Source organism: Setaria italica, chromosome I, assembly GCF_000263155.2.
Source record: "Setaria italica strain Yugu1 chromosome I, Setaria_italica_v2.0, whole genome shotgun sequence".
Classification (NCBI taxonomy): Eukaryota; Viridiplantae; Streptophyta; class Magnoliopsida; order Poales; family Poaceae; genus Setaria; species Setaria italica.
In genome coordinates, this window is record NC_028450.1 from 32,644,339 (window position 1) to 32,775,078 (window position 130,740).

General features: G+C 46.7%; 15 protein-coding genes, 1 long non-coding RNA gene and 1 other non-coding gene across 19 annotated transcripts; 7 read left to right on the plus strand and 10 right to left on the minus strand.

Annotated features, from left to right (window-relative positions):
* Positions 1-4,449: 4,449 nt before the first annotated feature.
* On the minus strand, positions 4,450-16,677 carry LOC101752618 (remorin). 2 transcript variants are annotated; one of them, XM_004953202.4, is made up of 5 exons: positions 16,317-16,636; positions 5,815-5,871; positions 5,649-5,736; positions 5,114-5,195; positions 4,450-4,860 (listed from the first exon to the last, which is right to left on the minus strand). In XM_004953202.4, the coding sequence occupies exons 1-5, from the start codon at positions 16,438-16,440 to the stop codon at positions 4,660-4,662; spliced, it is 552 nt and encodes a 183-aa protein (XP_004953259.1). In that variant the 5' UTR covers positions 16,441-16,636; the 3' UTR covers positions 4,450-4,659. The 2 variants fall into 2 exon arrangements, with proteins under 2 accessions (XP_004953259.1, XP_004953260.1); XM_004953203.3 differs by lacking the exons at positions 4,450-4,860; positions 5,114-5,195; positions 5,649-5,736; positions 5,815-5,871 and adding an exon at positions 8,233-9,094 and having other exon boundaries at positions 16,317-16,677.
* Positions 16,678-18,837: 2,160 nt separating this feature from the next.
* On the minus strand, positions 18,838-21,342 carry LOC101753299 (ascorbate-specific transmembrane electron transporter 2). The gene is made up of 4 exons (XM_004953204.3): positions 21,007-21,342; positions 20,013-20,061; positions 19,733-19,935; positions 18,838-19,366 (listed from the first exon to the last, which is right to left on the minus strand). Exons 1-4 carry the CDS (start codon positions 21,148-21,150, stop codon positions 19,058-19,060), a joined length of 705 nt encoding a protein of 234 aa, XP_004953261.1. The 5' UTR covers positions 21,151-21,342; the 3' UTR covers positions 18,838-19,057.
* Positions 21,343-22,183: 841 nt separating this feature from the next.
* On the plus strand, positions 22,184-22,255 carry TRNAP-UGG. Its single transcript has one exon. It is a non-coding gene; the product is annotated as a tRNA-Pro (tRNA).
* A 2,176-nt stretch (positions 22,256-24,431) lies between these two features.
* On the minus strand, positions 24,432-33,106 carry LOC101753710 (protein SHORTAGE IN CHIASMATA 1). The gene is made up of 10 exons (XM_012844278.2): positions 32,805-33,106; positions 32,547-32,630; positions 32,373-32,447; positions 32,232-32,288; positions 32,055-32,138; positions 29,599-31,559; positions 28,460-28,667; positions 27,167-27,898; positions 25,438-27,003; positions 24,432-24,755 (listed from the first exon to the last, which is right to left on the minus strand). Exons 1-10 carry the CDS (start codon positions 33,072-33,074, stop codon positions 24,639-24,641), a joined length of 5,154 nt encoding a protein of 1,717 aa, XP_012699732.2. The 5' UTR covers positions 33,075-33,106; the 3' UTR covers positions 24,432-24,638.
* A 5,479-nt stretch (positions 33,107-38,585) lies between these two features.
* Positions 38,586-42,512, plus strand: LOC101754116 (O-glucosyltransferase rumi homolog). The gene is made up of 7 exons (XM_004953206.3): positions 38,586-38,870; positions 39,159-39,203; positions 39,840-40,462; positions 40,755-40,947; positions 41,163-41,227; positions 41,308-41,518; positions 42,024-42,512. The coding sequence occupies exons 1-7, from the start codon at positions 38,718-38,720 to the stop codon at positions 42,384-42,386; spliced, it is 1,653 nt and encodes a 550-aa protein (XP_004953263.1). The 5' UTR covers positions 38,586-38,717; the 3' UTR covers positions 42,387-42,512.
* An 8,750-nt stretch (positions 42,513-51,262) lies between these two features.
* Positions 51,263-54,960, minus strand: LOC101754911 (vesicle-associated protein 1-2). Its single transcript, XM_012846053.2, has 7 exons — positions 54,556-54,960; positions 54,155-54,225; positions 53,971-54,052; positions 53,772-53,887; positions 53,495-53,614; positions 52,483-52,560; positions 51,263-51,706 (listed from the first exon to the last, which is right to left on the minus strand). The coding sequence occupies exons 1-7, from the start codon at positions 54,611-54,613 to the stop codon at positions 51,599-51,601; spliced, it is 633 nt and encodes a 210-aa protein (XP_012701507.1). The 5' UTR covers positions 54,614-54,960; the 3' UTR covers positions 51,263-51,598.
* A 5,419-nt stretch (positions 54,961-60,379) lies between these two features.
* LOC101755314 (protein YABBY 4) lies at positions 60,380-63,800 on the minus strand. Its single transcript, XM_004953208.4, has 7 exons — positions 63,086-63,800; positions 62,689-62,865; positions 62,356-62,545; positions 61,681-61,729; positions 61,477-61,552; positions 61,058-61,129; positions 60,380-60,887 (listed from the first exon to the last, which is right to left on the minus strand). Exons 1-7 carry the CDS (start codon positions 63,200-63,202, stop codon positions 60,798-60,800), a joined length of 771 nt encoding a protein of 256 aa, XP_004953265.1. The 5' UTR covers positions 63,203-63,800; the 3' UTR covers positions 60,380-60,797.
* An 11,571-nt stretch (positions 63,801-75,371) lies between these two features.
* Positions 75,372-75,942, minus strand: LOC111257995 (protein YABBY 4-like). The gene is made up of 2 exons (XM_022828662.1): positions 75,763-75,942; positions 75,372-75,611 (listed from the first exon to the last, which is right to left on the minus strand). Exons 1-2 carry the CDS (start codon positions 75,940-75,942, stop codon positions 75,372-75,374), a joined length of 420 nt encoding a protein of 139 aa, XP_022684397.1.
* A 579-nt stretch (positions 75,943-76,521) lies between these two features.
* LOC101755724 lies at positions 76,522-78,600 on the plus strand. The gene is made up of 3 exons (XR_001164819.2): positions 76,522-77,835; positions 77,935-77,991; positions 78,198-78,600. It is a non-coding gene; the product is annotated as an uncharacterized LOC101755724 (long non-coding RNA).
* Positions 78,601-79,114: 514 nt separating this feature from the next.
* LOC101757082 (thylakoid lumenal protein TL20.3, chloroplastic) lies at positions 79,115-83,086 on the plus strand. The gene is made up of 6 exons (XM_004953213.4): positions 79,115-79,583; positions 79,689-79,718; positions 80,242-80,348; positions 80,942-80,976; positions 82,428-82,556; positions 82,674-83,086. The coding sequence occupies exons 1-6, from the start codon at positions 79,258-79,260 to the stop codon at positions 82,863-82,865; spliced, it is 819 nt and encodes a 272-aa protein (XP_004953270.1). The 5' UTR covers positions 79,115-79,257; the 3' UTR covers positions 82,866-83,086.
* Positions 83,087-83,396: 310 nt separating this feature from the next.
* LOC101756124 (NAC domain-containing protein 7) lies at positions 83,397-87,063 on the minus strand. Of its 2 annotated transcripts, none has more exons than XM_004953212.3 (5): positions 86,546-87,063; positions 86,185-86,377; positions 84,664-84,849; positions 84,303-84,574; positions 83,397-84,176 (listed from the first exon to the last, which is right to left on the minus strand). In XM_004953212.3, the coding sequence occupies exons 3-5, from the start codon at positions 84,824-84,826 to the stop codon at positions 83,568-83,570; spliced, it is 1,044 nt and encodes a 347-aa protein (XP_004953269.1). In that variant the 5' UTR covers positions 84,827-84,849; positions 86,185-86,377; positions 86,546-87,063; the 3' UTR covers positions 83,397-83,567. The 2 variants fall into 2 exon arrangements, with proteins under 2 accessions (XP_004953269.1, XP_004953268.1); XM_004953211.3 differs by having other exon boundaries at positions 86,185-86,407.
* A 15,598-nt stretch (positions 87,064-102,661) lies between these two features.
* On the plus strand, positions 102,662-103,913 carry LOC101757474 (auxin-responsive protein SAUR36). Its single transcript, XM_004953214.3, has one exon. It carries the CDS (start codon positions 102,888-102,890, stop codon positions 103,491-103,493), a length of 606 nt encoding a protein of 201 aa, XP_004953271.1. The 5' UTR covers positions 102,662-102,887; the 3' UTR covers positions 103,494-103,913.
* A 2,390-nt stretch (positions 103,914-106,303) lies between these two features.
* LOC101757871 (cysteine-rich repeat secretory protein 15) lies at positions 106,304-109,306 on the plus strand. The gene is made up of 2 exons (XM_004953215.2): positions 106,304-107,329; positions 108,882-109,306. Exons 1-2 carry the CDS (start codon positions 106,546-106,548, stop codon positions 108,989-108,991), a joined length of 894 nt encoding a protein of 297 aa, XP_004953272.1. The 5' UTR covers positions 106,304-106,545; the 3' UTR covers positions 108,992-109,306.
* A 26-nt stretch (positions 109,307-109,332) lies between these two features.
* On the minus strand, positions 109,333-113,817 carry LOC101758290 (vacuolar-processing enzyme beta-isozyme 1). The gene is made up of 9 exons (XM_004953216.2): positions 113,453-113,817; positions 112,442-112,606; positions 111,728-111,884; positions 111,564-111,649; positions 111,300-111,499; positions 110,845-110,893; positions 110,562-110,768; positions 109,898-110,104; positions 109,333-109,782 (listed from the first exon to the last, which is right to left on the minus strand). The coding sequence occupies exons 1-9, from the start codon at positions 113,681-113,683 to the stop codon at positions 109,600-109,602; spliced, it is 1,485 nt and encodes a 494-aa protein (XP_004953273.1). The 5' UTR covers positions 113,684-113,817; the 3' UTR covers positions 109,333-109,599.
* Positions 113,818-114,269: 452 nt separating this feature from the next.
* On the plus strand, positions 114,270-118,259 carry LOC101758693 (hsp70-Hsp90 organizing protein). The gene is made up of 7 exons (XM_004953217.3): positions 114,270-115,285; positions 115,948-116,236; positions 116,318-116,403; positions 117,199-117,422; positions 117,509-117,575; positions 117,665-117,724; positions 117,815-118,259. The coding sequence occupies exons 1-7, from the start codon at positions 114,383-114,385 to the stop codon at positions 117,926-117,928; spliced, it is 1,743 nt and encodes a 580-aa protein (XP_004953274.1). The 5' UTR covers positions 114,270-114,382; the 3' UTR covers positions 117,929-118,259.
* A 4,320-nt stretch (positions 118,260-122,579) lies between these two features.
* Positions 122,580-123,404, minus strand: LOC101776403 (vacuolar iron transporter homolog 2). Its single transcript, XM_004955048.3, has one exon. It carries the CDS (start codon positions 123,321-123,323, stop codon positions 122,628-122,630), a length of 696 nt encoding a protein of 231 aa, XP_004955105.1. The 5' UTR covers positions 123,324-123,404; the 3' UTR covers positions 122,580-122,627.
* A 1,982-nt stretch (positions 123,405-125,386) lies between these two features.
* LOC101759098 (autophagy-related protein 13a) lies at positions 125,387-130,634 on the minus strand. Its single transcript, XM_004953218.4, has 3 exons — positions 129,181-130,634; positions 126,375-126,544; positions 125,387-126,035 (listed from the first exon to the last, which is right to left on the minus strand). Exons 1-3 carry the CDS (start codon positions 130,339-130,341, stop codon positions 125,744-125,746), a joined length of 1,623 nt encoding a protein of 540 aa, XP_004953275.1. The 5' UTR covers positions 130,342-130,634; the 3' UTR covers positions 125,387-125,743.
* Positions 130,635-130,740: the final 106 nt, after the last annotated feature.

Below are 130,740 nucleotides of genomic sequence, written 5' to 3' on the forward strand. Positions count from 1 at the left end.
GGGGGGGGGGGGGGAGGTGTGAGAGGAGGAGAGAAGGCCAAGGGCCCAAGGCCATGGCCATGCATGCCCTTGACGCAGCGGCGACGCATCAGCCGGGGACAAGCATCGGAGTCGTAGGACGGGAGAGCAGAGCAGGCCGAACAGCGCGCGTGGAGGGAGGCGAGCGAGGAGAAGAGATTTGCAGAAGCCGCACCGCAGCAGCGGGGGAGCATTGATTGCATGTGAATGTGCACTGCCTCTGCCACCCACGTCAAGACGGGGATCGAGAGCGCCGAGCGCGCGCGCGCACGAACGCCACGCTCTGGCCGCCGATTTGACTGGACGGAGCGGTGCGGGCGTGGGCGGCGAGAGCGCCTTGGCCGAGCGGCCAACTAGACGGCAACAGCGAGGCGGGCGGAGCTCCCATGGTGGCACGAGCGTCGTCCCCGAGCGATCCTCCTCGGCAGCACCACCAACGGCAGCGAGTACGCGGACCCCCCTCGTGCCCGCCCGGAAGGAAGTCAGGCCGAAGACAGCGCAGCGCAGCAGTGCAGGTCAATAACTGCGTCCGGAAAAAGGTGCGCTGCCGCTGCGCCAGGGAGAGGGGGAAGAGCGCGAGAGGAAGACGAAAAGGCTGTGCCGATACGGTGCGTCAGATTGCATTCAATGGTTGGGGGAAGCTGTATCCCAACAACGACGTTTTCTGTGCTCCTTATCATAAGCGAGGAGGAACAGCACAACACTGGGGCGAGTTTGGCAGGGCTCCTCACGAGGGGCTCCTCGTGCGGAGCCGGAGCCGGAGCCGCGGAGCCATTTTTTTGCTCCTCCATGCAGGCCTAAAACGGTTCCGGCTCCTCCCAAATATGCTAAAAAATGACTTCACGGTCAATGCTGTTTGGTGCAGCTCCGGCTCCTCCGTGCTTCGGTAAGCGCACGGAGCCGGAGCCGGAGCCCTGCCAAACTGGTCCTAGAAATTGGCTGTAGCTGTAGATGAAAGGGATCGTATATAGTTATTTTTTTCTTGCATCGAATACGGATATAGATAGTGTCGAAGATGGGTTGATATTCGTTTTATTAGCATATTAAATATCCGAATTCGGATACGGAATCGATATTGAACGTCTAGATTCGGATACGAACTATCCATTTGAGATGGGGGTGTTTGGATCCTCGGGCTAAACTTTAACCCCTGTCACATCGAATGTTTGGACACTAATTAGAAGTATTAAACATAGGCTAATTACAAAATCAATTTCACAACCTCTAGGCTAAATTGCGAGACGAATCTATTAAACCTAATTAGTCCATGATTTGACAATATGGTGCTACAATAAACATTCGCTAATGATGGATTAATTAGGATTAATAGATTCGTCTCGCGATTTAGCCTAGGGGTTCTGCAATTAGTTTTGTAATTAGCTCATGTTTAGTCCTTCTAATTAGCATCCGAATATCCGATGTGACACGGACTAAACTTTAGCTCCAGGATCCAAACATGAGTGTCTCCACCCCTTCGGTCGGACAAATGGACGGATAATATCTATACCACTTTCATCCTAGCAGCTTTCCATACCACTTTCATCCTAGCAGCTTTCCGAGTATTTGGATCTACTAATCTGATGATCTGAATTGGTATATATAAGATTTTGAGTAAAAAATTAGATACTATATGGAATATGTGGTTGTTATGTGATATCACGTCCGGTGACTCAAATGCAGCTAGCACAACCGGATGTGGACGCTGCTTTCAATGAGATGTTCAACCTCAATGATGACGAGGTCGAGGCGATGGACAATACCCTAATCGATATGGTTGGGAAGGTATTAGATGCGATAGTACATGAACCTGCTTGAGATGAGTCTCCATCTGGTGACGGATGTAACAGTCAAGCGGCGGCCAACAATGACTGTAAGTTGTGGAGTTTGCGAGGATTGAGTGGTGTGCAATGTTTGGAATACTGGCTTGATGTTTGGGGTGTATTGAGTGGTGCAATGTGTTTGTTTTGATGCTTGGTATTGGGTTGTTGTTTTTCCATTTTATTGTTTTGCTCAATCTGAGCTTTCATCTTTTTTTTAATATAATCAACAACTCTCCTGACTGGTTCGTTTTAAAAAAAAGTTACGTGATATCAGAATCATAAAATCTTAAACGTATGGATCGTATCAGGTAAATTCCTAGAATTAAGGTCATGAATCAAAGAAATAAAATCGAAGCGTAGAATCATGTCCTTTTAAGAAAAAAAAAAGTTATATGTTATTGCTTGTTTTCTTACCTTATCGAGTGAAACGATTCTGTATTCTTGCCTTGTCGAGTGAAACGGCCAGAAGGTAATAAGTTATTGCTTGTTTGTAATACCTATCCATTTCTATAATTTTTTTTCATTCAAAACAATATTTTTTTCTCCCTCAAGAATCTGAATCAAAGTCTTTTATCCAAACGGTTCTACAAAGTGGTTCTGATTCATCGGAGAAACATTTCTTAAAAAAATCTGAATCCGAAACGTTGTTTATATGAGATAAAATTATGCATGAAGCAAACACTGGCCCAGACAAGTGCGGCGGAAGGTATGTTTGACGTGATTAATTAGTTTGGGCTACAAACCAAACAACGCACCGTCTTTACTTATGCATCTTCGTGTAAAATGATACTCCTTCCATCCCTCCATCCCAAATGGTAAGTCATTTCAAGAATCTTGGAGAGTCAAAGCATCTCAAGTTTGATCAAAATTATAGAGAAACATATAAAGATTTATGACATCAAATAGATGTACTATGTATAATTGATAAAGAATCTAATAATACTTAGTTGACATCATAAATATTATTATATTATCATATAAATTTGGTCAAACTTGAGATATTTGACTCTCCAAGATTCTTGGAATGACTTACAATTTGGAACGGAGGGAGTACGTTGCATCTTACACGTGGAAATGACATTTTCTTTTTGAAATTTGTCATTCCTCGGTACACATTGGTGCAAGTTCCTGTAGCTTCTTCTACTGTATGCCTTGCTCTCGTCAGCGGCTGGTGACAAAAGACCAAACCTTAGGTACTGTGCTTTCAGCAACAGGAACACATCAGTTGCACTGTACTATAGGAGTATAGGTAAATGAGAAAAATCCCAAAAAAGCTATGGCATGGGAATCATGACGAGCACTCCGTGTATCCCACTACTGAACTACAGTCACACTGCGCGCACCACTGTAATGCTACATGTTTGCAGACTTGCAGTACGACATATAATTGCGAGCTACAGGAACTTTACAGATAAAACGGATATGGTTCCGGAAAGAATCTTTGTGTTTGCTTGTGTCTTTTACCGCCAAATTGGTTTAGGGAAAGAAGAATCTTGCGCTTCCTTGTGTCTTTTACCGCCACATTTTCTGCTGCAGATCATAATCAAATATACTTCTGTTGGGCAGCAGTGCTTGCGCAGGGAAATAGAGATGCATAGTGATTCTGATTCAGAAAGGTATTTCTATATCGGCTAGAGGCCTTGATGCACTGTTATATGAAGAGTTAGCTTGACTTTGGCACCTTAAAAGATCTTTAGAGTCATTGAAAATATACAGTGGTACAATAGTTTATTTTGATAAAGTTTCCAAATAATCCGAGTTTTCATTTTTGCAAGCACTGTTATAGAGGGGGAGGAAAGATGGCTGAGCTCTCCAACTCTTTGCCAGTAGGTTAGGGCTGCTGGGTTCTCCGCTCCCAATGAATCCAACGGCCGACGTCATCTAAAAAGCTCACGGGTATAAGCTTGGGCCGACCTACACGACGGTCCAAGAAGGCCCTCCCAAGCGCGCGCGCACAGACTGGGTGAGACTTCATCAATGTCTCTGTAGGAGGGTCCTGGCCTCAATCCAGCCCAGCTCCTAGCCTGTGAAGATCATGAGGTTTGTACCGCGCGGGCCACCTGCCTGCCGCCTAACGGTGCGGCCTGCCAAAAATCTATCCTGGACCGCCCTACTCCTCACCTCTCACACCGGCGCGGCGGCGCCCGCGTCGCTGCTGCTTCGTACATCGTACCGCCGCCGGACCGGACGTAGGGGCGAGTCCCCGATCGACGTGGTCGTGTGATTCGCCAGAACGCGCGCGCAGCCTCGCATCGCACTTTCCGGCGCGTGGTGCTCGGCTCGATGCACCGCGTCCGCAATCAGCTGCCAACCAAGTCGTCGAGGCGCAGCCAAATCACAACCATAATCCGGGCCACACCGAACAGCAACCCCGTCGCCGTCGGTAGAATCGTTGAAGCCTCTTGATTATCAATACGATTTCTGTAGTAGCACATGTTTGGAAGTTTTAATATGGAGCCGTTCGTGCGTAACGTTAAGTTCTGAATCTAAACACTGAACACAAGGGGAATGGAAAAAAATTTCGCAATGAACTGGAGCGTCAGCCTTATTTTTTAACCGCATGCGAGTGTTCCTTCTCACACTAGTAAGAACAAATCATAGTACTACTATATTATACCAACAGATTTCTGTCTCCATATATAGAGCACATTTTGGAACATGAAGGGTAGGATTTACAGAGAATAAATAGAGGGAACAGTTACATATATAATTACATGATATGAATATGAGTAAGCAGCACCATATACTTGCAGCGCACAAAGAAGCAAATAACTTAAACACGTTGCCAAATTTCCGCGGAGCATCAACTTCAGACGTTTCCTTACGCCCCAAAGCACCCAAGAAATTTCTTTGGGGCTAGCCCGGTTGCGCGATACTTCGCCGCCATCTCCTCAGCCTTGAGAACTTCTTCACCACGCTGGGCCATAACCATGGCTCTCTTCTCTTCAGCCCGCCTATGGATGATTGCCTTCTTGTTCTTCATCTTCTCAGCATATTCAGCCTTCTTCTTTTCAAGTTCTTCCTGAACATTAGCACCAAGAGGTTAGATGTAAATTTTTTTTCCTAAAGAAAGTCATGACATGTCTATATTATGATCTGCCTATCACTAATATTTTTTTCTTCTTCTGAAATGCAACTAGAACAACACTAAAGACTAAACCACTTTTTTTTTTAATCAAAGCAAAGCACTTTTGAAGACCTTAGGGTAGTGCTGAGCAGGATTGACTCATCGGTATAAACATGATGTAACAAGAAAGATAAAAACGACAGCTTACTTCCTTCTTTTTGAGCTGAGCTTCTACGACTGACTTCTTTGTGTTCTCCCATGAAAGAATAATGGATTGTTTCTTAGCAGCCCTGTAAGATAGGTATTAGTTAGTGGATCCAAAGTCACAGTTTTCTGATTATTTCTTGATATATACTAGTACATACACTTTCTAATGAAATCATGAAAGTACACAACTGCAGAAAGGAAGGACTTGATTTAATACCATTTCCTTCACACGTTTGTGATCCTTCTTACTGGAGTCGTTCCCTTATGTTTGAATTAAACAGACTCTACCACACCATTGTATCTCAAAAGAGGGAGTCTTTAAGTGCCATCAATGAAAAATTTTATATAGCATTTTCCAAGAATGGGTATGTGTTTCTTTTTTGTTTGGGGAACAATTTTGCTCAAAGAAATAACCAAAGAATAATAGAAAAAAGTACCTATTTTTTTATGCCGAAACAAAAGGTGCCCGTGAATATTGGTAATCCCACCAACAAACACAAAATTGACTATGTGAGAATACCAATTTGAAAACATACTTGTGCTCTGCTTTCGCCTTCTCGTTCTCTTCCCATGCTTTAATCAAAGAGGTCTTCTTTTCCGTTTCCACCTTCGCGAGAGCAATGTCTAAATGTAGGTTACTTTAAATTAGTCGATTTTCATTATTGACTCAAAGGGAAGGATAAGAAGGATCAAGAAAATTACCTCTGTCATTTGAGTTCCTTGGTGCGTTCTTCTCAGCAGAAGTTTTATCAGCCATCTCTGGAAAGCATAAGAATGCATGGACAATCGGACATTATTCAGAATTTAGAATAAATAACTTGACTGAACATATCGCCCTAAGTAAAACAAGCAATAGCATTCAAAAAATCATGAACTTTTAAGCTTCATGCACCTTTTCTAGAGTGTCAGAACAAGTCATACATAATGGAGAAATTGATACAACCTCATACATTTTAAAAGTCATGGTTTATTTTATTTCACCAAGCTGGATTATTAAGTTCCAACTTCCAACTTGGCGTTGAAGTAAAGCGCTCTGAAAAAAACTACTATCGACAAGGCATCCTATCGCCTGCACTTGATAGCCCCGAACATGATAAAATACATAATTAGCAAACTTGTCAATCTATCTCATAGAGTACCTTGCAAGACATGGATCAATATTTCATTACTTTGAAGTTTGGAGTGCGATTGGATGCTACGGAATTGGTAGGGTATGTTTGTTCACCAGCAGGTCTGCAACTTGTGGTGAAAACTGAAAAATAGTTTCTGAAATGACACGACCACCTGAAGCTATCTATTCTGGTCAGTTCCGTTATGCTGACAATTGCTGAATTGTAGTAGGTAATCATGATGTAGGATTAGGAAAAAGGTAGCACCAGAGAAAAAGGCCTTTTGGAGACCAAACCTTGAATGCATCAGTTTGAAAGGATTAGCTAATGACAATTTTGTTTCAGAGTTCAGACCGATTTAAGGACTGTAATCTGCAGACCAGAAGTTTCTGAAATGGCAAGCACACCTGAAGCTATCTGAGATGCCGGTGGGCTAGCACCTTGGTGATGAGCGATTGACAACACGGTGTGCGTGTGACGTGTCTCTTGGCAGGTTGTGGTTGCAGGTGACAGGTGGAGACAAGGTACATGCGGCGACGAGTGAAGAACGAAGATAGGATGCCGCGTCGAAAAACCGCGGGGGCGGAGAAGGGCGGATCGAGGCTTGCGTTCGAGGGACAGGCGATCGTGCGGTGTACGTCTACTGTACCTGGCTACACGGCGGGAGGACGTCGATGGAGGTTTCCGGATTATGCCACAAAATCCGGGGTTCGCTGGTTGAGCCACAAAGCCATGCATCGTACCGGGACGCTCGTGCGGCGTGCGAAGATGGAAATTCTGGCGATCGCGATACGATTTCGGATGGTTGTGCGGCGACATCGCGAGGATCACATCGCGGAGATGGAGGGATCGCGGACATCGCGGAATTTGCCATGGAGGACGTAATTGGAATTTACGCCCCTACGTTGGATTTATTTAGCGTAGGGGGTTATGTGAAAATAGGTCGTGCCACCCTTTGGAGATATAAATATGTGGCACCTAGGGTTGAGGGAAAAGTGGACGTTTTGGACTCCCGGCGAGTTACTATTCACGCGTGAACAGTACCCGTGAACAGTACTCGTGCCCTGGGGTTCCACGGTTCAATTTTCCTCTCTCCGGTCTAGCCTAGGGTTTGAATTCTAGTGAGAGGTTTTTGTTGATCTCTCCGATTAAGAGAGGGAGGATGTTCGGGCGGAGGCTAGATGCACTTTTGTAAGTTCAATTACTCGATTTAATCTTTCATCTATAATGATTGATCTTGTGCATCTCGATTGGTTCTTTACAATTCTCGTCAGCATCTGATATAGTCTGTTTGTTTTATTTTTATCTCAAGATCCGTAAGTCCGATTGACGTGATTCCAGTTGGGTTAGTTTCGTTATTTCATCTAGTTTAATCTGAAAAATGTTTAGGTCGATCGGAGTTACGGATTTTCGTCCACATCAGGTTTACTAGGTACATAGAGTTCTGTCCAGATTTGAAAAACGTGATTTATTCAGGTTTTGTGTTTAGGGGAAGGGTTAGAAATATTTGTTAGAAAGTTTTGGCTTCTGCGACCATTCACCCCCCCCCTCTGGTCGCCCGTTTCGGTCCTTCAATTGGTATCAGAGCCGGTTTAGGTTTTCTATACCTTAATCGGTGCTGAAAGCTATGGCGACCAATGAAAAGTTTGATGTTCGCGCTCCGTTTTTTGATGGGACTGATTATGATTACTGGAAGGCACGTATGACCAACTATCTCAAAGGCAAGTCGCTGAAGCTATGGAAAATCACACAAAATGCCACATATGTGATTCCAGCTGAGGAACCGACTGACGCCGCTGAGATCGGGCTTCTTGAAACAAATCATCGTGCTGTTGCTATTTTACAGGCTTCTATTTGTAAAACTGAATATGATCGGGTTTCTAGTGAAGATCTCGCTTATCAGATCTGGGAGAAACTTAGAAAATATCATGAAGGCTCAAACACTGTGAAAAACCGAAAATTTGAGATTCACCGAAAAGAGTTTGATGCTTTTTGCCAATTGCCTAGTGAGTCTATTGATGACATGTTTGCACGTTTTCAAGTGATTGTTAATAAGATGAAGGCCATGAATAGAAATATGCCTTATGATGATCATGCTAGGGCTCTCAGATTATTACATTCACTTAATGATGAATGGGATATGAAAGTTGAGGCGATCGTTGAATCTGTAGGTTATGAAACTCTCACCACTGATGAGCTTTACAGTAAGCTCAAATCAAAAGAGATTGAAATTGTTTCTAAGCGTAAATTGAAAAATCCCATGGCTGCTTCTTCTTCTGACGTTCCAATGGCTTTGGTTTCTGGAAATAAGACTAACACTAATGCTAATCCAAATGTTTCCAGTTTTGCTTTGTCTTCTTTGTGTCATGTTGCAGATGAGGAGTTGGAGGTGCTAGATGATGATCAGCTTGTACTGCTCTCCAACAAGTTTAAGCGTGTGTATGACAACAGGCGTAATAGAAGACGTTCAGATGGTTGCTTCAACTGTGGTGAGCGAGGACACTTTGCTGCTGATTGCCCAAACAAGCAGAGATCTTTTGAGCAGGGCAATAACTCCTCCAGGCGCCAGGAGAAGTTCAGGGAGAGGAAGAAGAAGAAGGATAAGCAATGGAAGAAAGGCGGACAAAAATACTCTGACAAGCAAGTCGCTAAGGCTGCAAATGTTTTGTTATCTTCTCTTGGACAGTATGTTTCAGGTGGCTCGTCAGACTCCAGCGATTCAGATTTCGAGGATGAGACACCCAAGAAGAAGACAGACGGACTTTGCTTCATCACTGACGCCGGCATCAATGATGGGATATGTACTATGGCCTTGGAGGGTGATGCATCAACCGACAGCAACGATGAAACTTCTGATGATGAGGTCGATACTTCTGCAGAACAAAGAATAGCTAATTTAACTAAAATTGTTCATAAGCAAAATAAAGTGTTGGCTAAACTTAAAACTGATTATGATAAAACTTGTGCTGAACTAGCTACTCTCAAAAATGCTGCATCTAATCCTGCTGAACCTGATGAATGTGAAGAATGCTCAATTCATATGATTTCGCTGTCTAAATTGCAAACCAAGTATTCTTCCATTGTTGATGATCGAGATAAACTTTACGCTGAACTAAATGAACTTCGTTCTCGGTCGAATTTGCTTGGTACTTGTGTTTCTTGCCCGCTTTTGAAAGTTGACTTGGATAATGCTTTATGTCGGGTAAAAAATTTTGAAGAACACACTTGTCCTGATTTGCCGGATTGTTTGATTTGTCCAACTTTACGATCTGAATTAAATGTTGCTAAATCACATATTGTTGAGTTGGAAAAACACACTTGTCCGGTTCTTCCTTCATGCCTAACTTGTCCTAATTTTGTTGTTGAAAATAATGATTTAAGGGCCAAACTTGCTGATTTGGAAGAAGAAAATAAGCATTTGAGAACTATTCTTGGTTGGTGTTCTATTCGTGAGCCTCAAATTGGTATGGCTATTGCTCAAATTAAACGGGGTGAGCGTTTTGGTCCCGGTTATGACTTGAAACATGTTTTTGGTGAAAAAAGTGGACCGCCTGTTGATGAGAAGAATCCACCTTTGGCTAAATATACTGGACCACCTCCTAGGAAGGGTTCAGGTGTCACCTCTGATGGGTTGCTGGTTGAGACATCTAGATCTGCTCCTAAAAAGCAGGTTTGGGCGCCTAAGCCAAAACACTTCAAGGGTATACAAAATACTAAGCCAAATGGTTCTTCTTGTGATCATTTTGCTAAGCCTGTTTTTGTTGCTTCTAGCTCTAATGCTGAGGCTTCTATCGCTCCTGCACGCAAGCTTTATCATTGTGATTTTTGCAGTCATGATGGTCATCTTTATGAGTTCTGTTATCGGAGGATGCGTGCTGAACGACGTGAGCACCCCACACGTGGTACTCATGATCGTCGTGTTTTTAGATGTGAGCAGTACCCTGTACGTGGTACTCATGATCGTCCTATTTTGAGACGTGAGCCATTTGTTCGCTCTTCTGGTTTTCGCTCACGTACTCGTGCTCTTGCACAACATCGGGATGACAGACCACGTTTTCCCCCTCGTGGTTCTCATCGTTTTTTTGAGAGCTTTGATTTTGCTAATGCTTCTTTTGAGCAAGTGGCTCAGCACTGGTTTTCATTACATTATCCTAACCCCAGTGTTGAGTCATTAGCTCACCCTCGCTCTCGTTGTTGATTGCAGGTTGGAGGCGAGGAGGACATATGGATAATGGACTCCGGTTGTTCGCGCCACATGACCGGAGATGATAAATGGTTCTCCAGCCTCACCCCCACGAGCGTAAAGGAAAACATCACTTTTGGGGATAAAAGTCAAGGTAAGGTAATGGCGCATGGCTGCATCAAGGTAACAGATAAATACACGTTAAAGGATGTCGCATTGGTAAAGAATTTGCATTATAATTTGCTGTCTGTTTCGCAACTTCTTGAGGATGATTTTGAGGTTCGTTTTAAGAAAGGAAATTCGCGTGTTCTTGATTCTGCTGGTAACCTTGTTTGCAAGATTTCTCCTTTTAGACGGATTTTTAAAGCTGATTTTTCTAAATCTTTTGGTGAAACTCGCTGTTTAGTTGCTCATGGTTCCCCCCTGATTTGGAAGTGGCATCGTCGGTTGGGCCACTTGAGCTTTGATTTGCTTTGTCGTTTGAGTTCATTGGATTTAATTGATGGTTTACCGAAACTCAAGTTTGAAAAGGATTTGATTTGTGCTCCCTGCAAGCATGGAAAAATGGTTGCTGCTTCTCATTCACCTGTGACTCAGGTGATGACGAGACGACCAGGTGAACTGTTACATATGGACACTGTTGGTCCAGCCCGTGTTCGGTCTGCTGGTGGGAAGTGGTATGTGCTCGTCGTTGTGGACGATTTTTCTCGATATTCATGGGTGTTCTTTTTGGAATCTAAGGATGAGGCTTTCTCACATGTTCATGATCTTGTTCTGAAGCTGAAAAATGAGTTGTCAAATAATGCCGTTAGAGCAATTCGCAGTGACAACGGTACGGAATTCAAGAATTCTCGCATGAAATCTTTCTGTTCAGAACAAGGTTTAGATCATCAGTTTTCCTCACCTTACGTTCCTCCCCAGAACGGTGTTGTTGAGCGTAAAAATCGTACGCTTGTTGAGATGGCTAGGACAATGCTTGATGAACATAAAACTCCTAGACGCTTTTGGGCTGAGGCTATCAACACCGCTTGCTATGTTGCTAATCGCATTTTTCTGAGAGCTTTTCTAGGAAAAACATCTTATGAGTTGAGATTTGGTCGACCTCCCAAAGTTTTCCACCTTCGAGTTTTTGGCTGCAAGTGTTTTATATTGAAAAAGGGAAATTTGGATAAATTTGAATCGCGTTCTTCCGATGGATTATTTTTGGGGTATGCCTTGCAAGGGAGAGCGTACCGTGTGCTTAATCTTGATACTAACCGTATCGATGAGACATGTGAGGTCACCTTCGACGAGACAATGCCTTGTTTTTCTTCTGCTTTTGAGTGTGCAGGTGATGACGAGATCGGGCAGGATATTTTTGAGGATGAGAAAGAGGAAGATGGATGTGATGACGATGATGACGATGATGCCCAGCCTGCGATGCAGGGGGAGCCTGGCGCCCAGCCTGCGCAGGCGCCCTCCACCACTTTGGAGGATGGACCATCGCCGACACGTATATCTACAGCAGAGCCTGCAGCTTCACCGACTGTTGATCATGTACCGGCTGCAGTTGAGGGGGAGGCGATTTCAGAACGTACAGCACCACGACACATTCAGAATCGTCATCCTGCCAAGAACATAATAGGTAATTTGGATGAACGCACGACAAGGAACAGAGGTACGAAAAATAAAAATTATTGTGTCTTTGCGCATACTGCCTTTGTTGCCTCTTTTGAACCCCGAGATGTTGGACATGCTTTATCTGATTCTAACTGGGTCAATGCCATGCATGAGGAGTTAGAAAATTTTGCACGGAATCAGGTTTGGGTTTTGGTTGATCCTCCTCCTTCTTGTAAACCAATTGGAACTAAATGGATCTTTAAGAACAAACAAGGGGAAGATGGTCATGTTGTTAGAAATAAAGCTAGGTTGGTTGCTCAGGGCTTTTCTCAAAAAGAGGGTATTGATTATGGTGAAACTTTTGCTCCTGTTGCTCGTTTAGAAGCCATTCGTATTTTGCTTGCATTTGCTGCTTCACGTGGATATAAGCTTTATCAAATGGACGTGAAAAGTGCTTTTCTGAATGGTTTTATAGAAGAAGAAGTTTATGTTAAACAACCGCCTGGTTTTGAACATCCCAATTTTCCTGATCGTGTTTTTAAGTTGCAAAAGGCTTTATATGGTTTGAAGCAAGCACCTCGTGCTTGGTATGCTAGATTGAAAACTTTTCTGCTTAAAAACGGGTTCAAAATGGGTTCAGTTGATAAAACTCTTTTTCTCCTCAGGCAAGGCAATGACACTTTAATAGTTCAGATTTATGTGGATGATATCATTTTCGGTGGTTCTTCTCATGCTCTTTTGAAAAAGTTTGCAGATGTGATGAGTAAAGAATTTGAGATGTCTATGATGGGCGAGCTGCATTTCTTTCTTGGCTTACAAATAAAACAAACTTCGGAAGGTACATTTGTGCATCAGGGAAAGTACACGAAGGATGTCCTGAAGAAGTTTGCGATGGATGATGCGAAGCCAATTTCTACACCCATGCCGACTAGCGCTGCTTTGGATGCTGATGAGGACGGAGAGCCCGTGGATCAGAAGGAATATCGAAGCATGATTGGGTCGCTGCTGTACTTGACTGCTACGAGGCCAGATATACACTTTGCTGTGTGTATGTGTGCTCGTTTTCAGGCGTCCCCCAGGACTTCTCACCGTCAGGCGGTGAAGCGCATAATGAGGTATCTTCGATTTACTCCTGCATTTGGCCTTTGGTACTCTGCTGCTTCAACTCTCAGTTTGTGTGGTTATTCGGATGCTGATTTTGCTGGGTGTCGTTTGGATAGAAAGTCTACATCGGGTACTTGCCAATTTTTGGGTTCTTCACTTGTTTCTTGGTCCTCTAGAAAACAATCTAATGTTGCTCAATCTACTACAGAGGCTGAGTATGTTGCTGCTGCTAGTTGTTGTTCTCAACTTTTATGGATGATAGCTACCCTTCGCGATTTTGGTTTGTCGTTTTCTCGCGTTCCTCTCTTGTGTGACAGCACTAGCGCTATAAGTGTTGCAAAGAATCCTGTGCTTCACTCTAAGACGAAACACATTGAGGTTCGTCATCATTTTCTGAGGGATCATGTTGAGAAGGGTGATATTAAGCTTAAATACATTGATACTAGTCAGCAACTTGCTGATATTCTGACTAAACCACTCGATCAAACCACGTTTGCACGTTTGCGTGGTGAGTTCGGGGTGTGTTACCCATTCTAGTATCATTGTAAGTTGCTTCAGTTACATATGCCTTATACTTATTTTGGCTAGTTTGCGATCGATGCTTTTGGAGAGGTTTGAATGCTTTGCTTGACCAATTTTTATTTTGAAAACAGCACAGATATATACTTAAAAAATTATGTTGGGCTATGCTTGCTTTTCTGAATCTAGTGACTTGTTGAATACTTGACATATATCTTGCTCATGGTTCGGTAGTCAGCTTCTTTTAATGGGTTTTCACTGCAAATGTAACTCACAATCCAAGTTTTAACTCGGGAGTGCATAGTATGGTTGTGAGCTAAAACTCTGAATTCCCATATCTCTGCTATTTAGCTCATGATCTGCTTGCCTTACTGAGAATTTAAATATGGGCGCAACTCTGTTTTTCCCATGTCCCTGCTGGTTCTCGCTCATAAACAAAATTAAACAAACTGGCTGGGCACAACTCTTGCTTCCCATGTCCCTGCTTATCATGCTCACAAAAGTCAGACTTAATGCATTTGTGGGCGTTGCAGTGAACTTTGACTGAAGCTGTGTATCTGTCGTGTGAGCTCGCTATATGTTTTGTCTTCAGCTTTGCACTGAGTTTGGAATGTGCACGTTTTTGCCTGGCACATTAGTTTTCAAACAGATTTCAGTTCTAAAATTTTTATTGGTCATGGCATTGTATTGTTCCTTCTCTGGATAGCTAGTGTTGTTGGTTAGCTTTTATAAGTATTTGGCATATGTCTCAGAAGCTTCAACTTGTGCTTTCTCACATGCTTTTCTCTAAATTGGTTCCTTGCATTTTATCTTGATGGAGTGCTTTGTCAACAAGGGGGAGAGTGAGTAGCGCACAAATTCATTCTTGCAGGGGGAGTTCGTTCATTCAGGGGGAGTTTTGCTGAAATTTGTGAGTTTTGCTGCTGAGATTGCTTTTGGGAGATTGATATGGCTTTTGATTGAGTGAATTTCTGTCTTGATTGTGTCGAGCCTAGCTTTTTCGCTAGCCCATGTCTTTGGGGATTAAGATCGTTTCTTTTTCTTTCTTTTTATTTTTCTTTTTCAGTACGAATAAATTTGTGCGGTGTGGTGTTGTCAATGCACTCATCAAGGGGGAGATTGAGATGCCGGTGGGCTAGCACCTTGGTGATGAGCGATTGACAACACGGTGTGCGTGTGACGTGTCTCTTGGCAGGTTGTGGTTGCAGGTGACAGGTGGAGACAAGGTACATGCGGCGACGAGTGAAGAACGAAGATAGGATGCCGCGTCGAAAAACCGCGGGGGCGGAGAAGGGCGGATCGAGGCTTGCGTTCGAGGGACAGGCGATCGTGCGGTGTACGTCTACTGTACCTGGCTACACGGCGGGAGGACGTCGATGGAGGTTTCCGGATTATGCCACAAAATCCGGGGTTCGCTGGTTGAGCCACAAAGCCATGCATCGTACCGGGACGCTCGTGCGGCGTGCGAAGATGGAAATTCTGGCGATCGCGATACGATTTCGGATGGTTGTGCGGCGACATCGCGAGGATCACATCGCGGAGATGGAGGGATCGCGGACATCGCGGAATTTGCCATGGAGGACGTAATTGGAATTTACGCCCCTACGTTGGATTTATTTAGCGTAGGGGGTTATGTGAAAATAGGTCGTGCCACCCTTTGGAGATATAAATATGTGGCACCTAGGGTTGAGGGAAAAGTGGACGTTTTGGACTCCCGGCGAGTTACTATTCACGCGTGAACAGTACCCGTGAACAGTACTCGTGCCCTGGGGTTCCACGGTTCAATTTTCCTCTCTCCGGTCTAGCCTAGGGTTTGAATTCTAGTGAGAGGTTTTTGTTGATCTCTCCGATTAAGAGAGGGAGGATGTTCGGGCGGAGGCTAGATGCACTTTTGTAAGTTCAATTACTCGATTTAATCTTTCATCTATAATGATTGATCTTGTGCATCTCGATTGGTTCTTTACAATTCTCGTCAGCATCTGATATAGTCTGTTTGTTTTATTTTTATCTCAAGATCCGTAAGTCCGATTGACGTGATTCCAGTTGGGTTAGTTTCGTTATTTCATCTAGTTTAATCTGAAAAATGTTTAGGTCGATCGGAGTTACGGATTTTCGTCCACATCAGGTTTACTAGGTACATAGAGTTCTGTCCAGATTTGAAAAACGTGATTTATTCAGGTTTTGTGTTTAGGGGAAGGGTTAGAAATATTTGTTAGAAAGTTTTGGCTTCTGCGACCATTCACCCCCCCCTCTGGTCGCCCGTTACGATCCTTCACTATCTGTTCTGGTCAGTTCTGTTATGCCGACAATTGCTGAGTTATTGCAGTAGGTAATCGTGATGTAGGATTAGGAAAAAGGTAGCATCAGAGAAAAGGCCCTTTTGGAGACCAAAACTTCAACGTATCAGTTTGAAGAGATTAACTAATGACAACTTTTTTAAGCGGACCGATTCAAGGACTATAATCTGCAGATCAGAAGTTTCTTGGCTAAACGACCTGATATCTGGAAGGATTCTGAATTTGATACGATTGCAGAACCCATGCGACAAACTGTCAGCGCTCTGGAAAATCACGAAGAAAAACTGTACTCATATGTGCTTTGTTCGAAGAAACTGAAACTCGCATGTCTCTGCTAGACTGCGCTACTACTACTACCATAAAGCTCAAGACAGGGTGAAAGGAAGTACTCACTGTCGACGACGACAAGGGCCTTGGAGTCACCAGCCGGCGGCCCGGGCGCCGGGACGACGGCCTTCCCCTCCGCCACGTCCTTCGCGGCCGGCGCCTCCGCCTTCTTCGGGCCCTCCGCTGCCATCGCCCAGCTCTCTCTCTCTCTCTCTCTCTCTCTCTCTCTCTCTCTCTCTCTCTCTCTCTCTCTCACACACACACACACACACACACACACACACACACACACACAGGCGAACCCGCGCACGCTGCCGAATTTTCTCGACTTGTTTTCGCCGCTGCCGGGCGTGTACGTGGCCGCACGCTGGTGCTCCCTGGTAATATATACACAGCTTCGTCCGCGCCGGCCGGGCCTAGCTGGCGTGGAGCGACTAGCGAGAGGTTCGGAGCTCGGAAAAAAGCTTCGCGAGCGGGCGCGCGAAAGTAAACGCAAGTTGGGTGTAGCCGTAGGACACCCGCTGTGCAACGGTCTCAACCGCTCGTTCCAAAGCAGCCAGCTTTTCAGAGCTTTCTTCTGTTCTTCATCGGAGACTGGAAATTCTCGAGCTGTATCAGCCGCGTTCTCTGAATCTCTGTACTTCTGAGGCTGATGCGATGGTGTGTGTATTTGTCACCGCGCGACGGACGTACCGGATGCCAGTTGCCGAGTTCTTCAGGTGGTGTGGCTGCTCAGGACTGAAAAATGATGCAGCTCCTTTTCAAAAAAAAAAAATGATGCAGCTTCCAGACAGGCAGTGTGAATTGATTCCACTGTGGGGTTTAGTAATTCTTTTTCTTTTCTGGAATTAGACTACCATTGTTAGACAGCTGAGATGCGAATGGTTGTCGGCGCCAATCGAGCTTGGATAGTATACTGTAAATGTTTAGACTCAATCATAAGCCGCGTTCTCCTTCCTTTCAGGTTCCTGCGTCCATCAACTCTGTTTTATTTCAGGCTTATGCTGATAACCTGTAAAAGAACCGCATAACGATGAGTGCCTTTTTTATATTTTATTTACGCATTAAATCCCTGTCACGATGCACCTTGCCTTATCATTTACGCATTGCATACTCTGATAACATCTCCCGGGTTAGTGTTTGTCGCGCTGTGTCTTTGCTCTGAACTTTCTTCAGAGCCCTTTTACCTTTGATAAAGACTTCCGTTTCCTCTATGATCATGAGTCACGGCAATATGGAGGATATCTGGCAATGAGCTACTCGTTATGGGTTGTCGCTGGCGCATCTATTATATTATTCAAAGTGCCTGTTCCTTTAAATTGTGCTTAATGCTTAATTCCCCGTTGGATCATCACTGCCTCACTGGCCGCATAACACAGGCAGGATTGGAGATTCTGACAACGCCAATGCACTCCAGCTAGGAATATAATCTAACTTGTTCTGTCAATACTCAATAAGTAGTGTATGAATCAAGTAGGAGTAGTCACTACTCACTAGATGCCCAAGCTTAAGAGGAGTTTATCAAGTAGTAGGACTGTAGTAGTAGTCACTACACAAACTTCAGCACAAACATGTTCTAATTTTGTTCGGTACGTTCGCAAGTTTATCACCAAGGTATGACAGTTTTTGACGAATCTGTTCGGGTTTGGAACTTTGGATAGGCAGGCGTCATACCACGTTCCCAGTGTGAGCATCTCGTACTTTTTTTTTTTGGTGGTTGAAATAAGTCTATTACACCAGGACTGTTTTCGAACCGACGCACGATTGGGGTCAGTCTCCACTGCAATGTGGTGCACGGTCTTTGTTGCTTTGTGTTCAACTTCAGCACTTCCTTATCAAAAAGAAAAAAACTTCAGCACTTCAACTTCTTGTTTTTTTTCACGTGTTTAGCTTCTTTTTTACTCACGAGATCGACTGCTTTTTTCTGGGCGGTCACATAAAGATTTTCTCAGTTCTACATTATCGAAGGACTGTGTAGTAGGAACAACGTTTGAGAAAAGTATAGAATTTTTCAGAATTCTGATCTCTATATTAGTATATTTATCCTCTAATCGCTCGACGAGGTCAGGGGAAAGTGATCTATCGATAGTTCAAAAGTTCGCTTTCGGGTTCACCTCATGTGGGCCTACTTATTGAACCAGTCCAAGCCCACGAGTCTCCTTGGGCCAATCTAAGCCCATAAGTATGGCCCATTACGAGTTGTCTTCACGGTAAGTTGACTTTATAATAAAGAGTCGACTAGGACGCTATCCATTTATCTGTAGGCAGAAATGGACGAGTCTTTATCGCGAATCCCAATTCACAATCACACCATTATCTAGGGTCAGCCGGTGCATCAAACGGTCCTAAATGACAACTATGCCCCCCGCCATCTTATCTGATCTCGATTAGATAAAGCAATAACTCCACTATGCTTCCCCGTGGATTACAGCAAACCATTGCAACTAGATGCAAATTGAGACAATAGGCAACTCAATTATGATGTTGAACTTCTAGATAACGTTTCTCACTTCCTGTTAGGCAGTTTCAATGGCTGCGTCTGAACCAGGACAATCCAAAATAAGCACAATTTGTAAGAAAGACCAGCAAAACAATAGAGAGAGTATATTTATCAAACAGGATATTCAGTCTTGCATATATTAATATACTGAAAGTTTGAAGTACCATAATGTATATACACACACAATGAAGATGCAATATCTTCTTATTGTGACAATTCCAGTACCTTCTCTTCTTTTAATAACGAGACACATCCCTATGGTAATGCCCAATCCTGTCATTTGTATCTTCTGTACACTTCATTCGAACTAACTTTCTGGGATTGGAGCATAACCCTGTGGTTCTTCCAGGCGAGCCGGAGCTATAGCAGCTACCACGACAGAAGCACCAAACAGCACGACAACCAGTGCTGTGAAGTTCACCAAGAATGCCTCTGTACCATACTTGTCGAGGCCTCCGCTCTCCAGGAAAGTGAGCTTCTCCAGAAAGCCGAGTGATGCGTTAGCCAGCGCTAAGATGTAGACAAAGAGCCCAAATAGTATGTGCCAAGGAAGGACGCTCTTCCTCAAGTTTGGTGCAGCACCAGGGAAGAAGAATGTAACGAATCCGAATATCCACTGTGATAGATAAGGAAAACATAAGGACATTCAAACACTAGCATAAACATACAGTGCCTATTCTTGGGAGACTTCAAACTAAAATGTAACTTTGCAGTTCAGTAACTGTTTTATTCTTTCTATCTTGTAGCTCTGAAAACCAATTCAGTTCCTCATGATGGTTGGTTGTTAACCTAACTAAAAAGAACAACCATGAAGCCCACCAGTTACTGACAATATGTGCCAAGTTTTATATTCGAAAAAAATAGCATGTCTAGGGTTGATATCGTTCAATAAAAAATATCAGCCAATTCATAATAAGGGAAATAGCGTATCAATTCATAGTCACAGAAGGAATCCAGGTTTGCAAGCATGTGTAAATATTACCTGAATACCATATAAAATAATCGTTCCGATCCCAATCCAAGAGTGCAGACTGTAAAGATTGGCGATCCCACTTTCATTGTGATTTTTGAAAGCAAAGTATATTCCAACCGCACCAAGGACAAGCGCAATCCCATGGAGAATTAGATGGATCAGCTTAGCCGTGTCATGGTTCAACGTTGGAAATGCCTTGTATACCATTATAGCTGCCAAAATGAATGATGTATTACTAAACTGGAAATTTTGTTCATGTCCAGAGGCTTGAAGGCATTCTTATCATTACCTTCACTGCCGATAATAATATATCCAATCAGCATGAGAACAGGATGAACCTGCAATATCTCAACATCAGGAATATTCAACATGTGATGGATTTTAATTGCTAATGTAAAGTTAGTCAATATTAAGATGCATTAGCATGTAATTAGGTGATGACTAGTTGACTGCCAACAGAAGCATGTGGCAAGTTGACATTTAAAATACAGGTGCTTTTAATTGTGCTCCATTTCTGCTTATATATAATAGTCAGCATCAAACCATCATTTCAGAGTTCTCTCCCTTTTCCCATCAGATAACCAACCAAGGCTAATGATCATCCATCACCCAATTCCTAACCAAAACCAAATCAAGTGAACAATGCTAGTGCCTCTGAATAAACAAGGAAACCTTCTATTGACTATTGGACCTCTTGTGGTCACCCCGGCAGAACACATTAACTTGCTAATCTCAAAGTCTGAAAAAGTGTGGGTCCTATATACCTACCTCACGGCCCTCGTCCATCGATCAGAAATTAATATTGTGATGCTTTAGTGAAATAAAATCAGGCTGATTAATCCCATTCCATCCCGAATAGATTGGCACAGATTTGATAATTTACCTAAGCTATGAGTCAATCACAGACGCCAGATAGTGAGATAGTCAGCTATAGGGTGTTGTTCATCACCAGGTACCACGAAACAGAGCCTTCGTATGAGGAACGATTAATAGTCAGTTAAGCTCCCCCAAACCAGTTGTGGAAATCACCAAACTAAGTTTACAGCAACAGGATTAAACACATCATCAGTACTACAATGTTCCGTTTTTTTAATCTTAATCAAAGTTCAAATTTCTGCACTTTTTAGCTTGTGAAGCTGCCTAGACTCGCTCGACGCGACATCAAATCTTCCTGATGCAGGACAAAAAAACAAACAGCGCCTTATCCAATCCAAGAGCAACAGTCCTTTCGAGAACAAAAAAATAAAATCCAGGAGCACAGCACGGGAGAAGGCATCACTCACGTTGAAGATGAGGTTCTTGTTGGTGGCCTCGATGGCGAGCCCGCCGCGGAAGTGGATGGCCCAGACCAGCACCATGGCCGCCGCCGCGACGGCCAGCACGTGCGCCACGTACGTGAAGGGCGCCGCCCGCACGCCCAGCGCCATCGCTCCCCGACCCTTTTCTTCCTTCCCCTCTTCCTCGCGGCCCCTTGTTCCGTGTTCCCTGCACGCGGTGGCCTCCCCGCGCTGCTGCTGCGTGCCAACGGCAACGGGGACGCGATGAGTGGAGGGAGAAGAATGCGGGAGCGTGGTGCCCCCGCTCCGTCCCCTATAAATGGCACGAACCTTGGGGATATTTTTTTTTTTGGGGGGGGGGGGGGGGGTCTATTTAGTTCTTTTTTAGAGGATTTTTTTAATTCAGTTTGGCGTCTGGTTTTATCTCCTCCTGGGTCCTGTTCTGATCGGCCATGGCCAGGTGGGCACCTCCCCATGTCTGTGCATGATGGATTGGAGGGTCGATGCGAACAAAGGAGTTAAAGAATTTTTTACAAACTTTGTCAGTTTCGGTGGAGCTCATTTCTTGTTAAGCTTATAATTTGTAGAATCGCATCCATTGCCCAATCATTTGTGGTCAGGTTTTAGCGAGCAGCTCGACTGGTTACTTCAAGCCTGATCCTTGGCGTTCGTGTGCCCCGTATAGGGCGAAAGGGAACCACGCGCCCGCGGGGCCCAACACGAGAAAGCGACGGCGAACGGGGAGCGTGGAACGATTAACACCGAGCAGCCGGCGACCGGGGAAGGTTGTTGAAATTTGTGAACCCAAGACCAGAGGACACCATGGTGCGTATCTGCGTATAGTCTATGCGATGTGACACCTTCCTTCGTGACCCTGGTGTACGTATCTGAATCTGATGGTGACCAGCTGCCGGGCCCGGCCCGGCCCTCGAGCGTTCTGGAGCCACCTACTTGTAACTGTGAGATTTGCCAGCTGACAGGAACGCCTTCTCCTCGTCTCCTGGGATTTGAGGAGCGTCCCGTTGGCAACGGTCCCCCCCATCGGCGTCCCCTATCTAACTTTGCGGCGCCGAATCCTCCGTTGGTCGTTGTCCCAGTGGGGGAGGGAGGGGCAAGGCCAGGGCGTTGCGGTAGGATCAGTATTAATTTAAATAACTAATTATTGGAAGTAAATTCCAACACAGGGCATTTGGTCTAGTGGTATGATTCTCGCTTTGGGTGCGAGAGGTCCCGAGTTCGATTCTCGGAATGCCCCCTTTTTTGCCCTTTCTTTTTTTGGTATTCACAAATTCACGTGCAATTGATCTGTTTTTTTCCTTCTTTTTAAATTAGATCTTTTTTTCTATATTGCAAGTAGATTGATGCATTTCTGCAAATAAATTGCCATCATGTTTTTTTACCCTTTCCTTCGTGGCAAGTGAGTTCACAAATTGACGTGCAAATTGAGCTGTTTGTTTATTTTTTAGTTCCATCTTCTTTTTTCTATCGCAAGTAAATTGATACATTGCTGCAAATAAATTGCGGTCCGTTGACTGTGCGTACGCAAAAAAATATAAATGCCTTTTACCCTTCCCTTCGTGGCAAGTTCACAAATTGGCATGCAAAATTTAATCTGTTTTTTAACAATTCTATTCAGAAATAAATTCTGAATGATCGTGCGTACGCACAAAAAAAAAAATCCTAGTCCTACTGTGCTAGCCTAGCCTTACAGAGTTGTATACTTGTATCTGAACTCTTCCTCGCAAACAGAGAAGGAGCGAAAAAAAACTGGAGCACCCTCTAGCTTGATTTGCTATCGTTGGCGCCAAGGGAACTGCTACTCGGCTCCTCCATCTGCTGCGCACCGCTCGTCTGCGCCGTCGGCGGCGACTCGACCGCCTCTCCTGCCAACCCAATGTTCCCCGTGTCCTCTTGCATCTCACTCTCGGCCACGGGGGCCGCCGCCGCGCCCTGCTGGCCGGCGTACCCCGTCTTCTTGTTGTGAGGAGGAGGAGCCGGCGCGCGCGGGCCGTACGGGAACGAGCGTGGCGGGCCCTGGTGGCGCGGCCGCTTCGGGAACGGGCCGTGGCCTCCTCCTTGGAATTGGAACGGGCGGGGGCCCGGGAACAGCCGCTGCGGCGCGGGCGGGCGCTGGTGCCCTTGGAAGTTGAACTGGCGGTGGTGCTGCGGCGGCGGCCGTCCTCGGAAGCGGAACGCGGGCGGGCCTTGTTGCTGGAACGGGATCGGCGCCGGCGGGCGGTTCTCCAGCACGTCCGGAGGCAGATCGCCTCTGTCCACGAGGTACTCCGCGGCGAGGCTGCCGGCTGCCATCAGAACCTGTTCCTTCTCTCTCGGCGTCATCTGATGCTCGGGCGGCGCCGGCGGGCGGTGGGGCGGGCCCCTCCCGTAGCGGAAGCCGCCGCCGCCGCCATTGCCGTTGCCGTTGCCATATGGCCCGTATCTGCCGGGCGGGGCGCTTGCACGCGGGTAGTAGCCTCCAGGATGCATCGGTCTTTAGCTCGATCGACGAGCGTAAATAGATTTCTGATGCGGAAGTCCGGGAGACGAACGCGACACGATCGAACTTGACGGGATGGGGGGATGATGCCGAGTTTTAAAGGGCGCGGAGCCACGAGCCCGCGTCGGATTTTGGTTGATGATCGGTGTCGTGGGCAGCGCAGAAGGAGAAGTCCGACTACGAGCAGGTGTCGAATTGATTTCTGAGATCGTAAGCCAAGCAATCGTCCCCGACTCGGGGACACAGAAGTTTCTCAAGCAATGTGGCCTAGTATCTGCCAATTTTGAGATATTATTGATAACTCACCAAAAATAAATAAAGGCAGAAAATCGAACCAGACGCGCTTGGGGTGTTTGTGCCGTCTCGTAAAGAAAACAGTCAAAAGGCCTCCGCTAACATTTGACATACCAGAGTATGGGGGTGTTTGGGAGGAGGGGGCTAAATTTTAGCCCCCGTCACATTGAATGTTTGGACACTAATTAGGAGTATTAAACTTAGATTAATTACAAAACTAATTACACAACCCCTAGGCTAAATCGCGAGACGAATCTATTAAGCCTAATTAGTGCATGATTTGACAATGTGGTGCTACAGTAACCATTCACTAATGATGGATTAATTAGGCTCAATAGATTCGTCTCGCGATTTAGCCTAGGGGTTCTGCAATTAGTTTTGTAATTAGCTTATGTTTAGTCCTCTTAATTAGTATCCGAACATCCGATGTGACAGGGCTAAAGTTTAGCCTCCTCCTTCCAAACAGCCCCTATATCGAATAAGAGCAGCAGTAGACTCCTGTGCTATGGGCCTGAGAACTTTCAGTCTGACGTGATTTTGGCAACACTGGGATAAATAAAGGACTTTTGAGGATGCACACCTTAGGGGATATGTGATGCAACATTCCATCATTACCAGGAGTGCTAAAAATAATATCATAGATGGACGGGTAATAGAGTGACAAATATATTCATTCCATCTACCACAACGTTCATCATGGTTTAAGTTCTCGTTGAGACACAGTAGTTCATGGATATCTTCACCAATTGAAACATAAAAACTGTACTTGTTGTGGGCACTCTCTCTCTCTCTCTCTCTCTCTCTCTCTCTCTCTCTCTCTCTCTCTCTCTCTCTCTCTCCAAATAATCTAAGTACCTTCTTCCCGGTATCTTTTCCGGAAGCCACATCCAACACCAGGGCTGCTTTGATGTCTCCAGACCAGCTTGCTTTGCTTTTCCTTCCCATATGTTGCAAATGAAAGTTTCTGCAAAAGATTATCCAGAGTAACTTAGTTGCATCCCAGTTCCCAGACACTAGCATACAACAGAGGAAAAAAAAAAGCAGCAGTATTGTCATGTATGTGGATTATTGGGGAGGGAGGAGAGGGTGGCCGGTGGCCATGGAGGAGGCGCAGAGGGAGAGGGGGCGGCTAGGGCTGGGGTGGTACTGTTCACGCCGCAAACAGTAACGTGGGGGAGGCGCTGGAGGCTGGAGAGCTGTTTTAGATGACCTTAGCAAACGGTAGGATGGGACCAAATCCTTTTTCCTATCCTTTTCCTACTTGATTGAATCCATTGCCCCTCATATTTATGGGGAGGAGACGACTTAACTTATTACAAGCAAACCTAACTCGACTTGAATTACAAGATTCTTCCTAAATCCTAACCTAGACGGGCTCTCCGCGGCAGCCGTGCACGCCCCTTTTGTGGGCGGGTTGGGCTTGTTGGACCATGTGCTGACCCTGTTGGGCTGGCTCCACGGCCCAAGCGCCCTAGATGCATGACAAGTATATGTAGTATGTACATTCATAAATTTTTACAGAATGTGACATTGGGTCTGTAAATTTTTCTATAAAAGTTTCTGATATGGTAAAAAAATGAAATTAGTACTATATAAGTTACATGTATTGTGGACACCAAATGCAGCAATGGTTTATCAGAACGTACCTGTCTTGCCCTCTTGTCAAGAGGAGTCCATGTAGGCTCAATGGACGGCACTATGCTCTTTTCATGATTTATACTTGGCTGTGCCTTGAAACCTGTTCTTACGCTATGGCTCTGTGCTTTAGTTCCTCTTCTGCCTTTGCCATGCCTGTGAGCCCCATTTGAAGGGCTCTGATCCCTCAAAGGAGTGTTTATATTTCTTCGATATCTGAAAGATTCAGTATTTGCAGGGTTCTGGTCTCTCGAAGGAGTGTCCGTATTTCTTTGGTAACTGAAAGATTCAATAGGAGGAGCACTTGGAATTCTATATGAGCTATCCCTCAGTCTTGAATTTGACATTGCTGCTGAAGAATTGCATCTAGATCGCTCTTGGCGTGCTATTCTATTTTCATTCATCTGCCTTAGATAATCCATTTCCCACCCTGAGCCTTGTGATGCTCCATGATAACCAAAATCCTGTTTCAGAAAAGATTGAGAACTTGCAGGACCCTGCATTGTTTCTTGTCTTGGTTCATGATACCTGCTGGCCAGATCGTTTCTGCGAGAACTTGTGGCCAAATCCCCATGCAAATGACCTGTCCTTGTTTGATCTATACCACACGAAACATCCCACTCACCAGGGTCATTACTGATCTCCGGTGCGGATGGAAATGTTGGATGGCTGGAAGTTCTGCAGAATGATGATCTGCTGGTGGGAAAGGAGCTTCTGATTGGCTGTTTAGCTCCCAATTCAGGTTGCCAGGAGAAATCGCATGTGTCCACCATACTGCTAGTCCTTTCACTGTATGTTCTGAAGTTTGGAGAGAACTCACTGATGAAGCCATCATCTATCATCGGATTCCTAGCAGCTGCATCCACATCATGCTTTCTTGGCTGATAAGAGACACCTTCCCTCCCCATATTCAAACTTTGATCTACAATAAAGACTTCTGGGAGCTCAGGCATTGTATCCTCTATGGGAGAGAATTTCCTTAACTTAGACGCTGAGAACACCTTGTCATGTTCTACATAATCACCACACAATTGATCACGAGGGTTAGGGCAGGCAGGATCATTGATTGCTACTGAAAAGTCTTGCATGGGGCGCTTTTTCTTTTTCCTTGGGGGCTGCAATAATGCACTGCTGATATCTGAATCTATGGAAGAGCATTCAGTCATTACGGACCTTGATTCACCTAGCTCACCAAATTTGCACAAAGCACTTAAGAGAGAAATGCTCTGCGGTGGCAAACGATACTTTTCAACAGCCTGAGTGCGTTGCTCATGTGACCATCCAAGGAAATCCACAAGACAGGCAGAAGAAATTATCATGTGGGCAGACGGAGGAATAATAGAAGGGAATGCTGTGAGAAATGATTCGGCCAGACTTTCGGATTCAGGTATATCTGGAGAAGGAGCTTGATTCTTCCTAACCACATTCCCGATGCAATCGAGAATGATTTGATCTGTTGATTTGGGTGCTTGTGAGAAAAACAGCTGCAAGTTCATGTCCAGGCTAGCAGCTGAAGCATATAGAGAATCAGATGCCTCCATTACAGCAGAAAGGAAGTGGTTTTCAACCTCGAAGACCTGCAAAGTGGAATAGACAAACCGTTCTGTTACAACATAACAAAGTTAGCACGAAAGAATAAGACAAACAAGTGTAATATATGCATTCACAAGCTGTCAATGGTATGGCATGACCACTTTATTAGGGAAAATTAAGTACTTCGACAGGAGCGAAACCAATTACCATTATGCAGCCACTGAAACAGAAGCTAAGTGACATCAGAATGTTGGTAGCAATATCTTCTATAAAATTTGTTATACTGGATGCGTCCGCTGATATTGTTAATTCACTGGACCCAAAGGTTCCGGTATCATACCATAGTAAACAAACTGTGGCACTAAGTATTAGGTCCACAGGCAGATCAACATCTCGTTCTACAATCTGCATTCCTTCTTTCTCCAAAGCTAGTATCTGCTGATAAGATGATCTTCGAGAGAACAGCATATGCTTTCCATGATTTCCAGTATTAACAACAATCACCACCTCTGGGGCAGACAATCTTCCTAAGTTGGTGCTGTCAGTTTTCACACTGAAAGGGAGGTCACTAGCTGATTGGTTGTCTTGGGGAGATTTTATCACATTGGTAGATACAGAAGAAGTGGAGCTACTCTTCTCAACTGCATGCACACTTTTTTGTGAATTGACAGTGGCTATTTGGTTCAAGGAATTGAGCTGTTCAGCTGCAGGCACAAAGTTGTGTGAACCGACAATATTCTTTCCATCCAGATTTCCCTGATTGTTAAGTTGACCATCCACATGAACTTTTTTTGATGGATCAGTGATGAGGTGATTGCTCAGCTTTTCCTGCAGATGCTGCTGTTGATTTGTTGCTGGTATAAAGTTCAATGAGTCAAAAATACGCATTTTGTTCATCTTTTCCTGCAAGTCTTTCTGAAGTGTATGCAAAACAGCATCCTGCAATAATCAGGAAAGGAACACTTAGGCACTTCGGTGTTAACAGAAACTATTGCTGCCCCATTAGTCATTTGAGGCCTTCAGTGTGGGATGTGGACCCTCTAAAAGACTTTTGAACATTTCAAAATGCAATGCATACCATTTTCATTATCCAACATGTAAAATCCATGTTCATCAAAACTAGGAATCATGGATACAAAATTTTATGTGTAAGCTGGTAACACAGTTATTTGCATTTTCTCTGTTACACATTTGAATAAATTTTGGTGAGTGATACATAGGAAAAAAAAGATCTATTTTAACCTCCATCTTTGGTCTAAGAATTTATGGAATTCCTAGAGAGGAAAGAGATACTCTAAGCTTTGTATGTAATCAATAAGTTTTTATTAAGAAACTTAACTTGAATGGATAATAGAGACACCTACAAGTAATAAAACCAGACCCACATTTCATGTTAAAATGCATGTGCGCTTCTACAGAAAACAGCTTTAAGTTATGAACACCAGGATCAGAATGGATATAAAGATTGAATCAGTTCGAGTGCAAAAGAGTGATTGGTACCAATGTGGATTTCGGATCCTTGTCCGTATGATTGTCCTCGACAAGAGCAACTGGAAAATCTTCACCATCGACTGTGACATAGAGGAAATGCAGTGGTGGCAAACCATCTAATTTGGGAGCCAGGGATAACAAGGTAGATGATTTGTTTGGACCTCCATATTCCAGTATCATGCAAAACTCACTGAAAGGGAATGATGCTGGAATGTTCCTTCAGGATGGAAAAGAAATGAGTGATATGATATTTGAGAATAGATACGCTAAAATTATAAAGCACACAAAAACATTTTACAGAAAACAATAAGATAGTTTTTGGACAAATTTTTTTTTAGTGTTTACTGTATCATGTAGATATGACCTTGATGTGATTTTGTAAGGTGTTACACCATGCAGTATCTGCATGTGCATCAAAATTTTCAAGGGCTAAAGTGTTTTGTTTTCTGATTTCAGTTATTATCAGAAAGAATAAAAGGTTACAGAAAGATCCAATAAGTAAGCAGGAAACTACTTACAGAAAATATGCTTCTAGGCTTGTATTATGTACAAAATCCAATAAATGAAACTAGACTGGCAAACAAGCAGAAAAAGTTGATCAATTCATACACTTCCACTCACAACCTTAAAGTTCCGTACAGTTAAAAATGATGTGAAACATTCAGCTAGTCTCAAATTATAGCCAAGATTCTTAGTGTCACAATAGACTGAATTAATTATAACATTTTTTTAAAGGACTAGTAGCTGAACATGTGTACTGTAATGCTGAAACAAGAACTGATTGCATCCTGCCAGAAATTACACATTGTTTGGATCAATCTCTAGTGTATACAACAGTTGGAGAAATAACTTCACCAGTTATAATAAATTAATAATATCACTCATGATCCTACCAAAACTATGCCTTTGGGATCCTTCAATCCAAAGCATATTTTTATACATATTTTATTATATATGAATAGCAGCATACCATGCTTAAGAACGTAAAAATATGAAAAGGTTATCATGAAGATTAACTGGCTAACTGCAAGAACCAGATAATATGTTTCTATAGTTGATTTTATTCATAGTAACAAAACTGAAGAGACCAGGAAATAGTGCAGATAATTGGCTTAAATGCAGCCTAATTTCAATTCCAACGGACTTACTTGTTATCTAGCAGAATGCAGTCTGATTTCCATAATTCTTCTAGCATCCAAGTTTTAGAGTTTGCCTTGACCACCGGATCTGAATAAGTTGCAGAAGGGTATGTTCCAACCTCAGCAGATGTCATCTTCATGGCAGTTAGCTTTCGACCCAATGGCAACCAGAAAGCTCTATCAGAAACTATAAGAATCTTTTGACCAATTTGGGTATTAGATCTAAGGATTGCCTCAATGTCAGACAATGATGGATGAGACTCAAACAATTGCTTTTCAGCTTTCAAACGTGCTTCACCAATGCAGCATTGAATATTTCTTAATGTCTCAGGGATATTTTGAAAGCTTCCAGTCAAATTGCCTATATACAGATAGGCAGCATGCAGACCAAAGAAACATAGGTAATATGCAACCTGCTTCAGTGCATACAGTACGATAAGATCCATTTTATCTTCATCTTTACAGGGATTATACAAACCTTCTGAACCTTCTCCAGTTATCAGCTCAAGAAGCTTTTGCTTTGAAATGCTTAAACCTTGCCCATCTGAGAAAAAATGTCTGAAATATGTACTTTCTTGCAAAGCAGATGTATAATTTACATGGATGTCTTTGATAAGGCCTCGGATAAGATCTGAGAGGCTGACAGGATGAATCTCTATGAGTTTGTCAACTTTTGGTCTGATTGAAAAAGGAACTGCTTGTTGTTTTGAAGGTGGGATGTCTAAAGTAGACACATTCTCATTATTCCTTACTTTATTAGTGACATTCTTGACATTCAAGTAGTAGTTTCGCACATTGGATCGTGACATTGACTCAAACAAGGTTGATGCCTTTTCTGAAGATTTCTCCATGTGGCTGTGACCTGTAACATCACTTTCTTGTTTATACTTCTGAGCTGTTTCCAACTTAGCTGATGGATCATGAGATATAGGCTCAGGAACATAATAAATCTTATTCCGCATGTCCTCATGTTGAAGCTTTGAACTTCTCTGATACTCCTCCAGAAAATCAATGCCAAGAGCTGGCGTTTGTTGACAACTAATTTGCAGCTCAGAACTTAAACCGCAAGGTTTTACCTCCTCAACCATGCTTGCATGAGTAGAACAGCTCTCCCGGCTGCATGGCCCTTCCGATAAAAGATGCCAATCCAAATAAATTCCATCTGCTGCAGATAGAGGAAGTGGTTTCAGGGAGCATAGTACTTCTTCTATAGGGAGGAGCATAGATCTCACTGCTTTATCATCAGTTAAAATAGGCGTAGGTAGTGATTTGAATTTATCATCAACTAGAGTCAACTCAGAGCTAACCACCGATTCATAAAAACTCCTTGCTTGATCAAAGTCATCTTTGAATATTTCATCAGATGCATTCATCTCAGCCTTCTCTGACTGAACAAGCATCTTGAAGGCGTCATCAGAAGGAAAGTCGATGATCTCTACTTCCTCCAAGAGAATAGAGCAAGGCAAGTCTGAACAGGTACCATCAGGTTTGAGAGGGTATAATGCTGACTTTTTCTCGAGTAAAATATTATCATTGATCCTCACAAGATCCATTTCTGCTACATCCTTTGCTGTAATTGGTTTATCTGCTTGATACTCCACACGTGGGGCATCTTCACAAACAAAGGCCAACATGTCCATATCACATGATCTCAAGAACTCAGTTGAGTCAAATGATGGAAGACAAACTTGTGCTCCACCATTTAAGTTTTCAGCAACATTAAGAAATATATTGGATATCACTGCCTTTGCTGGGCACTCATCAAGCTCCCAAGAATTCCTACTAACCTCCAATTGAGGTATTATTAAGCCATGCTCTAGTCCTGCAATTTCCAAGCAGTATCCATCTCTTGCATAAGGACAGTCCTCATCATCGGCATGTTTTACAGGAATTTTTTCTACTTGATAAATAGATTCTGCAACTTCAGCCGGATATGTTATTGTTGTCTCAGTGTCAATATCAATGAAATCCTGTGAGAAATCAGAAGGAAGTTTCGAGTCAATGAGACTGAAAAATTATATAGTAAGAATGCGATACTTTTTCAGAATCACAAGGGAATCAATTCGGCAAATGGACATCCTAATCATCAGGTGTCTACTCTTGAAACCACAGACGCAAAACTAAGGAAACCCTGTGTTATATTATCATGCATACATTATGAAATAGGCAACCATGAAATTTTATTTGAAAACAGTAGATCTTAATGATCGCAGTTAACATATACATGTCAAGAACCTGCGGATCTAAGCACAATATTTTCATCCATCTCTCAGAACAGAACTGCAGCTCCAAACATAAATGTAGATTAGTGATCCTAATTAAGATGTGGGCATGTGGCATGCCAAGAGCTTGTGGATCTAAAGCACAATATGTTCATTCATTTCTCACAACTAAATTGCACCTCCAGAGACAAATGTGGAATACAGAGTAAATAGCTTAAATTTAGATGGGACAATGTAGAGCACCAGATGGATTTTCACGTCTGGGACACCAAGCGAAAAGGTGACACCACCATCCGGGTCTTCATCATCAAACGATGCAATTTTTCTCTGCAAAACGTTTGATGTCACAAAACAACAGAATTTGAGCCAGAGCAGGAAACTGCATAACAGTATAGGAAATACCACCGAAATACATCTTACCGGCAGGTCATCGACCTCTACAACCTCAAACTTGAGCTCCTTCAACAGCTCCCATTTCTAACACCAATGATGCACAAATTACACATAAATCTCCTATGAAACAATCACAGCATTAAAAGAATAAGCAGAAACTTCGATCACCTTGTCAAGTGCAGAGGCCCCCAAACTGGATCCCTCTTCCTTCTCGCCCTTCTCGTGGCTCATCTCGTCCAATCCCTAATAAACACACACAACTTTCAAAAATGTATCCACGGGGGGAGCAAGTGAACAACAAATCCGAAAGTGTACGGAATCCAAACATGAAGCTTCACTTGCCTTGTGGATTTCGAAAGCAACAGGATCCGTCGAGCTAAAACCTTTCCCATACACACCCCTACCGTAGAGATAATCATCCAAGCCCTGCGTACAAACTCCCGAGTTACATGGAAGCACGAGATTCCACACATGGTAGGTAGCACGGAATTGACCAAAATCACTCAAATCACCAGTTCATCACCAATCTGAGCTGCCCTCACTAAACCCCTAGTCCCCTACGACTAGAGAACGAGAACCACGAATGCGCGGCGGGCTCACCTCGTCGGCTGCGGGGATATCCGGCACAGGCAAGGGCTGCGGGATGATGGCGGCGAGGAACTCTGAGAGCGCGGAGCCGACGGGGAGCGAATCGAGATCATTCTCGGCGACGCTTGCGACGGGGAGGAAATCGGCGGGGAAGGGGGACGGGTTGGGGAGGTGAGGATCGGGAGGAAGAGTCGGGACGGGGAGGGAAGGGAAGGGTTCGGAGGAGGCGGCCGCCGACGGCGACGGCGCGAAGTAGTCGGCGGCGAGGAAGCGAGTCCGCATGGTGAGGTGCCGCGGCGGGGGAGGGAGCGGTGGGGAATGTGAGGAGTGAGTGATTTTGCCGTTGATAGGTTTGGAGCAAAAGCAACGGGCTGTTCAGACGGGTGTGAATTCCAAGTTTCAAAATTCGAATTCGAACACGACGAGGTTGAGGAACTCGTGTGATGCGATGGTGGGCCGAACTGCTGTGGGTTTTGATGGACCCAAATGCCTAAAGCCCAGTAGATTAGCGTGAAGTAAAAACTTCTGCTCGAAGTCCAATGCAAGGCCCGTTTGATCAGTAGCCTGAGAACTCTTGTCTTTTTCCGTCCACGCTATGACTATGGTCTATGAGGCCGCGGTGCGACCGTGCGAGGTTGACACTATTTTTTGAGGAAACATGGTAGGTGCTCTACCTTTTCCTTATAGTAGGAAGCATTTGTGGATATTTACAGTCTGTTCTCCGAACAGTTGAAAGGAGAAAAAGGACGAAAAGAAAAAAGAAAACGACAACAGCTGTGTGTGTGTATATTACATGGTTTACTGAACTACATTAGTAGCCTCCCTGTACGCCATTATGTCCTGCTTGATGACACCGGTTAGTTGGTCGAGGGTCATGGCCTTATTTTAGAATACCCTCCTGCATCTCTCCTTCCAGAGGTTCCAGGCTCTGTATATAATCACTGGTAGGAGATTTCCGTTATCTGCCGGACCTGCTTTTGTGAGCAACCGCCACCATTTACGGACTGATTGCGCCCTTTGAGCCGGTATCTAGAACTGACCCCATTGTGCGATCCTTTGCCATATGCCCTGAGCATATACACAAGCTGCCATGATGCCATGGCGTGGACAGTCGACTCTGCCGTTGTGTGACAGAGTGAGTAGATGGGATTGGCCTGTCGTCCACGCCTGATGATGCGATCCGATGTTGGCAATTTCAGCTGCAATAGGAGCCAGATGAAGAAACAACACTTGGTTCTTGTTTAGTTTCCAAATTGGGAGTGGCAAAGTTTACATTTTGTCATAAATGCGCAACTGTAGCATTTCGTTTGTATTTGTGAATTATTGTCCAGACATTGACTAATTAGGCTCAAAAGATTTGTCTCGCAAAGTACAACAAAACTGTGCAATTAGTTTTTGATTTCATCTACATTTAATACTCCATGCATGTACCGCAAGTTTAATATGATAGCGAATATTCTTTTTGCATAGTGTCAAATTTAGGAAAAGGGGACTAAACAACGCCTTGTTTTCAACCTTTGCCATCCATATAGCCTGCCAATTGTTATCGATGATTGCTCCAGTGAACTGCAACTTGTATGCTGAGTTGGCTGTGTGCTTCCGTCAGCTGTGAAGCGCCAAGCAATGGAGTCCAGCTGTTCAGTCAGTTGTACTTGTGAGAGCTGCGTCCACAAATCAACAAATTGACGCAGTGCCGTTTCCGAAGAAATACGACGCAGGCCCCTCATCCATCTTCTAGTTGGCAGAGCCGCTACCACCGTTTGATTCTTTCTCCAAGCCAGTGCATAGCATTCAGGCACGATTTTTTGGGGTGCTCTGCCACTGAGCCATCGGCCCTTCCAGAAGCTTGTCCGTTGTCCGTCTCCCATGGTGATAGTGGTGCTCAATCTGAATAGTTCTTGCTCTGCCGTATTCAGTTTAATATGCATTCCAGTCCACGGCTATTAGTTTGTCCACCGGAACCAAGACCATCGTAGCCGGAGTGCCCTATTGAAGCATGCCAGGTCCTTTACTAATCCTCCCAGTTTTTTTTTGCCCCGGCAAGCCCTGATCCAATTAACCGGACAGTACCCTTTCCATGGATCGCTGTGCCCTTTCCAGAGGAAGTTTCTCCTGACGCGGTCAATTCTCTTGATGGCCCATTTAGATAGAGGGAAGGAGGTCACGTGGCAAACCGGAATGGATGTGAGGACCGAATTTACCAAGGCGAGCCTTCCCGCTCGGTTGAGCAACCTACCCTTCCATCCCGGTAGCCTTGCAGCGATCTTATCGATTAGTACTTGCTCATCCACTCTTCTAGTGCATCCAATGTGCAGCGGTAAGCCCAAATATTTTGCCGGGAAAGGCTAGCTTTCCATTGGAAGTTTTGTAGCATTTGCTCACTGTCAATTGCCTGTGTTTGAATCATGAAGATCTCAGATTTCTGCATGTTCGTTTTCAGGCTGGTGGCTGCTCCAAATGATTGCAGAATCTGTTGCACAATTGTAATATCCTGCACTGTTGGTCTGACAAATAGAGCTGCATCATCAGCATAGAGACTGGTTCTCATGCGAATAGGGTCAGCCCCAATTGGGGTCAGGATACCTTGCTGAGTTGCCTTGTCCATGATGCGCTGCAAGGGATTTATTGCCAATTTGAAGAGCATCGGCGAAAGAGGGTTCCGTTGCCGCAATCCCCGATGGTGCCGGATTGGCCTTCCTGGTACCCCATTGAGCAAGATTCTGGACGTGGTGTGCGCCCACAGGATGCAGATGAGATCACGCCATCTTTGGCCAAATCCCAACCGCTGCATCACCTCGAGCATATAGTCCCATCTTACGCTGTCAAAGGCCTTAACTATGTCAAGCTTGAGAAAGCACATTGGTGTCTTTGAACGATGGAAGTGGTTGACAGCCCCTGAACGTACTGATAATTGTCTTGGATGCTTCTTCCTTTAATGAATGTGCTTTGGCTTGGAGATACTATTACCGGCAGGTGCGGTGCAAGTCTGTTGGCAAGGACTTTTGCTATGATTTTGGCGACACTGTGCATCAAACTGATCGGGCGAAAATCACCTGCCTGTGTTGCTTCCTCCTTCTTAGCGAGCAGTACAACTTTGGCCGAGTTAAGCAGTGACCACCGATCCCCTCTGAGGTTGTAAATCTGGTGCAATGCTTCTAGCAAATCCTTCTTGATGATTGGCCAGCCCAGTTTGTAGAAGAGTCCAGTGTACCCATCAGGCCCCGGTGCTTTTTCCGACGGCGTTTGAAATATAGCGGCCCGAACTTCCTCCGAGAAGGGCACATCTAGGTGGCTCAAGTTGTGCTGCTGTATTTGTAGTTGATCCCAGTTTATGGCATCGTTTCTTGTTGTGTATTCCCCACACAACAATGTGTGGTGCTTGAACAACTCTGCAGCTTTGTCATCGTGTCCCGTCAGTGTTCTATCTGGAGTAATCTTGCGGCCGCAGTGAGGCGATAAAGTTTTTCCGCCGGCGGCCATTTGCCCTGAGGTGGAACAGGCGAGTGTTGGCATCTCCCAGTTTAATCCAGGTTAGCCGAGATCACTGTCTGATTTTAATTCGCCGAAGGGCTGTGAAGCCCAGTACGCGCGCCTTTGCTTTCTTATGTAGTGTCAGTTCAGTATCCGTGAGAGCTCGTTGTTCCTGTGCCTGATCCAATAGCCGTATAATTTCTGTTGCAATATCGGCTTGGAGTTTCAATGGCATTATTTGTTGTTTGCTCCATTGCTTCAGTGCCTTTGCTAATCTTGCTAGCTTAATGTGCAGTACTCGAATTTTATCTACCGAGTGGATCGGCTTCTCCCATGATTGCTGGACCACGGTAAGGAAGTTTGGCAATTGTGCCCAGTATGATTCGAATCGAAAGGTGTTCCTTCTTTGCTATTGCGGCGTATACGAGAGTAGGAGAGGAGAGTAATGTGACATTAAGGACGAGAGAGCTTGCATAAAGCAGTTCGGGTGGCTCATTTCCCGTTGTTCAGTGTAGAACAGAGGTTGACACTACACGTTAGTATTTTACGATCATATGGTAAGGTAATTATGGTCCCGAGTCCAAATTTTCGTTGGCTACTTGCTTTTCTTTTTCTCTCGGATTGGATAGTTGGAAGCATATAGGCGTAGCTGTCGACCTCACGCGAATTCGAAATTTCGAGGTTTGAATCGACTACAGTATACATGAAACCGTATGGCGTATGCGCATGCATGCAGCGACGTACTGGTCGAATAAAAGGGCTCAAGAAAGGAAACACACAAACAGTTCGGTGGATTTTCCAAGACCCTGCAGATTCGCGTTCCTCTCGGGCTTCCCGTGCCACGTGACTACGTGAGGAGCCGAAGCCGAGCCATGCGTGTTGGAGTGTGAGTGCGTTTAGTTACAGGAACGAAGTGGGATGGGATAGGACGATCTCACTTCATCCCACGTTTGGTATAGAGACAGGTGGAACAGGGATAACTCTATGAGGAATATACCCTACAGATACGGGATGCTCCCATCCCACCAAAACGAGCGGACGGGAACATCCCACTTCACTCCTCACGCGTCGTCTGCCTGCCGTTCACGCATCTTCTTCCTTCTGTTCGTCGGCACGGGCGGAGGCCAAGTTCCTGGCGGCAGACGCCAGCTACCAGCGGTGGAGGCTAGCTCCTGGCGGGCGGAGGTCTCGACGGGCGGAGGGCCCTGGCGGCAGAGCTCCTGGCCGGTGGAGGTCTCGACGGGCAGAGGGCCCTGGCAGCGGAGCTCCTGGCCGGCAGGCTGCTCCGACGGGCGAAAGCGGGAGTTGCTCCGGCGGGCGACGAGCGTGGGTAGTCCCGCAAGCTGCTCGGGTGAGCGACGGCGCAAGCTTCTCTAGCGTCCAACCTCGTGAGCGGCTCCGGAGCTCCTCCGGAGAAGATAAGGGAAAAAAAAGGGAAAAAAAGAAATAGAATGGATATAGGATGACATGTGGGACTTTAAATGACATATGGGATCCACAAAGTATTGTAGTTAACGGTGTTACAAATATCATCTATACCACCCATCTCAACCCCTTCAACCAAACACTAGACGGAACTGTTCCATCCCACTTCAACCAAATACTAGTTGGACCATCCCATCCTACAAAATTGGGACGGGATCGTCTCATCCCACCTCATCTCCGAACCAAACGCACCCTGAATGTGTTATCAGATTCCGATGATTGGAGCTCGGGGTGTCCTGCTTGGCTGCTTGCTCCGGTCTTGCGGTGCAGTGGACCGTGGTGCCGCCTCCCTCCCTTCTCTTGGAGATGGCGATGACGAGTACGACGTGTTCTGCTTCTCAGTTCGTTCTCCTCTGGCTGAATCCGTTTCCTCCTCGAGACAACAACATACGTGGAACATTTATTGGATGACGGTGGCTTCTCAGGATTAGTTGTTAAATTCAGGTATAATAGGTATTGGTACGCGATCTGATCACATTCATCAGGCTGTGCTTTCGTTGATTTAGCATCAGCCGTCAACTCCATCAAGACATCAGAGAGTGGCGACTGGCGACAAAAGTGTGCGCGAAGATCCTCGCTCCTCGCACAATCGAGCACGGGTGCGGGTCCACGGTCAGCAGCCACGCCACGCAAGAATAATAATAAAAAAAAACTCTACTTGATTCACTTTCTCTGACCGAGTCCTTGTCCTAGGAACTCGGCGCCCGACTTGAGACCCAGACCCTCCCTGCGCAGCACACGTGGGCGATCGACGGGGACGCAACGGTCTGTGGCAACTCTCACTGCTCGATGCCTCGATCCAGTGCCAACGATGCCACTGCTCCATCCCGTTCTTCTCCTCTCCTCTTCCACCAGCAGGCGGACCCAAGAAGAGCAGAGTCTGACGCGCCGGGAGGAGACAGCGAGAGTTCCCGGCCCTGACCGCCCGAAACGAAGCGGTGGACGAGGGAGGGGAGTAGCCGCTCGGCGATGGCTTCGACGGCCGCGGCGGTGATCCCTGACGGGCGGCGGTGGGGCAAGGGCGCGGGATCTCCGTCGTCGCCGGTGACGACGGCCATCTTCCTCTTCCTCTTCGTCGTCGTGGTCGGCGTCCTCGTGTCCGCCCGCTGGATCACCACCACTGTGAGTGCAGAGCTTTCTCGAGTTGATATTTCACCTCCTCCACCCCTGCATTTTCATCTTCAGCTTCAGGTGTCCGGCATAGATGTGCTCATCGTTTTGCATAGATTCTTTTCAGAAACAAAAATTGAATGCCGATGCATTTCATCTGTATCGATTTTCGAGGACGTTTTATTCTGGAGTTAATGCGAGGATTAGTTTTTTTACCGAACCGAGGCATGGGCACGAGTAGTCAAGACCATCCTTCCTAGGTACTGTACTAATTTAACAATTAATTTGGCATACGTGCAGACTCATCTGGCAATCACAAATCTGGATCAGTGGCGCTCAAAGCCGGTAGGTAAGCTCCATCCATTTTTCTTTTTGCAACAAAAGTTTTATCCTAACCCCAGAAATGTTAATCAGCACATACTCATGTGGTTAATATACAAAAGACCAGCATTACCCATACACTCTTAAATACTCCCAAATTCCCAATCAACGCACGATAATATGGTGGAGTATTTTTCTTGCTTGCAACACAACTCATACAAAGGAATTTCTTAACCACGATTATTTGCACATTTTCAACACAGAAGTCAATATGATCATTTTGCACTTTTTAAACACAAGAAGTTGATACTCCATAGAACAGAGAAAACACAAAGAAATCGATTAAAATTTCTTTTTTAAGAAAAAATGAACTGGTTAAAATTTCTGAAAAAACCCCATCCCATCCCAGCAGAACAGTCACTTACAACCGTTGATCACCGTCTTAGGGGCTTTTTGGTTCCGTTTGCTTATTTTTAGCACGTGTCACATCGAATGTTTAGATGAAGTATTAAACGTAGACTATTTACAAAACCCACTACATAAGCGGAGGCTAAACGGCGAGACGAATCTATGTAGTGGGTTTTGTAAATAGTCTACGTTTAATATAGTATCTAAACATAGTGAACCAAACCACGCCTTATACTGTCCCTCTACCTGCAGGCAATTCTGACCGCGACGCAGACCACCTCCATCCCGGCCATCCCCACCGCGCCGCCGCCGCCGCGGGCGACCTACTCCCTCTCCTGCTCGGCGCCGCCGCTTCCCCGTGACCCTGACATACCCAGCAACATTTCCCAGACCCTCGACCTCGTGCTCTCCTCCAACGCCTCCTCCACCTCCACCTGCGCCGCCATCCCCGATCCGCCGCCGCTCCCCGCCACCGCCAACGCCTCGTCAACCTGCCCCGCGTACTTCCGCTACATCCACGAGGACCTCCACCCATGGCGCGCCGCGGGGGGTATCACCCGCGCCATGGTCGACCGCGCACGCGCCACCGCCAACTTCCGCCTCGTCGTGATCCGGGGCCGCGCCTACATCGAACGCATCGCGCCGGCGTTCCAGACGCGCGACCTCTTCACCATCTGGGGCATCCTGCAGCTGCTCCGGCGCTACCCCGGCCGCGTCCCTGACCTCGACCTCATGTTCGACTGCGTCGACTGGCCCGTTGTGCACGCTGACCAGTACGAGGGGGAGAACGCCACCGTATTGCCGCCGGTCTTCAGGTACTGCGGTGACAACGAGACGCTCGACGTCGTCTTCCCAGACTGGTCTTTCTGGGGCTGGTAAGCAACTGATCCTCTAGTTTCCTTTTTCCCTGCCACAAATTAGTCATGTCTCTTCCATGCATTGGCATGGTTATATCAGTATTCACTGCATTTCTTGTTGATAATTGTGACTAACGAGAACCAATTGCAAAAGTTCAGCTGCATTTCTGGTGTTTGTGTTTTTAGGGGGCTAGCCTAGTGAAATTGCTGTTGAGCAGTTCTTTTGTGTTTTGATGTTCAGACAAAGGCACCACCACTTAATTCCTCGGATTTCACTGCTTATGGGCTTATAAACTGTCTGTGATGACAGGCCTGAGATCAACATAAAGCCATGGGATGCTCTGCAGAAGGAATTGGACAGTGGCAACAAGAGGGTGAGATGGATGGATAGAGAACCTTATGCTTACTGGAAAGGGAATCCAGATGTTGCAGCTACAAGGCAGGAGCTCGTTAAATGTAATGTCTCCAGTGAGCATGAATGGAACGCACGGATTTACAAACAGGTACTTTGCTTCGCCTTATTATGTTACATTGAAATTTTGGATACTTGGAGAAATTATAATGGCCCATTCTCTTCTCACAAATTGTTCGATTCCATCCCATAAAATGTTTAAACCTTGATAATTACTGGATAACCACCTTTTTAATGAAAGAGTTCTGGTAATGGTGAATTGGTGATTCATCAATGATTAGCTAGTTCGTTTTTGTTATCATTTAGGATTGGCTCAAAGAGATCAAGGCAGGATACAAACAGTCAGATTTGGCTAGTCAATGCACCCATAGGTTTGTTTCCTTTCCTTACAGATAAGTAAAAATCTATGTTGTTCTGTCAGTAATGCTGACCTTCTTTCTTTGTATGATAGGTACAAGATTTATATTGAAGGATCAGCATGGTCAGTCAGCGAGAAGTATATTCTAGCTTGCGATTCAATGACACTAGTGGTTAGACCAAAATACTATGATTTCTATTCAAGGATGCTGATGCCCATGCAACATTATTGGCCAGTTCGGGATGACAATAAATGTATCTCAATCAAGTATGCTGTTGACTGGGGCAATTCTCACAAACAGAAGGTACTTCCTTTTATATGCCTTTTACATATCAGTAATGGAGTTTTGCTACCCTATACCATAACATTTGCTTATTTGTATGTATTGGAACACATTGCTTGTAAGATGCACACCTTTACTGTCACCTATATTAATCAAAGCATCATAGAGTTATTTCAACATTATTTATTTATTTATTTTTGCTGTGCTTGCTTTGATATATGCTTTGGTTAAAACATTAAAATTTTTGTTATGACATATTAACACAAATGATAAATGCTGGTCTTATGCACTGCTCCATTTGCTTCTATTGAAAATATTACAAGCTCAAAACTTGCTGGCAAAAGCTTTCTATACGGAATACTTGCCTACTAGTCTAGTCCAATTCTACATAATTTTCACAAGTAATGATCATATTGGAGTAAAGAACATCCCTTTCTTCTATAGAGAATATTTTTATGTTCATTTGTAAAGGTTATGCTTTTTTTTTTATAATAACCATGTCCATGTATGTCCACTTCAAATTTAGGCACAGAGAATAGGAAAGCAAGCAAGCAACTTCATTCAAAAAGAGCTCAGTATGGACTATGTATACGACTATATGTTTCACCTCTTTACTGAGTACGCCAAGCTCCTAAGGTTCAAGCCAACCAAACCACCTGAAGCTGTTGAGGTCTGTTCCGAATCTTTGGCTTGCCAAGCTGTAGGCAATGAGAAGAAGTTCATGGAGGATTCCATGGTGAGGTCCACCAGCGATGCTGGTCCATGCGACCTACCGCCTCCTTTCAGTCCTGAGGAATTCAAAGCGCTACAACGTAGAAGGGAGAAGTCAATGAAACAGATCGAAACATGGGAGCAGAAAGCTTCCAAGCCCGTGGATAGCAAGCCATGAGGGCTTCATGCATTCCAGCCCTAAAGAGAGGTTCATATAAAATGCGTGGTACATAGCCAATTTTTGTAATGGCAATAATTACAGGCATTTTGTTATATGAGGATTGAATCAAATGTGTTTAACCTAGAGTAGTCACATGTGGTTTTAGTAACTAGCTAGTTTACCCGCACTTTGCTACATGCAACAAAGATTGAAGTTAAAAATAACAATTTTCTTTTCTCGCTCATCAACGCAAGGTTTTAAATAGTACGGGCTGCTGTGCGATGAAAAAACCACGTGAGGTTTGACGTGAGATCCAATGTGAGTCATTTTAATCAATTTCCATGAACGCCAGGTTTTATCAAGGTTTTAAATAGTGCGGGCTGCTTGCGCATTGCGACCGCAGCACAATGCAGCAGGGAAATTCCCCATGCAATCCAAACCCTAGAACAACGATTAACGCGATCGGGGAAAGGGGAAGTCGGCGTAGTGGGTGCAGGACCTGATGGAGTCGTCGGAGGCCCGCCTTCCCGCGAATGCTAACTCATCCGGAAGCGCTGCCGTCGACGGCTTCTTCGTGAAGCTGCGTAGCTGTGCCGATCCCGCAGAATCCTGCAGCAAGGAGCCGACCGACCTCCAGTTCAACGGCAGCAGCAGAATCACCCTCAACATCCGAGCCTCCCTGGCCGCCGGTAATTCTTATTTCCTCTACTCTTCTCCGCTCGTCTTTGATGCGTGCCTTGTTTACTGCCGCTGCATGCTGTTTAACGCCACTGGCCACTACAAACTCTTTTTTGAAATAATGGCCACTGCAAATTCTGTGACAAAAAGACTGGGGAGGGCAAAGCCTCTGCCGAAAATAATTCTGACGCAGCTGCTGCCCTTGCAGAGTATGAGAACTGTACCAAAAACAACACTCCTGAAGAGAAGAAGAGACTCGAGGCAAGCCACATCAGTGGCTCTCTGGAGAGGGAAACGAGCACCACGGGGAATTTCGCCAACCAAAAGGTACTGCGGAGTGTTGTTTGGCACTGTTTCTTACACTTGAGGTCAGATCTTACTGCTCGAAACTAAAACAAATCAATTTCTGAATGCTATTGACAATATTTGCCCGGAACACATCTATGATATAGTGGTCGACTCCACTATTTGACAAAAATTACAAAAGGGCATGCCCAGCTCCCACACGTTCATTTTTGTGCCTCTTTGATGAAACTCTTACAGTGATCAATAGATGAAAAATCATTTAGGTTGAAAACTTAAGGCTGATGCTGTTAGAATCATCACTGAAAATACTTCTATTGTGTTAATTATACTTTGTATCTCCTTAAGAATTGCTAGTCAAAGTCTGGATGTCCTAAACGACTTATATTTCGGATCAAAGGGAGTATTTGATTTGATGTGAGTGCTAGTACCAGATGTCCTTAAATGATTGTTGTAAGGATGAATTATGCTGTTGGGCGTTTCTATTGTGTCCAGTTTACCATCATGCATGCTCAATTATATCAAAGAATGATCTCTAATTTAAAATATTATGTTTTTGAGCATTCTTACGTTAATGCAACTGCCATCATCATTTGTTCTAGTTTTTATCTGTCTTTCTATATTATAACATTCTCACATTTCTGTACTTTCTCCCTATTAGGCTCAAAGTATGAAAGTAAAAAACTGGGCATGTGTAAAATTTTCATCTATAAGTGGTAAATCTGTACTGAGGTTCCTGCGCAAGCTGGGAAAGACGTGCCTGTCCATTGGAATGGTAAAGCCCTGCTCTCTTCCCTTTTCTAAGGCATTCAGATAATCACATGACAGATCTGACGTTGCAGATCAACTTAGCAGGAATTAAGTCTGGAGCCAACTATGTTGATAAAAAAAAACTCTTATTCACCCACTGATATAGTAAACAGTTTGTGGACTGTGCACGAATTCTTTGACAACCATGAAATGAAGAAAGACCAGGCAAAATTTCTACTTGTAATTCTGCCAGACACCAGAATATCTGATGGTATTTAATTTGTTATTTTGTTCAGATGCAACTTTTTTTTCTTCCTTCTTTTGGTGACAGTTTCATGTGAAATTTTGCAGTGAAAGTTAGACAGGTGTGTAAGCATTTTGGACATGCACATCATTGTTGTTTGCCTCTGAAATATTGTATGGAACAATAGATTGATTAGATTGGGAGATAGAGGTTACATATATATAGGGGTGAGGAGATCTTGGGTTTATAGAAATAGAACCGGACAAGATCTCCTCCTATCTCTATCTAACCATATCTGGGCCGGCCAGGCTTAAGCCCACGGCACATGCCCTTCCATACATACACACATATACATCTAACCCCCCCCCCCCACACACACACACGCGCGCGGTCAAAGTGTCATTGGAACGAACGTTGAGACTGGACCGAAACTCCGTGAACACTGAGGAAGGAAGCCCCTTGGTGAAGATATCTGCGAACTGTGAAGTCGTTGGGACATGAAGGACACGGACATCACCGAGGGCAACACGCTCCTGAACGAAGTGAAGATCTTCTCCACATGCTTAGGTGCGCTGATGTTGGACGGGGTTGGAGGACATGTAGATGGTGCTGATGTTGTCATAATACACCAATGTGGACCGGCGCAAGGGAGTGTGCAGCTCACCTAGAAGTTGTCACATCCATGTTGCTTCTGCCATGGCATTAGCAACCGCGCGATGCTCAGCTTCAGCACTAGAGCGTGAGGCCGTGTTCTGATGTTTCGAAGACTAGGATACGAGATTGTCCCCAAGAAAAACTGCATAGCCTGACGTAGACTTACGAGTATTAGGACAACCGGCCCAATCAGCATCAGAATAGACCACCAATTCCGAGAGTGAAGACGGCCGCACAAACAAGCCAAGGTCCAGGGTGCCACGTATGTAACCGAGGATCCATTTCAAAGCGGCAAGATGAGGTGCACATGGATCATGCATGTGGAGACAAACTTGCTGAACAGCATATGCAATGTCAGGTTTGGTTATTGTGAGATACTGAAGAGCTCCTGCCAAGCTGCGAAAATCAGTAGCATCTGATATAGGCGCATCGTTGGCTGGAAGCTTCGGATTCACATCTACCGGCATGGAGCAAGGGTTACAGTCTGTCATATCGACAGACCAAGAATCTCAAGCATAAATTGCCGCTGAGACAAAAAAAAAAAAGACCACCATCGACGAGTTGAACATGCATCCCAAAAAATGATGAAGTCCTTCATAGCAAATTCCTGCTGCAAGGCAGTGATGGTCTAACAAAGCAGGGATGGTGAGGAGGCAGTGAGGACGATGTCATCCACATATAGAAGAAGATACACCATGTCAGCACCGCGACAATATACGAAGAGTGAAGTGTCAGTCTAGGCTTACACAAAACCTAGCCGAGTCAAATAGGAGGCGAAGCGACTATACCAAACCCGAGGCACCTGTTTCAGACCATAGAGAGACCTGTTGAGACGACACACGAAGTCTGGATGTGCTGAATCCTCAAACCCATACGGCTGTGCACAGTAAACTTTTTCTAACAAGGTTCCATGTAAGAATGCATTCTTCACATCGAGCTGGTGGATTGGCTAGTGACGAGAGAGAGCCAGAGATAGAATAGTCCGAACTGTGGTAGGCTTCACGATAGGGCTGAAAGTCTCAGAGAAGTCAACACCAGGACGCTGAGTGAAACCACGGAGGACCCATCGCGCCTTATAGCGCTCCAGAGAACCATCTGCCTAGAATTTGTGCTTAAACACCCACTTCCCAGTGACCACATTGGGGCAAGGAGGACATGGGATGAGGTCCCAAGTATTATTCTCCTGAAGAGCAGAGAACTCCTCTTGCATGGCAGCCCAGTAATTCGAATCAGCGAGAGGAACCTGGTAACTCCGTGGAATCAGGGACAACAGCGAGGCCTGAAATAGAGCAAGCAAATGGAACCCCAACTTGGCACGGGTCATCATGGGATGCTGGTTGGCCAACCGGGGGAACTGCAACAGCTCCTCGTGGAAGCAGAGGCGAACCAACTGGACCAGGTGCATGAACGGGCACCCGAACCGGTGTCAGGCGGGCTAGTGACCGAATGGGTCCATGGATGGCGCGCCTGGCATAGACCAGGTGAGCGTCCTTGCTGAGCAGCGGCAGTCGACGTGGAGGCAGAGCCCACCCCCTAGCCAGCGGAGCTAGGAGACGTAGAGGGCACGACTGTCCAGGTGAGGGGAGCAGCAGCAGCAGGCTATCGAGTAGCCACTACCGGCGGTGAGACAGCCATGCCAGCCTGCTGGGCGGCCACGGCCGGCTGCGGGGCAGCCGCACTTGGCTGCTGGGACGCCACACCTGGCCGGGGAGCAGCCACGTCCGGTTGCGCAAATGCACCTGGCTATGCAGACGGGACACCATCGGAGGCCACACGTGGCTGTGCAGGGGAATCGCCTGGACCTGCAAGAACAGAATGGTGTGGCAATCCAGGGGAATCGGCACAATGTTAGTAGGTTCTGCCAAAAACATTATCTAAAGTTTTCTGCCTACTTTCTTGTGGTTTACCTCAAACGACTCCCACAATACTCGCAATCGATCCTACTCAACATTACGCAATCGTTCGGCCTTTTCCTCCCACATGCTATCACCACACAAGGGTAATCACATCGACTTCCTATGCACTACTAAGATGTATCCCCAAGACATAGACTAATCACCACGATTACATCTATTCCTACTAAGAACATTTGCTAGATAAACATATGAGAATAAGCATACATCATAGTCTATCAAAGTAAGCACAAGATTAGATTGATATCACCATCGTTTGTACATAAGCCTTGATGATCACAAGGCTCGGCTCCAGAACTCTACCATGGCTTCACCGTGCAGGGACGACCATGGCAGCTAGGGTCTAGCCTAAGCCATCTCTTAGACAACCTCAAAGACTTGCAACGGCCCTCAGCTCCCTCTGGTGTGTGTCCCTCTATTCGTTGACTTCTGGTGGATCCCTCCCCCCACCCCCGGCCTCAGTGAATTTTTGGAGTATTTATAGTCTGGAGAGCTCGTGCGTTAAATTGGAAGGCGAACGGGTGAAGGAAAGGGGTAGGCCGATCGGTCTTTGTCGCCAAGTCTTCTTCAATGTTCTGGAACCTTATTTTTATATGCATGTGGGCCTAGCATGTCCGTAGCTTCGGGATGAGATTGATCTTCAATAACTTTCCAAATCTCCGCTTGATCTTCTTTGATTCCTCCTTGATCCCGAAGCGATCCTTGCCATATCTTCACAAACTTAGCCCTTAAGTCATATTAGAGGATTGCTTGCCAAAAATGAGCGTTGGTGGAGGCCAGAAGGCACCAAGCCGATCGGCCTGGACCCTTTTTTGCGCCTCCTAATCTTCATCTTTCTCTGGTCCACTACTCGTTCAAGGCTTTATCCGAAAAATACATATTTAGCCCAATTTCCTGTGAAAATAGAATATCCTCCAAAATATCTTGCATATGCAAAAATGAGGTTATTTCAAGTGCCAAGTGCCGGGTTAGTATAAGAATATGCATAAAAACACTAGTTAAATAGCACTAAAAGTGTGTTAATAATGAGCGTCAACAGTTGACCCAAACACTACCGAAGATACGCGCAAATACACTTGTTTCACGCAGAAACATATACTAGTTGCCGCAGCAACCTATCTGAAACTGATCCACTTAGGGGGTGTTTGGGAAACACCTGTTAAAGTTTAACACCTGTCACATCGGATGTTTGGATGCTAATTAGGAGTAGTAAACATAAGCTAATTACAAAACTAATTGCACAGATGGAGTATAATTCGCGAGACGAATCTATTAAGCCTAATTAGTCCATGATTTGACAATGTGGTGCTACAGTAACCATTTGCTAATGATGGATTAATTAGGCTTAATAGATTCGTCTCGCGAATTAGCACAAGGTTCTGCAATTAGTTTTATAATTAGCTCATGTTTAGTCCTCCTAATTAGCATCCGAACATCCGATGTGACACTGTTAAAGTTTAGCACCTCGTATCCAAACAGCCCCTTAATCAGATCCTTCCAAAGTGCCTATAGTTGCCTCCGCCTACAGCAACTCCTACACTTTCACTTGGGCAGTCCTCAAAGGCTACCTGCCAGCCAGCCAAATACTCTCTTCTTGAGTGTGGAGAAAACCTCCAGACTACTCTCTTTAGTGCTACTAGAACTTACAAGGAAGTCTATCCCTTCTCCTCTCTATTTATAGCACTACTACACAGCCATAGTGGCTTACATGCCAAGGCTAAGGCTTGACTTGACTTGGTTCCTAAGGCAAAGACTAGACTTGGACCCATAGTAATTTACATTTAGCTACTCAGCACTACTAGTCAAGATTACTGCTAACAGTGTGACTTACACTACCAGCTAATTGGAGGTGATATGCTTGCCAATTTTTTTCTTATAACAATAGTCTCTCCATGCATGGATGCATCTTTTGTGTGACTCATGCAATACTATGTTTCTGTTGTACTGACATTGTTTCTTTTTGTTAGTCCCACCTGCCTTCTTTGTTTCTCGTGTGGCATCCCATGCTCGCAGCCATGTTGAAGAACAGAGGAGCTTGGGACTGGCGAGCGATGACCCTGCAACTCTTCAATTTCCAAAATATAATATCTGCTAAAACCCTTTCCGGAGATGAGAACATGATGTGTTCAGCCAATAATAACCGAGATATCTGGTGACCTAGTTTCTTGTGTGTGTTCAGCCCTAGGGTCAGTTGTAAACTTATCCTCCTACCACGAATGTTATTTGGATTGTCAGGTGATCATATTCTTGTTGCTAGCAGAGCGAACATTGCTATATCCTTGTAATGTGTGTACCTTAAACCCAGAGAGATACTTAAGAAAAATTACCTTCACAATTTGCTCTTGTCGGGCGTTGGGTAGTCAGTGCTCACTCCAACGCCGTCGAACATTGAGGTCACCTGAGAATTGAGATGCAATTAGACGTGGGTGGATTTGGAAATCCAAAGCCAAATTGGATTTCTTTTTTTGATTTGGATATCACTGGACGTCCAAACTGTGCATGGATTTTTGAATTCACTTGTCAACTTTTTTAATGTCCAGGTGGAGTCGCGCATTTAGATTTCAGACATGATGCATAATATAGATTTCGAACATGATGCATAATATTGCATAATAGCATGACCAAACACAATATAAGATCCCTTCAAGATTAACAAATGCACTTTCACGTCATGTTTATAAAAAAAATAAAGAATGAATAGGGAAACATGTTCCAAAGTGGAAATGTCCTAGCTGCTGACCATTTCTCTCAAAAGCTTGCATATCCATTTTATACCTATTACAGGTTTCGACAAACAATGGCTTACTATCCTGAGGCAGTACAATCAACATATATCTCAATGTCTGGCTGAATCAGAACGTGCTGTGCGGTTAACCCTGTAACCTGCACCGTCTATTCAGCACTCAGCAGCCTCTCTTGAGTTTTGAGGCTCGGCTGGTAGAAATTATAAGAGCATCTGCAAGAATACCCAATATTTTTACTCCTAGCTAGGCACCTCCCAAAAAGATTTTGGGCATAGAAAATACCACTTCCTCCGGCAGTATTCTTATTTTTCTCCCAAAAACCTTCCACGTCATCCTAGGTGGGACCTACCACCAATTAAAATGATCTCTCTCTCCTCCCATCGACCATCATATCTCCTGCCCGAGATTACCGTACGTGAGTTCGTCTTTCCTCGTCTCTCCTCTTCATCTTTCTCTCTCTTAAATTTCATCTCAATTTACCGGGGCACGTTTTCAAATCGTTTCCGTATAAGTGATTTCGTTTCCAACTATTACCATATTTAAATTTGGATTTTTTCCCCTTTTATTATTGAATTGTTGTCGTCACTGAATCAGCAAAATTCCCAATTGACCAGTAATCATTTTATAGATAATATCGTTATCGACCGTTTTCAACCATTTTCATTCCCAACACTAAAGAACGAACAACCTTGCTGGTTATCAAATTAAAATACAACTTATTATAGCTATTGTATCTGGATTCCACCAATACTCCAAAAGTCAATCGCGGTGAAGAAATCTTAAAGTGCCTGTCAGCCGGGTGGGCAAGCTTGGGCAGGGGCTTGGCCTCCGTTCTTTTATGATTGTCTTATTTCTTAAAATCAGATTTTCATAAATGACAGTCCTATTTGCTATCAATTCGTCATCATGGCAAACATTAGATGACTAATGAGAAGAATCTTGTTTGCACTAATTAGATGATATAAACAGAGTTATTTTTCTTGGTCATTGCCAAGATGAAATAACATTATCAAAAAAGAACAGAGGGAATATTGTCGGAAGGTAATCCGAGAAAATTCTAGATGAATTCCTTGATTTCTATGTTTCAGAATACAGAACGATGCTTCCAAATATTACATATGTCAATGCCCAGCATGGATACACATACACCGTTATCAGATAAGAGTACTACATACTCATATCACTTGATCTGGTGTGCTCTCTTTTTTGCATTAGCGACCTCAGGCATACAAGAACAAGATCATCTGCTGAGGTTTGTTTCGGAGCAATGGACCTTTTAACGCTCGGATCAATTTTCAGTTGAAGCTGAAAGGCTGAATAATTACTTACGCTGTACCAACTTGATAATGGAACTCTGTACCGAACTCTGGAATCTCCGTTGCTGTCAGTAATGGGAATGGGGGCCGCCTCGATTCGAAAAAAAAATTACTTATGCTGTACCAACTTGGCGTGCAAGAGTGCAAGGAAATCTGTGGCAGGACGAATCACTTGAGCAAGCCACAAATCACTCTGAATCTCTTTTAGCGCTATGAATAATGCTGAAGTGCTTCAACATTGTCATGATGACAGTGACACCATAGAAAAAATGGATAACACTGCTCCGTGCAATTCACAAACCATCCAACATTACATACAAGCCACAAATTCAAAGAAATTATTCTGTTTATATGTGCAAAAGCGATTCCAACAATTAGTCAAAATCTTTCAAATCCAAAAGGCTAAACCTCATGTCGATGGCAAGCTGATAACAGCTGGGTTTTTTTGGGAACTATGACTTATTAGCTGACTAAACTTTATAATATGAATCAGAAAATTACAATAGGCACCCATATGCTATGATAAACAGACCTGAAGTTGTACAATAATAGCAAACACACAGAGAACACGTACAATTTTGTTCAGTTCTTGAAAGAAAAGCCAAACAAGACAAATCATTACGCACACTCATCTTTTCATGAGGAGACCTAGTAGTATTCCCATAATAGCAACCACCAGTACTAAAACTAATGAGTAGCCACCGTGCTGCCTGCTGATGTCTCGCCTCAGAAGATCCTGTTAAAATCCCAATAAATTATTATTAGACTAGGCCTATAGTGCTACCGAGATTGATCCAAGTATTCAGATCTCACTGTTGCAGAAAGCAATACAGCGGTACTCCCTCGGTCCATTATTGTGGGCATATTAGTTTGACCTTTAATTTCTCTTGCACTATATTTTGTCAACTGCTATTGAATCAACACCTTATAAGAGCACTTTTGAAATATGGATCTATTGATACTAGACAAGCATATAATTTGACTTAACTGTTGGCCAAAACTTATGGCGTTTGACTTAAAATCGAAATACGCTTTATAAAAAAAAAAGATGGAAATCTCAGCAATTAGATCGCCACTTGATGTCTGGGAATAAGCCATGTCACCTGGGGCTGAGCTGGCATGGCCAATCTCAGCCCTCAGTTGCCGTATCTAATGACTGAGATTGTGTATGGGCAGCAATCATTATGCTCACAAAGCAAACTGTAGATAGATATGTAGTTCACTTGCTGAAATCATGAAAGAAGGGATCAAGAGAATATGGAGAGAATGAGCGCCGAAGGGAAGGTAGAGAAGACAAACTATATGTAGTCCATGTAAAACATATGTACTGAAAAGGAAGCAGTGCACAATCTTGTATTGAAGTATTTGTAGAGAAATGCACAACAGACCTATACCACAACTATGTCTATCAAAAATCTGAATGTAGATCCTACAGACTACAGTCAAAGTTTTTTTAAAAAAAAAGCACTCGAGTATATTAACTGTTTGCATAATAAGCAAAAACCCACTCACCAATTCTTGTCGAAGCTTGTTGTTCAGTTCAACAGCAGAATTCTTCTCCTCCATCAGTTTGGAAATCAAAGCAAATGGCTACAAAGGCATAAATAACCATGTCAAGGCTCAATATATCACACAGGCATCCAGGACACCTACTAAGGCCTCGATTACTTTGTTATGTAATAAAACTTTGCTGAATGCTGAATAACTCGATACAGGTAGAAAGCTAATACATGGAATCTTCCTGAAACTATAGGAATAACACAGCCAATTAGGGTTTGTTTACATCTAAATTATATTTTTATACAGATAAGGGCCAATAATTAATGATATAAGATTATGCAGTAAAGCACATTAATATTATAGGCAGACCACACGAATCAAAAGACCGCATCTGTCGATTGTGAGGATAAGATTCATCAAATACAATTAAGTCTGCTGTCAGTTATCTAAGTATCAACAGTTCGAAGCAATGCTATAGGCTTTAGCTGAGTGTTATTGCACATGTTAGTCATAGTATATGTCATTTGGAAACAAGTAAATGAGAAGAAATATTCCATGTCAACATCTTCAATAAAGATGCTCTGAGATGAACTTAGACACCTTATCTAATTTATTAATCTTCTCTAGTTTCCGTCCAGTGGCTGACCAATACGGGAATGAGCTCAAGTGAACTATAGATTTATAGAACAATGGTTAGCTGAGCTCCATCTAGTTTGGAGCAACATCTAAGTGAATGGATTGCTGATACTACAAAATTGTTTGAAGAAGGTAGATGCACTTATCAAGTTTTATATAATACTTTTTCTGTTTCTTTAGGTTATTTGGTTTCCTGCAAAGAAAGATCGACTCTCAGTTCAAGGAGGTGGATAGTGGATAGAATTGATGATTGCTGCAAAAGGTTATCAGTGAGGCAGTTACAGAAGATAACTGCAACTACTCTATCAGACAGTCAACAGTTGGCACAGATCACTAACAAGCATCGCTGTTAACTACTTGAATAATTGCTCCAAGATTATAGCCATACCTCTTGATAACTCAAACTGCCCAGAGAACCATCCTCAAATCCCTCACTTTGGGTGGATGGCGTGATATAAACCACCTTCAATTTCACTTCATCAACCACATTGCCTGATTCTTTGGTAAACTACAAAAATCCCACACATAAGATTTTTTTTTAGTGGAGGGGCACCTGGTACCATGCACTGACTATAATATATAAAAAAGAAAACTGCCACTGAATCATAAGAATGAGACAGAAAAGAGCCAACATAAATACTAAAACATGCTAAAATGCGAGTTACCATGTCTCCGGTGACTTCCTTTGGCATAATCTCCTTGGCCACGATGGCGCTCTGCACAAGGAATTTGTCCTTGCATTGCATGTCCGGTGGCGCCTCCCGTTGCGCTTGCATTGTAACTGAATCCGAAAATTCACGGCGCAAATAAGATGTTAGCATATAGCCAGTTGTGTCAGAACAATTTAGTGATTCACCAAATTACCAACAACGTCAGCCGTGGACCGGGGTGCCACAATGCCATTGTTCGGCCGAACGCAGTACTTCTTCGGGCTCGTTGTCTTGACCTGCAGTCGCAATGTTGCACGAATTCAGTCCCTACGATACCATTTTCGCGTAATTATTGCATAGCCTTTGCCGGGAAATCCACGAGAAGGGTTCGTTTTTACCTTGAACGCAACCTGCTTGTCTGTCTTGTTCGTCAGCTGCAGCGTGCACGAGATCTGCTTATTCAATTCGACTGCATGGTTGAGAGAGAGAAACGGAGAGACATCAGGAAACGAAGAAACAGTACAGGACGATCGCGGATTTACCTCTAAATGAAGAGAAACAAGCGAAGAAACATCGAAATCAATCCAGAGAGGAGGAAAAAAAATGGGGAACCCGAGAACCATCTCATGGGAAATTATCGAATGGAAGCTGGACATCGCGCATCAAAATTCCCCGGAGTTCCGTACAGCGCGCATCGAAATTCCCACGGAGCCCCCATCGAAACCACCGCAAATAACGACATGAATTGCAAGCAAATCAATAGAAGCCGCGAGGAAGAAACAAACAACAGGACACGTACATGGGAAGCGGAGCTCGATGGGGTCGATCCCGAGCAGCTCCCCGGCCTCGGCGCTCATCCTGGGCAAACCACGGGAAGCAATCCGCGCCGGTGGGAGCGGCGAGGTGGGGGATTGAAACCCGGATTCTCGATGGATGCCACGCACCTCCCCCTCCGCTCCCCTCCTCCCCCTCCTCTGTTTTTTTCCGGCTATCTATATTCCTGGAGCGGAGGAGGAAGCGGAGGAAAAACGGGGAACTCGGGGAGTCGGGGAAAATTCGGATTTTGGAAGGGGCGAGAAGACGGGTGAAGAAAACGGAAAACTCAGACTAGCCCGCCGGCACCGGCGACGTGGTGACGCAGAATATTCGTGTGAACACACACGTCTACACGGGTGAGGCGGGAGGCTGCGCGCCGGTCGGCGGTCGCTTTCTCTCGCTCCCCCAGCCCCAGGCCCCAGCTCACTCGCCCTCCCGTCTCTCCCGTTTTTCTCCGGAGGCGGAAGGAGGAGGGGTCAGGAGGCGGCGGTTGCGGCGTTTACATCCGAGGCCGTTTCGCGTCCTCATCGCCTGGTTCTCGTCAGCTCGTGCTCGTGCCGAGCCTGCCTGGATTCGATTCGATTCGATCGGCCGCCACGCTCAGCTTCGGGCTGCTCGAATCCGCGACCGGCCGGCGTCAACGGTGTGTCTCCACTCTCACAGCTGCTGCCGAAGAAGGCTCACGACACGGTTGGATCACGGTCACGGCACGTTCCTGCGGTGGCTTGAGGGGGCGTCGCGCTGTGCAGCCACATGTGCGAGAGCGAGGCCGGGCCGCGATTAGGTCCCGTGCCGTCCCTTCGGACGACCTTTTTATAGCGGGCCGGTGCTGCGTCAGTATCCACGAGTACTGCCAGCACTGGAAGTAGTAGCGTACTTGCTGGCTGGCCTTCTTCCTAAATCCAGTCACGACGCATGTGCCATGCGTATCCAGAAATTAAAGCTCCGAGTTTGCAACTGCAAGCAAACCTCCTGGTACGGTGTGTGCCTGTTCATGAACCGACATGAGAGCTGAGTTTCGCTTCTGACTTTTTTGCTTCCTGCTTTCTGGTGGGGACTTGACTGCTAGAGAATAGACAAGCAGCGAAGATCCCGTCACCACATGGGACATGGCAAAGAACAAGTAAAGCCAACAGGAGTACCTGACGCTTTTTGGTGTCGCGACAAACGATCCTAGATGCACACGCTGAAATAGAGAAAGGAACGATCCTCATTTGGTAGTTCAGTTTGTTACGGCAAATAAATAAAAGTAAGACCGTAAGAGTTGTGCATCTCCAAAAGGAACGTTCCCCTCGCATGTTGATGCTCTATGGTTCAGGCAGCAAAAGGTATTCAGTATTCTGTAAGTATGCTATTTCCATTTTACCTTGCGTTCAATACGAAACACTAAGGATCGTATGAGAGTCTTGCACAAATTAGAAAGAAAAATCCATTTTATTTCCCCATGTTTCTAGGTAATTTATCCTTTTGTAATACGTCTTAAAGTTACTGCAAGGCCTATAAACTCAGTCATCATGGCGGCTTAAGAGCCCCTGGGGATTCTGGACAGTAGCAGCCACATCGTCCAAGTCAAATTAAGGTTGAACTAGACCTGTCACTCAGGGGGAAAGAAAAAGACTGGTAGCTCTACAGGTAGCGAACCCTGTTAGCCGTGCTGTTTGGGGCCGGGAAACCGTCAAGACGGCCGTGCTGTAAATAAATGAAGTCCAAGGCTCCAAGCCACGCCTACACCACTACACCAGTACAGCACACAGGATCAGTAGAACAACTATCCTATCCTGAAGGACGTCAGAAACTTCGCCAAGAGAAAAATGTAGAGCAGCCGGCTGCCGCTGGTCACGGTCCAACAGTGCGACGCACGGATGCTAAAAGTCCCGGTCCAGTCCGCCGCGACGACGGTAATGTGCGGACGGAACACTTCCATTTTCTTCCTTCGGGATTTGCTCCCGTCATGCGTAGACCGGCTTTGTATACGCAGTAGTCGTCGCTGTTCATCCGGCGCCTGTACTTCGTCCCGATCGATGGCTGAGCGAGACGTGCACCCGACGGGACTCTGGGTCGCGCCGGGGACGTTTGCCCGATCTCGGCTGCAACCCGGCAGGCGGCCGCAGCCTCGGCGCTTGCTGGATGCGTCCAGTCTCGCCGTGCTGAGGGAATTTGGGGGCCAGGCGTCCAGGAGTCCAGGCGGCGAGGACGGGCGGAGAGGGAGAGCAGCACAGCCGGCCGGCTGATTGGTGTGGGTGTGGCCTGTGGCGAGACTGAGGAGGGATCAGGCTGGTCCTTAATCTTGTTTGGGCTCAAGCCCAGGAGTATATTCTTTTCCTGCGGACGGGTGGGCTCAGTGCAATATGCGTACAGACCTCTTTTCTCTGGGCCAGCCCGTACCGTTTGATATTCACATTGCGGCGTTTTTTTGGGTGACTGCATCATCCATCACTCACTACTGACTACACCAGGCCCCGCCGCCATGAAAGGGATGCAATGCAAATGTGTGAAACAAGCAACAGTGGTTTTCACTCTTGGGGTGTTTGGATCCTTATTCCCTATCACATCAAATATTTAAATATTAATTAGGAGTATTAAATATAGAGTATTTACAAAACCCATTTCACATATGGAGGCTAAACGGCGCGACGAATCTATTAAGCCTAATTAGTCCATGATTTGGCAATGTGATGTTATAGTAACCATTTGCTAATGATGGATTAATTAGGCTTAATAGATTCGTCTCGTCGTTTAGCCTCCATCTGTGTAATTAGTTTTATAATTAACTCATATTTAATCCTCCTAATTAGCTTCCGAATATTCGAGGTGACACGGATTAAACTTTAGCTTCAGGATCAAACACCCCCTCAGTAGCGTTCGCGAGGTTGTTTAAGGGACTTGCTAAAGTTTAGCACATGTCACATCGGATGTTTGATACTAATTACGAGTATTAAACATATGCTAATTACAAAACTAATTGCACAGATGGAGTCTAATTCGCGAGATGAATCTATTAAGCCTAATTAGTCCATAATTTGACAATGTGGTGCTACAAACCATTTGTTAATGATCGATTGATTAGGGGGGTGTTTGTTTCTTTAGTCCCTCCTAAAATTTCCGTCACATCGAATGTTTAGATACTAATTAGGAGTATTAAATATAGACTAATTACAAAACCAATTGCACAGATGGAGATTAATTTGCGAGACGAATCTATTAAGCCTAATTAGTTCATGATTTGACAATGTGATGCTACAGTAAACATGTGCTAATGATGAATTAATTAGGCTTAATAGATTCATCTCGTGAATTAGCCTCCATCTGTGTAATTAGTTTTATAATTAGCTCATATTTAGTCCTTCTAATTAGCCTCCGAATATTTGATGTGACATAAATTTTAGGAGGTCCTGAAGATCCAAACACTCCCTAGGTTTGATAAATTCGTCTCGCGAATTAGACTCCATCTATGTAATTAGTTTTATAATTAGCTTATCTAATTAGCATCAAACATCCGATATAACACTGTTAAAGTTTAGCCCATGGTATCAAGCAGCCCAGACCCTCAGCCCCTGAGTCACGCGGCACGCGTACATGCCTACACCGGCGATGGGCCCACCTATCTGGCGTGACCCCACGCACGCGCTTCGGGATCGGACCGGAAACCAGTGACCGAGCAGCAGGCTGCACTGCATCCGCAGGCAGGCCCGGGGATCAGTAGTCACGTCACGGGAGGCAAGCCGGGCAGAAGCCTCATGATTCATGGGCATGCTGCAGGCAGGAGGAGCTTGCGCTCCGACATGGTACTCCGCCGCAATAATGCGTCGCTGGATCATACACACGCGCACGTCGTACACAGAAATCACGGCGCCCACACGTCGTGTCAAAGGAAAGCACGCACATACGCGGGCTGGGGCGGCCCTAGGTGTCGATGGCCCTCTCTCGCTCTCGTTGTTTGGGCCGCCGCCTCCCCGGCTGGTGGCTGGAGCGACGCGGCGTACGTTCGCCCAGGGAGACAGCAAAAGCAGAAAGCAGCCGGCTCTATGCATGGCCTCTGGATGGGTGCGTGAGTTGATCCACCGGCCGGTCCGGGAGGGCAACGAAATGAGCTTGATTTCGGCACGTTTCAGAATGGACTGCATTGCAGGTTCGAATGTACGTCATGCAATAACCAAGAGCACAAATGTGCTAGTGAGATGATCTTAAAGCAAGAGTAATCACGACTATTAACCCATCCTTAATTGATTTTAGGGGGGAACATGCAAAAGCAATGGGGATTACATTGTGCTCCCTCCCTCGATCTTCTTCTTGAAATATAATAGATCCCGAGTTTGTCCTAAATCAAACTATATATATTATGAGTTTGGCCAAATTTGTAGGGAAAAGTATTAATATCTACCATATCAAACAAACAAGTAAACTATGAAAATATATTTCAAATGGATCTGATTATATATGCTCATATAATTAGCATTGCAAATATATATTATTGTCTTTTCTATATACTTATTCAAACTTCGAATAGTTTAGCTTAGAATAAACTGAGAACCCCTTATATTTCAGGATGGTGGTAGTAAATGTGTGGCAACATTGTTAGCAATGAGAACTGCTACCTTGTATACATGATTAGATTACAAACTAGACTTGAGAAATACCCCCACAAAAAGTTGCTTATTAGTTACTAGGACATTGTATCCAAGCAAGGGGACAAGAAAGTTTTTTAGTTGAAAGACTCTATCTAGAGGAAGTTTATTAATAGCAAAATCAAATTTATCTCATTATTCATTTTTGAATAAAATATTTAGCATAAAAAATATAATGTTAGGATAAAAGACTATATGCCATAAGGTCTTCAACCAATCCTGTTTTGTCAATCTTGAATACTAGATTCCTTTCAATACCCTCATAAGATAAAAAAGAAATGTGATGTTGTGTTTGGATTGCTATTGTAAAATGTGTCTTGCCACCTTATCAGTAAAACTTGTCATTGGAATGCCCTTCTTTATTGACCACATAAAATAGTGCATTACTATCAAGTTCTTCAAAACATAACCTTTTTTAAAAAGCATAGAATAAATGCATGCACGTTTCAACTAGATGATATATTTCAGAATTTACCATATAAATTACTCCAATTGGTATAATATAATTCCAATGTCCAGCATACATTTTTAATATGATAGCATATAAATGGGTTTTACATTTATATTCATGGAATTGTTTTTGCAAAATTTGATTCTTTAAGTTGCGCACCTGTACTATACATAACTTCTGTTCTACTTAACTAAACAGTAAAGTTTATTGCTCAATTTAATTCAATTTTCCCTCTGGATTTTGATCTCCCTAGGGAACAATGCATCAACCAAATGTCATATGCATGTGTTGACCCGATTGCCCACATTAATATTTTGCAGTATTTTTAGATTAACCATAAATTAAGCTCATCAATATTGGCTATTTCTAATTATGAGAAAAAACAAAATTATTATTTCTCAACTGTTAGTTCTTTAAAGTGTGCACTTGCAAAGAATCTCAGTCCTCGTTAGTACTAAATAGTATAAACCACTTGTGAATTAATTTGATTTCCCTTCTGAATTTCATTTCCAGGGAAACAGTACATCCTCGCTTAAGTGGATCCAGTTAAGATTCAATTACCCATGTTATTATTTTTAGCCCTTATTTTAAATTAAAAATATGCTTATCATTATAAATTCAATATTAGTACGGAGAATATACAATAACTATGCAAGTTGACAAGAACATTAACCTAAGATGCATGCAAACCTCAGACCGAAAGAAATCACACCCATCCATGCGACGAAGAGGAAGGAACACAAACGGCACTGTTGCTAGATTTACAAGATGCTCAGCTAGTTGTCCATGGTAAAAAGGAAAAACTAAAAACATGTTCTTGAACAGACACAATCATGGGATCGGAGGAGGCACAACGACTTCTCTACAGGCGAATAGAAGCGGTCCAGGAACAAAAACGAGAAAGAGAAAACAGGAAATGAAAGGGATCGAAATAGATAACACAAAGTCCGTATACCTAGAGGATCATAAGATAGAGGCCTGCTAGGTGCTCTAACTTGATTCTCCATTTCTACTCCCCACACTGGAAAGTACTCTAATTAAACAACACGCGATATTGAGATCAAGATCTGAGACGAAACCCTAGAACGTGGCACAAGGGCGATGACCACTGCGTGCCCAGAACTTGTTGGCTGGAGCATGCCTAACCAGCTAGAATGGAGTGATGCCCATGTTGGCGGCTGCAGCTGCTGCCGCTGCCGCATAGAGACCATCCTTGAGAAGCATGTCTTCAGCGCCATCCTGCAAATCACAGCCCAGGAAACAGATAAAGATAATGGGTGCTTCAAATTACTAAACATCGAGATAGAGAGAAGCATATACAATGCTACTTGATGCTCCGAATTTTGCCAGGTGAGATTTTCCAGGCATGTAATACATCTAGGTTAGGGTTCCACTGTCGGCTGTAATACCTGAGCCTTGAAGGTCTTCTTGAGGCCCTGGTCCGGCATGAGGCCGAAATGGATGTGCGGGAAATGTGCCCACTGGTTGCAACACAACACAAACAAATTAAAGGACAAGAAAGCCAAAGCAAAGTAATCTGCAGGTTTGCATTAGTAAAGCAGGCTGAAGCAAATGCAAAACGAACGCTCTGCAATATGCTGTGCGGGTGGGGCTAAAGCCTCCAGAGGCACAGAGCCACACAGAGGTGCCCGGCCGGCATGCATCTCGCTCACGCGCAAGCAGCCGGCGCCGGACACAAGCTGTCGCTGTGTCCATGCTGACATTGTAAAGTGATGGGTCAAATCACTAGACACGCAGACAGCCAGCTAGCCCCGACCCCGAGTAGTTGTTACTGCTGTAGTGCTTCTGGGAAGAAGAAGAGAGTTACATTCTTTGCGGCTGCGCTGAACGCCTCGCGGTGGGTGATGTCCGGGTTGCCGGCCTTGATGCGCTGGATCTCGTCCCTGCGCACACATCCAGCAGCACATTCACCAGCTTGAGGACGAGCAAGAGCATATGCTAGAGCTAACTGTTAAAAGGGAAATGGATGCATTTTATATGCAGGAATTTTGTTTTTTTTGCGAGATCTTACTTGATGAAGCGGTTGTACGCCGACGGGACTCTCTGCCGCTTCTCCGGAGCTGCAAAAGTTAGATTTGTAGGGTAGATTCGAGTCAGCGTGCATCCGTAGGAAACATGAACGAATGGGTGAGCTTATCTTGCTAGCAACTACTCCACTATACATTCTGACTGTTTATTTGCAACTGAAGAGCAAAAGGATGGGCACCCCCTGCCACAACATGACATGATTGTATGTCTCGTTATCCGCCGATCCCGGCCGATAACATCTCATTTTCACACCCCCCCCCCCCCCCCCCACCCCCAATGCTTCACACGGTGAAAACTAGTAGCTTGTTCTTTAAGCTTAAAAGGTTATTACTGCTAGTATATTCCAGTAGACTGCACGGACACTGTTTTGGTGAGGTGATGTGTCCCCTACATACTCATCCTCTTGTGTTCGAAATTCCCTGTCTGATAACCACTCAAAGAACTGTAAAACTACAAGGAGAAGAGGGGGGCGATTGGGCGGTGTTGTGCTCCCGGGAACAGTGTGGTGCACGGCTTCCCGAGCTCACCCCTGCACACGCTGTTTGCCTTGACTAGTGATAAGTACCCTTGGTTCGGAAAAAGTAACGCGGAAGTACCAAGAGAGGAGAAGAACAGCAAGGATCCAAATTATAAGGAAAGGAAAGAAACGAGTCCTTACGCCTGTTCACCGACGGGGCGCTCTTCGCCAGCTCGGGCTCCTGCTGCACGGCGGGCGGTTTCGCTGCCGGCATCGGCGCGGCCGGCAGGTTGCTGCCGCAGCTGCTGTTGCTGCGGCCCGTGGTGGCGCTGCTCAGGTTGGCGCTTGCTTGGTCCATCAGGATGCTCGGCGCCTGGAGCGCGAACTCGTCCTGCGCACGAACAAGTACACATAAACTCACTGATCTCAGTAGTCTGAGCTGCAAGCTTTTTGAGAACTAATTAAACAAGCTAGGCAGGAAGCATGCACTAGGTTAAACTAATTGAACAAGTTGTGAATGGATTTTGTCGATACCAAGAGGCCATGCGGGGATGTGGGGGAGAGCAAGGAGTGGCCGAAGCTGAGCTGACTGGCCGCCGGCGGCGCCGCGGGCGGGAGCAGGAGGCCGCGGAGGTTGACGGAGAGCAGGTTGGCGCAGTGGCCGCAGCGCACCGTCACCGTCTTGAACAGGCTGCTGCACGGCACGCCGACCTGCGACGCGGAAACCAGAGATCACATTACATCAGCACAAAATGAATGAATGATCAGTAACAAACCGTCAAGAAGCGGAAGAAAAAGAAGGAAGAAGTAGTAAACACAAGCAAATAAAGCAGCCAGGTATCAGAAGCAGCAGAAGAACTGAAGAAGGGAGCTAGCGGTGTCGGTAGGTGACGGGTGGGGCGCGCGCGCTCGGCGCCACCACGGCACGTACGGCGAGGATGGTGTCGCAGCAGTTGCAGTGCACGTAGCAGAGCTGCTCGGTGGGGGACGGCGCGAGGTGGTCCAGCGGGAAGGCGGCCGACGACGAGGAGGACGAGGACGACATCATGATAGATTTCGACGACCGAATGTGGCAGCTCCGGCACCTGAGGCGCTGGCGCTGTCGACGAGATCGCTCAGCTCGATCGAGGGAGGAGTAGTAGTCAAGGACGGGCGAGTATAGACTCGCTCGATCTGGCTAGGGCAGGGAACGGCGGATCGCGGGGAAATCAAGGTAGCGGAGCGAGGGATCTTGGAGGGAGGAGGAAGAGGAGGCCGGGTGCGAATGAAGGGAGCGGAGGGGAGGAGTCGAAAGGGGAATTTTATACGACTAGGCGAGGAGGGAGGCAGGAGCCAGGGATATCCTTTTGGTCCCCTTTGATTTGATGAGTGTGATTTGATGTCGAGCCGCGGCCTGGGGCTGCTGGCTAACTCGCGAGCGATTTGATTTGATGGACCTGCCCGATTCGAGAAAGCCTCGGATCTGTCGTTGTTCCTGATTTGAAAGCCCCAGCCGGATCGAAGCAGCCGCAGCTAGCAACAAGGCCAGGCCAGCCAAACTCCTCCTCTTGCTAGTTGCTACTGCATGTGGATCTTGCCGGGAGCGGCGAGGGAAAGGCTGGGACGAGCAGGAGGCGGCCGGTATGGGGGATGGTGTGGACCGCGGCGGACAGCGTGGTGGATATATGGCCCTGGGCAAAGGGAAAGCGCGCAGGAAAGCGAGAGCCGTTGGTATATGGGACGGGGGGCCAAAGCAACACGCCAAGCGCTAACCTCCCCCGCCTGTCTCCGCGCGCGCACTGCAGCTAGCGGTCGGCATCTCGAGACTGTTCGCGACTGGAAAAGCGGGAGGGGTGGTGGGGTTCGCCCGGGCCCCCGGCCCGACTGTGCCGCGATGCGCGCGGTCTCCCCTCCCCTGCCCGCCCGGCCGGCTCTCCGGCGGCCTAGCGGCCGGCCGCGGCGGCCGATCGGCCGTGACCCGTGCGTGCGAGGGATACACGGAGCAAAGCGAGGGATACTGCGTTCGTACGTACGTAGTACGTCTCCATTAATACGCCTGGACGGCGACTTGTGTCTTGTGTCGCTGCGCAGGCAGGCACGTTGCGTTGGATCGAGCGGCCGATTTGACCGGTCCAGGCGACCGGCCAGGCGGCCGGGAGAGGGGGCGTGCGTTTCGCACCGCGTCGCGTCACCGGGAGCGTTCTCGCGAGACGACGTACAAAAGCCTGGCCCCGGCCGGGTCTGGCTCGATTCTCCCGGGCATGGTGGAACCGGAGGCTTAAATGGGGCCGGGACCAGGTACGCCTACGTAAAGCGCCCTACTATATGATCTGTGGGACGTGTATAGGAAGGAGTACTAGACTGTGTAGCCCGTCTGCCTCTCCGAGACATTACGGCTGATGTTGCGTATCGTACGTACGTGTGCGGGCCGGCCGTGCGTGCGGGTCATCTGGTCGGGTCGGGAATCTCTAGCTAAGATGCGGACGTACAACGGTACGACCGGCGCAGAAATGGGTCTCAAGCAACTCGTATGTTGGAATTGTATGGCATTTTTTCTTCCACTTTTCATTTTTTAGTACATTTCCAACTACATCCTATTTGATTTGCAGCTTGAGGTGTTTCAACACCCAAAGCAAAAGTCGATATAATGGAGAGATTTCGCAATGTAGTACCTCTCAATGCGTCTTTATATATCAAAACTAGCTTTCCACGCTGACTTGAAACAAATTCGTCCACCTTCTCAGGGAACAACTATCTCCTCTTAATTTTTCCAGCAATTAGGCTCATACAAAGTTAGGTAGCAACTAGAACCTGAATTGACATCGTTGTCTGTGGGATCGAGCGTTGTAACCGAACAAGTATATTGGTGTTGCCTTATATGTGGTGTAATGCATTTTGATACAATCTTCAGATGGCTTTACAGACAACACATATAATGGATTGGTTTTTAAGTTGTATCATAGTAACTCTACGATCCCTTAATTTGTGCATATAAAAAATAAATATTATTAATTATTGCATGGCAATAATAATTTATATGGAGGATAAGTGATTTCGTAGTTCTAAAATTGAGAAGCGGCCTTAGTGCAGTTTGTTAGTCTCCCTCTGGGGAGGAGCTAGCCGACCAGGGGCCGAAACCCTAGTTTCTCACCTTTGTTCAGCTTGCGCCGCCCCACCCCCCTGAAAAAAAAAATTAGTTCTAAAATTTACCTTCCACATCACAAAAAAAAAACATACATGGCGTTAGATGAGAGGACCTGTAAGAGGAACTAAATCCATGGGATCTAGTACGCCTGTATGATGAGTTTATCTTCCTGTAGGCGGGTGTGGTACTAGCTGGTCTTCCATCGTCAGATTCCCGCGTCCTCTCACAAGCTAGCCAGCTAGAGAGCAATCCGCCGTAGTGTTTCACTTCACGGATGGCCAATAATAAGACCGGCTGATCCGATCGGTCGTCGACCGATCCCGACAGCGCCAACCACATCGTAGCTGCTGACACCCCGGTTCCACAAGCACGGCGCGACGAGCCATGATCGATCAGCTGGGAGCAGGGACGGGCACTGTATGGCGGCTCAGGCCGTCACATGCGCGCATGCACGCGGCGTACACGCGCGTAAGTGCATGCGCACGGCAGCCGCGGCCATGTTCACGGCCTGGCTCCGGCACTATATGCACGCCATGCGTGGTGGCGGTGGATGGCCTGGTGATCCCCGTGACACATGTTCAGTCCCGGTACGGCCGCCGCCGCGCGCGCGCGCGCGTCCAGCAAAAGATTTTCGCCCTGCAGGACCGGCCGGCAGGGGCGAGACGAGGGTGCGTGGCGCGAGGAACAGGACGTCGTGGTGGGATCGGATCGATGGACAATGCTTGCCACGGATGTGGCTGTGGTAACTCGCAGTACTTGGCGCGCGTCGTTTTCACCGTGCGCATTTCCACGGCCGGCCGGCCAGGCTGCACATCGATCCCAGTCACGCACATGACAAGCACCTCCGGGCTCTGATGATCGACCGATCCCCATCTATGGAAAGCGACCGAGAGGAGGTATGTACTACGCTTCGCCCACTTGAAAACTGAGAAAATGTTAGTGCACAGGCCAATGGTTAATTCTAAGATCATGACAAAGACATTTGCCTACCTAGCTTCAGATTATTGTTCGTTGTTAATGGGAGCATGCATAATTCTCTGATGGTATCAGCTGTTAAGGTAGCTATCAGCCTATCACACCATGGTAATCAAAGGCAGATGAGGGGGTAAAAAACTGATTGTGCGCTTATTTGCTCTTATGAATTCCTACTGATTGGTTTAATTTCCCCCATTATATTTCTTAAGATGAAATAAAAAAACTCCGCTCTAGGATTGTTGCTTGCTTATGATAATCTCAACGTCACACATGAAGGGTGAAAATAGTATAGGTGACTGCTGGTAAAAGCATGGTTGCTTCCCCCACACTTTTCACATTGTTATATAATCCCTCCGTCCGAAATTACTATTTTTTTTGTTTTTCTAGATCCATAACTTTTGCTATGCACTTAAATATATGCTATGTCTAGATACGTACTCATCCATCCCAAATTATAAGTCATTCCAAGAATCTTGGAGAGTCAAAGTGTCTCATGTTTGACCAAATTTATATGATAATATAATAACATTTATGATGTCATCTAAGTATCATTAGACTCTTCATCAATTATATTTTCATAGTATACCTATTAGATGTTATAAATCTTTATAATTTTCTCTATAATTTTGGTCAAACTTGAGATGCTTTGACTCTCCAAGATTCTTGGAATGACTTATAATTTAGGATGGAGGGAGTGGTAAAAACCATGCACCCAGAAAACTAAAACGAATAGTAATTTGGTACGGAGGAAGCAGAAGAACATGCATGTACAAACAATCGCTAGGTAATATTTATATGTATTAAATAAAACTCCCCTTACGATTTGAATTGTTCATATTAACTAGAACGTCAATGTCTCTTGGACTGTTGAGGTCGAAGTTTGCTTGCATGAGACGATTCACTTTGTTGCTGGGTTAATAAAAGAATTCTGAGTGCAGAACACACTTGAAGTGGCTGGAACTGTAGTAGCGTAATCGGTGAACAGTCGTTTCAAAACAAAATGCAATCAATGAACAGTGCAGTATCACAACCGCATAACGGAGCACCAAGTTTTACAGCGCTTCAAGGTAAATTTGACGAAGACTCATACAGACATACATAGTACTTCCTCCGTTCCAAATTATAGGTTGTTTTGACTTTTCTAGGTATATAAATGTTTGTATGCACCTAAATATAGTATATGTCTAGATGTATACAAATATTTATGAACATAAAAAAACTAAAATGACCTACAATTTGGAACAAAGGGAGTATGAAGCAAGGTAAATAATCTTTGCAAATTTGTGACAGAGTAATGGCCAATTACTGACTACTGGCGGCAATTTATTAATACTGTGTCCAGCTACAGAGGAAAATTAAATACATCATCCTTCGTAGAATATCAGTAGTCCGGTGCTTGTTAGAACCATGGTGTACATTATACATAGTCCTCCTGTTTTAAATTATACTTCATTTTAGTATCACAAGTCAGATGTCTCTGACTTTGACTAAATTTTTTAAAAATATATTAACTTTGACTAGACAAATGAATTTATGTGGATTATTAAATGAAACTAAATTTATGTTTTAGATGTTTTTTATTCTATAAATTTGATCAAAATCAAAGAAATATGCATTCGCAAAAAAAACAGAGAAATATGAGTTACAGACAAAGCTAAAAGAGTCTATAATTCAGACGAGAAGTATAACATATCGATTATACATGTGCAAATTAAACTTTTGCCCAGTTTGCAAGCAAGTCATGCAGGTGGCTTTCTGTTACGCCGCTATCGAGTATGAGTCACCCTTGTTGGAAAAAAAAAATCACGCGGTAACACGAGAAAAATGCGTATGTTCGTAGCTCGCTTCGGCCGGTCTGGAGACGTTGGAGCCAAGCAGTATACGATCGTTATTCCCGAGAGCCGCGGCAGCAGGAGCAGGAGCAGTGCACTGCGCACTGCCGCATGCACAGGGGCACAGGGCGGCAGCAGGCGCCGCAGAGGTAGGGGGACGGACGGAGAGGAGGAAGACGATCGAGCTGAGCTGCAGGCGACCAGGAGCCACGCGCCGGGAGGGAACCAAGGAAAAAACGTAAAGAAAGCGAGACGAAAGGGACGTGTGCATGAGCCAGGTAGCTTTCACTCGCTAATCAGTAGTCAGCCCATTTTAGTTTGTCTTTTCCCATCGGAATCGCCGGGGCCTGTCTGAAAAATGAGAAACGCAAGCTGGTTCATCAGCCTGCAGATCGATCGGTGAGAATGAAGGCATACCGCATAGTAGAACTCGTCATTGCATGTGTATACGCGTGTACATGCCATGCGGGTATGCACACCTGTTTACTCTGCATTTGCATGTGACGCGTGCAGCCTTTTGCAGGTTGTTGTTGGCTCGCTCGATCGTCTCGATCAGCTAGTTGCTCGCTCCTCCCCTCCAATTCGCCATTGAGGTGCTCTGAGAGGCCGGCCGGCCGGTGGCTACTGTGGGTCGGGTAGTGGCCTCAACAGTTGCCCTAGCTACATGGCCGGTAGCTACCTATAGCTACAACGTATTGCTCACATCTCCAACTGAGGAGTGCCCCTCTCGCTCCTACTGTTGGCCTTGTAGACGGACGCGATGGATACCTTTGCCGCGATGAAAAGCTCATGCGACGGGCACATTGAAGACGGTGAATGTACATGCCAGAGATCGACAGACAGAGAGAGTTGCTGGAGAGAGAAAGGGAAAGAATGAGAGAGAGAAGTCATGGACCATGGAGGGCATGCAATTATAAAGAAGGGAAGGCTTTTGCAGTACTTTTTGGTGATTTGACCTCACACTATCCCATCACAGCCCCGCCTCTCTCTCTCACCTCGCTCGCCGCTCGGCAACAAAAGAGCCAGCAGCGGCAGCAGGGTGCAGGGCACAGGACAGAGATCCTCTATGCACACTACACACTGCATGCCGCTTTCTCTTTTTTTCTCGCCATCGCCGTGCTACGCTTTTGATTCCTCAAATTCCGCCCGCCCTATACTTTCCCTGCCGACTGTCCACTGCGGAGTTGGTCTCCCGGGACGTGTACGGAGACACAGGGGATTCTTTAGTACGCCGTGCTTAACAGAGCCCCGCGCTGTGCTTGGGGTTGCTGGCAACTGGCATGGCTACAGCTTGCTGCTTGGCGTGGCGTTGCAGACGCTTGATCGGCGCCGTGATATGATTGATCGCCAGTAATTTGACCCGCCGATGATCAGCACGGGTCTTTCTTTTGTGTGTGCGTGTGTGAAGACACAGTATTTATGTTTACACAAAAAGAATCATACAATACCGAAAATCATCTCAATAGAAAACCCTTATTTACTTTACGTAGGCAATTTTTTAGGAGGACAAATTAGTTGTGGTTCTTAAGGTTACTACAGAAGAAAGATCCAAGGAACGATAGATGTTCCGAAGGCATATGTCTTGCTTGCTACGGATATATATGCCAAGTATAGTGACGGTTTAGCAATAGGTTACGTACGTGGCTAATTTCTGGCTCGTCTTCTCGTTTTTCTTTGACAATCCTTGATGAGACGTTGAAATAATTTATCATAAGAGCGTATGCATTGGAGGATTCAAAAGTCAGGAACTCTTTTTTATGTTATCTGAAAATAAAAGGGAAATTCCATTAGAAAAGGCAACCCCTAAAGGTTGCAAATACATTAAATATACGCCACGAGATATCTCATACGCAGTAGTAATATGCATGTGAACCCGACTCAATATACCTGATCTATGGTTAAGTGATTAGAAATTACCCTCCAGTTTTCGAATTTTAGAATTTAGTCCTCATTTATTTGTAATCTCCTCTTGATCTATACGCCATGTTTTTACAAATCCGGTATGTTAAAATAAAACTTCATCTTTCTCAAAGTCCAATTCAACGTGCCACGATATCCCTCACCACCATCTTCTCTACCCTAGTATTTCCTCCGGCCACCTCCACTTTCTTAACCCTATAGTCCCATTCCTTTCTCCTCCGCCCTTTTCGATGGCTTCAGTGCTATCTCTACACCCAGATCTTTCCACGTTAACTAGGTTAAGCACCATGCCACTCGCTGTCACTACCCATTGCCATCCTACTAGCGATCCACCTTCGGTTGTTGAACCTTTGATCCACGATCTTCACATAACATTATTGAACCTAGATTTTTTTTTTGAAAAGGAAAATATGTCTAAACTCCGCAACCGCATAGCCAAGTTTTTACAGTATTCTCAGCTAAAAAGCTAATGAAACAAATGGGAATCATTGAACCTAGATGCCCAGGAATGTGTTGCCTAAGAAGACAAACCTTTGTGTTAGTGTTGAAATAATTTGGTGTTTAGTAAAAGTGATGATAATTTTAATAATTTAGCAAATTAAAGTTGGCGACCTGTAAGATGAACCTCGGAAGTAAATATGACTTGTGAATGACAAATTATTGCAGGGATGCGAGATCATGGGGTTAGGAGATGGGTGGGTCCTGCGTGCCCATGTATATTTTCTTTATTGATGTGATAAGAAACTTGGATATAATTAATAATACAGTAGACGAGGCTGGTTGACCACAGGCATGCATGCTCCTAGATTTGGCTGATCCACAAATCCAGAAGTACTATGTTATATCACATCATGGAGATCACTTTACACTGGAGCTGTTCGTTGTTGTCTTCGAGTTTCCATGCATCCAAGGTGCTGCTTTACTCATGCATGTGAAACTGGCCCCCATCCATAACCCATTGCTCTGTGTTTCCACAGGCAAGCTGCCAAGCAAAGCCAATATAAAAACCACATGAAGCTGCCAAAAGCAAGGAAGCACCCACATGGAAGGCCAGCATCCCTAACCCATTTCTCCCAATCCTGTCCTCCAATATATCCATGATCTCGTGGTATGTAGACACGATGCTAATCCGGACTGCTGCTTTATTTCTCCATTTTACACTGCTGGGTGCTGGGCACTAGCTCCACGGCCTCCACGCAAACCAAGAGATATGCCCTTGCGGTCGTATATCTTTATTCCTTTCTCAGCTAGTGCCCACACCTGTTGTTCGTGGGCAGGGCGCACAGATAAACCTTTTCAGAACGTGGGGGGTCACTAGGGATAGCTACAGCAATTTTGTGATCACCTGCCCTGATCCTCGTCTCGCTCCAATTAGCAAGGTAAAATATCTGAGAAAACAGCGGCATCTACATGACTATACATGCACACAAGGCTTATCTCACCCATCCCTCCCTCCCATGGGCGGACCGACGTTAAGCCTAGAGAAGGCACGGGCATCCACTCAGGCCGGTTTGGCAGGGTGTATTTTGGCTTCGTTTCACCTATTTTGTGCAAATTGAAGCGTTACAGCGTGAAGTTGTTTTGTAAGCCAAGGCTAAATGAACTAGAAGCCGGGAAGTCAGGTTTTTTTACTTCACCGGCTTTGGCTTCACCGATGAAGCCGTTTTGGGAGAAGCTCTTCCAAACGGCCCCAAATTTCTGTTTCTTGTGACTACAGCATGTGTTTAGTAAAGTTAATAAAGGTCCATGTACTAGTAGGTAGCCCTCATTTCATTTCTGCACCGATCACCCTTACATGATGTTTGTGTCTCCTACTCAATATCTCTGACCTAAGATCATAATATTGCATGCACCGATTAGTTCAATCCAAAAGCTTAAATCGGTGAGCAAATGCGAAAAATTCATTTATGCTTCAACACAATGCGCAATGGAATATAATGGCCCTGATTACTCTTACACAATTTGCTTGGAAGCAAGCCCTCTTTAATCTCGATCGGTTCGTTGGGAGATAGCTAGGGCCTCTGTGATTTGCAGAAATTGCAGCCGCAAGAAGGAAGCTAGCTATCACTGGGCAAGCTCCTGCAAATCGCAGAAATATTTTTTGAGGCAACATGTTTTCCTTTGGGGGCATTCAAAGTTACAGGATGGCAGAGCAGATTTGCAGGCCGGCTCTGGAAATTACAGGATGGCCTGAGAGTAGCCGCTCCGGTTGTGACAATTTTTCTCTCTCTGATGAGGCCTGGGCAGCCGCATGCATGTACGCTTGCCTCTGCAACAGCGATGGGCTGGTGCCACTGCCGGAGCTAGATTCCATGTCCTTACGGCCTGCCCGGCCGGCCGGCCGCTAGAGCTGGTCCCCGTAGCTACACGCCCGTGCCACAGTCCACTCTCCGCCGCTAGTAGTAGCCCTCCCCTCCCCTCCCCTCCCCTCCCCTCCCTTCTCTTCCTTCAATTGTTCTCGGAGAGGAGAAACGGACAAAAGAAAAGCTCGGCGCGTCCGATCGGCGTCTGTAGGCGCGCGGCCGGGCCGGGGACCGACGCGACTGTTGAAGCTAGTGTGGCGCGCATGTGGCGCGCCGCTGCGGCCGCACGCACACGCACAGGGGCACCGCGCGCTCATGTTCCCATCGCCATGCACATCGATCGATGCAGGCATGGGCGCGTCGCAAGTTTGCAACGCGATCGAGCGTGGCGCAGCAGCGTGCGTTAAATTACATGACCCATGCATCTCCATGTGTAGTTGTGAGTTGTGGCGACTTGGGGAAAAAAAAACGAACCAAGCAGCCAAGCATCAAGCATATATGCAGCTGCTGCTTGGTTTGGAGTCGGAGCTAGCTGAGAGCCTGAGAGCTGACCGAAACGGCGTAGGCTGCAGCAAGCTGCTGCTTGCGCTGAGCCGCTCGCTCAGAACGCAGCAGCAACCACCAAGGCGCGAAGCAAGGCCACAGCTAATAGAGTAAAAATAAACGAAAGCTTGCAGTAGTATAGGATCTAGGGACCCAGAGAAAAGGAAGGTGGCCACGCGACGCGCGCGCGTGCATATGCAGTAGCCGTACGATCCGCTAGCTAGCTCGCAAGGTCAACTTAGCTGCAAGCCTGCAACCTATCTACGGATCGATGCAGGAGCCATTCCTACCTTGAGCTCAATACTTCTATATGTGTATAGGCAGGTGTAACAGCAGACGGTAGAAGCTACAAATAATTTATAAGGAGCTTCGATTCGTTATGATCGGATCAGACTGCTGCCGCATGCAGGCCTGAACGGCTGAACCTGATCGGGATTCAGAAATGAATTGACAGTAGCGCTGGTGTTGGAGCAGATGTGGTCGGGTTGGAGATTCCAATCCAGGCCGACTCCGGCACTCCGCGGAAGCAGCCTAGCTTACAGGCAGCTATCGGTCGAAAGCTCGCGACGGCCGTCCGTACCTACATTGTGCGTACAGCACGGGCATCCATGCATGTCTATAACTTCGTCGTTAGCTGCGGCTACCGAGGTAATAGTACAGGTGCGAGGCCACAAAGAACAGCTACGATCCTACGAGCAAGAGGCTACCCGGGCGTCCAGTGCTCTCCATCAAGCTCCAAGCAACAAGTATGTAGATTAAACTCGGTGACTTGCAAGTTGCATAACGAGTTTATCAGACAGGCATCTATCACCCCTCAAGTTGGACGCGCTTGTGGGATCTATACCACCGGACCACCCTCTTAAAATCCCAAAGCGTTGCAAATAGTTCTCTATCTGTGTGTGTTTTTCCCAGAACATACATAGACGATTATAAAGTAATACAACAATAGTTCGTTGTGAATTAAATACACGCTTCTTGTGGTATTAAATATTTTGTCATGTTTTCTAGGTTTCAAGCAACTGCAATATGACTCTTTATAATTGACATTTCTCCGCGCAAAGCAACAACGTTTCGTTGGCCTATGCGGTAGATGAAAAATCAATGCAACTGCAATATGAATCTTTATATGCTGAGGATTTCATGGACATTAAATCTTATGCCACATCATCGATCAGTGTTGCTGACTTGGCAACTTAATTATGAGGAGAGATGAGAAGATAGTTTCATCCTCATGAAACCCACCTGACACAGTTACCAAGTCCCATGAAACCTAATGAAACTTGCACTGAGGATGTTATAGTTTCATCTCATGACACATTTGATCATAACTCACGCTAAAATTAAATGTTGCAAGCTGTTTATGAAATTATGCAATGAAACTGTTGCATTGAGAGTGGCCATTTCATTTCATTAAAAAGATAACATGGCAGTCTTGGTAATAGTGCAATGAAACCATGCATCGACATTCCATTGTTTTGGGGTGACGGAAGTCTGCTCCTTAGGGCAATAAATTTCCATGAGACAACTTAAAAACCTCATATTTCCATGTCTTATGCAGTGCAAATGAACTGAGAGGTTTATATCAACCCAAATATCTCCACATATATAAGATCAATGTACATTGGCCTAGTCCTGCTCCAGTTACAATTCTGGATCCACCCCTAAGAGCAAATACATTGCTACACGTCAGCGATCTCATAGGTCGTCTAATGCAGTGCCACATAGGATTTTTTATGATATGAAGGAAAGAGGGTGAAAAGAGAGAAAGAGATCGTTGTTTCGCGAAACAACCGCCTCATGAGCTAAATGATGGTGTGCGCTTGTGAGCTGTGTGTTCAACTGAGGAGTCAGTTTGGGCTATGTAAACCCAACTCCGGCTTCAGATTGGGCCAATCTACAATGCAAGAGAAGCCCACTAAGGCCCAACTTTAACACACAAACAGCCCAGCATCCGTATGAAACGCTGGATCCTTTTTCTCCGCATCCGTGGGTGGCCCGACGGCTGCGCCGGCGATTACGTGCTCGCGCGCGAGCCACCACCCTTGACCGTCCGTGCCAACTTGAGCTGTAGCAGATAGATTTACTGAATAGTCGATAAAAAGTAATCACGTCTTCCAACTTCAATATTGAACATAAGTTGCTCAACGGATGTGTAGGTGTTGGAGTTCACCGCAGAACTTGCCGCTGGCGAACTCAGGAAGGTGCACGCAAAAACAATGAACACCACAATTTGGTGCTGCACTAACCGGGCAGCTTTTCTCCTTTGCAATGCTTGATTATGTAAAGGGAAAGCAAGTGCTAACTCCAGAACCATTAAACCATCAACACAAGTGCCATGCTGCTACTTCATGAAAGGAAACGACTAAAGCACCAAAGCAAAAATAAACATACAATCAGGATGACCATCAAGGATTATTTGTAACAGTAGGCATTAGCGCGCGCACTTCATAGTCCATGCAGCTTCACTAGTTCCACGATGTAACTAGTCCTTACGCCTGTTCACCGACGAGGAGCTCTTCTTCAGCTCGGGCTCCTGCTGCACAGGCGGCTTCGCTTCCGGCATCGGCGCGGCCGGCAGGTTGCTGCCGCAGCTGCTGTTGCTGCGGCGCTCACGTTGGCGCTCGCCTGGTTCATCAGGAAGCTCGGCACCTGCGCCGCGGGCGGGAGCAGGAGGCCGTGGAGGTTGACGGAGAGCATGCTGGCGCAGTGGCCGCAGCGCACCGTCACCGTCTTGAACAGGCTGCTGCACGGCACGCCGACCTGCGCCGCGGAAACCAGAGATCACATTACATCAGCACAGAATGAATGAATGATCAGTAACAAACCGTCAAGAAGCGGAAGAAAGAAAGGAGTAAACACAGGCAAGCAAAGTAAAGCAGCTAAGCTATAGCAGGAGGAGCGGAAGAAGGGCGGTGTCGGGTAGGTGGGTGGGGCGCGCGCGCTCGGCGGCGCCACCGCACTGCACGTACGGCGAGGATGGTTTCGCAGCAGTTGCAGTGCACGTAGCACGGTAGCAGTGCTGCTCGGTGGGGGACGGCGCGAGGTGGTCCAGCGGGATGGCGGCCGACGACGAGGAGGACGAGGACGACATCACGATAGATTTCGACGATCGAATGTAGACCGATAGATTTCGACGACATCACGATAGATTTCGGCTCCCGCACCTCCTGGGGGCTGGGGTGTAGACCGCCGCGGACAGCGTGGTGGATATATGGACCTGGGCATGGGGAAAGCGGGTGGGCGAGTAGGGCAGGTAGGAAATGGAGAGCCGTGTAATGTGGATATCGCTAGAGTAACGCGAGCCCCGATCGGTTCGTTGGGAGATAGCTAGAGCCTCTTGGATTTGCAGAACATTACAGTTGCCGGAGGAAGCTAGCAATCACAGGGCAAGCTCCTGCAAATTGCAGAAATGTGTTTTTTGAGGCAATATATTTTCTCTTTCTGGGGCATGCAGAATTACATAATGGCAGAGCAGATTTGCCGCAGGGCGGCTGGAGGTTACAGGATAGCAGTAGGCCGGTTCACCGGTTTGGTCCAACCCGTTGGAACCAGCGAACCCAACCCGTCTTAATCCGGGAAAGTGATATTGGACGGTTTGAACGGTTTCCGGGTTAAGCCCATATATCTAGAACAGGCTAAAATGAAGACGGTTTAGAACCGGAAAGCCCAGGTAAACCCGTCGTCCCATCCGGCGGTGGATCGACATGTCGCATCTTCTCCATCTAGCGGCAGCGGCGGCGGTGGGGGGCGAGGACGAGGAGACCGCGGCTTCTCCTGGCAGGGGCGGTGAACTTGGAGATGAAGACGCCCCCATGGTGCTAGCTCCCCACCGCAGCTATGAAGGAAGGCAGAAGTCCAACCTTCCACGCAGTGAAGCCTCCTTGGTGATGAGGACGAGGAAATCGCAGCTTCTCTGTGCAGCGGCAGAAGGCGAGGAGGTCGTGACTTCTCTAGGCGGCAGACATAGAGATCAGGACATCCCTATGATCCAAGTTCATTGTCACAGCAGCGAAGGAAATCAGAGATCCATTCCTCGCGGTGGAGTTTTCATGGTGGCGACCCAAGGACAGGTAAACTGTTGCCCGATCCATAGTAGCGCTTGATTCTTGTTGCTCGATTCTTGTCAACATTAGGTGTTGCTAATGATTAGGGAGTGATTGGGTAGGATTTTGGTGATTAGGACAGGATGAATCATTTCAATTTCCGGTTCTTGTCAACCTTTCTGTATGATTAGGACACGATGAATCATTACAATTTCCGGTTCTTGTCAACCTTTCTTACAGAATAATGATGAGATAAATGTGGAAAATGATAAATGTGGGGGCGATTAGTTAGGATTTGGGTGATTAGGGACAGGATGTGCGAGTACATCCTGGAACTGAGGGATTTTAATGTTTCTTTCTACCTTACTAATTGATGTTTCCTGCTCTGAATGTCGCATAGTTAACTATACTTTAGTGTGTCCGTATGACACTATATCAAAAACTTTGTGGTTGTGATTCTCCAAACATTCTGTGATAGTCATTGTGAGTGAACAACCATCAGGTTTCTGAAATGTACACTCGCTGCAACCACAAGGTAGGGGGTGAACAGCTAGCTAGCTCAGTCAGAGTTGGATTCAGCTGTGCTAGTCATTGTGAATTTAGGAACTTAATATTAGTAAATGGATATTTCTTTATGATCAGCAATGGAAATGCGGCCCTAACTAGCTTACCAGTCATTGTGTCCTATTCTCCGATCAATCCTAATCAGCCTAACTGTTCAAAAATAGCCAAAGATGTTCTTGTAGTACAAGTGTCTACGGTAGCTTCAGAGTCTGCTTTTAGCATCAGTGGTCGAGTGGTTTCTCCCTTTCGGAGCTCTTTGTCACCCAAGATGGTTGAGGCACTGAGATGTGCACAGAGCTGGCTACATTCATCGCCCAGGAATGTGGATCTAGAAGAAATCATAAGAGATTTAAAAAATTGTGAAGCACTTGAAGAAGGTATCAATCATATTTATTTGTCATCAAGGTTTTTTATTATAACTTGTTAGCTTACATTAATCATCTCACTATTAGCTTACATTAATCATCAAATTGTAGAGCTTGCAGAGTTGAATTGTGGAGATTAGAGTTCCTTCCTGTCATTTGAAGCAAGAGGTATGCTTATCTCTCCAACTTCAGCTTTCTTTTTCAATAATTCAGCATTCTTGTTCAATAATTGAGCTGCCATGTATTTTGTTGCACCATGGAGAGTCCTGCAAGTCTGAAACCATGATGTTTAATTTGTGATCCTGGATTCTGACTGAACACTTAGATTATTGAGTTTGACTTAGGTTGATGTGAATCGTAATCTTCATGACCAGAATGGCTTAAGAGGAGCCGGGCGCTTGTGACATTTTTCTCTCTCTGAGGGCCTGATGAGCAACCGCGAGCATGCATGTATGCTTGCCTCTGCAACAGCGAAGGGCTGATGCCACTGCCGGAGCTAGATTCCATGTCCTTCCGGCCAGCCGGCCGGTAGCTAGCTCTCTCGTTAGTCTCTTGAGCGTGCATCTGGTCCCCGTAGCTACACGCCTGTGCCACAGTCCACACTCCGCAGCTAGTAGTACCCCTCCCATCTCTTCCTTTACTCGGAAATTTCGTTGCCTTCCGAAATAAGGCCTTGTTTAGTTGCCCAACTTTGGGCAACCAAAATTCCTGTAGCAACACTGTAGCGTTTCGTTTGTATTTGTGAATTATTATCCAAATATTGACTAATTAGGCTCAAAAAATTCGTCTCGCAAAGTACAACAAAACTGTGCAATTAGTTTTTGATTTCGTCTACATTCAGTACTCCATGCATGTACCGCAAGTTTGATGTGATGAAGAATCTTCTTTTTGCATAGTACCAAAGTTGGGATTTTGGAGTGAACTAAACATGACCTAAATTTCGTTGTCTCGTGGAGCCACAAAGGAATGCGATGTTCCCATCACCTACGGAGTCATGGATGGTCCCAATTCAAAAACGACGGTCTGCTATTTAGATGTGGTTGTAGAATTGTTTGTGTACGTGTGGTGTGAGCGAGGTGTGCGTGTGTTCGTACATGAACAGCAACTGTATCTTGATGAGAGGCAGGAAAAAGAAAAAAGATCGTGTGTGAACAAAAGGGCCAATCTACAATGCAAAAGAAGCCCACCTAAGGCCCAAATATCACACAGAGTCACTGACAGCCCAATATCCGCAGAAACGCTGGATCTTTTCTCCGCGTCCGTGGCCCGACGGCTCCGCAGGCGGTTTACGCGTTCGCGCGCGAGCCACCACTAGTCCGTCGCCTTCCCCTGTTCGGCTGCTCCCCACGACCCCACCTCACCCTCTTCTTCCCCGCTGCACCTAGCGGCCACGGGCCACCGCTCCTCGCCTCGAACCCGGAACCCGCCGCCGCCATGACTCTTGCATCCACCTCCCCTATCGCTGCCGCCGCCGCCCGTCCCACGAAACTCCCTTCCTTCTCCCGCTGCCCCCCTCGCCGCCTGCTGCGCGTCTCCTGCCAGGCGGCGCCCGACCGCCCGGCCTGCGGGGGCGGCAATGCGTCGAGCGCCTCGCCGGCGCCGCAGCAGCCGAGGTGGCGCGCCGCGGTATCCGCCGCGATCGCGGCGGCCGTGGTCGCCGCGGCGATGCCGGCCTACGCGGACCTGAACAGGTTCGAGGCCGAGCAGCGGGGCGAGTTCGGCATCGGCTCCGCCGCGCAGTTCGGCTCGGCCGACCTCAAGTAGGCCGGCGAATCTTCTTCTTTTGGGTCTCCTCTTCATGCTCATTTAGTCGTTTTTTGTTAAATTGCGTTGCTGATTTGATGGTTTTGCGGCCTGTTTTGCAGGAAGGCCGTCCATGTTAACGAGAACTTCAGGTGGGTTCTTAATTTCGCTTGTTCAAGATAGAATTCCTCATTTCTTCCATGCCACATTCTACTGTGGCTGATAGATTTAGTGAAAATTCCATCAAGAGGAATCCTGTTTTTCAACTTCAACATTGGACATAAGTTAGCTTAGTTTCTGGCTTTCTGCCTGCTTGGGTCTGAATGCAATTTTTGCTCTCTGGAAGTGTAGGCAGTAGGCATTAGCACACACTGCCTCACTCCACACAGCTTCACTAGTTCCAGGGTATAATGATAATAATCGTGTATCGCCAAAATTGTTAAGCATGTTGGTATTGTGGCCAGAAGGTCAGATTGTGTCCGTATGCATTTTCTGACCGTTCCTTTAACTCGTATGGACAAAATGTGGAACAAATATGCTGCAGAATTACTATAAGGACACCGGAGCTAAACAGTATTCTAGGAGAATAGTTATTTATGATATGGATAACTACAGAAATAGTAGATTTGTTATTCCTAGTCTCTTATTTCCCTAATTCATCATTTATTGGTATAGGAGAGCCAACTTCACATCTGCTGACATGAGAGAGTCAGATTTCAGTGGTTCCACATTCAATGGTGCCTATCTTGAAAAGGCTGTTGCTTATAAGGCAAATTTCACTGGTGAGTGAAACAACAGCTTTTCATTATGTGGATAGTTTTTATTCATTGTCTATATTCTCGTACATGATGTGTGTAGTGTAATTGATGCACATAATTACCTTTATTTAGTGGTCAGTGGTCCTCTGATGTGCCTTAACAGGAAAGCTACTCAACCAGAGATATCATAGAGATCCTCTTATCTGTTACATTAACAAGCTCCTCGCTACCATCGCAGTACAAAATCAGAACAGGAAGCTAACTGTGTTTCATTTTGTTTCCAAGTTGACTCATCACGGTACTATTTATTTTATAGTTTGTTAGTAGTTCTGGGCTTCTGGCATTCGCTTAAGAGTTATGAGGGGATTGACTCCAAATTCAAACCTGGCTATCTGGTTCTCAGTGTGCGCAACACATTGTCTAGGAGATTTTGAATCAAATCAGCAACCTCCCTTAATGTTAACGAAATTACAAAAATGGGCTTTGTATCTGAATCTTTGTATCCTAGTGATGTGATTTTTACTGCATTTTAGAGTATGACCTTGAAATAAGTTTGTATTTTTCATACAGTTATTTTGTAATTTATTTTCACAGTGCTATTGTTTTCTCCTTTTCAGGTGCTGATTTGAGTGATACGCTAATGGACCGCATGGTAAAACCTGAATTAGTACTTTTAAGCTTTAGCTTTGCCATGTTGTTGTAGCATGCCAATATTTTGCCCAAATGCATGTGATATCTTGTGTTTATTGAAATATATGGTCCATATTCCATTGATTGTAGGCGTAGATGGAGCATACACGGCTAATTTCTAGGTCAGCATTAAACGCTGTCCCTACGTTTTCTCCTTTTCCGTAGTAATAAATTATGATGTCAATGATCCTGCTTGATTTTTAAGGTTAATAAAAGATATCAAAATAGGACCCAAATCGGTGCACTAATGACATGTTATCTCCACTTTTATTCTAATACTAATATATGTTTCATTCACATCCTCTGTTTCAAGTATCCTTTCAGTAAATCCTTGAAAAAAGAGTGAGATCAGAGTTTCAGGGGTTGTACAATGAGACAGAAAGTACAGGATTTTAACATGGGGATGTTAAAAAAGAATGTAATGAAGCATAATTCTTGGTCTGAGTAGGTGTACTTTTTTCAGAAAATTATATATAGCAGAGCTACCCACATAATTATCTTGGAAAAAACTTGACCACAGGGAGTCAGGGAGAGATGCCCCCTTGGCTCTGTCAGGGGACTACCCAACCTATTAGGTATTCACACGACCTGTGAGCCAGCCCCTGCTGTGAGCACCAAGGTTCACCTGGGTGGCCAGCCTCTCAACTGTGGAGGCTCCACCAAGTTACCTAGCGTTCGGTACTCCACAAAATACATTAGAGAAAAGCAGTAGGCAAAATCCTTCTCTTATATATTCTGGCGATCATCTGCTCCCAGGTTTCTTCCTTGCAGCCTGGAGGCATTTTGCTCCAGCTAGGCTCCAGGTGCTTCTTCCTCCATGAGATCAAACTTGGATTTGCAGAATGGTGTCCAATGCATTTTAGAAGATTCACCTGTTTCTTTCTTTCCTTTTACTACCAAACTACTAGTATGAGCAGCTTCTTGGTGCCCTCTATCGGTCATCCTGAGGTCAAAACTCTTTTGAGCAATTAGTCCATTATTAGGCAGCAAGCCCAGTGTCCGGTGGATGGGAGAGTTGCCAGGAGGCAATTTTTGATCACTATTGACGACCAGCGAGCAGTTTCTGTGTGTTTTCGAGCTCCTGTTACACATTATCAGGAATTATTACTTTAAAAATCCTCTTCTGTTAGCCATTGAACCATCCAAATTATGGTTTTGTAAGGAAAGTCAGATGAAGAACCAGGTGTAGTAATAGAATCTCATATTTCTTCTGGTGTTATGTACTTGATGCTTGTGTTGTTACTTGTTAGACATGCAAATGTCGATTTTCAAGATTTTGAGTCCAATATACCATGGCAATTAGTGGAGTCTATACTCCTGTTCTGAATTTGCTATATGAAGTTGTCTAAATACATAATTACTCGGCAGACTTGCAGTTCAAACAAGTTTTGAGACATTGTATACTGCTGACAGGTTCTCAATGAAGCCAACCTTACAAATGCTGTTCTTGTACGGTCAGTCCTCACACGTAGTGATCTTGGAGGAGCGATTATTGAAGGCGCTGACTTCAGTGATGCTGTTATTGACCTACCACAGAAACAGGTATATAGTTTCATAAATGGCAATGGCATCACATAGTGATGCTGTTATTCTTGTTGACGGTCAGGTTCCATGGTCAATGTTTGTGCGAGCTCTTAATTTCTGATATTACTTTTGTAGGCATTATGCAAATATGCAAGCGGAACCAACCCCATAACAGGGGTAAGCACCCGAAAAAGCCTAGGATGTGGCAATAGCCGTCGAAATGCATATGGGAGCCCTTCATCCCCTCTGTTGAGTGCCCCACCACAGAAACTTCTTGACCGCGATGGTTTCTGTGATTCGGGTACAGGTATGTGCGATGCAAAGTAAGAGAGGATTGATCAAACACAGAAACTGGTCACTGGATGCTGTATATACATTGGAGATTGAGTGAGAGCAGGATAGTGCAGAGAAATCAATCGTTTTTCTTCGTCTTCTCTTGCAACTGTTGTAAGGTTGCAGCAGAATCAGAAACTTCGGATGTAGATGAAATATGGGCAATGAGCAGTGAACAGCATATACATAGCATTGTATGTATTTGAAACAGATCATATCATGTGTCCCTTGCTCGAAAGAAGGCCCCTCTGCTTTTTTTCTGGAGCCAATACATCCAAAAGCAGAAGTTCAACATGGGATTGACCGGATTGTCTCGGTAAATAAACTTTCCACTCCATTTCACAAACATTGCTGATGCATCGATCGGCAGCGACCAGAGCTGCCGTTCTGGATGATGGACCGCACAATTAGACGCCCATCGACAGCTTGACTATTCTTTACAAATTGCCAAGTCAGTTACTGAAGCTCCTTAGCTTCAGCTCTCAGCTAGCTACCTTATTAACAATCAGGTCCTGAGACCTCATGTCAAACAATATATATAACCACTTCGGTTACATGTTTATTATGCATGTGTATGTCCTCACGTGCCATGACATGTATTGCCTGCTATATATTTGTACACTAGATCAGATTTTGGGAGGTATAATGAATTGTATACGGCATCCAATGGATTCATTCGTGTACGTTCTGTGGCAGCTATTTCCACAGGTCAGCCTCGCCGCCGCCGCCACTGGCAGACGTGGAGGCGTAGTCCAGTGCCTCTTGTGGCTGCTTGTGCTCAGCGTGGAACACCTGCGCCGGATTGGAGTAACCGGCCTCTTTCGGAGCGCCGTCGCCGTGGCTGAACAGCTGGGACGCGACGAACTTGTCGAGCACCCTCCAGTCAGTGACCGAGTCGTCGTCGCCGGTGGCGGCCATGTAGGAGGCGGGCTCCATCGGTGCTTGAAGCGCGGCGGCGTACTTGGAAGCCTCGTCGGAGGACTGGAGGCTGCAGCTTCCTTGGGCGATGTAGGCGCCGGGAGGTTTGGGGCTCTCCAGCTGAGGCAGCTGCTGCAAGAATGCCTCCTGGCTGGGCAGGAGGTGGTGATACTCCAGCTCCGGCTTGCAGTGGTAGAGCTGCTGCCCGCCGTACGCCGCCGCGGTCGGGTGGTGGTGGTGATGCATCATCAGCTGCCTCGGCGAGCCGATGTCCGGCGGCATGAACCCGGCGACGTGGTCGTCGAACCAGCACGGCGCGCCGTCGGCCATCCTCCGCACGGTCGCCACCCGCTTCTTGAACACCCGGCAGACCACCCATCCTTCCTCCTGAACCATTCATTAATCATTCAGGGCAAGCAGAAAGCAACAAGTGGTGTCAGCTGAATGGCATGCTCACTCGATCAGACATGAGAAAAGGCTCGTTCAGGAAGGTAGGCTTGGACTGATACGTACAGGGGCGGTGCCGTTCTCGGTGGTCTCGAGGCGGTACTCGTGCATTATCCAGTCGGACTTCTGGCCGTTGGGCGCGCGGCCGCGGTAGAAGACGAGGGTCTTCCTCATACCGACGAGGCAGTTCTTGGTGTAGATGGGCTTGTCCCGCCCCGTGGCCTTCCAGAAGCCGGCGGTGGTCGCCCGGTTGGTGCGGGTGCCCGTCGGGTACTTCTTGTCCTTGTGGCTGAAGAAGTACCACTCGTTCTGCTCCTCCATCCCGATCTTGCACTTCTCTGCCCATTCCAAATGCAGTGTCAATTGAATGTGTTTTTCTTTTTAGTCTCTGTTGCATGAACTGCTACTGTCAGAATGTATTTCTTACCTTGGAGGTCCCAGGGCTCAATTTTGTACAGATCGACGTCTTTTATCACGTCCAGATCGATCTTGTTCGACGCCACCTTCTTCCTCAGGTAGTAGTCGACGAGTTCCTCGTCGGTGGGGTGGAAACGGAATCCAGGGGGGACATGGGAGAAAGCAGTGTCCATCCTATTCCGCTGAACCCCAGTAACTGCACGGGATCACGTAACAAGTTCAGTAAAAGGGTTCATCAGCAATTTAGCATGCCATTGACATGCCGTTAAACTCAAAGCCACGTAAAAGGTTGCCTAGTCATACGCCTAGTCATCATATATACATGGCACATATACTATATATGGTCATGCACACAACCATTTCTATACTGGACGTCTGGACACCACAGTAAGAAGCACGCATATCAGGATTGAACACACATCTAAGCGTTTCTACTCTGAGCATTATACAGAGAAATCCCATAATTTTGCTTTGTTCTCTCAAAAAATAATTATCTGCTACTCAAGATCCACATTTGGTATTGCTTGAAAATATATTGTGCGTACATGCATGTTCCGAGTCCACACAGTCCAGGAATGGATCAGACGTTTTTTTGTTTCATTTCCACTAGGATGATATTTTCAGGAAAAGTGAGCAATCATGGCAGTAGATAAAAAGGACCATACTTTCATCATGTATACGATTACCAGATTAATTCATTGGATCGTTCGGTTCCTTTTGTGCCAAGGAAGCTAGCTTAGTGCACATGCTGACCTTTCTGTTGAAAGAAATGTATAGTACTACTACATGATCTAAAAAACATGAATATGCATCACTCAAACAATATTTCTTTGACCCATATGATAATATATTATATGGCAAAGAAGTTTTTAAGAAAAAAAGGTTATTAGGAGCGTTCATTTCTATTAGGTGTTTGGACAAAGAATGGTATACCCAAACATACCTACATAGCTTTCCATTGTGCGAAAAACCCACACATTTACAGAAGATAGAGGGTCTGATTTGACATAGAATAACCTAGTAATATGTCATCATAAACTGAAAATGAGAAAAACAAAAGAGAAAGAAACTTGAAACACTGGAAGTTTGTAGAAATTTCACAAGAAAAACGGTTCGAAAATTCAAACAGGAACTGGGAAAAAAAACTTCTGGTATTAAATTTTAAATTCCAGGTGTTTCCATATATATTTGCTTAATTCTCCATGGATCTCAATCGATCATCTAACCCTAGCTAATCCTATGCAAAAGACAGATTAAACACTAGACCTCAATTAATACCTTACTCGGGTATGGTGTATGAGTTTGGATTTTGGAATACCATGTATATATATCAGTGCCGACGGCCGATATATCCAAATAAAATTCGTCATCAAAAGAACGTACCCATACAAATTAAAACCTAGCTTAGTGTTACTGGGTACTGCCTGTGTGTGGCACTACACAGCGACGTGTATCCACAGACTAGGCAAAGGAAGTAAGACGAAAAGGAGAAGAACATTGATGGGAAGATGAAAACAGAAGCCTCTCTTACAGTGTGCCGCAGGAAGAGGTGAAGCCTCGCCAAAGCTTTGTGCACCAAATCTTGTTCGCCGGCCCAGAGAGTCCTCCGAGGAAATCAACAGAGCAGCACAGCACAGTCCCAAACTCACAACTCCTCCGATGCTACTTCACCAGCTAGACCAGCAGCCACCTTGCCGCGAACTTCTTGTAACCTTCGGCCCCGGCTGAGATGGATCGTCAGCCGCGCGCACGGCCTTCAACCAGTCAGTACAAACACGACGATATATATTTATAACGAGGACGCGCGTACGGAGCTAGCACGCAGCGAAAGCTGGAGAAGAAGAGAGGAGAAGAACATGTATGAGCTAGAGACGGGGCTCTTAGCCTCTTACCACCAGTCTGTAGCCCGCCTTCACTTTATATACCAGCACGAGCTGTCTAGGTCAGGCCAGCAGCAAAGCCAGCACGCCCGATCACTTTCACCGCCCGGGGGCGCGGATGGGGGAAGGGGAATGAGAGATGGAGAGGAGAGGGACGACACGCCGGGGGCCGGGGGGCTTGACGCGGACCGGTGGGGCGGAGGGTGTGCGCGGAAAGCGCGGATGGATTGCGGGCAAAGTTTAGGGCGCGCAGAAATCCTGGGATCCCTGGATCCTCCTCTGCCCTTTCCCGATTGGCCGCCCGCCCGCGTCCCCCTTTCCCCCACTGTAACCGCCACCACCTCCACCCGCCACCAACAGCGACCGCGCCCGCGTTGTTGGCTAGGACAGCAGATATAGCTAACCGGCTAACCCCTCTTTCTCGTCGTCACCTCGCCTGCGCGCGATCAGCGCGCGCGCGTGGCCGGCCTGCGCGTCTCCGGCTAGCTAGCCGCGTCCCTCCCTCTCGCGAGAGAGAGAGACGCCGGCCGGGACTCCGGGAACGCGGTGGGATGGAGTGGAGTGAAATGTAACGGGGGACGCGGGGTTGCGCCCACATATATATGGGGTGGTGGCGCTGGAGACTGGAGGAAGCTTAGCTGAAGAGGCGGAAGCAGCACTACACTGCTAGTGCTCTTCAGGCCTCAGCTCTGCTGGCTCTGCGGAATGCCACATGCACCGAGCAGCAGTTGCAGGCTCGCCGCACTCCATTCCCTGGCTAGGCCGAGCCGCCGTCAATCGGTGCCTTCTCTCGCCGTAGTTCGTAGCCTCGTCAGTAGGGCATGCACACCCTGGCCGATCGAGGTCAAGCTTCATGTCTATAGTAGTATAATTTTCAATTCCATCCTGATCACGGTCGCTCTGTCGATCTGCCTGGACACCATCGATCCACTTCCGAGCCGACCGACCTAGTAGTATGTTTTGATGGCGACCCTTCTCCAAATGGAAATTAAAATCCAGTGCAAAGGAAGCCAAACATCTTATCCCTGTCGATGATAGCCTTTTTAATCAGATCTGTTCCGCAATTTTATTATAGTTATCAAGTACTGGTATAATCAGTGCTGCAATCCATATAGCTTCTGGTGAGACTAATTCTAGCAGGTCCATCGCGATGCTGCCTGGGTAATCAGTGCTGGAATAATAGCAATCCACCAAGTTGGTGGAAACTCACAGCGCGCATGCCGCAGTCACCTACCATGGCAGTCGAGTCGATGGCTATAACCAGGGTAGTTTAGTTATATATGAAGAACGAGTCGTATGACAGAACAAAAGAAAGAAGAGAGCTGAACGAGAAGCATGCCCTATATACTATACATTAATATTAGCTAAAGGATAAACAATGTCTATATGCGAGGCGAATCGAAGAGGCCGTGCGCATGCCGAGGCCGGCAGGGAGAGTCGATCGTCAGGCTGTGGCGGCGGGTGGTCCGGCGTGGGCTCGACCTGATCATGAGCTAACCTTGCTTTTCCCCCCGCTCTTTCCGTGGATATATAGCTTCCTTCAGCTTCTCCTTCAATACTGCTCTGATCTACTACTGGTATAGTAGTGCCGAGCAGCTGCTGATGAACCCTGGGCTCCACACACCCGCACGAGGCGCCGATTGTCCCCTTTGCAGAAAGGGGAAAGCGGGGCTTCTCGAAGATACCGGGCCTACTAATCCGTCGTCGGTAAGTTTGCCAAACTGATCGATCGAGGGCTCTACAGATTTGATGAGCAAAAGCTAAGGCGCGCATGTTTGTCGATCGTTGGGGATGGTCCTGATGATATGAACATTACAGCAAAGCTAACATCAAAACGTGCGCTACCTAGGTGACTAGACGCAGTACTAGCAAGATAGCACTTGAAGCAAATCTTTGTGGGCATGCATATATAGCATAGGTCATCGATCGATCGAAGTATAGTGCGGTCCTCAATATTTGTCATGCACGCGCTTTGTTCGCACGCAAATATGAAACAATCAGGACGACGTCTGGATGGCTGGAAAGAGAGGTTTTGTTGCACATGCATGTTTCTTCTCTCAAGAAGTCGGATGGAACAACTCACACCCGCGCCTTTGTGATATCTGTGTAGTACTCACGTGCACGACTGTTGCTCTGTAGTTCAAGCCACAATCCAATGCTTGGATATGCAGCAAGATCTTTGTAGGACTTAATGGCCTCACAAAGAATAGAGGACTTAATGAATGCATCGCTCTTACACATGTATAGTATTGTTGGTAGATCTAAATGTGACCTAGTCAAAATGCATGCTTAGCTCAACAATGATGATTCTGTCATGTTTCGAAAAAATACGTGTATTTTATACAATATACATTGTCATAAACGAGTAGGATGCAATTGCTCAAATGCACGCACACACTCCCCATATAAATGCACGCATGCAATGTCCACAAGATTAACGAAGTACCATAGATGCGTCGCTATCGATGGATACGATCAAGTACCGCTGTGAAAGAATGGTTAGCCGAAAATATGAGCACCAAACCTAGGTTGGCATGTTCTTCCACAAATCGAAGAACCTAACTTCACGCCTTCACACAGATTCTATAAATTTAATTTAATTGAACTTTGATTTTAAGTTCAACGGACTTTACATTATTTTCAATCCATCTTTACTGAAGACAATATTGCACCACAACTTAATCATTTTAAAAGGTCTCATATTATTAATCATTACATTAATTTAATGTATCACAACATGTAAAAGAGTAAAAAAACATATCAGCTGATTAAACTGATGATAAAACTTGATTATTCCTCGTGACATTTATTTATTTTAGATGCTGACAAAATTTGTTGCTATTGCCCAGGATTTACACACACGGATGGTTTCAGACGACTCTCGTGTGGCGCATGCACACGTACGATATTATTCTTGAAACCGGAAAAAAAGATACGCGCAGACATATGATGCTGTCCTTCACTACACATATTCCGTCATATCCTAAACAAGTAGTACCAAGTGCATGACTAGCTAGCTATAGAGATGGGGCCGGTGCAAGTTGACGGATTAATCAACAAACAAATTAACTAAACAAAGTTGTCCCACAAAATAAACTCATGTTCCGGCCGGTCGACACGTACACACGGCCGTGCGAGCGCGACATGATGGCGATGTCGGGAGCAGACTTTTGGGTTCCAATCCCATATGCATTGACGGACAAGGGATCGATCGAATTTATATACATATATATAAACCAAACGCACGCCTCGCTGGTCGGACGGCGACCGACTGATCCATCGACCGATCGAAGAGGCACAAGATATATGTGGACCACTACATCTACAAGTTGCATTAATCCTCGGAAGCATTTGGGTGGACGCTAGCTAGCCATTGGCTGCATCTTGTATGCAGTATATCTGTCGATCTCTTGGAGAGAAGTGAAGCAAAAGGGTCGGATCGTATCCGTCGTCTGTGGCTGTGGGTGTATAGTTCGAGCCACACGTACGCATGGAATAATCTGCTAGCTGTGTGTACGATCATCTTGCGTCACTGTTTTAATTTGGATCGATCAAGGTCTGCCGATGCATAGCGGCCGTCTGATTTTTCTTGGACTATGGAATCGGGATTGGAACTTTAATTTGTAGCAATGTTATGTTGGTTTGTATATAGTTAGGAGCTTCGTGACGACTCGATCTCACGAAATAGTAGTAGTACGATGTATATTTGCGGTTGCGATTCCGGCCACATGCGGTGACAGCGGTGTGCTGTCAGAGACTTTGCCCAACCAGCAACGGACGGCAGGTGCAAAAGGTGTAGCAGCAAGCGTGAGGCGGCGCCGGCCGGCCAAGAATTCTACCACCCATCGTGCTATTGCTAGTTCCAAATTTAGACTAGACTAGCCTACCAGTAGTGGGTAGAGCTAGATGGCCATGCTTCTCCATCTTTTTTTTTTGGCAATGTTCGGGCTTCGTTTGAAATATAATGCAAGATTTTCATATAATTTTGCAGAAATTAGTACAAGAGACGTAGAACCCATCGGTACCCGTCGCGGTGCCTAATATATCGTCTTTATAAAAAAAACGTGTAAACGCCTTAGAAAATGGCATGGGAGAGGGAGTACTAGCACGTATGGAGCTTGTTTTCTTTTTTAAAAAAGTAAGCACTGCTGGAAACTTCACGTGGGTGTCATTTGCTAATAAGGCGCACCATGTAGTTGTGAACTTGTGGTTTGCATGGCCGATGGACTAGACCATTATTGCATGCTCAATTCTTATCACCAATTTTCCATGATATAGTTGTGCGCTGTTTGTTGGCTGATCCTTGTCAAGGTTGTTTGCACTGTGTCCTTTTCTCTTGTGGTAACAATGAGTGCAATCCTTTTAGTGGAACAATGACTGTACAAATTTAAATTTTGGTGGTAAATAATATTTATTAAACTATAAAGTTGTACATTTTGAAATTCAAATCCAGTTGTTTCAGTTTTTTAGTATATAATTAAGTGTTGGTTAAAGCTTGATTTTTATACGCTGTTATTGAGTCTATGAAAAATGAAAATGTGCGTGGAGAACATTAATTCTCAAAAATCTAGTTGCAACAAAACATCTTAGCAGGGGCGGAGCTTAGGCATGGCCAAAGGGGGCTATGGGCCCCCTGCCAAACAAACTTTACACTGATCAAACAGTAATTTTAGCACTGTTTACTTAGGTTTACAGCTAAATTAACATAAGGCATATATTTTTTTGAATGCGCGGCAAGACATTTGTCGCAAGTTTTATTAGGGAAATTATCAAATTAATAGACATATATGTATTGTCATATCATATTAAAATATCTATAACGATTTTTGCTGTTCTAATGTGTGGTCAGATATCAAATCCAAAGGCGGTTCACTAGCATGACTTGAGTGGATGGCCTTCATGGTCCATCTATTGATCTTGCACACATTACATTGCTTGATCGATGCATGGACATGATAGATTATTTTGCATTGCCCATCTATGGAACGTCAGCCTTTCCCGTCCTGGAAACGTGGGGCCCAGCGGACACAACATCTTATCCACTTGCATGCAGAATTATAGAAAGGCCGCCCATATGGAGAGCGAGCTGTAACTTTTGCTCCCTTTCTTCAACCTCATCGAGTGCCACTCGCTGTAACTTTCGTCGTCAGGTAAGAAAGGAGATCAGATCACATCACAGGTGCTGCTGCACCGCCGGCCGCAAGGATCGCCGGCACCCGATGCAACAAACCGCCACTCGTGCTGGATCGGAGTAGTAAAACTTTTAGCTTCGTTGACGTGGTAGCAAGAAACAAAGATCTTAGCTTTGCGGTGTCTGCATCGCGGTAAAAAGAGAGGCGCGATCTCCTCGAATAATTCCGTGCTATCTCCAACGATATCAGTGTGGATCGAGGTGGTTAAGCTCAATGATGTTACGGCATCATGGTAACTCCAAAGCAAGCCGGGTAATTACCCGGGGCGAGGGGGGGGGGGGGGGGTGAGGCAAAACACCCCTGGGTCGGGCCGCCACAAATCATTAGCCATCTACTCCTTCATGGCGATGGCGGGGAGAAGACGTGGCGCTCCCGGGTTGGTCGCTGCGGGCCCCGGCCGGCCAATGAGAAGGGGACGTTGCGGGCTGGCCAATCCTCCTCGGGCCCCACCTGAGCTGCGCTGCACGCACCCACCACCTGCTCGGTGTACGCCATCATGGCATGGCAGCATACGGCTCTACGCCACCAACTATACATACCGCATACAGTACGTGTACGCACATGTAAAACTGGCGAGGAAAAGTGTAAAAAAGGCTGCGGAACCGCGTGCCCGCAGATATTTACAGATCTATTTCCGGGCCCGCCACGCAGTTTAGGTCCACATGTCATGGAGAGATATCACAGCAGAGCCAGGGGGACAGGAGGGTGCACGGTGCAGGTTCGCAGGCAGAGAGCAGTGTGCTCATGGGCTCTGATTTCTGGTGTACGTCTCTGGAGCCTGGCACGTATTTCTACAGCCTTTTCCTGCGCCGAGTGTATTTGTACAGCTTGCAGTACAGGCTTTGCAAAAAATGGTGGTCCTATACTCCTCCCTAGCTGTCTGTATACACTATCATGGAAGAACAGGCTGCAGATGCATCGAGCCAGCTAGGTTTTTTTTCTTTTACCTGCTAGGCTGCTACCGGCCGCTGCTGCAAGTGTTTCTGTGTGGCTGCCATTGGTCACTTGGGAGAGCAGCGAGCTTGCAAAAAAGAAACCCAAAAAAGATGGCGTTTGGTACGCGTGTCTGCGGGGGTGTGTACTCATGTTGTATAGCTAGGGTGGTGTACATGCGTCTAGTGTACAAGGCTTGCTCGATCAGTATACTAGACTAGTGCGCGCACTTCCCTATCAGGATTGTATTTTAGCTAATCCGTTCGGCCTTTTTTTTTTGTCCTGTACGTGACTTCCTCATTTGGGTGTGTCATACATTAACACGGTGGACATTGACATGATATGGTCCAATAGGGCAGCGTCAGGCAGGCCAAAGGTAATGAGTGATCGCCCAACAGCAAGTGATGTATGCAGTATGACCTTAAGTATCCTGGAGAGTATGAGAGAGAGTTCAGAGTTGTTGTTGTTTTTTTTGATAAAGGAGTTCAGAGTTGGTTTGGTCGTCAGCTAGCTCCAGCCTCCAGCAGGTGATGTTAGCCTCGTAGGGCTGGCTGCCACTAGATACGATGTGTACACTAGTACTAATATACAGATGGGGAGGTATTGTCGTCGTCATTGTAACGGTGAAGTTGGTAAGGGTGAAATGTTGGTGTTCATTATTGCGGGAACAACAGCTGTCGATAGCCTACGGAGAGGTAGTGGATTAAAAACTTGTTGTAGTTTGCTATCGCTGTCCAAAGCTTTAGAAACAGCCGGTGAAATCTGCAGGCTTGATAACTGGAACCGCAATTCTTTTTTGGTACCTAACAACCGTGGACAGTCATCTATTGTATCTAATGTAATGATGACTGATGAAATTGACTTTAGTTGATCATCATCAAGCGCCATTTTTCCATTTCTTTCCGTTTGGAAGGGGATATCTAGTACTAATAGGCTACAAAAACAATAGAGCAAAGTACAATGGTCATCAATAAAGGACCCGGTACAGTGTCCAGGCAAGGGGATATCTGGTATTTTTTTCCTTTTTGGGAATGTACCAGGCAAAATTTCAAATGAACCAACAAATTCGTGGGTCAACATCCCCTAAGAGCCCACTTTTTTTGCTCCAACCCGTGCGTGACTTGAAGAGACGGACCAAAAGAATAAGGCCCAGTTTTCTCAGAACAGGCCCAAAATTCAGCCCATATATTGCATAAAAGCCCATTGTTGCTTTTCAATATTTCCTATACGTTTTGCAGAGGTTTGTTGTGTGCAAGTAAACTGGTCAGCAAGCATGCTGCAACTCCTCTGAAAACGAAGGATGGAAGTAAAACATGTGCTCTTTCCATTAGCGTTTGCCCGTACCAGTGTGAATCCGTATCGGCATCGCCAGAGAAATTTTCAATAGCGTTCCCCAAACAGAAACCTACAGGCTACAGCCTACGCCCTACAGGAGTGGTGACCGAATGAAAATCTCAGTAAGAGCAGATTCAGTCACAATCACACTCTCAATCGGATGGAGCCCGAGGCAAGGCGCAGATAAATGATGGGGGCGAAAGACGCCATGAACGACGCTAGTTTACTGGTCTATTTCGAAATAACTGAGCCGCGACGCCGACGTTGAGTGCGACGGCGACCAGGAATTGGAGAAGAAGGCAGCTGACGCGGCATACCCACCGGGGCACCAAGCAGAATCACGAGATCGCGTCGCGGTCAGCCGATCACTTGGTCAAGGAAGCTGCGATTTTTCGTGCAGCAACTTGGGACCAGCAAATTGGCAAGGGTCATTGTTATGTTAACCATAAAAGAAACTAATTGGAGGAAGCTCTATGATTGAGGTCTCTGTAACTGAAAGGGAAAAGTATCATTAATGGTATCCTGAGTTCAGACTCAAACGGTTTCCGATATTATTAAGTTACTCCTGCATAATGGAGAACATCGACCATGAGAAAGCTCATATGTGAAGGCATGACTGCAATTGGCGCATCGGTTGCTCCTGCTGCACAGAAAAGGCCACTTAAGAGTACGGCCTGTTACATCCAACAGACGCCCTACAGGAAACATCACTGACTGAATCCGACCTGAACATGTGATCCCAACGGCAATCAGAGGGCAATGCGAACGCACTGCGGAATAATTTAGCACTAACATGATGTAATTCTTGCATTACGTATGGAGGAGCTTCATCGTGCTGTTATACGCGTCCTTTATCAACCAGCAATCTGGCATGGTTAGTCGCCAAAATGGCCGCCAAGGGCCAAAATAAAACGCTAATGCACCGCTTGAAACGGAGCACAGATTACTGGCCTTCCAAGCTCCATAGAGTCAGGGGGACAAAGGATGCCTGACAGGGAACAGGTCACTAGCCGGCACAGAAAGACTGAACAAAGTACATATATGATAATGCTTAGCAGCGGATTACTAGGGGAGATTTGAGTTGTCTCCGCTAAACAACAGGTCACTGTTGGGAACAGGTGAGTTGGAATCATCGGTGTGATCTCTGCAGATCTCCGCGCTGCAGCTGTGGCACTGTTCTGGCCGGTATCATTCTGTGACTGCGACGACCGAATATGCATGGATCCTCGTTGATCCGCCTCGGATTTTTCTTTTTAGCTCTGCGTAATATTACTCAAGGTTCAGAAGTACCAATTTTTTTTCTCGGTGATCAATGAATGTTAGTTGTAACCAGGTACCAATAATGACTAACTGGTCAATGCTTTGTCAGAAAAAAAAGTGTCAATTTATACCAAGAATATACCTTCCATAACTGATGGTCTGTATGATGCTTGGTGTCAGACCTACACTACATTTCTGGAACAAAATAACATACGATCTTTATAAAGAAACAACCATATCCTATCTATTTTATTTTATCTTGGAAGAGTAAAAAGAACTGTGCATGGTTTGCATTAGTCAAATTGTTAGCTCTTTGAGTAAAGAAGTAGTACGGAAGTATTGTACTTGCCGCCTGTCCAAGGTCTCTGGTAGAAATCGAGGCTTATTCTGGGAAGCAATAGTCCGTTTGGCAACTTGAAAATTGAGTACTCGAGCAGGAAGGCGACACCTGCATGTATGGCTTATGAAGAAATCAAAGAAGCTGACCAGCTCTCCATTCTCCCCATTTCCGGGCGTTCTTGCCGGTTTTGCTCGCTGCAGCTAGGTACCTGCTTTGACTTTATATTATTCAGACATATGCTCATAGTCAGGGGCGGTTCTCACGCCCAAAGTTTTTCCAGAAGATACCACCCACAAGATATGGTGCCACTTCGTCATTATTTAAGACTATGAAAAAAAATATCTGCCATGAAAGCAAGTACTGGTACAGTGAGTTTGTACGTAAGGTCCTTTCGAGGTACGTAGGGCCAGGCCATTATTACCTACTACTTTTCCAAGAGAACCCTGACCTGTTTGGAAAAGAGGTACTAAAAATTTTAGACTTTAGCACTCCTACTTTTAGCATTCTTTTAGCACTTGAGCTTCCAAACAGAGATGCTAAAAAGTGTGTGCTAAAATTTAGCACTCCTATTTTCTTTAGCACACCCAAGGAGTGCTAAACTTTGCTAAACCTACTAAAAGTGGTCCCTTGCCCACTGTATTCCACCGTTGCCCCCCCCCTCTCCCCTCCGCTGCCCCTCTTCTCCCTCCCGCACCGCGTGTCCCCATCGGCCACGCCACCTCCGTCGGCCCCGCTGCCTCCGCCGGCACCGTCTCCTCCGCCGGCCATGCCTCCACAGTCGCCCCCTCCCGCCGGCGTGCGTGGCGGATCTGGGCCTCCCCGAGCGGCGCGGTCGGGTCGGTCGAGGAGGTGGAGAGGACGGCGGCCATCGGATCTGGACCCTACCGCCACACCTTCCCCTCCAGTCACGACTTCGTCTCCTCCCCAAGCCGCCGCGCCTCCCTCCGGCACCGGTCCAGACGCTCATGCCTCCCTCCACGAACAACTCCGTCAGCGCCGCCACGTTGCGGCCCTCGTCGGCGTCGGCATCCCCGCGGCACGGCCAGCACTCCTTCGCCCCAGTCGCGGCCGCGGTGCTGGCCCACCTCCGGGCCTCCGGTGTCGCCGTGCTCCCGGGCCTCACAGAGCTCAAGCTGGTGCTGCCGTTGTCCGACGAGGCGCCCGCCGTGACGCTGTGCACGCTGACAGCTCGGCTCCGTGCTGCGGCAGGGCGGGTGGAGGGACACGGAGGTGACGGAGATGGTGGAGGTGGCGGCCTCCGGGATGTTCGACGGTGAGGCGGCGGCAGCGTCCCCCGCGGCCGACCCCGACGCCATGCTCGACGCGCTGCTGCTCAAGGCCGACCGGTGCTCAAACTCACTCCGCCTCTTGTTTCGCCGGTGCAAGGAGCGGCCGCACCCCGCCGGGGCAAGAAGGATCTTGAGATTGAGATTCTGAATGAAGGAAGAAGTTGAGGAGGGGTAAAAAAGAGGAGGGAAAGGAGGGGTAAACGAGTCTTTTATCAATACAAGTGCTAAAGTTTAGCATAGTTCTCAAACAGCTCAGGAGACTAAACTTTAACACTCCATTTGAGGGTACTAAACTTTAGCACAAGATTCCCAAACAAGACCTCAGTCAACGTCACTTTAGCATGCATCCATAACCAGACTCATACGTCGACTCATAGAACATAATTGTTGGATTATCAATGATGTGGAAAAAGTGAGAGAAATATGGATTTTGATGATGCAGAGAAGGAAGAGGGAGGTAAGAGAATTGTTTCACAAACTTATCTCGCTCATAAGCTAAAAGTTTGAACTACGAGACTACTCTAGCATCACTGTAGCATTTCTTGTTCTATGCACAAATTAAGCAAATAATGATCTTCTGCCAAACCACCTTAAAAGATAACTAATTGCAAGAGTGATCATCGTATGTCAATATACGCAACAACGCGCAAGATGAAAAAAAAAAGTCTTCGGTGGGTCCTTTATTAATTTTTATAAAAGGAATTAACTAATTGCATGGGCCCTTCAATCTCTTTAATCCGCGCCCGTAATCCTCGTCAGGTCCAACCAATGACTTAACCAAGCACTCCAATCAATACAGCTTAGCCTTAATCCATGACGCGAGCCATTTGCCGGTTGTCTTCTTCCTTTTACGCTTGTTTAATCAACTTGCGCTTTGTTTCGCGGTTTCCACCCCTCTTATCTACGCGAAAGTAAGCCGCCGTCCGTGTGATCCAATGCAAACAAACCGATCGGCGACTTCTATACTATATCCCTGTGCTCTTTCACGGCAAGTACGGTCAGAGTACGGCTCTAAAAGTATCGGGTAGCTTGGCGTTGTCGCGCCTCCATTGCGTCGCCCGCCAGCTGCTTCCCATTTTTTGATTTGGGCACTGATCAGCTAGCTGATGCGGCTCTGAGCACTTTGGGATGACATGCGCGCGCGGGGTGAATGGATGCATGCTGCGTAGGATATCACGACGGCGTCAGGGAGGTTTTCTATTGAAGTGGTTGGGGCTCTTAGGTCAGTCTCGAACTGCCGACTTGTTGCTGGCTGGTAGTGCTAGTGCTCCCTGTCTCATGTTCTCCTCCCACATCGTTAGCACTCGGCAATTTGCGTACCATCGAGTTGTTCAGAGTTTGGACTGGAAGGAGAGAGCTGACCTTTCTGATCGATCGGTAGGGCCGCACGTGCTAGATCGAGATGGCGATGCCATACCAGCTGACGGTTAGCGAAGCAGCTGCAGAACGCACAGATCGATTCGTTGTGCGTGCCCTCCGCCAGCAGTTGGAACCGAACAGAGCAGACCAGGGCACCAGGCATTTCTGTTGCGATTCCGCCGAATGATTTCGACGGCAACTGGCCGGCCAGCGGCGTCCTCACCACGGAGTTTGCATCAAATCGTGTTAAATTAGAACGTCGAGTGTCGTACGGTACGTCCTCTCGGTGATTCGTTCGTATTTTAGCCTTTTGACGGAGATTGCGTCTGCCTACCGGGATAACAATAATCCAGATAAGAAAGCCTAGTCCGGCGTTGCGGTCCCACGACGCGGGCACTGCTGGTCCGTCAATTGTTGTTACTTTTGGCTGGAAGGAAGGAGGGAAAGCAAGCCACGGCACTTCGGCCGACCGACGATCTCCGTACCGTGCCGTACTGCTGGTCTACTACCGCCACCCAGCTAATGAGAGGCTTGCGGTGGAGTAAGCAGGGAGGGGACTCGCAGGTCAAGCCCCATCTCCTCCATCCATTTAAAGCGAGCTTTCTTGGACCATCCAAAAGGTTGAATTCAGAGCGAGTTTTATCAACTTTCGTTTATTTTTTTTTTCTTTACAAAGATGCCATTTTCAGTTTCTTGATTGACTCAGATGCAGAGCATTTCTCACGTGGAACATGGGGGCAGATTTCAAACTGATCACATCGTCATGTAGTTGACAAAAGCAGCTTAGATAATCTGCGAAAAATCTCCCCGTGTTCCCGTACAATAATTCTTTTCTTTTCTGAAACCGGACGATATTGGTAACCTTTCTTGAGACGAATCCACATGTTCACTCTATGAATGAAAGATGATTGTAGTTGTCAAGGAAGCGTGGAGATAAAATGTAAGACCATCTAGCCGTGTCACCGGTTGATGTTCCTGAATGGCGTCCATTAACATTTTCCCATATATGAAAATCCAATTTATTCTTCCACTTCGTTATCCATTTTACCACCATCCATAGCTTCGATGCTACAGGACTCTGGTCGATATGTCCCGAATTTTCCCCTCGAATGGCATACCCTGAAATGGCACTGAATGGAGTGGCAATTCATGAACTCCTCTATCCCTCCTTAGATTATCTTAAAAAAATTTCATTGCAACTTAAACTTTAGATACCTTCCAATAGCACTGAAACGCCAAAAATATTAAATTCTTGACATGACATTTTGATTTTACCTTATCAATGATCAATGCAGAGACAAGAGACAACCTCCACCCTGGGTACTAAGAAACTTCGGATATATTTGGTAGAGCTCCATCTTATTCTAATTATCTGTGGGAGTTGATTCTCCAAGAGAATTGATTATGTGGCTGAAAGTGATTCTTTTTTATTCTTTAGTATAAACTCTTAAAATCAAGATGGAGAATCACTTCACAGAATCAGGAGAAGCCAGCCTCTTAATTCATTTCAGATAATTATTTTACAGGATCAGCGGAGAACTTATACGTGGGAGCTATGCCAAACACAGCCTTCTTTAGCATCGCACTTCTCGGCTCCTTCCCGAAGAGCGAAAAGAAAATAGCGTGATCAGAGTATCTGACACTTCCAGGTGTACTTGCTGGCATCGCTGCCCCCAAAATGTGCTCCTGGCTGTAACATCCAAGGCGAATCTCACATAAAGACAGAAAAATAACCAGTCACACTTTTGTTCCTGCGAAGAAAAAAAACAGTCGCACTTGACGCACGGGAACCGAATCAGCTAAGGGATCCACCGCAACCGGAGGCAAGCACCAACCATCAGGCAGAGGTAGAACTGCGCAAATCTTCCTGTCAGCCGCCGTGCACGAACCCGGCGGACACGGCCGCGCTGCTGGGATCTCCATGTCGAGATCAGTGGCAGAGTGGCGACCACGGAGGCGCGAGGCCGCAGTTCCGCACCGGGAATCAGGCACGCCCAAGTGTCCGCGGTCAGTGGCCTTTAGCTTTCAGCCGGGCATGTTGCTCCTTTTTTTTTCCCCGGCATGATGCACGCCCGGTTCCGTGCACCCGTCAGGCGTTGGGAAATCCTGGAACGACGAACACTGCTTACGCCTTTGTCCGGTGGCTGCCGATCTAGGCCTGTGCTCGTCCCTTTGTGCCGACCTTTCCCAGGCGTCCCTGTCCGTCGTTTGAGTAGATACTGACGTGCTGCAGACTTGTACACGCGCACGCCGTAACTCGCAAGACATTTTCCTTTAACGATTACAAGTTACCCTTGCCCCTTCAATGTTCCGTACTGTTCAACGCTTCAAGTCCAACTGCTTACAGCACTACAATATACGTCTGTACCACACGAAAAAGTGTTTTTGTTTAGGAGTACGAATCGGCCCTGAAGAAACCTACACTACACATGAACGTTCTGCTCATGAATAAAACTGTATTAAGAAATGGACAAATGACGGTTAGGCCAGCCTGTAACCCAGAACGGTCTTCCAGGAAAGGGCGTGGACTCATCGATCTAACCAAGTCAAGTAGACTTCGCAGCACGCAGCAGCGGCTTACGGAGAGAGATGATGGCGAGGTGGGACCGGATCCGCGTCCTGCGCTTTGCTCCGTTTCGAATTATCGATAGGGCCAACGCAATTTCACTTCGCAAAAGCTAAAACGAGAGCCCTAAAAACGAGGACTCTCATTTTAGCTTAACGCGAGAAGCCTCCCATTATGGACCATACAAGGAAGGAGAGGAGAGATTAGGAAAAAAAGAAAAAAAAATCAAAGAAGTACCTCATCCACTCAATGAAGTAACAAATCCATTTGTTACTTTGACCACCTCCTCTTCTTCTCCGACGAGCGGTCCAGTGACCTCCTCTTCTTCGCCAGCGACAAATTCAACTCCAGCGAGCTCTCCTTTGTATTAGGGTTTGGGGTTAGGGTTAGGGCTTCTGGGTTTGGGGTTGGGGAGGGCATCTATAGCTGCAGGATCTAAAAGGATGCCCGTGGGAGGCTGCCAGACCACCGGCGGCGGTGGTGTGTGGGCGGGACAGCGGGTGGCAACGGCTCCGCCCGCCGTGGTGGTGGAGGAGGCCGGTTGGGTAGGGCTGGTGGCGGGAGCGTCGTGGCGCCGTCGGAGACAGGAGGGAGGCTCGAGTGGCAAGACGTGAGCTTCTTCGATTCGCGCCAGCCGTGGTCGTTGGGGGCGGCTCCGACAGCATGGACACCGCCGGGGATGGGAGGGAGGTGCTGGCGATGGAGGAGTTGGCTCCGGCTTGCGGGCCGTGGCTAGGGCGGGGCTCCGACGGTGGGGACGCCACAGGAGGCGGTTGGGAGGCGGGGGTGTGGGGGAATCGCAGGAGGCGGGAAAAAGAAGATGACGGAAAAGGAGATTCGACGCGAGTGGATAAGAGTGGGGGGAGGAAGGGAGGGCTTTACAGAGTCTTATCGGGAGAGCCCTCTCCCCCTGATTGCCTCCAACTTCACTTTGGAGCATGCATAAAAAATTTATAAAAAATTTATGTAATCGGAAGATTCATTCAGGGTATGCAACTTGCCTGCTCGCATGGCGAATAAATTTATGCACCATTCTACAGATTAAGCTCCAAGTTGCTCGCCTTTGATGACACGCTTCCATCCGCGTACACTTGCACACTTGCATGCTCTTCTCTTTTGGTGAACATTGGCTTGGACCTAAACTATCGTGCGCTCATCAGGGATGCTTTTACAACCACCGATGAGGACGTCGCTAATTCTTCAAAATTTTTTTGAAATGACCGTACTAGATTGCCGCAAGTTTTATCAGAGGGAAAAGGTCCAACGAACAACCGTCCAAACCACGTCCACTGTGAGAATCGTGAGATGGTGCATTGTGCCATCCATTCTAATTTCAAATATTCTTTCTATGGACTCCTGAAGATATGTAGATGTATTGTACAAGAGCATCGTATATCAAGTCAAATAAAAAATAAATCAACCGGAGAGTTTCATTAAGTATGCATGAAATTTGGCAAATGCTCATTGAAACACGTTAGCATTGGTTGATTTATTCCACTTATATATATTATAAACAAAAAAAACGGAAGGTACAATCCTCGATGAGACCTCTGACTCTCTAAGCCACATATGCCCCCGCGGACCCTGGCGAGAAAGAAAAACTAAACCAACCGATTGAGGTTGAGCCGTCCCGCTTGCAAGCACGCTGCGCACCGTGTGCATCACACCGTCCAAAACCACCAACAACCGGGACCGACGGGAGGGAGCCCGGGGGCTCGCCACGTCGAAGCGAATCACGCCATGTTCCACCCAAATAAACCGCGCTGGAATCACGCCCCCGAAACGATCGAAATCACTCGCACCCCCACACGGGCCGAGCGCGCGGTCGGCTCGCACCCCACGCGGCCCCGCCGCCAGCCTCGCGCCCACACGCTCGCTCGTGCTCAGGCGGCCAGGGCCTCGCGCAGCAGCTCCGGCCTACTCCTATAAGATAACCCGCGCTGTCGCGCTCCCTTTGCCATTAGCCATTCGGACGTCGCTTATTCCACTCCTCCTAACGACACAAAGCACAGCAACAAAGCGGGAGGCGGCTTTGCACGGTCGAGTGCGCTCCCTTTTCTTCGCTCTAGCTACCGGTGCGATGCTGACGAGGCGGCACGGAGGGTTCCGGCTCGGCCGGAAGCTGCTCAGCGTCTGGCGCTGGGCGCTCTGCCGCCGCCGGCGCCGCCGCGGCCGCGGGTACCTCCGCCTGCAGCCCTTCCAAGCAGCAGGGGGCGCCAACAGCAAGAGGTCCCCCCTGGCGGCTGCAGCGGTGTGCGCCAAGAAGCAGCAGCACGAGCAGCAGTTCGTGGTGCAGCGCGACGACAACGACGCCTCCTCGCCGCGGATGCTGACGTGGGGGCGGTCGCTGGCGCGGCGGATGAGGCTGCAACTGCGCCGGCGCGGGGGCGGCGGCGCCAAGGACCGGCTGCTGGAGGACGCCGCCGCGGAGGCCACCACGCCCAAGGGGCAGGTGGCGGTGTACGTGGGCGGCGCCGAGCCCGGCGGGGAGTCGATGCGGTACGTGGTCCCCGTGGTGTACTTCAACCACCCGCTCTTCGGGGAGCTGCTGCGGGAGGCCGAGGAGGAGTTCGGCTTCGAGCACCCCGGCGGGATCACCATCCCGTGCGCGGCGTCCCGGTTCGAGCGCGCCGCCGCAGTGGCCGCCGCGGGCGGCGGCGGGAAGAAGGTTCCCGGTTGGTGGTAGCAGCACGTGGCCACCCCGGTGGCCGGTGTACATACACACATGCCCCTCAGGAGAGGAGGATCCTGAGTCCCATGGGGATTATCGATCCTTCTGCTATTTTTTTTTCTTCTTGTCGTTAGTTTTGACTTTTTTTCGGTTCCTTGCCCCGTTTCCTTGTGTGGATTGAGCATGTGCATGGGATGCGAGGAGGCATAGTTTTAGTTTGAGAGGTGAACAAGGGCAGGCTATTGTTTAGCTAGGGTCAGCAAAAAAAAAAAGGTCTGATTCCAACACAACTTGCAAGTCCATGTTAGAAAGCATCAAGTTTGTACGTCAGGCGTGTGATCTGGTGATTCTCTTGCTTGCTGGAACTAACCCATCGATTCCATATGTTGAAGTGATTTGTTTGCACTGAAAAGGGAACACCTGGAGCCCATGAAATGATCCTTGTTGTTACTACTAAGTTTTCGTCCCCAATGTTCAATCCGCTAGAGACCATCGGAAGAATCTTCTGCAGGCCATGAACTGCTCCACCGATTCTCGTACTAGTACTGATTCGTCCGTACAACCAACCGGTCGGAAGGTGTTGCAAGCAACCTCGGCAGGTCACCTGGCCCTCCATCTCCAAAGGCTTAGCTGAAACAGTGCGCGGCCTTTGTCTGATGCTGCAACGCCGCGGGCCCCGTAGTATCGGCGGCCGCTGAGCTGCTGCCTGCTGCAACCCCGATATGCGATCACCGTCGTGTAACTCGTTTGTTTCTTTCCGTTTCTATAAACAGGGAGTTTGGTATCCGTAGTTCTCCACTCCACGGTGACGGTGTGTGGTCCAAGTAAGCAAGCTACCCTATCATATCATAGGCCGAATGATATACAATGTTGGAGCTGTTAGTTATGATCTCCTCAGATGAGATGCCCCCATGGCATCCATCCTTTAGGATTTCTTGATATCGCTAGTGTATCCTGCATTGAACTGGGACGGGTACTTGGATTAGTTCGCTGTCCATCTCGGTATGTCAAGACTGAATTCCAAGTGGGACTTGCAAAATATGCAATCAAGCACGCTGGTGTCCATCGCTGTCCTTTTGATGCCTCTCGGTAGCTTCCATTCCATCAAGCTGACTTCGCCGTGCACTTGCGCGTGCGCTATCCCCCCCGTGGCCACCGGGGGCTCCACAACGACGTTACGTAGCCGAAGGAGAAGGCTGAAGCCTGGGGTACCGCGGGGCACGCGGCTAAGACGTTATCTTCTGCCACTTGGACCGTAGCAAGGGAGATGCCGGACGAATGGAGCGCAGCAGCGTAGCATGCCGTCCACAGAGGGTTTCCAAATGCTTGTTTTCTTTTGCTATCAGCGCTAGCGGCGGGTAGGTTCGCCTCTGTGCCTGCATCGTGGTACTTGTGTACTTTGGACCGTTCAAATTGAGGGTGAAAAGAAGAGGAATGATTGAATGAGAGTGACTGTAGGCGCCAGTGCGAAAAATAATCGTACACGGGGCTGAAACTTGCGTTGGTGGTACTCTACTGCTAGTGTTGTGTGGCGAGGAGTGAGCAAACTGTCAGAGAAAGGGTCTGAACCCTCTGTAGAGCAAATTTTCTAGCGGCGTTAATCCATCTTGCCTCAGAAGTCAGGGCAGGGGAAGATTTTTCAGGACTCTGAAACTGCGTCCACAATCACGACGGCTCAACGAGTGCCTCGCTCTTTGGGGCCAGCATGGTAGGTTGACATTTTTTAACTTGTGGAGTAATTGTAGAGCACATGCATGGTCCTAAGATCGGCTAGGCGAAGAGGTAGGACAACGGTCATTTTCGGTTTTCCTTTCCATTATCGTGGTGAACCGGTGAAGCCAGGTCTGTTCACACCTGCAAATCATACAGCGAGGACATAGGTTGGACCTCGAAGCAGACTGATCAGCAAACGACAGTCCTCGACTATCTGTCGACATGTAGGCTAACCTGCGTATCTAGCTGTCTTTCAGGATTGCATGATGACATGTAGCTACCCAGCTGTTTCTGTCTTGATCCTTTCTTCGTTCACCATTTCATCATTCAGGTCACTAGGTCACTGCAACCTTTTGTGACGAATTCATAGACAGAAACACAGGAGGCTGATAAACTGTCAAATTAAGCAAGCTCCATTTTTATTGATCCTGCTGCAATGGCTACAGAGTCGGCGCATGCATTCAGAGTAGCGATCCATACATGCTTACAACCCGCACAGACGCGAACAAATGGCTTGAGAGGCCTCATGGAAATTTCAGTCTAGGAAAATTATTGGGCAGGAATTCCTCACAGAATGAGCGTAGATTGACCTGGGAACGCCAGCAAACCTGCTCTGTTCCGTTGCAGTGGCTCGTAGTAGTACACGACTAACATGAGGAGGAGAAATATCTTAGCTTTCTCTCACATGGCCATATGATTAGTGAGGAGCAGATTAAAGTTGAAAATGACAAACTAGAGGGCCAAATTCTGCTAGCTGCTCGTTCCCTTCGTTGACAGACGGGGACAAGTTTAGCAGTAGTGCAGTAATCAGTACTGAATCTGATACGTGCATCAACTGACTACACAGCGCAGGTTAGGTGCCTGCTGCTGATACGTGAATGCTGAATGTACAGTGGGATAGGGATGCTAGTCTTCGCTCGCCTACGCTAGATAACAGGCCTGTTAGGCCCACATAGAAATGTCCACAACAAAGCCCATATTATATGTTACGCAAAAGCCCATATCAGGACAGGACGTCTGTGCGAGAACTCGTCAAAACGGCAGCAACTGTTGCGGCGATAACTCTGCGAGCGCGCGCTCACCTTCGCGCACCAGCTCGCCCTCAGCACCCCACCCGAAAATGGAGTTGCTTTTGGTCGTGACGGTGTACAAGAATCTCCGATATGAGCAACAGTGCAACACTGCCGCAGAAACTTCCAGAGAAAGAGCTACGGATCCAGCGTCTTGTTTTAAGCCGTAGAAGAAGCCCACACGTCCGTAGTACGTTGCAGACATTGAGAACCGAATCAAAAACTCGCAGAGAGTTTGCCTATCCTAGCTAGGCACTGTGCTCTAAGCACAAGTAGCTTCACCCATGCACCTGCAGATCAGCTGCCTCGCGGCAGTCCTCCTCGTCCATGTCGGCGGTGCCCCGGCGGCCAACGCGGCGCCGGGCACGTTCGTCTACGCCGGGTGCTCGCCGTCCAGGTACGAGCCCAACACCGCCTTCGAGAGCAACCTCAACTCCCTCCTCGCCTCCATGTCTTCCGCCGCGTCCTCCGGCGCCACCTACAGCAGCTTCACCTCTGGCGCCGCCGGGGAGGAGGCGGTGGCCGCCGCGGCCGATGGCGCGGGCCCGGCGCCGGCGTCGGCCGCCTACGGCCTGTACCAGTGCCGCGGCGACCTGCGCCCCGGCGAGTGCGTGTCCTGCGTGCGCGACACGGTGGCTCGGGTCGGCTCCGTGTGCGCCAACGCGCGCGCGGCGTCGCTGCAATCGGACGGGTGCTTCGTGCGGTACGGCGCCCGCGGCCTCGTCGGCCGCGAAGCCGCCGACGCCTCCGTGGCGTACCGCCGGTGCAGCGCCGGGACGAGCGGCGACGCCGGGTTCCTGAGCGCCCGCGGCGCCGTCCTGGCGGAGCTGCAGCAGGGCGTGGGGGCCACCACCGCGTCGGGCGGGTACAAGGTGAGCGCCTCGGGCCCCGTGCACGGCGTCGCGCAGTGCGTCGGCGGCGTCCCGGCGAGCGACTGCGCCGCGTGCGTGTCGCAGGCGGTGGCGCAGCTCGCGGGCACGTGCGGCGCCGCGCTCGCCGCCGACTTGTACCTGGTGCAGTGCTCCGTGAGGTACTGGGCGAACAGCAACTACTACCGATCGTCGCAAGGTACGTTCGTGGATGCAAAATGCAATGGTCGCACTTTCACGTACTAATCACCGACTAGAAAAATGGAAGAGACAAACTATACTACATTTCCCGTTTGGATCCCTTCATTTTGAAGGAATTGAAATCTACGTAGGCTATTTGTTTTGGAACATGGTATTTCACAACTTTTCAAAGTTTAGATATAAGCCTATCTTAAATTCATGGGTGGGAGATGGAAATTGATTATATAGATCCTCATGCTATGTTTCTAAGTGCAACTTATAGCACGTTCTTTAGCTCGTTCCCTATAGTAGAAGTGCAGCACATAATTATCTCTTCCATATGGCCTACAATAATATACAAATATATTCCACATATAGTTCTATTAACTTAATTAATTTATGTCTAAGTTACGATCATTAGAATGGAATTCAATTTCAAGGATCCAAACGGGGTCTAAGCTGAAAAGGACAAGGGTTGGCTATTTTAACATTCTTTTTATCTTTTTAAATACGTACAAAAGATGCTATATACTTTCGCATTCTTTGATCAATAAATTTGGAGGCGCACGAACTCGAATCTGTAAGACTGAACATGTTTGTCATCGAAAGTCCAGATCTTAAAAATAGAAAGAGCCCTGGTCCAATTGGTGTGCGCATTAGTCGCTGGGAGCAACTAGCTAGTGTGAGTGCGATCAGTGATGAGTGAGACGACGTGGAACTGAGAATAGATTCTGAACTGGTAAACTTCCAAAGCTGATAAAGAGGACAGGGAGAATATATGCCCACGGCATTTGCGGCCTTTTGGTCGATGTTACAAAGCACACTGCCTCTAAGCTACTCACTAGCTTGCTTACCCGGCGCTTGCGAGTCCTCCCTATATGTTGCCCTTCCATTTTAGAATTATCCAGATGCTAGTAATGACTGCGTGCATTCTCCTGATGCAGAGGCCCCAGGGACATTAGCTTAGTTGAAATACTGAAATAGAATTTTCTTTATTTGAAAATAGGAAAGTGGAACCTTATTTGTGAGGTAAAGGTCAGGATGAATCTATCATGAATTCAATCTCGAAATTGATAAGATCATCCATGATATATAAAAAGCAGTCTATATGACTAAAAGATTGCGAGAGTATGTATTCCACACAGCATATGAACAGGTCATAAGGAACAAGGAGAGAAATATTCTCTCTCATTTCCTGTCTCTTCTCTTGTAATTCCCTTATGGTTGCCATATTCTCACCTATATAGTCCATATATAACTTGAACACTATGACAATTGCATTAGTCAAGACTATACTAACATAAGATCCATTCATGATTCATATAAACTACTTAGTCCGTATGTATTGCTGTTGCCCTAACAAGTAGGAGTATTTTCTAAGAGGGACACATGCTGCTCGTTTGGTAGAGGACCATCGCACAGGCACACAGCGTAAACAAAAGAGAGCATTTCGCTGATATTTTCCTCTTATTTTGTACGCAGCTGTGTGCTAATCTAGTTTTCTTTTGATACGACGTGCTGCTACATTTTCACTTCTGTTTGGTGACAGATTCACTTCTGTTTGGTGACAGATAATTCGGGAGATGACTTTGGGAGGACCTTGGCAATAATAATCGGTATCATGGCCGGGCTAGCACTCCTCGTGGTGTTCATCTCCTTCCTCAGAGAAGCTTGTAATTAAGCGCTCCTGATTCAAGTATCTTTCTCTTGCCGCCTGGCTTGAAAAAAAAAGGAAGAAGAAACGGAGGCTAGCTATCTCACAAGGAAGAGATCGATGGATGGTTCAAGGGAAGGTTTCCTGTGAAGCCGTCAAATTGACTGTACCACTCGAAAGCAGCTGCTTCGAATAGAGCAACAAAGTATCATCGGCGTGGATGCATGGAGCCGCATCCACGCATTTTGCCGGTGACGTAGATTAAATTTCTTGCATTCTTCAAATTGTTTGGACAACAGTTATGTTTCCGTTTGATCTTAAACCTGGCCTGCTTGCAAAGTACCTACTTCGGATTGCGGCCTTGCAAGTTGCAACGGCATTCGTCCGTCTACTTTTATTCCGACTTCTTCACTGACGAAATATACAGACGCACGACGAACATTACACACACGATAACTGTATGGTACAGATGCACAATAAGGTAGGTTTTGCAGTGCTTTACAGATCGACTAGTCCTACATACACTGATACACAGCCATATATTACACATCCAGATAAGCTGGGCTCGAGCAGATCACTAAGCAAGTTAAGCAGTAATAATCCGTTACGCATTGCTCCCCATTACCTGGGGAAGATCAAGCGCTATAGCCCTGGACCAACGGGCTCCATCTCGCCGAGTTGTAGCTGCCGCAAGCACTGATGCTAGCTTCCTTCATCGCGGTGGCAGGAGTGCCACGGTTACATATGTTTGCGAATGCGCGCATGTGCTTCATACCGTACTGAGTGAGCGACCCACAATGGGATTCAAAGATTCGTACCTAAAGAAGCTCCACCAGAACGAGTTAGTTCACTCCAGCATGAACAACAACAACCAAGATAGGTCTCAAAGAAAACGAGGATGCTTCTGAGTCGTAGAAGAGTCTCTTGACTTACCATTCGCTTCAAACAATCCCAATCATCAACGAGTGGCTGGCCAGGAGATCTAACGGCTCCAAGCGTTGAAGGTCCATTCTCAACCCCAAAGAGAAGCTTTCCGATAAAATCAACGCTGCTGTCGAGATGCTTCCTATGCGTTACTGTCCCAGTGATCTCCCTCAGAACTTCCAGCTTCTCTTTAGATTTTTCATTTAACAGCTCATACTGAAACCAAACCAACAAACTGTGATCAGACTGATTGCTAAAAGAATACCGGCAGACAACAAATCCACCAAGTAAACCTTCAAAAGTAAACAGATCCTAAGGCAGCATGTGCACAAAATAAACACAAAAGATAAAAGTAGAAGAAAAGTAAAATGGCAGACATGCTACAGAGCCATGTCACCTTAGTCAAAAATTACCCGGATAATCCATGGAGGTAGCAGCTTAGTCACAGAAAAGTGGTAGGATGCAGATAACAATCATTTGAAGATTTATAGACTTATACAGTTATAAACACATCCCTTATTTTTGTCTGTCGAAATAATTTGATGTGTAAGAAAACATCCAGGAGCAAAAAAAACTGTCGGAGTACTAGATAAATCAGTTCATTTTCAATTTTTCATATTTCATAAAGGAACAGAACAGGCTAATGAGTGATTGGTATAGCACAAGAACTTACCCTCTTCCATAGGAATAAAATATCCGCATCTCTCTGGTTGACCACAGACTTTTGGCCTTGCCAAAGTAGCTTATATGTGATGTCGGCATTTTCAGGATTGAAACCTTGGTAAAGGTAGAGCTTCTCGCCCTTGAAGGTCTTATCCCCATACTCCATGACATGAGAGCCTGCACCATAGCTGTTTGAATCCGAAGTACGCTCCTTCACCTGCACAAAACGCTTTTTGACTAATTATGGGTTCATAAATGCAAATGAAATGCCTAGAAGGCAAATTGAGACTCACCGCTTCGTACTGTTCCTTTATGGTTTCCTCCTTCAGATTGTGAGTCTCACTGTCAAGTAATTTCATTGCTATTTGTTACAACACTCAGTGAACACTTCAAACTAAAGTAAATATGCTTCAAGACTAAGAAACTAACTAGTGATGTCACATGGAAAGGTCTCCATTTGCCCTGAATTAGTACCATATTTTGACCCAGAGTATAGTTCACTGTTTTTAAATTATCTATTCTAATGTACCAGTTCCATATAGTACTCAGCTAGTGTACCAATTCCATGTGAGTATATGCAACAGAACCAAAAATGCACAAAATGCCATACAGGCATATAGCCATAGTATTTCTCCACAGACTTTGCCTGTAACTCCCAAATCATGAAACTAAATTTCAGGCAAGATTTCCCCACTAAAACACAAGGTAGTTGCTATCAAAGTCAGCATCCATATTATACGAAGCCTACCTGTCTTCCATCCAAGAGACGCTGTAAAGATCACCTAGGCAGGTAATGTACTCAGAAGGAGGCGATGGAATCATTCCTGGACAGTATGTACCCCAGCTACTTTCTTCTGCATTGGATGCAGTCGTGACATAAATATTCAGGTCCTCCGGCATTAAGCCCTCAAATATACTGCCACTTTCGCATGCTTCAACATATATAACCTGTCCACATGCTTCCAGTTAGACAGGACAGATTTCCTAACAAATTTATGACAAACAATCTTACCATTTTTGCATAGCTGTTGGAAGCATGTTTCTCTCTTAACACCTTCATGAAGTCACCAGCGTAAATATACGGTAGATTTGGCATACCTGCAAATTGCAAACGTCAATCTGTATGACAAAAAAATTGATTTGATACAGCATAGAAGCATATGCAACGCCACATACCAAGGACACCAGGGCCTCCGTGATCTGAGTAATAGATAAAAATATGGTCATTCGGTTTGCTATTGATAACCTTCCTGCTTCCTCCGGTGACTGCATCTTTGTTGCCCAATAGAACTGCATAGAAGTTTTTAGCAGTGACTTGCTCCCCAGTGTAGTCCTGACATTAGAAATAATGTTAACAGATATACTGGGCCAAGATAATATTTATGCATGAACCCTAAGTCTAGCAAGTGCAACACAATTAAACAATAATGTAACAATGGTGAACAACTGGAAATAGAACACCTTAAAAACTAATGGTAAAAGAATAGTGCCTCATGCCATGCTTTCTTTCTCAAGCAATTGTATATTTAATTGAAAAGCTACTCATAACCAGGTGTGAAAATGGCTCAACCTCTCAAGCTTGGTTGGAATCAAATGTTGCAATTCAAGTACCTCACATTAGTCTAAAGTATGGACATGCAATTATCCATCGATCTGCATTGACGTTGAGAGTTTCTCTATATGTTGCACGTGTAAGATATGGAACACAATCATAAGCAACTTGTGACGTATGAACCCTACGTTGTTCTCATTGTGTTGGGCCCACTCCAGAAAGATGATGTACAATCCTAATTAACAGCTTGTTTCAAAGGCAAGTTTGGGCACAAAATGATCCTAGTGTTTCCATCATCTTACTGTAAGAAAATAATAGGACAACTCACTAAGTAGTACCTTCGGCACACCAGCATAAACATCTTCACCCTCCGGATGGTTGATGATAACGCCCTGCCTTGGGTTGAGTACACTATTGGCAACGTCATCATACATAAACACCACAATGTTCTCCTCTTTTAGCCCTCCCTTCAGCAATATCTGGTATGCATGGCATATATCAGCCTGCAATACAACAAATCACATCAAACTGTAAGCAAAAGCACCATGGAAAATAATCTCAAGCTGATATCTGATTCCTGCTAATAAGGAGACAAAACAATATTAAAAGGCATTGAAATTGCCAAATGAGCATGCATATTCAGACAGTTTATAGGTGCATGCGCATAATTACAATAGAAGTCAATGAGTGGAAAGTACAAGTACCAACCTTCAAATATTTTAGCTTTTCAATTGTTAGCTAATGTTCTTGCAAACTTATGCAGCAATGATTTTAGGCAGTGGAAAATTTTTGTACCACTTCATCCTTGGCATAGAAATTTAGAAACAAAATTTGTGAAATTCCATATCCCTTCCTATTTCTGAATCATATTGCTGCTTATACATTTTTCCTTTCATGAAAAGGACTACTTGACAAAGACTAACTCCTAAAGAAGCGGACAACCGTAGCTTGGATAGTGATGTGTCAGTGGACCCTGAACGGCTGAACCATTAGATGTCACTACTAGCTGCACTGTCACATGATCCTTAAACCCATGGAAAAATCTCTGGGCCGAGCAGTTCTTCCCCCAACTCCGCAGAACCCACAACTACCAACTCAAGATGTCGAAAGTACTTGAGATGCTGTACTGCACAAATTCGAAGCATCCTTTTGGCTCAGGACCCCACAAATTGAGCACCTAAAAGCGCAATTCTACGGTTCCAGAATAATTTCCGAAGCGCCTTCTGAACCACGCAACAAACGGACGAACATACAGTCATACACAGCAATAAAATTTCATTCCGTCCTTAGTTAAGGAATCCACGCGCGCAAAGTGCACGGAAGTGAACGGCCTCGGATACCGCGCTCACCTGGTGCCTGTAGTTGCCGTAGCCCGAGGAGCCGGCGACGAGCACCGCCCACCTCGTCCCGACGCCGTCATCCTCCTCCTCATCGAGCGGCTCACCTCCGCGCGCCGCGGCCGGCTCCTCCTCCCCAGGCATCCGAATCACGGGGTCCCAGTCCCCCTCCTCCGTGCCGGCCCCCGCCGCCGCCGCGGCTAGCGCCGCCACGAGCACCACGAGGCACCGACACACCGCCATCGCCACTTGCGTGCCTCACTACTAGAGTCCAGCGGCGGACCGGCGTGACAGCAGCGCGGGGTTCTGGTGGGGAGAAGAAGTAGGCGCAGCGCGCATGCCGGATGCCGCCATGCATGGCGGTGCGCCCTGGATCGCGGACGCGTGGGGTGTGAGCTGGTGCGGTGGCTCGTCGGCTTGTGCGGGCAGGTGCAGTTCCGGACTTCCGGTGCGGCAGCCGTTAATGCTTCGGCGTCAGCGGAACGGAAGTACTGGGGTGGCCGGGTCGGGCTGGACACCCTGGAGATTTTGTCTAAAATCCACAGCCTTTGGGCCGGACCCTGGAGCTTTTGCCTATCTCGGCCGTAGCCCATATTAGTTGGCCCATCAACTTGGCGAGTTCGGGTTGGGCTGGACCCTTTATTAACACATAACGGAAAAGGCCCGTTAATATCCCCGCTTTCCACTTCGAGAGGCGTAAATTTGGAAGTACGCGGGTGGATCCTACTCGGCTACTCCGTGGCGGAACCTTCGAGAACTCTTGAGAGTTGAGGATCCAACGCCGCTGGGCTCCTCCCAGTTTTATAAAATCTCGCCTTAATCCCCATCAAAGCCCCAGACTTTTCCGCTAGCGCCCTCCTCCGGCCCTCCCCAGCCGCCAAGCCATCTAGAACCCTCCTCCGGAGCTCGATCCGATCGGACCCGGCGCGGGCTGCTGCCGCCATGGCCGACGAGGCGAAGGCGAAGGGTAATGCGGCGTTCTCGGCCGGCCGCTTCGAGGAGGCGGCGCGGCACTTCTCGGACGCCATCGCGCTCGCCCCGGGCAACCACGTCCTCTACTCCAACCGCTCCGCCGCGCTCGCCTCGCTCCACCGCTACTCCGACGCGCTCGCCGACGCGCAGAAGACGGTCGAGCTCAAGCCCGACTGGGCCAAGGGCTACTCGCGGCTCGGCGCCGCGCACCTCGGGCTCGGCGACGCCGCCAGCGCCGTCGCCGCCTACGAGAAGGGGCTCGCGCTCGACCCCAGCAACGGGGGCCTCAAGGCGGGGCTCGAGGACGCCAAGAAGGCCGCCGCCGCCCCGCCCCGCCGCGGGCCGTCCGGGCCCGACGCCATCGGCCAGATGTTCCAGGGCCCCGAGCTGTGGAGCAAGATCGCGGCCGACCCCACCACGCGCGCCTACCTTGAGCAGCCCGACTTTATGCAGATGCTGCGCGAGGTGCAGAGGAACCCCAGCAGCCTCAACATGTACCTCTCCGATCCCCGCATGATGCAGGTGCTCAGCCTCATGCTTAACATCAAGATCCAGAGACCCGAGGCCTCCGAGCCGTCGCAGTCTACCCCGCCGCCGGAGCAGCACCAGCAACAGCAGGCGCCGCCTCCTGAGACGAAGGCGAGGGAGGTGGAGCCGGAGCCGGAGCCAGAGCCGATGGATTTGACTGATGAGGAGAAGGAACGCAAGGAGAGGAAAGCAGCTGCTCAGAAGGAGAAGGAGGCAGGTAACGCAGCTTACAAGAAAAAGGACTTTGAGACGGCGATCCAGCATTACACCAAAGCCTTGGAACTTGACGATGAGGATATCTCCTATCTGACTAACAGAGCGGCAGTCTACATTGAGATGGGAAAGGTGAGCCTATTCTATCTCACTAGTTTCATCCAAGTTAATTAAGGATCACATTTTGAGCTCTCACCATTGTTATATTCATTTTGCTTGGTTATGCAATGCACAAATCAGTAGTAGACTAGTGGTCGATCTTTTGAGGGACTAAGTGGGTGACCTGATACTATTGAGTGACTGTTATGAGGATTAATTACTTGATTGGATGCGCTTGCTAGTTAAGAAAATTGCTTAGTTGAGACGCAGTTGTATTGTTGCACATTGCTAGGTTTTAGGAGTAAGGCAGCATTATGCTTAGATCCAACTTTGAACTTCTGCCACGAGTTAGCTGTGTGACTGTGCATGACATATGTTACTATGTTAGCATATTTGGTTACTTTGATGGTAAGGCAGCATTGCGCCTTGAATCCAACTTTGAACTTCTGCCACGAGTTAGCTGTGTGACTTGTGCATGACATATGTTACTATGTTAGCATATTTGGTTACTTTGATGGTAAGGAAGCATTGCGCCTTAAATCCAACTTTGAGCTTCTGCCATGATTTAGCTGTGTGACTTGTGCGTGAAATATGTTAGCATATTTGGTTGCTTTGATAGTGTCTGGAACCTTGACTCACTTTTTGTAACTAAATTTATCCTTGGAAGATGTACTAATATTACTTTCTACCTGCAGTATGATGAATGCATTAAGGATTGTGACAAGGCTGTGGAGAGGGGAAGAGAACTCCGTGCTGATTTCAAGATGATCTCAAGGGCACTGACAAGAAAAGGAACTGCTCTAGTCAAACTTGCTAAGAGCTCTAAGGATTTTGATGTCGCCATAGAGACCTTTCAGAAGGCTCTAACTGAACATCGGAACCCAGACACTCTTAAAAAGTTAAATGAGGCTGAGAGGGCAAAGAAAGAGTTGGAGCAACAAGAGTACTATGATCCAAAGTTAGCTGACGAGGAGAGAGAGAAAGGTATGATAAGCATTATAATGTCATCTCCAGTACCTGTTGGTGGTGGTATTTAAGTTTTGTAATTTGTCTTATGATCTGTAGGTAATGAGTTCTTCAAGGAGCAGAAATACCCAGAAGCAATAAAGCATTACACGGAGGCTCTCAGGAGAAACCCGAAGGATCCTAAGGTAATTCATCTGCCTCTGTTTCTTACTATCTGACTTTGTTATACTGCATATGTAACAGTTGGGATTGATGCTGGGGAATTAGTGCCTTGGCTTGAACCTCGAAGAGCAGGGAGTGTAGAAGGGAGAATATTGCTGATTGAGAATAAGAATGATGATGACTAGAAGATAGGAGATTTATTCATTTTGGTTGATCTAGAAAGGCTTCTTGCTCTTATGAAGCTACTTAACTCTTAGCATTTATATTTCAATCTGGAACGTGCAATTGATTTAAATTATCCCTCTTTTAACTTTCGTCATGCTGAATTGCTGCTGTGTCACGCTTTCTTGCTTGTTGAACATTCATAGTTTCTTCCTCTTATCTACTTGAACTTTCCTAGTTTGATTCCTTGATTCAACATTTCAACTTGAACCATCTGCTGCTGGTCAGAACCAAAGGATGCCCTATGTGGTAACTAAAATTACACTTAATTTGAACATGTTTACGAAATTACAACGCAGCAAGTTGCAGTCGCAGCACATAAGCTCTACAGGTTGCGGTTAGTTAACTTGATTGTAACAATGATGTTATGCATTCTTGCAATGTCTTGCGTGTTTGCGCTTTTTGCTACTTATTAGTTGATTCTGAATTGATCGATTAATTCCTGATCTATGTAATGATCTAATCCACGATATGTTTCTTAATTGTTATATATTGATGTGCAATGTTTTCAATCTTTGGTTGTTGTGTATCAGCTCATATGTATGTCACTCAGTCTGTAAGGCTGCAACTGACATTCAAATGTTCTTTATCTACAGGCTTACAGCAACAGAGCTGCCTGCTACACCAAGTTAGGAGCCATGCCTGAAGGTCTTAAAGATGCAGAGAAGTGTCTCGAACTAGACCCCACCTTCACCAAAGGGTACACACGGAAAGGTGCAATTCAATTCTTCATGAAAGAATACGACAAGGCCATGGAAACCTATCAGGCTGGCCTAAAGCTTGATCCGAATAACCAGGAACTGCTTGATGGTGTTAGGAGGTAAAGAAAGCTTTGCAATACCAGTAACCATATTGTTTAGGTGTATCTTTGCATAAGTTTACCAAACAGCTTTCTTGTTGGAACAGGTGCGTTGAACAGATCAACAAGGCCAACAGAGGTGAAATAAGCCAGGACGAATTGCAAGAGAGACAGGTAACCATACTGGGACATGCTTTTGTGTTGTTTGGTACCAGCTGCTTCAAGTTCAGTGTTGTTGACTGGTCCTCGTGCTGTTTCTGCAGAATAAAGCTATGCAAGACCCAGAAATCCAGAACATCCTTACGGATCCTATTATGCGACAGGTACCATCGAATCTGTGTGCTTTGTTGGAATCCTGGAGTCAAGCTGATTTATATTTGGCTGATAGTGATGTAACGATTCCTGTTTCGCAGGTGCTAATTGATTTCCAGGAGAACCCCAGGGCCGCTCAGGAGCACCTGAAGAACCCAGGAGTTATGCAGAAGATTCAGAAACTCGTTAGCGCTGGAATAGTCCAAATGAGATAATAAGAACGATGCGGCTGTGCACACCTGTTTGTGCCATTGTGCTGGGCTTGTTAATCCACATGCCCCCGGTCATATATCTTTCAAAAATGTAGCCGTGGCAGAAGAATCAAGTTATTGGGGGGCTAGCGTCTTTTTCCCTATTGGATTGTTGACATTGGATTATTCATATTTGTGGTACTGAATTATAGGTGGCGACGTGTTTTCTTATCCTAAGCATTTCACTCCTGCTCCATGAACCGAAGGTGGGTGCTAGTCTGCTAGAGTAGTTGTAGTCTTGTAGAACCATTTCCTTCTAGCCAATCAATAGCAAAGTTCCTGCTTAGATGGCATATATGTTCGTGTTCCCTTTATAGCTTTATATACTCTGCTGCCTTCCATTTCATGCGATCCAACTGAGGTGTGGGCAAGGTTGAAATTTTCAAGTTCCCTAACTTTTGCGTGGATAGCACGGTTTGCATCGAGACTGAGGGATTGGTTGGTGCTTCGGAAGCGTAACAGCAGCCTGCCCAGCGGAGAGGGGGAGGTCGTGAGCCTGCCGGATTCTTGTCTGCTTCGCAACCTGGAGAGCTGCCCCAAGCGAATAGAAGGGGAGTTGATGCAGCTGGAACAAATGGAGGAATGATATTGTGGGACCGTGTGGCGTTTCCCTTCTCCACGCTTGAGCGCATACAACGTTTGAGCTGTAGTTTTTGAATTTTTTTAAGAAGTTGTTGCTAGCTTTTTTTCTGGGAAGTTAACACTAGCTTTTAGAACATTTAGAACATGTGGGTTTTTTAGAAATGACTAATATTATAGAGTCTGCCCAAGTGTGGCTAGATGCGTTTCTGGTTACAACCTTATTTTCTAACACGTGTTATAAGAATTAATATGGAGATGTCAAAATAAGTCTCCAATTAGTAATAGTAGAATAGTAATAGTTGGTATTATAATATGTTTTGGTTCCAAATTGTTGTCTTTTTTGTTTGATTGTCCTACAAAACTTTTAGTTGCCATCTTTCTTATCCCCATCAACTACACGAAATTTAGTGGAGGCAATTCTTTACACATCACTAAAAAAGTTCTCAATTCCATATCTACCATTAGAAAAGTTCAAGCCGCTTTGATGCCATAGGTTGATTTTTTATTGGACCTCAGTGCCATTGCCGTCTATTTTAGGGTGAACCGGAGCTCAAAGCGAGATGAAATGTCCATTTTGCCCTTCCAATCCCCTCCCACCTCTCCCCTTCGCATGATTTATGTTGTGTTTGGTTGGAAAGTGAGTAGGATGGAATGGTTCTCTTCTATACTTTATGTCTGGTTGGAGGGATGGAATGGCTCATGGTCGGAAGGACGAGGATGAACTGGCTCGCGTTCCGGCCGCACATGTCCGCGCCTGCACATGCTCCGGCCTCCCAAGTCTGCGCCTCCTCCTCACGCTGGCCGCCGAGCGCCGGCCCGTGCGTGCGTGTGCGAGAGGGCGAGCCGGCGACGTCGCTCACGCCGTTCAAGTAGGGCCTTGTTTAGTTCACCCTAAATTCCAACTTTGGCACTATGCAAAAAAGAAGATTCCCCATCACACCAAACTTGCGATACATGCATGGAGTACTAAATGTAGACGAAATTAAAAACTAATTGCACAGTTTTGTTGTACTTTGCGAGATGAATCTTTTGAGCCTAATTAGTCAATATTTGGACAATAATTCACAAATACAAACGAAACGGTATAGTGTTGCTACAGACTAAGTATTTTTGGCATCCCAAAATTGAGCAACTAAAAAGGCCTAGCGCGTCCCGCTGTTTTTTCGGGACGAGCTCGTCCCATGCGAGCGAATATTCCACTCGCGGAGCCGTCCTAGCGCTCGTCAAGCAAACACCATCACGAGCGCAGCCGCCGGTCTCTCTGGACTGAGCTCCTTTTTCATCTTGGGCTCGAGCTGCCCGAGTCCAGGACCCCGTTCTCGTAGGAATGCCTCCTCCTGCTCGAGCTGGAGGCGGTTCCTGTGAGACTCCAGCCCGTGGGCCAGTTGGGCCGGACCGAATTCAAGTTACTGTAGTGATAAAAAATACTGTAGCTACGAGAGATAGTCCCGTATCGGAAACGGAAGGAGATCTTTTGCGTGGAGCGAGGATGAAAACGTAAGAAAGTTAATTAGCAGGTGTTCTCCATCACGTGTACAGTGGCATCCTCCCTAGCTCGTTCAACAGCAGGAGGCGCTAGAGGTGCTTGTGGGTTCGGGGCAAAGGGAGGGGATCGGAGGGAACGGAGGCCGGGAGGGACGGGGAGCAGCAGGCGAGCCGGGTCACGAGGAGAACGGAGCGTGCGTTGTCCCACACGCACATGGTGGCTAGCCATCGTCGAGAGTCTGCGCTGCCGCGGTTCGTTGCTCTGGCCCGAGCACCTCCGCTGCTGGTACATTCTCCACTCCCTCCGTTCCTCTGTCTTGTGCTGGAGCCGTCGCCGACCGGTGCCGAGGCCACGCCCGCCAGAGCCACTGCCGCCCGATGCCGAGGCCGCGACCGCCCGGAGCCTCCCCACCTGATCCGGCCATGGCTGGCTTGCTCCACCCTCGGCGGCATGCAAGGATAGCGGCGCCATTTCTTATCTTTGAGCACAGACGAGCCCAACATGTAAGAGGGTCATTTTGGCCATTTTCATAAAAATCTGATTCCTAACGGCGAGTTGTGGTGACGGATGTAACGGTAGTGGCACCGAGCTCAATTAAAAAATCAACCTATAGCTTGAAAGGCGCTGGAACTTTTCTAACAGTAGATATGGAATTAAGAATTTTTTTAGCGGCATGCATGGAATATGCTCCCTTTATTATTCTTTTCCGGTACAAATCTGATTCATATACACACACTCGTGCACCAACGTTGCACGTATTCTTCCGGAGGGAAATGTGAGCACCTGTACCAAAAGTACGAGACTTACCCGAACGTGGGAAATGTGAACACCCGCAATTTTAGTACGAGACCTACCCGAGCGTGAGAAATATGAGCACCCGCATCAAAAGTACGAGATTTACCCGAGCATGATTGCTCCGCTCACGCTCATTTTCCACTCTAAATGGACATGTGGTTCCTAAACTTTGCAAGTCGTCCCACCACCGCGCAATAATCAACCATTTTCTGCAATTTGTTCGAAGTAGTAGCTCGGTCGTCGTATGTACTTGTCGAAACAGTGTGCATTCTCTTAGTCTTAGATGGCACATGACAAATAAAATTTGAGATTCACCCTGCCCAGATTTCATACCCCTGGAGGTCGGAAAATCAGCGTGCACAAATCAAAAGGATTGCAATGTCATACTAGAAACAGTGCGCAGCAGGTACGTCGTCGTTTCTTTTTCTTGCCCCTCAGCCAGTACCTGGGGGCTGGGGCACGTAGATGCGCGTGTAGCCGTTTACGCTGGAGAACCATGTTTCGGTCACGCATTCGGGAGATCCACGTTTCCCGGGACATGCACTCACTCCACGATCACGTTCTCTCTCTCCATCCTCGTGGATGCGTGGTCTCGCCGCAATCGCAGGGGCCGTTAGTTTTATGCAAGCCATTAACATGCTTATATATAAGTACGGAGTATATATATCTGAGTTCTACGAGACCTACCCGTGCCCGGCCATCTCACATGGTGACATGGAGTTAGTACCTCGGATGCTGTTCATGTTACCCGACAACTGCATTGCTCGGCGGATTCTTCCTCGATCGATCTCATGGCTGCCACCCGAGACGGGCTCTCGTGGTCGCGTGGCTCCCCTGTGGACTCTGGTTGCTTGATGCTCCATGACTGGCAAGTTCCCAGAACATCTTTCTAGGCTGATTGAGAGAGATCTGCTGCGTGCCCCGGTCCCTGTCTCGCCCGTCCACGATCCCCGAGCTTTTTTATGTTTCGCACTCCGGTTGCAGCGCTGCTTGCGCGAACACACGCGACTAAACAAATCCATCACCGTGGCGGTGGAACTGGAGCGCGCGGGGCAAGCCACGGCTCGCGAACGCGAGGAGAGGGCGCGACATCTGAGAGCGCCCGCCGGCCGCCGCTGCCGTCGGCGTGGACGGCCGCGGCCGTGCCGGGCGTTCGTGACGCGCGCGTCCGCTAGTGGTGGAGTGGTCGTGCTGGGTGCCACGGGCAGGATGCCGTACTGGTACGTGCTCGTCTGAAGTCTGAACACACGGGACGTGCGTCCGGCACGTTGCGCATGTGCCTGCAGTGCCGAGGTTCTTGCGCAAGTGCATGCGGTTTGCTCGGGTCTCTCCAAGTAAATACGTACGCGCTGGCTGCTGGAGTCCTGCAACTTGAGCCCGTGGTACCGTGTAGTGTGATTGCTTCTGACTATAGATTGCTCAGTTCGTTCGCAAATTCAGACATATACTGTAGGAGTGTAGGTCAATACAACACGAAAATGCTATGGCAAAGATTAACAAAGCCCGAAAGGGCGCATTGACATCGAATTCAGAGAAGTACTATGGTGTAGTGTACTCGAAAATGTTAACACGACGTATCATCAGTGATCCGTTCAATTCTCCACAGTGCCACTATGTCCAAGTCAGACGACGATGGAGGACAGTGCAAGTCACTACCAATTCTAGTATCTAACGATGTAGAGTAATGTAGAGTATAGTGCTTCCAAGTGCGTGACGGGCCATACCAAACCCCCGTGCCCAACGTCGATGTCATATACCGATGGTTTGTTTATTTACTGACAGAGAGAACGTGGCATGATTTCACGCGGACATGACCTGCGTCTTGAACGCCAGGCTGCACAGCTTGAGCACAGCGAACGTGACCGCCATGGCGAGCCACCCTCCCAGGAGCACGCGGACCCCGGAGCGGACCACGCTCGCGCCGCCCAGGTACGCGCCCGCGGCGCCGAACCCCACCAGGCCCAGGCTGCTGGACGCGCACACCGCCGCGAACCTGCCCGCCCACGGCCGCACGAACCCGCCCGACAGCAGCGGCAGCGCGGCGCCCGCCGCGAACGCCAGCGCTGACGCCGCCGCGGCCTGCGTCGGGCTCGGCAGCCCCTCCTCCTTGCCGCCGCTGCCGTCGTCGTTGCTGCCGGCGCGGCCGCGCTCGGAGTGCGCCACCTGGATGTCGTACTGCGCGTACACGGACACGAACTCGCCGATGGCCATGCTGCACGCGCCGGCCACGAGCCCCGCCAGGCCCGACACCAGCATCGCCCGCGCGCCGTCGTTGACGGCGCCCACGCCGATCATGAGCGACGCCACGGAGACGAGCCCGTCGTTGGCGCCGAGAACCGCGGCGCGGAGCCACTGCGCGCGGGCCAGGTAGTCGACGCGGCCGGCAGCCGATGATGACCCGTGGCCGGCCGCCGCTTCGATGTCGCCCGCGGCGACCCCTCCGTGCTTCGGCTTGGAGGGGAACTGCGCGGCGTCGGAGCTGAGGTTGGGAGCCATGTGGAATGGAGGCACAAGCGCAATGATATGCCGAGATGGGAAGGAGCAGCAGCTCAGCAGCTGCAGATGGATCGGAGAAGGTAATAGATGGAATGTGGAGGCCACACGCTGCGATCCGGTGGAGGTATTTATAGGGAGAAGGCGATGGCTCTGGGGATCAAGATGCTCTCGTGCGAGCTACATGTCTTGGTGCAAACCATCTACCCGTGCAACCTTAAAAATTATAAATCAAGACTATAAGATACTAATCCAATGGACATGGTTAGTGGTGGAATTATTTTGCAGTTAAGTCCTCTACCCGCTGATCACTAATAGTTTGCACAAGATACGTTCACTTTTTACAATGTGGAAAAAAGGAGGCCAGGCAAGGGTTTGGATTCGATTTTTCCGGGCTCCGTTGAGCCGGGTGCATGGCTCGTCGTCGCAAGTCGGCGTGCAGATCGCCAGCACCTGGCTCGTGGCTTCCGACTCCAACTGCCAACGCTTTTTCTCCGGGAGTAAAATACGAGAGGAAAGAAATTGCCCCAAGTCTGTATGGAATAAGGCTACTCCGGCGTTCCTCCTTTACTAGCTTAGGCCTAGGAGACAGGTGTTTGAGCGTTCGGTGCCCGCCGGCCGTGTGCGCGTCATGCCGGCCGGCGTCAACGTGCCCAAGAACCCATGATCTCAGCTCGTCATAAGTTTGTAGTAGTAGTGTTTGGCGCGCGTGTGTTCTTGGAAATTGTTTGTGACACCTCGCAATGCCAAAAAGTTCTAGTCTCTATATTTGGAGGGCACCACATCAAAGCAAGCAGCATGACAGCCTCGATCATCTACTTCCTGATTTTTCGTAGTTCCTAGGCTTTGCGAGATTTAAGCCATCTTTAATTTAGCAAACCTGAGTGAATTTCAGATTCATTATGTGCAGTAAATCCATCCAGATATCCAGTGTCCGTTAAGCATTCCAGTTACGAATCGATAGCTTGATGTCCCCTCAGATTGTCAGGGTGTCACCACCATCACACAGTGGTTTCAGTTACAAGGATTTTTCTTCCCTTTGATTGCAAAATCTCTCTTCTCGCTATAATATTTCGTTAGCTTCTGCAAACAGTTCGACACGCACATCGGCACATGGAACGCCCGATCGCCCTGCCAAACTGCTAGCCATATTGGCAAGCTTGATGCTGCATCCATACTCGTCCTCTCACTCTCCGAATTAGATAGTAGTGTTCGGGGAGTTTACGGGAACTACAGCGCAGCTTGTCTCATGAACGATCTGTTATGTCATAGCAAAGTTCCTTCTTAGTTCTTACTCATAACAAGCAAACGGGATAGAAAGTTTCAGGAGGGGAAAAAGATGCGTGGTGTCGCTTTATTCTGAGAGATGTTTCTTCGAAGGAAGTCACACGTCTAAAGAGAGAGTATAAGAGGACGCTAGTAAGAAACGGAAATGAATAACGAGCTCTTGGTTGCATCTCGAACCTTCAGCTTGGAATGAAAAAGGAACGACCCAAGTCCTAAACTGGGATAGATCACGCGGGATATGAAGTCACTCGCTCCGTTCCAAATTATCGTTTTAACTTTCTAAATAAATAGATATTATTATACATCTTAGATATAGAATAATCTATAATTTAGAGCGAAGGAAGTATAAACGCAGAAGCTGAAAGACGGAAATCAACGTCCCGAGAAAGCTCGTAACTTTTGCTTTTCGGGGAATACAAAATTTGGGTCGTGCCCACGACCGAAAGAAAAAGTTCAAATGTTCCATTATGAAGGCCAGAGGGTAGATTAGACTCCTGCCACCCCGAGGAACGTGGGATGAGGACCGAGGTTCAAGCCTCGGCCGATCCACCCCGCACTCTAAAGGGGCGCAACCCGCAGGAATCGAACCCAGGCCATTCGAGAACATCAAAATTGGGACACTTTAAGTATGGCCTTTGCATTTTTACCAAAAACAATGATCAATCTCAGTGCCACCAATAGGCTAGCACAATCCGAAAATTCTAGGACCAGGTTAACAGGAATTTAAGATATCAGAAAGCGAGTACAAACAGCTCCAAAAAAAAACGAGTCAAGAAACAGGTTGATAAATTGAACTTAGTAATATAAATACTACAGATAGAATCAATAAACAATTTGGTCTCATGATCGATAATTCCACACGCCTGAGCGCTGTGATCATCACAGGCTTCCAGCGACAGGCTTCCAGTTTGTTCAGCTTGTATACAAACACTATGAACAAAGGTTTAAGAATCAGAAGCAATTTCCACAATAGAATCAATGGCAGCCTGGATATTCTATTTCAGAAACCAGCGCCAGTTGATTAGTTATTTACATTGACAAGTCCAGAATATGTTACCAAAGCTCACCATATAATCAACTCTACAGTTTGGATTCTTCACCGGTTAAAGAATATGGAATCAAGGGCGGTATTGGCGCTAGGGTTTATCCAATGAATCCTGCAGCCTAGATCTACTACGTGCTAGCAGGTTCTCCTTTATTTCTCTGAAAGATTCGAGCTCCTCAAGTGCGTCAGATGTCCTGCGGGACATGAAGGAGCTTGTGCTTCCAGCTTCAATAGATTCGGCCCTTGATGTATGAGTTGAGTAGCTAGAATCTCGCAGTGGACGTGCAGACTTTAGCAGGTGGACAAGATAACCGACAGCAGCGTCTTGTGATTTATGGGATGAGGAACCTGCCTGATCCCCGACGTCCTTCCCACTGCTACTCCTGTAAAGTGCATGCAACAGAATCAGAAAGATTCACTCATGAGGATTGCAAAGGTTCCCAAGCAATATGATCATTGGACATATAAAGAGGCAGCCTATGTTGCTTACTCCCTCCGTTCCAAATTGTAGGTTGTTTTGATTCTTTTAGGTTCGTAGATATTATTATGCATCTAGACATACGATATATCTAGATGCATAATAATATCTATGATTCTAGAAAAGTTAAAACAACCTACAATTTGGAACGGAGGGAGTAAGTAACACATTGGACAACAAAAAAAATTCGGTTGGCACATGGAGTACAGAATGATCCAGGAAATATGTAGGAGCCAAAACATACCCTGGTCGGGAATCTGGATCAACATCATCAACAGCGAAAGGAAAATCCGCGTCATCAGTATCATCCTGCATAGACAATCTGCTTGAACTTCTTGAGAACCCGAGTCGTGGTGAACCACTAGAAGAGAAGACACCAGAGAACCTGCCAGATTCATCCCTACTGTCCTTAATCTGCACACAGACAAAAGTGTTAAAGCTAATCAATTCAGTGAACATGTAATACAATTCAGGCACTCAGTGTAGCTTTGTAAGATGCACTAAATGATTGTCTAATACTCCTTGGTCTACATATTTGACGTTTTGGATATGCATGATCTCCAATGAGTACCTTTTAGCACTAACAAAAATATATTTGTAAAATCCAATAAAATTATGAGATTCTAAAGTATGTTCCAGGACAAATATATGCCTATGATTTTCATGTACCTATTAATATCTGCAACGCTTTTTATAGTCAAAGTTTCTCAAGTTTGGCCAATCTTTTCTAAGATGTAAAGTGTTTGAGGCATGAGGTAGTAGAACAAATGCATGGAGCAAAGCATAAAACAAATAGTTATGCTAAACTAGAATTCAACAGGAAACTGAGTTACACTGGCAAGAACAGGTTGCGGAGCTTGCAAGAAAAATCAGGAATTAGATTATAATGGTAGTCTAAAGGTATTGTCAAGGTGCGGTTTCTCAATCAGAAATGGTAATCCAGTTCCAAGGAAAGACATATATATGGAAAAGAAAAGGTTATAGAGATAGGCAGATGCACAGACAATCTCTTGATTCTTTAGTATGGCATCTCAAGAATTAAATCAGCTTCATACATTCCCATGGCAATAGTTGAGCCATGACTTCAGCTCTTTCTACTATTATAGCACCCTGATTGGCCTTCCTTAATAATATTCTAAAAATACAAAACCGACAACAATTTCTGTGCATGAGTATACATGGACTTTTATTTGGAGTCGCAGGATGTAGCGAACATGGAAAACAACACATCCACTGGCAAAAGAGTACTGTTACTTTGTCCAATTTGATAGTTCAATATGACCATGCAAGCTTGGCTAATCACTAAATCCTACTAAACTTCTTCGCTATAAAAGGGATCTTGTCCATATCTGTCTGTTGAATTTGAGCTGTTCCTAAATGACACACATAAATATCAAATTTGAATTCAGACTCACAGTCACTTTCAACATTGAAATTTTATTCCTGGTGTATCTGAAATATATCAAAAAATCTTTAAACTCACCATCGAGAGCAAACTAAAAGCCCATTTACACGTGATTGAGAAAAAAACTAGTAAACAAGGCATGCTAATGGTTCTAGCAATAAATTCTGAAGATGAACTGAGGGACTCAACTATACATAAAGGGCTTCATCGAGAAACTAAATGTCGATCAGTTTTTTGTCCTAAAAAAAATGTCGATCAGTTCTTTAAGATTTATCATGGAGCTGCATACTGGCTTCCAGTATGAGCTATGAACATCGTACTGAATGGCCATCAAACAAATTGCCAGCTAAACTTCAAAACAATTGCATAAAAGAATAATGCGCAATATGTTGCTAGCAGCACCTTAGAAAATCGTAGCGCTATGCTATACACATGCTGGAGAGAAATTAATCAGGTGGTGTAACACTATCGACAAAATCAAATTGGTGCAGCTAGGCAGGGAATATCCAATACACAGGATGATCGGTGTATGTGTATCTAAGGAATCCTACCACACCATTGCAAATACTATAAGGGCATGTTTGCTTGCTGTCCGTGTGAGCTGTTCCAAACTGTTGGTCAGCCAAATCAGCCGCCCATGAATCAGCCTCGCATGGGCGCAAAAATACACTGTGCATAGGAACACGGCTTCGGTTCAAACGTTGTCCTAGCCCATGTTCAATGGTCAAATTTTGGTCAGGCTGTCGCAGGTGCTCATCCAAACACATCCTAAATCTGTGGAGGGTGAATACAGAGAACCCTAGTTTTTTTTTTTACATGGATCAAATTTTATAACAGTTAACAGGATCCTAACTACGGACAGTCTCATGATGAGAGGAAGGCCAAATGAGACTGTATTACTGTATTCACAAGTAGAAACTTGACATTTAAATAGCTTGGTTTCAAGCATACAAGGACAAGCAATACAGACTGCAAGACTGCTAGTTCATGGTGACTAAATACATATCCAAAGAAAGATGGTGAGATTTTAGAGGGCCTATCATCTACACTTTGTGGAACATTTGGAAAGAAAGAAACATAAGTATCTTCCAAAATGGGGCAAAAAGTGTCCTTCAAATAGCAAACCAAGTTCATGACGACATATGGCTAGTGGAGCCAGAGTTTATAGCTGCTCTAATTTTAGCATTGTCAAGCTTTGACCTTTGCCAATGTGACAAACAGTAGTCAACCTCTGCTATTGCTGTGGGCTTGCCATCTCTTTCAAGTCTAAAATCAGTACTGACCTTGCCAGATAAAGAAAATGCTACTCTGATTAGCCCCCCAACAGCTGTGAACTTGTAACAGCTCTTAATTTGAAGGCCTGATGAATGAACACACTAACTAAATTTTAAGATTCATAATTTGCAAACAAACCAACAGAGAAGACTTAATTTTAACAGTATGCCTTTCTGATTTTGCACAAGTATTCTTATCTACAAGTCTTTCATTGAGAGGAAAAAAGAATGAACTTAAATGCTCACCGCACTATCCTCTAAACTGCAAGGTCTCATTCAGATGTTGGGATATGATACTTCTTTACAGTCCCATGCTTTCAACTAAGCAAATAAACATCGTGAATTAATTACGGACAAAAGCAAGCAATCACCTTTGAACCAGATGGCAAGTTAGCATAGAGATCGCCCATCCGGATGCCATCTGCCCTCTTGAACGACCGATTGGCCTCAGTCGGGGACTCCTGCATCCCTGCCTCCCCTCGCACACTCTTGGGAGACGGTGGAGGAAACATGAAGGCTCGGGTGGGTTCCGACATGTTCCGATGGTGCACAGGGCCCCTGCCACCGCCCACCTGCGGTATGCTCATTGGCGCAGTCTCGCCGCTAAACCGCGAGTGCAGGTATCCAAACGTGGGCGGCGAGGGCGTGGGGGACGCGTAATGGGTCGGCGGCGGCGAGAATTTCGCCTGCTGCCCCGGGGTGTGCGGCCAGGGCGCAGGTGACGCCCAGCTGCTGGGGCGCCGCGAGGGCTGCGAAGAGGGTGAGCCGGCGGCCTCCGTGAGCGAGGCCGGGAAGGCGCGCATAGGATCGGCCGCCGGGCTGCCGACGTAATCCATGATGATCGCGGCGGGCGCGAGGGAGGTGACCTCGAAATTGAAGGCGGCGAGGCTGGGGCGGTACTGGACGGAGACGACGAGGCGGCCGAGCTGGGTCTCGACGGGGGCGAAGCGGTTGGTGCGCATGGCTGCCTCCTCGGCGCGGGAGAAGGGCGCGGCGAAGGAGCCGACGCGGTGGCCCATCTCGTAGTTGTACACCTGGCCAGACGCGCAGAGCGTGCGGAAGGCGCGGTAAGCTGGAAGGAAGCGGAGCGCGGCGTAGAGCGACCGCAGCAGCGTGATGCAGCGCTTGTACGCCCGGTTGACCGCCAGCCCCTCCCCCACCGCTGCCGCCGCGGCGGCCGAGGGCCAGGGCTCGCACGCCACGGTCCACCGCTCCACCACCTCCTCCGCCCCGCCGCCGCCGCCCGACGGGGAGAGGTACACGTCGACGACGAGCGGCTCCCCGGGGGACGGCTCCGGCAGGTGCTCCGCCGCGGGCGGGGGCGGCGGCGAGTGGAGCGGCAGGTGGAACCACCTGTCCCGCCTCCTGAACGCCGCCGCCGTGGCCGCGGGCGCCGACGCGTGCGGGCGCGGCGACCGCACGGCGAGGATAGCGTGCAGCGTCTTATGCAGGAACTGCGGCACCATCAGCTCCGCGCCCGCGCGGCCCCCTCCGCTTCCGCCCGCACCCGCCGAATCCGACAGGCTCGCCATTGCCGATCCCGATACCGATCCCTCCCCAACCCCGTAGTTGCAGCAGCAGCAGCAGTAGTCAAACTCGACCGCGAGCCGCCGCCGCCGCCGCTCTGCATGGCTTCATAAATCTGGCCCGCGCGGGTGACCGGGAGGCGCGCGATCGAATTGGGAAAGGAGAAACAGATCTGCGAGCGAGACGACGGGGAAGTTGAGTTGAGATGAGCTCGTGGGGTTGGGTTGCTGCCGGGCTTGGACGAGGAGTCGTGAGGGATTGGGGATGGATTCCGCCCCGGTTTTGAATCCGGCTAAGGCCTAGTTCGGCAGTGCCGGATTCCGGTCAGGTTTACTTCCAGACTCGGTTTGGTGATGCCACCTGTATCATTAGAAAGTGTTCGGATACGATGGGTTAAACTTTAG

What these genes read in the sequence shown, in the direction of transcription:
- LOC101752618 (XM_004953203.3), bottom strand. Translation starts at nt 16,440, where the DNA reads ATGGCAGCGGAGGGCCCGAAGAAGGCGGAGGCGCCGGCCGCGAAGGAC. An exon ending in GGCCCTTGTCGTCGTCGACA is followed by an intron (nt 9,095 to 16,316) that starts GTGAGTACTTCC and finishes TTTGTTCTGCAG; the next exon opens with AAGTATCGACCTCATCATCA.
- LOC101753299 (XM_004953204.3), bottom strand. Translation starts at nt 21,150, where the DNA reads ATGGCGCTGGGCGTGCGGGCGGCGCCCTTCACGTACGTGGCGCACGTG. An exon ending in TATTATTATCGGCAGTGAAG is followed by an intron (nt 19,936 to 20,012) that starts GTAATGATAAGA and finishes TCATTTTGGCAG; the next exon opens with CTATAATGGTATACAAGGCA. An exon ending in TTATTTTATATGGTATTCAG is followed by an intron (nt 19,367 to 19,732) that starts GTAATATTTACA and finishes TATCTATCACAG; the next exon opens with TGGATATTCGGATTCGTTAC.
- LOC101753710 (XM_012844278.2), bottom strand. Translation starts at nt 33,074, where the DNA reads ATGCGGACTCGCTTCCTCGCCGCCGACTACTTCGCGCCGTCGCCGTCG. An exon ending in ATATCCCCGCAGCCGACGAG is followed by an intron (nt 32,631 to 32,804) that starts GTGAGCCCGCCG and finishes GTTTGTACGCAG; the next exon opens with GGCTTGGATGATTATCTCTA. An exon ending in TGCATTCTGCTAGATAACAA is followed by an intron (nt 28,668 to 29,598) that starts GTAAGTCCGTTG and finishes TCCATCCTGAAG; the next exon opens with GAACATTCCAGCATCATTCC.
- LOC101754116 (XM_004953206.3), top strand. Translation starts at nt 38,718, where the DNA reads ATGGCTTCGACGGCCGCGGCGGTGATCCCTGACGGGCGGCGGTGGGGC. An exon ending in CCCGCTGGATCACCACCACT is followed by an intron (nt 38,871 to 39,158) that starts GTGAGTGCAGAG and finishes GCATACGTGCAG; the next exon opens with ACTCATCTGGCAATCACAAA. An exon ending in GACTGGTCTTTCTGGGGCTG is followed by an intron (nt 40,463 to 40,754) that starts GTAAGCAACTGA and finishes CTGTGATGACAG; the next exon opens with GCCTGAGATCAACATAAAGC.
- LOC101754911 (XM_012846053.2), bottom strand. Translation starts at nt 54,613, where the DNA reads ATGAGCGCCGAGGCCGGGGAGCTGCTCGGGATCGACCCCATCGAGCTC. An exon ending in CATCGAGCTCCGCTTCCCAT is followed by an intron (nt 54,226 to 54,555) that starts GTACGTGTCCTG and finishes TCAACCATGCAG; the next exon opens with TCGAATTGAATAAGCAGATC. An exon ending in ACAAGCAGGTTGCGTTCAAG is followed by an intron (nt 54,053 to 54,154) that starts GTAAAAACGAAC and finishes TTGCGACTGCAG; the next exon opens with GTCAAGACAACGAGCCCGAA.
- LOC101755314 (XM_004953208.4), bottom strand. Translation starts at nt 63,202, where the DNA reads ATGATGTCGTCCTCGTCCTCCTCGTCGTCGGCCGCCTTCCCGCTGGAC. An exon ending in GCTGCGACACCATCCTCGCC is followed by an intron (nt 62,866 to 63,085) that starts GTACGTGCCGTG and finishes TCCGCGTCGCAG; the next exon opens with GTCGGCGTGCCGTGCAGCAG. An exon ending in AGAAGACCTTCAAGGCTCAG is followed by an intron (nt 60,888 to 61,057) that starts GTATTACAGCCG and finishes TGTGATTTGCAG; the next exon opens with GATGGCGCTGAAGACATGCT.
- LOC111257995 (XM_022828662.1), bottom strand. Translation starts at nt 75,942, where the DNA reads ATGTCGTCCTCGTCCTCCTCGTCGTCGGCCGCCATCCCGCTGGACCAC. An exon ending in CCACCCACCTACCCGACACC is followed by an intron (nt 75,612 to 75,762) that starts GCCCTTCTTCCG and finishes TCCGCGGCGCAG; the next exon opens with GTCGGCGTGCCGTGCAGCAG.
- LOC101757082 (XM_004953213.4), top strand. Translation starts at nt 79,258, where the DNA reads ATGACTCTTGCATCCACCTCCCCTATCGCTGCCGCCGCCGCCCGTCCC. An exon ending in TTCGGCTCGGCCGACCTCAA is followed by an intron (nt 79,584 to 79,688) that starts GTAGGCCGGCGA and finishes CCTGTTTTGCAG; the next exon opens with GAAGGCCGTCCATGTTAACG. An exon ending in ATACGCTAATGGACCGCATG is followed by an intron (nt 80,977 to 82,427) that starts GTAAAACCTGAA and finishes TACTGCTGACAG; the next exon opens with GTTCTCAATGAAGCCAACCT.
- LOC101756124 (XM_004953212.3), bottom strand. Translation starts at nt 84,826, where the DNA reads ATGGACACTGCTTTCTCCCATGTCCCCCCTGGATTCCGTTTCCACCCC. An exon ending in TGAGCCCTGGGACCTCCAAG is followed by an intron (nt 84,575 to 84,663) that starts GTAAGAAATACA and finishes TGGAATGGGCAG; the next exon opens with AGAAGTGCAAGATCGGGATG. An exon ending in CCGAGAACGGCACCGCCCCT is followed by an intron (nt 84,177 to 84,302) that starts GTACGTATCAGT and finishes TGAATGGTTCAG; the next exon opens with GAGGAAGGATGGGTGGTCTG.
- LOC101757474 (XM_004953214.3), top strand. Translation starts at nt 102,888, where the DNA reads ATGCTGACGAGGCGGCACGGAGGGTTCCGGCTCGGCCGGAAGCTGCTC.
- LOC101757871 (XM_004953215.2), top strand. Translation starts at nt 106,546, where the DNA reads ATGCACCTGCAGATCAGCTGCCTCGCGGCAGTCCTCCTCGTCCATGTC. An exon ending in CTACTACCGATCGTCGCAAG is followed by an intron (nt 107,330 to 108,881) that starts GTACGTTCGTGG and finishes GTTTGGTGACAG; the next exon opens with ATAATTCGGGAGATGACTTT.
- LOC101758290 (XM_004953216.2), bottom strand. Translation starts at nt 113,683, where the DNA reads ATGGCGGTGTGTCGGTGCCTCGTGGTGCTCGTGGCGGCGCTAGCCGCG. An exon ending in TTTATGCTGGTGTGCCGAAG is followed by an intron (nt 111,885 to 112,441) that starts GTACTACTTAGT and finishes TTCTAATGTCAG; the next exon opens with GACTACACTGGGGAGCAAGT. An exon ending in TAAAGGAACAGTACGAAGCG is followed by an intron (nt 110,769 to 110,844) that starts GTGAGTCTCAAT and finishes CGTTTTGTGCAG; the next exon opens with GTGAAGGAGCGTACTTCGGA.
- LOC101758693 (XM_004953217.3), top strand. Translation starts at nt 114,383, where the DNA reads ATGGCCGACGAGGCGAAGGCGAAGGGTAATGCGGCGTTCTCGGCCGGC. An exon ending in ACGAATTGCAAGAGAGACAG is followed by an intron (nt 117,576 to 117,664) that starts GTAACCATACTG and finishes CTGTTTCTGCAG; the next exon opens with AATAAAGCTATGCAAGACCC. An exon ending in CGGATCCTATTATGCGACAG is followed by an intron (nt 117,725 to 117,814) that starts GTACCATCGAAT and finishes CCTGTTTCGCAG; the next exon opens with GTGCTAATTGATTTCCAGGA.
- LOC101776403 (XM_004955048.3), bottom strand. Translation starts at nt 123,323, where the DNA reads ATGGCTCCCAACCTCAGCTCCGACGCCGCGCAGTTCCCCTCCAAGCCG.
- LOC101759098 (XM_004953218.4), bottom strand. Translation starts at nt 130,341, where the DNA reads ATGGCGAGCCTGTCGGATTCGGCGGGTGCGGGCGGAAGCGGAGGGGGC. An exon ending in ACTTGCCATCTGGTTCAAAG is followed by an intron (nt 126,545 to 129,180) that starts GTGATTGCTTGC and finishes GTCTGTGTGCAG; the next exon opens with ATTAAGGACAGTAGGGATGA. An exon ending in GATCCAGATTCCCGACCAGG is followed by an intron (nt 126,036 to 126,374) that starts GTATGTTTTGGC and finishes TGCACTTTACAG; the next exon opens with GAGTAGCAGTGGGAAGGACG.